The sequence below is a fragment of the Bidens hawaiensis genome, unplaced genomic scaffold (assembly GCF_021521415.1).
Source record: "Bidens hawaiensis isolate Kalapana, Puna unplaced genomic scaffold, B.hawaiensis_p1.1 tig00013251_1, whole genome shotgun sequence".
Taxonomy (NCBI): domain Eukaryota; kingdom Viridiplantae; phylum Streptophyta; class Magnoliopsida; order Asterales; family Asteraceae; genus Bidens; species Bidens hawaiensis.
This window is the reverse complement of record NW_027492121.1, coordinates 467915-612093: the sequence shown is the minus strand read 5'-3', so window position 1 is coordinate 612093 and position 144179 is coordinate 467915. Positions and strand designations below refer to the sequence as shown.

General features: G+C 38.8%; 7 protein-coding genes and 5 pseudogenes across 13 annotated transcripts; 6 read left to right on the top strand and 6 right to left on the bottom strand.

The window, feature by feature from the left end:
* Positions 1-1067, bottom strand: part of LOC143543705 (aldehyde oxidase GLOX1 pseudogene) — a 1645-nt pseudogene extending 578 nt beyond the window's left edge.
* A 27086-nt stretch (positions 1068-28153) lies between these two features.
* LOC143543726 (transcription factor SRM1-like) lies at positions 28154-29803 on the top strand. The gene is made up of 2 exons (XM_077035984.1): positions 28154-28591; positions 29143-29803. The coding sequence occupies exons 1-2, from the start codon at positions 28191-28193 to the stop codon at positions 29591-29593; spliced, it is 852 nt and encodes a 283-aa protein (XP_076892099.1). The 5' UTR covers positions 28154-28190; the 3' UTR covers positions 29594-29803.
* Positions 29804-32398: 2595 nt separating this feature from the next.
* LOC143543725 (pentatricopeptide repeat-containing protein At3g53170-like) lies at positions 32399-35047 on the bottom strand. The gene is made up of 4 exons (XM_077035983.1): positions 34701-35047; positions 33212-34051; positions 32552-32825; positions 32399-32451 (listed from the first exon to the last, which is right to left on the bottom strand). The coding sequence occupies exons 1-4, from the start codon at positions 35010-35012 to the stop codon at positions 32429-32431; spliced, it is 1449 nt and encodes a 482-aa protein (XP_076892098.1). The 5' UTR covers positions 35013-35047; the 3' UTR covers positions 32399-32428.
* A 12902-nt stretch (positions 35048-47949) lies between these two features.
* LOC143543720 (6,7,8-trihydroxycoumarin synthase-like) lies at positions 47950-52110 on the top strand (annotated as a pseudogene). The gene is made up of 2 exons (XR_013137131.1): positions 47950-48961; positions 51486-52110. The product of XR_013137131.1 is annotated as a 6,7,8-trihydroxycoumarin synthase-like (transcript).
* Positions 52111-52846: 736 nt separating this feature from the next.
* On the bottom strand, positions 52847-55356 carry LOC143543722 (6,7,8-trihydroxycoumarin synthase-like; annotated as a pseudogene). The gene is made up of 3 exons (XR_013137132.1): positions 54929-55356; positions 53636-54098; positions 52847-53464 (listed from the first exon to the last, which is right to left on the bottom strand). The product of XR_013137132.1 is annotated as a 6,7,8-trihydroxycoumarin synthase-like (transcript).
* Positions 55357-56480: 1124 nt separating this feature from the next.
* LOC143543723 (17.5 kDa class I heat shock protein-like) lies at positions 56481-57088 on the top strand. Its single transcript, XM_077035980.1, has one exon. The coding sequence runs from the start codon at positions 56490-56492 to the stop codon at positions 56949-56951; it is 462 nt and encodes a 153-aa protein (XP_076892095.1). The 5' UTR covers positions 56481-56489; the 3' UTR covers positions 56952-57088.
* A 188-nt stretch (positions 57089-57276) lies between these two features.
* Positions 57277-58539, bottom strand: LOC143543724 (histone H3.3). The gene is made up of 4 exons (XM_077035981.1): positions 58442-58539; positions 58296-58372; positions 57686-57776; positions 57277-57594 (listed from the first exon to the last, which is right to left on the bottom strand). The coding sequence occupies exons 1-4, from the start codon at positions 58511-58513 to the stop codon at positions 57424-57426; spliced, it is 411 nt and encodes a 136-aa protein (XP_076892096.1). The 5' UTR covers positions 58514-58539; the 3' UTR covers positions 57277-57423.
* A 6995-nt stretch (positions 58540-65534) lies between these two features.
* On the top strand, positions 65535-68617 carry LOC143543704 (protein RICE SALT SENSITIVE 3-like). Its single transcript, XM_077035964.1, has 7 exons — positions 65535-65723; positions 65872-65925; positions 66084-66251; positions 66444-66549; positions 67503-67544; positions 67644-67700; positions 68133-68617. Exons 1-7 carry the CDS (start codon positions 65584-65586, stop codon positions 68580-68582), a joined length of 1017 nt encoding a protein of 338 aa, XP_076892079.1. The 5' UTR covers positions 65535-65583; the 3' UTR covers positions 68583-68617.
* A 3711-nt stretch (positions 68618-72328) lies between these two features.
* Positions 72329-80592, bottom strand: LOC143543719 (threonine--tRNA ligase, mitochondrial 1-like; annotated as a pseudogene). The gene is made up of 20 exons (XR_013137130.1): positions 80321-80592; positions 79012-79249; positions 78332-78391; positions 77931-78019; positions 77691-77765; positions 77470-77598; positions 77301-77390; positions 76860-76948; positions 76538-76634; positions 76361-76447; positions 76022-76106; positions 75829-75923; positions 75343-75375; positions 75172-75258; positions 74809-74901; positions 74612-74704; positions 74300-74522; positions 73535-73606; positions 73243-73314; positions 72329-72491 (listed from the first exon to the last, which is right to left on the bottom strand). The product of XR_013137130.1 is annotated as a threonine--tRNA ligase, mitochondrial 1-like (transcript).
* Positions 80593-88790: 8198 nt separating this feature from the next.
* LOC143543691 (aldehyde oxidase GLOX1 pseudogene) lies at positions 88791-89938 on the bottom strand (annotated as a pseudogene).
* A 12265-nt stretch (positions 89939-102203) lies between these two features.
* Positions 102204-118160, top strand: LOC143543718 (lysine-specific histone demethylase 1 homolog 3-like). Of its 4 annotated transcripts, none has more exons than XM_077035977.1 (8): positions 102204-102342; positions 102465-104061; positions 104145-106124; positions 106206-106299; positions 111542-111978; positions 116921-117610; positions 117673-117747; positions 117822-118160. In XM_077035977.1, exons 2-8 carry the CDS (start codon positions 102526-102528, stop codon positions 117894-117896), a joined length of 4887 nt encoding a protein of 1628 aa, XP_076892092.1. In that variant the 5' UTR covers positions 102204-102342; positions 102465-102525; the 3' UTR covers positions 117897-118160. The 4 variants fall into 4 exon arrangements, with proteins under 4 accessions (XP_076892092.1, XP_076892093.1, XP_076892094.1 ...); XM_077035978.1 differs by having other exon boundaries at positions 102220-102372; XM_077035979.1 differs by having other exon boundaries at positions 102220-103847; positions 103920-104061.
* Positions 118161-119759: 1599 nt separating this feature from the next.
* LOC143543717 (V-type proton ATPase 16 kDa proteolipid subunit-like) lies at positions 119760-122006 on the top strand. Its single transcript, XM_077035975.1, has 3 exons — positions 119760-119927; positions 120484-120769; positions 121642-122006. Exons 1-3 carry the CDS (start codon positions 119846-119848, stop codon positions 121772-121774), a joined length of 501 nt encoding a protein of 166 aa, XP_076892090.1. The 5' UTR covers positions 119760-119845; the 3' UTR covers positions 121775-122006.
* The last annotated feature ends 22173 nt before the right edge of the window (positions 122007-144179 follow it).

The following is a 144179-nucleotide window of genomic DNA, read 5'->3' as shown; positions in this document are numbered from 1 at the left end:
CGAACCAAAATTGCTGTCGAATGGTACATACGAGGTATAGTAGCCAGGGTTTGCACCTTAAATCTTGACTTAATCGGTTTACCCGGTCGGTAAACCACGGGGCTTAACACCGGATCACGCCCGAATTCCCACCCGGCAGCCCCAGCTGCCGCACCATTAATTACCAAAACGTGACCATTCGGGAGCAACAACATATCCCCCATGACTCGTGCTAATGGCATAGTCTCCATAACCCATTTTGGATCCGGGTCGGATATCACGATCCGACCGCATGTTTTCAAAGCTCCCTCAAATGTTCCATTCATAGCATTGAAAAATGCTGTTCTTGGTGCACCTCCAAAAACCAAAACCTCAACCTTAGCTACAATCCCTTGAACAATCCGCATTGGGAGTAGCACACTCGAGCCCGTGCTCGGGTAGTTTCTCGGCTCATCTCCTGGGATGTTCGGAAATGTCTTGACCACTTGATTCTTAGCATAATCGTAAAAAATAGCCCGATTATTCGCGAAAATGAATAAGTTTCCATCGGGATATAAAAACACAAACGGGTATAAATTATTTTCCATGTTGAGATCATAAGTCTCCGCAAGAAACGGAAAATCAACCGTAGTGGCTGTGTCTGGGGTCTTCGGGTAGAATTCATAGTTAAATGTTCCCCGACCGCCGATGATTATTTGTCGGCCGTCGGGCAATATGTGATTTGTAGCATACCATCTTCCTCGAACCAACCCGTTTGGTACCTCAACCCAATCACATATGTCACATGAATTGTAAGTTCTAACGACTAACTCGCCTTCACCACTGCCACCGGTCTGTGTTACGGTCCCGTCGGGCATTAAGCTCCCAAATGAGCACCAAATATTTGAAAGAACCATTAACGGACGAACGGAGTTTGTAGCCACGTCGTACTCGACCGAGTGGGCGGAGCAGTCGGTGGAATTCGGGCGGCATTTACCGTCCGGGAGAGAGATGTTTGAGACTCCGAAGTCGGTTCGGTCGTATATCAAGACACGGTCGTTTGGGAGGAGTTGCATGTGCATGGCGGATATGCCAATGTTTGGGTGGATGAAGAGGTAGGTCCTAGCAGAGCCCAGTTGGACCCGCAGGACTCACCTTGAAGAGAGACGTCTGCGCAGAAACCAACTGGATCCGCAGGACCCACCATGCTCAGAGACGTGACGTCTTTACGCGCAGTACGCCAGCTGTTCCCGCAGGGAAAGCCTCCCAATGGTGAAGTACCCCGCTTGTTCCCGCAGCTGCGGATACAAGCCATCAGGGAAGGCTACCCGCACTAATAGCAAGGCTACACGCACAAGGCACTAACTCTTGATACTTCAGTAATGTCACCTGAAGGAATGAGCAAGGCGGGAATACTCCCGCTCAAATGAGCCAGTCCGTATGCTTCTGGAAGATCTTTTGTACTATACCTGCCAAGGTATGGGCAAAATAGACGATCTGACCAAAACAGCCCATGAACCAATCACAAGGTGACAGCTCACCGACAACAGTACGAGGAGGAGCACCCTCTAGTACTGTTTGTCACTATTAGCCGCTGCCTACTCACCAACCCTTACTGTGGGACGTGCGTAGCCTACAGTTGGTGAAACAGTGCATAGCCGGTAGTAAAGGAACAGTATACAGCCGGCCCTGTCACTATCGGCCGCAGCCTATCCACCAACCAGCATGGCTTGTGTGTAGCCCACTGTTGGTAGAACAGGAATACTATTCAGCCGGCTGTACCTTCTTGGAAACCTACCTTCGGCTATAAATACTCCAACACCTTGGAATGGTAAGGACAATATCGGATATCTCATTATCTTATCTTCTCTAGCAATCTCTTAATATACACTTATATTCAGAGCAATCTAGTCTGATTCTCACGCCGGAGGGTGGTCACAAGGAGGAACCCCCCCTTCTCAGTGACGAGCTTACGGTGTCTGTTTTGCAGGTCACCTGAAGAACAACTTTCTTTGCTGGACCTCATCCTCGTGGGAGACATCTATTTAACCCCCAGATTATCCGTAATCTGCCCGGGGTCAATTAGTGTTTCTTCATTGGCGCCATCCGTGCATAAAAGCTAGAACTAATTCTTAGTTTTTTCAAAATTTCAGAAGAAATGGTTAACGTTACTCCGGTCCCAAAGCCAGTAAGTGACCAAGAAACCCCGGTAACCACAACCCCAGCAACTGGGGGGAACACCGGCGGTTATACAAATTTTACGAACACTACCCCGGTTACCCAAGCCGGGACAAGTGCAGTAAACAATATTTCACTGGGGTTCACTGATGCCCAGTTGGAGAAACGGACGAGGGTCCCTCGCCAAACACTCGATCAAGTTAAGGCGTGGGCCGAAGCACGTCAGAAAGAGTTCCAAGCCGAGTTGGATGAACGCTTGCGTTCACTTCAACAGGCTGACGAATTCGGCAGTACTCGCCAACATCTCAACATGAACAGTGAGTGCGAGTACTCGGACGATGAGCGGGAAGAATCCGATACCGACGCAAACCCTCGCCATAAGGCAAAAGGGAAGCGTAAGGAAACGGACTTCCAACCGACAAGGAATTTTGGAGAAACCTTTAAACCAACGAACGCGGGGAGAAACCCACGTGACTTCTCCAAAACCTTTAGACCAACTGCTGCAAATACAGGAAAGTCCAAGTTTGCAAGGGACATTGCGGAAGCAATCGCCCCGAGAAGTGCCAAACAAATGTCCAACATCGGCACTTATGATGGTCTATCCGACCCAGACGACCACTTGAACAGATTCATTGCGGGGGCAACCGTCAGTAACTGGACGGAACCCACGTGGTGTTATATGTTCCAGATGACACTGGTTGGAGCGGCCAGGGCATGGTTCGATCGTTTACCGGTCCACCACATCTATGATTGGGCGGACTTTCAGAACAAGTTCAGCCAACACTTCAGCCAACAGAGGAAATATACTGAAGAACAGTGGACGATTCTCAACTGCGTTAGAGAGGAGGATGAATCTTTACTAGACTTCATCACTCGCTTCAACTCCAAAAAGCTGAGTCTGGGCAACATAAGTGAAGATCTTGTTCGCGCCGCTTTCATCCAGGGCGTCGAATACCCAGAGCTTATCCGCACGTTGACGGGTAAGGACGGCATGCCATCCACATGGGATGCCATCATGACGGCGGCCAAGCGCTTTGCCGAGACAGAGAAGCAACTGGGTAGGGATCTTCCCAGAGTACACACCTCTACACGCAGAGGACCAGAGAAAACAATGTTCGGATCGCCCGGCAGAACAAAAAGAGGAAGCTAGGTATTTGGCAGTCAAGGGTAAACTTTGACACCTCATCCAGCTCTCGCCCTCTTGTTGGCGGAAGGGATAACACACACCCTTCAAGCCGAAAACACCGGTGGACGCCACTCACCAAAAGCGTCACGGAGATATTTGCCACCGAAAAACTACCATAGCCAAAAGCTCCAATGATCCGGCAGCGACCTAATGCGGATCAAAGCAAATCCTGTGACTTCCACGGGACAAAGGGTCATAGTACGGAGGAGTGTACATCCTTGAAGGATATTGTTGAAACATTCGTCAAGGATGGAAGACTTGCACACCTTGTGGAATCAATCAAGAAGGGAGGAAGGAATGATAACCGGTACAGAGGCAACGGACGAAAGCCCGTTGACATCAGCATCAACATGGTTCATGGCAACATTAGAGGAAGAAAAAGGCGAGCGACAGAACCATGCGCGTGGAAGGAAGCTGAGGTGCGCTTCCCGCGAGTGCCAGGAGGACCCAGCAAAGAAGGCCCTATCGTCATCAAAAGCCAGCTGGGGCACTACATCACTTCTCGCACTCTTGCTGACAACGGCGCCTCGTCAACGGTGATGTACAGGCAGTTCTTCGACAAGCTAGATGACGAAGACAAGGAACGCCTGGAAACGGTCTACGCCTCGATGGAAGGGTTCGACGGCAGCACAAACACCCCCCTGGGTATCCTATCTTTCCCCGACACTCTTACGGACGGGAATCACTCACGCACAGAAGATGTGGATTTTGTCGTGATGAGGAAGCCACACCACACATACGACATTCTCTTCGGAAGAGACGGGATGGCAAGATTCAACGCCATGGTATCTTCAGTCCACGGCATGATGGGATGGCCAACAGCTGAGGGTGTAGCGATGATCACCGGCATTCCCCAGGTATGCATCGCATCTGTCTCATCTAAACCCAGACCAAAGATGGCTAAACCAACCATCACCGAACCGGAAAGATGGGCCTTCAATGGCAAATACCTTGACCAGGCCGTTACCATTGGCCCAACAGTCGTTGATCCCACGCGCACCTTACTCAAACGCTTACTACAGAAAAACGCTGACATCTTCGCGTGGACACCAGCTGACATGACTGGCGTACCCCGAAGTAAGGCAGAGCATAAGCTCAAGTGCGACCCGGCTGTTACGCCAGTCGTACAAAAGCGCAGAGTAATGGGGCCAGAACAAACTAACGCGTGTAGAACCCAAGTCAAGGAACTCCTTGACGCAGGCATCGTACGCGTTAGCAGATATCAAACATGGGTTGCAAATCCCGTTATGGTACCGAAGAATAACAAACAATGGCGCATGTGCATAGATTTCAAGGACTTAAACAAAGCATGCCCCAAAGATTGTTATCCGTTACCCGAAATTGATCTTAAGGTGGATTCGTTAGCACCGTTTCGCCTTAAATGCTTCCTGGATGCATATAAGGGGTACCATCAAATCCACATGGCCGTTGACGATCAGGACAAAACCGCATTTCGGACGCCCGATGGCACATTTTGTTACCAAATGATGCCATTTGGACTTAAAAATGCCGGGTCCACATACCAACGCCTGATGGACAACCAGTTTCAGGCCCAAATTGGGAGGAACTTGGAAGTCTACATGGATGACTTGGTCATCAAAAGCCCTGACGCAGAAGCGATGTTGAAAGACATCGAAAAAACTTTCAACACGCTCAGGAAGATAAACATGAAGCTCAACCCGAGCAAGTGTTCCTTTGGGATGGAAGAAGGGAAGTTCTTGGGGGTCATCGTCACTAAAGATGGCTTCAGAGCGAACCCTGAAAAGGTCGAAGCCATTATCAAAATGGAATCACCTACTACCATCAAACAGGCTCAGACACTGAATGGACGACTAGTCGCACTTAATCACTTTTTGGCAAACCACGCGGATAAGTCGTTTCCTTTCGTGTCAACGTTGAGAAACTGTTTAAAGAAAACGCACTTCCGCTGGACACCAGAAGCGGAAGCAGCTTTTCAGGAGATTCGGTCACGCTTGATCGAACTCCCAACGCTCACAGCACCAGAAGCGGGGGAGGGGTTAATCCTATACCTTTCTGCAACAGATAGAGCAACCGGGGCGGTCCTGCTAGTTGAACGGAAAGGCATCCAGATGCCAATCTATTATGTCAGCCGTATCCTAACAGACGTAGAAACCCGGTACTCTACCCTCGAAAAATTAGTCTTAGCACTTGTACACGCTTCACGCAGGTTAAGACGATATTTCCAGGGTCACCCAATCACCATTCTCACCAACTTCAAACTTGCAAACGTTCTACGCAAACCCGAGTTATCGGGACGCCTAGCCAAATGGGCAATTGAGTTGGGGGAATACGCGATAAAGTATAAGCCAAGACCAGCCATAAAAGACCAGGTTTTGGCCGACTTTATTGCGGAAGTGCCTGCATCGCGAGAAAAAGAGTGCCAGGAAGAGGCTCAACCCTCTCCAGCACAGGACATCAATGATGTCTGGCGACTCTACACTGATGGAGCAGCCAGTAACGAGGGTTCAGGCGCAGGGTTGAAACTAACCAACCCAGCAGGCCAAGAATACACTTACGCTATTCGACTGGATTTTCCAAGTACGAATAACGAAGCCGAGTATGAAGCATTCTTGGCCGGGCTGAGAATTGCGCGTAAGATGGGAGTGAAATACTTGGAAGCCCACGTGGATTCCATGTTAGTAGCCAACCAAATAAACGGGACGTACACGGCCGTGAACAACACAATGGCCCTGTACCTCGCACAAGCAAAAACCCTTATGCGCGATTTTAACGATTGCAAAGTCATACACGTCAAGCGTAGCGAAAACAAATCTGCGGATGCGTTAAGCAAGCTTGCATCATTAGCCTTCACCCACTTGGAAAAGGACATCCGCATTGAACTCCTCGAGGCACCTTCAGTCCCGCACAAGGAAATTTGTGTCATCCAAACCGGCACAGAAACGTGGATGACACCAATAATAAATTACCTTGCGGCAGGTATACTACCAGAGTCAAAAACACAGGCAAGAAAACTACGCTGTAAAGCACTGAATTATCAACTCATCGATGACATCCTTTACAGACGTAACTTTCTTGGCCCACTCTTAAGATGTGTGGACAACCAAGATGCTGACTACCTCCTAAGGGAAGTACACGAAGGCATCTGTGGAGTACACGCAGGTCCACGCGCTGTTGTAGCTAGCTAAACAACGCGGGATACTTTTGGCCGGGGATGCATACGGATGCGCTGGCATACATCAGAAAGTGCAGGTCTTGTCAGCTCTACGCACCCAACACGCATCGCCCGAATAATGAACTTGTTCCAGTCACCTCTTCATGGCCATTTCAGAAGTGGGCCATCGATGTGACTGGCCCATTTCCTACAGCAACAGGAAATGTTCAGTTCCTAGTGGTAGCCATCGACTACTTCACCAAGTGGATAGAAGCAAAACCCTTAGCCCAAACAACCGCGAAACATATCAAAAAATTTATTTGGGAATTTATTATTTGTCGTTTTGGACTTCCACAGAATTTGGTGAGCGATAACGGCACCAACTTTGCTGACAAGAAGCTACAAAAGTGGCTGGAAGAACTTCAAATCACCCACACTTTTACCTCAGTGGCGCACCCGCAGGGAAATGGTGAGGTAGAAAGAGCAAATAAGAGCATCGTCGAAGGCATAAAGAAAAGACTCTTGGAACACAGATCCGGCTGGGTGGACGAGCTTCCGCACGTCCTTCGGGCAAACAGAACGCTGAAAAAGGCCAGTACGGGAGAAACCCCGTTCAGTCTCACTTATGGCACTGAAGCCATGGTCCCGGTCGAAATTGGTTTACCCTCACCAAGGGTCTTGATTCAGCCAGAAGACAATGATGCGGAAAGACGGTTAGACCTTATGCTAACCGAGGAACGCAGAGACTTAGCCGCAGTGCGTGAAGAGAACTACAAGCGACAAATGCAAAAGTACTACAACACGCGGGTAAAACTCTGCAACTTCAATGTAGGAGACTACATACTGCGTAACAACGAGGCTTCGAACCAACAACGCCGAGGAAAACTGGCCCCGGTCTGGGAAGGGCCATACATTATCAAAGAAGTTCTGGGAAAGGGCGCATACCGGCTCGAAAGGCTCGATGGCACTCCCATCCCAAGAACATGGAATGGAGCTCAATTACGCAAATGTTACATGTAGATCAATTCCAAACTTGTAAAGAAAAGGCCTAGAGCCACTTCTAATGGAAATGATTCTCCTTTCACAATGTGTTGATAGCCTTACCTTTATACTTATGAACTTCCCACACTGATGCGCCGGTATTCACCGCATAAATATGGGAAGAAGTAAGTCGTTACGTGTGGAAGGCGGAAAAACCCGCATAAACACATAAAACGGTAAAAATTTCAAAAGAAAAGATAAGGAAAACCTTCACGCAGATCAGTCATAGGTAAACTTTGGTCATCCCACTAAATGAAAGTGCCGGTCCTAACCGCACAAATCATGATAGAGGAAACTGAACTAATCTATTGACAACCGCGCGTCGAACGGTTAACTTATTCAAAATACTTAGAAAATTTCTAACAGAAGGATGAGGAAAACCTCCACGCAGGTCAGATGTAGGCAAAGTTTAGCCATCCTACTAAGTGCAAGTGACGGTCTTACCCGCACAATCACGAACGAGGAAGCAAAACTTCAACCTATTATCTACCACGTTCAAAGGTTAACTTATTCTAAACACTTAGAAAATTTCAAAGGAAAAGATGAGGAAAACTTCCACGCAGGTCAGATATAGGTAAAGTTTAGCCATCCTACTAAGTGCAAGTGACGGTCTTATCTGCATAATCATGAAAAAGGACGCAAAACTTTAACTTATTATCTACCACGTTGAAAAGTTAACTTATCTAAGTACTAAAGAAATTAAGTTAAATCAGAATATGCGTGAAATAAACAAGGCAAGGGATTGGCAAATAATCTTTATTCCATCGAAATCCAAATATTACAAAGATTGGTGGGTACATACCCGCATACAAAAGAAGCTATACAAAAATAAAAATCTACTCTAATGGTGGAAAGGGATCTTCAGAATCAAGCTTCAGGACTACTTCCACTTGGACCCGCACCATCAGTAGAGCGTGGCGGTTCAAGGAAAGCTTTAAGGATAGCTAGCCCATCATCAGCAGCAGCAACTTCGTTCACCTTCTCCACCACCGGATGCGGGAAGGCGGCATACTGGTTCACTGCTTGGTCATAAACAGCTTCAGTATCCACATCATACAAAGGGAAGTTGGAAGGCGGGATGCCTTTCTCAACGAACCCTAGACCAAGCAGGAAGCCGGCCTTTTCCCCATCCTCATGAGAAGCGTTGAGGGCTGCGCTCATGGCATCGTCGTATGATGTGTCTGTGAAGACTCGATGCACAACCTACAAGAAAAAATACAAGTGTCAGAACCTTTTCTATGTACAAAGAAAAGTGTAAAGATATGAAATTACGCATACCTGAGACAACGCTTCTCGAAGAAGCCATTCCTTGGTAACCAGAGCTTCCTGGAGGGCAGCTTGAGCTTGGTTACGGGCGCGTTCAGCTTCACTTTTGTTGAGGTTGGCAAGCAACACTTCTTTAGCCGCAGCCTCTTCAACGCCCTTTAGCTTCCGCTCAGTGTGGTCAAGCACCTCCCTCTGGTCCAAGATCTCTTGGAGCTTCTTGGCGTCTTCCATTGCCAAGGCATCATGAGCCTGTTGGAGCGCCTCTAGTTTGGCTTTAAGTTCCTCATTCTAGAGGCGCAGAGGCTCAGCAACAGCTTCAGCCTTGGTGGCCCTCTCAGTTGCGTTCCGTGCAGTTTCCTTAGCCAGCCGAAGCTGTTCGTTAACAGCTTGGGCAGCCTTGGAACGGGCCTCGAGACGGGCCTGAACTTCAACTTCAAGGGCCTTGAAGGCCTTCTCCTTCTCCGCAGCAACGGCGGAGAGCCTCCTATTCTCCTCCCGGACAGCCCGCGCCTGAGCTACTTCTTGGATGCGAGCTGTTTTTAACTTGTCGTTTTCACGACAAAGCAGCTCGACGCGCGGCTGCATCCGGGCCAGGAGAACCCGAAGCTCATTGGTTAGCCTACCCTCCTGGTAGCTAGCCATGGCTTCCCCCAATGCACCACTGGGAGCTGCGTGACGAGCCCACTCCACGCACTCCACAGGCGTGCGAAGGGTTGTTCCTCGGCGGATGTTCCATCGTGGAACATACACTTCATTGGAATCCGACACTGCAAAAAACAAAAGGCAGTTAGGAAAAGATGATATAAAAAAAAAGGCCAAAAGAACCCTACGCACCTGTAGGGTCGACAACAGGCCGATAGCCGCCAAACCCATCACCTGAACCCAAGGGAAATCCATCCAAGAGGTCAGGCAGATGGGAAGGAGGCAGAGGTTGGCGAGAAGCCCCAAGCATACCTGAAGGATCGGCCGTCGTTGCCGATGACGGAGGAGGCATGGTGAAGGCCGCCGCGGTAGTAGAAACCAACGGAGGTGAACTCACCGTAGGTGAACTCACAACCGTGGTCACCGCTGGCTCAGTGAAAGATTCAGTAAATATGGCACTGATAGCCGGCGGAGATGTCGTCACAGTTGGAACAATTGGCTCATCCGGGTGAGCAACTGAACCAACTGAAGCAGGCGCAGACGCCTGGGTCATCGCCTCAGGTAGGTTGACCAAACCTACCGTCATGGGTCCGGAGGTGCTCCTCCCCGCTCCACCCTGGAATGCGGTAGCATTCACGCCTGCACAAAGAAGATAAGTATAATGATGGAAAGCTATGAAGTTAAAAGTAAAGGAAGTTTGTACTTACGGGTTTTCTTGAGCCTAAAAGTGCGAACAGGCGGGGACGAACCCGATGGAGCCGGCCTCTTCACGCTGCTCACCGTCGTTGTCCTGGGCTGTTCGGAGGTGACGGTCGTCTCAGCCTCCGGAGCAGTGGTCTTATCACCACCAGGGTTCCCCGCCACCTCCTCGCTCTCGGTCTCTGAATCAGACCGAGACACCGGATCGGCAGTGGAGGCAACATTCACCTTCCCCTTCCCGCCGGCAGCCTTCTTCTTCCGCACCAACGGAGGACCATCTGCGGATTCCTCATCAGAAGATGACAAGATTAGAGGAATTCCAGCAGAGGTTTCAGCATTGAGAGGTTGAGGGTTGAATACCGCCTTACCTGGCCGCGTGGCGCTCAGAATAGGGTGGCCTGGCGGGTAGACCTCCACAAACCGATCCCTCGTTTGCTCCAAGATGGGCAACTCGTTCTCATCGAGAGCACGAGTACCCATCCGAGCGGGACCATCACTCTCCCGCGGCTGCAGGAGAGACTGCAAGTCGTTCCCCTCTGAAATAAAAGAAACAAACAGTTAGAAGACAAACCTATATAAACAAAGAAGACAGAGCATACCGTAAGGGACAGAGTTCAAACCGTATTCGAGGACGATGGGAACCTGTGACGCCTCCTTCCACACCCGGCTCATCCCAAGCATCACCATCCAGACTCCGCAAAGCGGTATACCGGAGTCTGGACCCGGGAGATCTTGGCGAACCACTCCGCCTCCTGGTAGTTGAGGGCGTGAAGGGCGGGGAGTGCTCTCCCATTCTTAAAGGTTATCGCAAGGGGGACGACGCGAGCGGAGATATAAAAAAACTCACGCTTCCACGACCGAAGACTGCGCTCAGTAGCGCAGATCTTCAACCCCTTGATCCGATTGACCAAGGTGTACCACCCCTGGATGCACCTCCAAGAATAGAAGGTCATCAACCGGTCAACATGGGGCTCCACGCCCAGAATGAGGCACACCCACTCAAAGTGGCGGATCTTGGCGATCGCCATCGGGTGTACCTCCGTCAGATGCACACCGTGCCTCTCCAAGACACGGTATACAAACTTCGTCAATGGGAACCTGAGATTCCCATAAACGAAGAATGCAGCGTACACCCCTATCTTGCCCTTGGGGGCATCGTACACCGTCTGGTGTGGCTCCGGATACTCAGGCTCGAACGGCTCGAGCATGAACTTCCGGACGATGTACTGAAAAAGCTCGGCAGGAAGAGCGCACTGGCACTCGCCAGCAGTGCTCTTGTCGTCCTTATCAGAAGTGGACGACGGATTCTCGACAAACACGTCAGACTCCTCGGCAAAAGAAGACATGTTTGGATGTACAGAAAAACGATTTCAGAAGAATGCTCGACGGAATAGTGAGTATTCGCCGGAAATCGTTTAGAAGATGAAGAGAAGTGAAAGTGTGGATTGCAAAGGACCCTCTCCCCCTTTATATACTCATCGCAATTAATGCGATGAATTTAATGCGGAAGAGAGAGAAATCGCAGGTGCAATGAAACTATGACACGTGGCAATGAGCAAGCTGGCAACAGCTGTTGAAAGGACGCGTGCCATTAATTTCGCGGCCACGCGCCCAAGAAATCGCGCCCACGCGCCTGAAAAAGCGCCTGGAATGACCATATACTGTCACGTCGCCATAACTTCCTGCACGTCCTGACACTGTCAGAAGAAACCGTCGGACGACTTTTCAACAGTTTGGACTGTTCTTATCCTTTCACCAACTCTTCGAATTTCAAAATTTCAAAAAGATTCAAAAGTAAGCGGGAAAATACCCCTTACCTTGGCAACCAAGTAACTATAAGACAGGTGCGGGTACAGTGTTAAGGCAAAACCCTTCACATACTTAGCACCCGCAGGGAATTGACGCCAGGAATACCTTGGAAGTAAAGTAACCGTAAGACGAGTGCGGGTACAGTGTCAAGACAAAACCCTTCACATACCTAGCACTCCGCAGGGAATTGAAACCAAGAAGGATCTTCTGGGCCATGCTTGCGGAAATGGGAATAACATCCCCGCATAGCGGGAACGTCGAGAACTATATTGTTTGAAACTCCAAGATGGAATTGGTGGTTTTAACATAATTGATCACTATGTTCAAAACTACCAAAACCTCAAGGAGAATCCACACAAGTGGGACTCAACGCTCCTGACTTGCGAGGAGGTTACAGACCTACCCGCATCATACCCAAAGATCAAGCAGGAAAGTCGGGAATTTCTGCAAGTGACATTAGGACTTCCGCGGGAAGAATCCCCATGGAAAACCTTAAAACTAAACCCTTTTCAAAAACCCTTTGCTTAAGTCCAAAACTTCACCTCACTTATTAAACATTCATGAAAAGAACATTGGACTGGGGGGACTTAAAGAGGTAGGTCCCAGCAGAGCCCAGTTGGACCCGCAGGACTCACCTTGAAGAGAGACGTCTGCGCAGAAACCAACTGGATCCGCAGGACCCACCATGCTCAGAGACGTGACGTCCTTACGCGCAGTACGCCAGCTGTTCCCGCAGGGAAAATCTCCCAATGGTGAAGTACCCCGCTTGTTCCCGCAGCTGCGGATACAAGCCATCAGGGAAGGCTACCCGCACTAATAGCAAGGCTACACGCACAAGGCACTAACTCTTGATACTTCAGTAATGTCAACTGAAGGAATGAGCAAGGCGGGAATACTCCCGCCCAAATGAGCCAGTCCGTATGCTTCTGGAAGATCTTTTGTACTATACCTGCCAAGGTATGGGCAAAATAGACGATCTGACCAAAACAACCCATGAACCAATCACAGGGTGACAACTCACCGACAACAGTACGAGGAGGAGCACCCTCTAGTACTGTTTGTCACTATTAGCCGCTGCCTACTCACCAACCCTCACTGTGGGACGTGCGTAGCCTACAGTTGGTGGAACAGTGCATAGCCGGCAGTAAAGGAACAGTATACAGCCGGCCCTGTCACTATCGGCCGCAGCCTATCCACCAACCAGCATGGCTTGTGTGTAGCCCACTGTTGGTAGAACAGGAATACTATTCAGCCGGCTGTACCTTCTTGGAAACCTACCTTCGGCTATAAATACTCCAACACCTTGAAATGGTAAGGACAATATCGGATATCTCATTATCTTATCTTCTCTAGCAATCTCTTAATATACACTTATATTCAGAGCAATCTAGTCTGATTCTCACGCCGGAGGGTGGTCACAAGGAGGAACCCCCCCTTCTCAGTGACGAGCTTACGGTGTCTGTTTTGCAGGTCACCTGAAGAACAACTTTCTTTGATGGACCTCATCCTCGTGGGAGACATCTATTTAACCCCCAGATTATCCGTAATCTGCCCGGGGTCAATTAGTGTTTCTTCAGTGGAGTAAGAGCCATGAGTCGGCTTTGACCGAACGCGGAGGAGCGTGGAGGAGGACGAGGAGTAGAAGTAGGAAGAGACGGTGATAATGTGTCATTTTCAGGTCGTGTTTAGTTTGGTTAAGGGAGCGTCGATTGCAGCTAAAAATGGAAGTGAGAATTGGTGAAGAAGTAAAGATAACACAATCTGATCACATTCGTTTAGTCTTATGAAAAATGTTTCCAGTTTAAGAAATTTTCAGGTTAATTACTTTACTTGTTTTGATAATTACTTGTTTTAGCTACCCCTTAATTTATTATTTATTATAATACCCTTTTAATAAATGGTCGTATAAATTTAATTTGGTTGATGAATGAAATTAACACATTAGATAGCCTTATGTGAAGTAAAGTATCTAACACTTTCGGATCATCTCGAAATAAATTTTGGATCATATTTGAATCATTATTGTTTTTATGATTTTAGCAAAATCTAAGTATTAAATTTGGATTAAATTCGGCCAGTTAGGCTACTACTGTACTACAACTCAATTCACCCCTTGGGCTTAAATCATTCTTTTTCTCAAACTAACTCAAAGATATACTTTATTATAAAACTAATTTTTCTCTCTTTCACGTCCACATGTCCAATACAATCAAACTCAAACCTTTTACACTTTTGCAATCCAAAATTTATTATATTTTATTCAATAAATATAATTTATAATTATTTTTTAAGTGGCTATAAATATAAAAAATAATAGATTTATTTAAAAATAAACAAAATATTTATTTTAAAATATTTAAAAACAACTATATTCATCAGTCATACTTAAATATATTAATTTTCTATTAATTTTTTTGAACTATCTCATTATTATTACTAATCTATAATATATTAAATTCATAAAAACAATAATGATTCAAATATGATCCAAAAGTGTTAAATACTTTACTTCACATAAGGTCGGGCTGTCCAATGTGTTGATTTCATTCATTCATCAATCAAATTGAAATTATACTACCATTTATCAAAAAAGTATTATAATAATAACAAGAACGAGGTAGCTAAAACAAGTAATTATCAAAAGAAGTAAAGTAATTAACCCAAAAATGTTTTAAAGTGGAAACATTGTTCACAAGAGGAAACAAATGTGATCAAATCGTATTCCTCTTTACTTCTTCACCTATTTGAGTATTTCACTTCCATTTAAAGCTGCAATCGACGCTCCCTTTTAACCAAATTAAACACCCGAAACATGACACATTTTCACCGTCTCTTCCTACTCCTACTCCTAATCATGCTCCATGCGCCGCTGTGTGCCGTCAGCGACGACTCATGGCTCTTACTCCACCCAAACATTGGCATATCCGCCATGCACATGCAACTCCTACCAAACGACCGAGTCTTAATATACGACTGAACCGACTTCGGAGTGTCAAACATCTCTCTCCCGGATGGTAAATGCCAACACGATATTCCAAACGAATGCTCTGCCCACTCGGTACGACGTGGCAATAAACTCCATGCGTCCCCTAATGGCCTAATGGTCCTCTCTCAAATTTTTGGTGCTCATCCGGGAGCTTAATGCCCAACGGGACTGTAACTCAGACTAGCGGGAGTGGCGAGAGTGAGTAATTAGTCGTTAGGACTTATAATTCACGTGATTGGGTCAGGGTTGGCCATGGCATTGGGTTGAGATACCAAATGGGTTGGTTAGCGGAAGATAGTATGCCATCGATCGTTTGAATTATTTTTTATTAATGAAAAAATTGTAGATTAGTTTTTTTAATATATATATATATATATATATATATATATATATATATATATGGTAAGGATTAAGAGAGAACTCATTGTTAGGGAGAGAACTAGAGAATTCTTAAGTATAGGGTTATTTTCGTAAAAATACCCCAAATACATCTTGGCTTCCCGTGTACAACAATTGCAACCTTCCTATATGTGAAAGACTCTCTTAACAATTCTACAAATTGTGAATCGGTACACCAAAAGATCGTGAAACGTTACAACTTGAAGATTAAGAACCCTAAGTCATCAAAGAAATTGAATATCGATCCAATATCCGTGCGTAGTTATGCATATACAGTCGTTAATCGTCTCTTCATCGTTGATTTCAACAATTAAACACATCATCTTAAGGTATTTTGGAATTCAAACTTTTATCTTCCTTAATCATGTGTTTTTATTGATTTTCATTGTTTTTCTATTAATCTGGTTATATATTGCTCGGCATGCACGTTCTACAAGTAATAATGACTCTATAATTATATAATTTGGGGATTCTAGGTCAACAACGACCAGAATTAGGTGATTCAAGGTCAAAGTCGACCAGAATTAGGTGATTTTTGTTAAAAATGGCAATTACTCGAGGAAAAACCATAATTTGTTTGATTCATGTATTGATTTTTTGGTTTAATTGACCAGTCATGTGTCAATACATTATTAGAAGATATATGAGTAATACATCTAATACTAATCGTATTACATATATGTAATACTACTAGTATTACATATATGTAAGTAATAATAAGAGAAATATCATAATAATCATAATATACAGTATTACGTTGTTATATATGTGTAATAATGAGCATTAGATATGTCTCATACCAAGTATTAAGTATTGCATATATGTAATATTGAGTATTGCATGTATGTAATACTATTATTATTACATATTATGTTATATACAAAAAATGTTTATGAATAATCCTAACTTTTAACGCTACATACACGTAATATAACATAAATATGCAGTAAAGTACACCATTTATATATGCAAAATCTAACGCATTGGCATTGCGTATACGCAATACATCAACACTGCATATTCGCAATGCATCAACACTACATACAGATGTTATACATCAACAATACATACACATAATACTTGAACATCATGTAAAATACATGAACTGATCTTTATGCTCATCCTTCAGAGCTTTCATTTTAAATTAATTTTCTTCATCAATGTACTGATCATCGATTATACACAAAAAAGACAAAAACAGAGCACATCAAACACGATAGCCTCTGCGTGCTCAATTGGGTGTATAATACGCATAATCAATGAGATACTATGTGAAATTGAATATTATAACAGTTTATCTAATGTTGTTCTTCTGATTCATGGGTTTCACGTGTACCAAGCATGTGTGCATACATATTTTTAGGCCCGCTTCGTTATACAATTTGAAAAATGTTAAAGAAATTGTGGCACAAAGGGCAAATATGGTAGAGGGGTGATCTGCAAATGACGCGGGACTAGAGTCGAGACTTGTTTGACTCGATGAACAAATGTATTTTAATGTATTCTCTGATCTCTTGATTCAGATAGTGCTTTCGAAACAGCCGGATAGCTGGATTTGGGTTGAAACGGCTGGTGTTTTCTCTGGGATAACTTTGATTTTGGGTTGGGTTAAAAATATGTTGAAGCTAGGTGCTTTACTTGAGACTCATATGAGTAACTTTGATTTTGTGTAATGTTGTTTGCTTATTCTTTTGTCTTTCTTTGTTTTCAGTCTAGCATTTTGATATTTCATTTGTGGTTCAAATGCATCTTCGCCTTAGAAAAAAAGACTCTTTTTTCGTATTAGATTCAACATATATCCAACCTTATATGTTTTTATTACGTATGTCAAAACACATCATACATTCACAAAATATATAACATATACGTTTAGGTCCGTATGACTACGGGTTTAAACTGTAACATTCAACTACATGTTAAAAAAAATAATTGATACCATTAATAACAGGTACAAATATATTCATAGTTACTTTCATACCACATAAACACATCGTGATCTAACGACCTATAAGCAAAATAGTCGATATTCTATCTTCACGTTTTTAAACATACACATCCAATTGGAAACACAACTGTTTACTATACACGAATTTTGAAAAAAATAAATTTGCAGTTTTTATTGATTATTTGATGCTTAAAAGATGTATATTTTTATATACATTAGTCTCCTATAAATAACAACATTTGGAGGGGATAACTTAGAAAAGTTTGTTTTTTTAAATAGTTGTAAAACTTGGAGAAGGGGAAAAAGGGTGGGGTGGACGGTTTTTGGGGTGTTTTGGGTTGGATTATATTGTATTTTTAAGATATGGGAATGAACATTTGCTACAATAATTAATTTGATATGGTCCTTAGTGTCACGGAGTTATTTCTTTAACTCTCGTGTGGTCTTAGAACTTCGTCTAAGTAAGCATGTGTGGTTTGTTGTTGGTGAGTTTCGGGCAGCGGAAGTCTTGGATTAACAATGTGGGTTTCTTGTAGTTACTTGAACACAAGTATATAAGAACTAAGTGTTTATATTGCTGGAAAAATTTTAGTACAAAGGGTTTTATGCTTACAAGCTTTTGGGTGATTCCAAATGAAGTCTAGCATCACCTATTTATACTACTTTACTAGCTGATCCATAGGGTTCTAAACCTAGATATTTTTATACAAATATCTTGCCAAGATCTAGAGAATTCCTTGAAAATATCCAGCAAGTGGGCTAATCATTTGCTGGTCTAGAGACTTCTTTGTGGCAGCCAAAATATCCAGCATTTGATCAGGTCTAGAAGCTTCATTAGGCAGCATCTTTAGGGCTGAAATGTGCAGCTCTAGGACCTTCTTTTTGCCAGCTTCTAGCATCTTTCGTATGGCAGATTGTGCAGCCATTCTAGGCTGTTCCGGGGCACATTTGGGCTGTTCCGGAATGTACCGAGCAGCCTTGTATGTCATAGCAGGTTGTGGCTTAATATGACAGCCTTGGACACCTCTTGAACGCATTGGAATGTTCCAGAAACGCGGTAAAATGAGCTGAAAATTTGTCGGTGCGCGGCATCCTCCCCCACCTGATTTCGCAACGCCCTCGTTGCGATTCTTCGGCCTTCTTATGAGTCGTAGTGCGGAGATGGTCTTCCTTTTCCGAGTTTCCGCCTCCATTGATGCGGTGTAGACTTGTTTTCCCTTCGTTAGGTAAAGGGCATTTAAGCTTGTTGCTACGACAATGTTTGATCTGTGGAAGAATTCCATCCCGAGTACAATGTCGTAGTCATCGAGTGGAGCCGCTGAGAAATCAATTCTTCCTTGCCAAGATCCTATTGTGGCTTTTACATTCCAAGCTTTCCTGGCTATCGGTTGTGCGTCTCCGTTAGCACCTTTGATCATTCCTTCCATTCTTGTTATTTTTAAACCAAGTCTTCTTACTATTTCCGGGTTGATAAAGTTGTGGCTTGCACATGTATCCACTAATGCTTTCGAACGTCTTCCATTTATTTCGATTGTCACGAACCGAAGTCCTTTTCCTTTTGTATTCTTGTTGATTTATGGGTTCGAATCTGCCATATGTAGGTGTTTCCCACTTGTTTCACGCATTGCATTCAGAACTTGAAGTTGCATTGCCCCAAGTCGAAACCTCCTCAGTCTCGTTTGGTTCTTTGTTAACTTTTACAACATCGTTCAAACTGTTTTTCTTTGGCCAATAGCGTGGATTATGCGGCCCATCGCATATAAAACATCCCTTGTTATAAGGTTCGTTGGCAATTTGGAGTGGTTTCCGGGTTTCCTCCTTCCGAAATTGGGTGTTGTTGGGTCTGGCTCCCTCAACCTTAGTGTTGTCTTGGTTGACAATGTTGTTCCTTGGTGAACGAGTCTCACTTCGATCGTGCAAGGACTCGGCCGCAGTGATGGCAAATGATAAGTCTTGAACGTTTCGACATTCGACCTCATTTTTAGCCCAATATTGTAAGCCATCCATGAAGTTCGCCAGTGCTTCCCCGTGTGTAATATACAAAATTTCGAGCATAAGGGTAATAAAGTCATCGATGTAATATTTGATCGTACCATTTTGCTTGAGATTACGAAGACGAATTCTTGCTTCGTATTGGGTATTTTCCAGATAAAAATGTCGTTTTATTTCTTTAACGTAATCTGCCCAAGTGATGATGGTGCACGTACCTTGTTCGATTTCTTTGTACTTGCGTCTCCACCATAACGCAACAATGTCCTTTAAGTATAATGGTGTCGTAGAAATCTTATTTTCATCATCATTAATGTCTACGCCCTTGAAGTATTGTTCGATTTCCCAAAGGAAGTTGTCCACAGCCCGCGCCTCTCGTTTTCCAACGAATGGCGTTGGTTGGGGAAATTTAACCTTTGTGGGAGTGGTGTTGCTCGTGCTAGAAACTCTGTTTCCTACGACCATCTTGAGAACATTAACTTCGCCTTGTAAAGTCTTGTAGAAATCGTGGCAAACTGCAAGCTCTTTTTCAATATTCTCCACGTTTGTTTTGAGTTGACCCAGCTTGTGCATAATCATTTATTTCATGTCGTTTCGCATGACTGCGAGGGCAGCTCTGAAGTTGTCTTCTAATTCAATGACGTCAATACTCAGTGGTTCAACTTTCTTTAGCTATTCGTTGGTGTGTTCCTTGAATATGTTTAATTCTGCTTGGAGTGCGTCGACATGGGTTTTGTATTGCACTAGTGATGTCTCCACTTCTTCGACGCAGTTCTCTACGTCTAGTATGAATTATTTTGCAGATTTCTTTCCTTTCTTCGTCTCGTCTCCAGCGGTGTAGAGAGTGCCTTCGGGTTTGGATTCAGATGCCATCCCGACGAATCGACGTGCTCTGATACCAACTGTCACGGAGTTATTCTTTGACTCTCGTGCGGCCTTAAAACTTCGTCTAAGTAAGCCTGTGTGGTTTGTTGTTGGTGAGTTTTTGGGCAGCGGAAGTCTTGGATTAACAATGTGGGTTTCTTGTAGTTACTTGAACACAAGTATACAAGAACTAAGTGTTTATATTGCTGGAAATTTTAGTACAAAGGGTTTTATGCTTACAAGCTTTTGGGTGATTCCAAATGAAGTCTAGCATCACCTATTTATACTACTTTACTAGCTGATCCAGAGGGTTCTAAACCTAGATATTTCTATACAAATATCTTGCCAAGATCTAGAGAATTCCTTGTAAATATCCAGCAAGTGGGCTAATCATTTGTTGGTCTAGAGACTTCTTTGTGGCAGCCAAAATATCCAGCATTTGATCAGGTCTAGAAGCTTCATTAGGCAGCATATTTAGGGTTGAAATGTGCAGCTCTAGGACCTTCTTTTGGCCAGCTTCTAGCATCTTCCGTATGGCAGATTTGTGCGGCCATTCTAGGCTGTTCCGGGGCACATTTGGGTTGTTCTGTAGTGTACCGAGCAGCCTTGTATGTCATAGCAGGTCGTGGCTTAATATGGCAGCCCTGGACACCTCTTGAATGCACTGGAATGTTCCGGAAACGCGGTGAAATGAGCTAAAAATTTGTCGATGCGTAACATTAGGCTACTTATATGTTTAAAGGTCTATGTAACAATTTATTGTGTTATAAAATGATGGAAACACACTTATGAGTTACACCTTATTATGTATAGGCAAAATACATATATATAACTTATTAGGGACTCCAAATATCATGTTAGGTTATACGAGTTTTCAAACGCTTTAAATACGTAACGTAGGATAAGTAACGATATAAGGTACAATTTTGATTCATCAAAACTTGCGAATAAGTTAGCATATTAGATATGATATAACTTTAATATCAATGACAAATAACATGATTAAAACATAGGCATCCAACATTTCATTGATTAAAAAGGTTTCTAATCACATCGAAAAACTACAACGGATCAGGTTTCGGGTTTGAAAATTAACAAATGTTACATGGGCTTTCGTGATTAAACTCACACGACTATGATTAAAGAGAAACAACTTCACTATAATGAGATATGCGAGCTTGATTCTCACAAGGTGAAACATATGAACATAATTCACAATATGTGTGAGTAGAAAACCGAATTAACCAAACTGAAACCCAAAAACCAAAAAACCAAACCGAAAAAAACCGAACCGTAGCATTAACCGACGGTTAATTTTTTAGTTTTTCAAAAAACTGATTTTTGGGTTTAGGTTCGGTTATCCACTTTAAAAAACCGATTAATTGAACCTATGTTTTCTATGTGTTTTTTTTAAGATGTTATGACCGGAAACAAAACACCAAAAGAATCTACTATTGACGGTGATGAAGATTATGAAGATTATAAAGATTGGGTCTAAAATTTGAAGATGAAAAAGATAATGAATGAAGATTCGGGCCAAACATTAGTGTTTTTTTATTAAGAACTTTGTTAAATATTTAAACTCTACTACTCAAACAACTTTGTATTTGCTTGGTTCTACGTAACATGTGCCTATTTATGTATTTTGAATTCAAAATATATGGCATACTCTATTTTTTTTGTTTGTAATGTCTACTCACAATAAAAAAAACCGAAAATAACCGAAACTGAAAAATAACCGGAAATCGATCTGTTGGTATTCTAAAATAACCAATAGCTTCGGTTTCGGTTTGGGTTTCAGCCAATGACCGAATCGAACCGTACTCACCCCTAATTCACAAAACTGTACTTGGATTAATGTGTTGATGGTAGAACAGACAGCGTAATGCTAGCTAGGGTGGTCCACCATATGTTTATAGTAGTCATGGATAGAATATTTGGCTTCTTTTCTTTTAAGTGCAAGTACTTTTAGCAACCTAGCTAAATCTATTAGAATATATATTTGAAGAATACATATATTATATATTAGAATCATATTATAAGTGAAATAGATTTGTTTGTATTTATCTCATGATCTAGTTTCCTTTTCTCTTTGTATCTGCACCCCTATTTAAAGGGTTTATACAATCAATAAGAGATACACTATTGACTTCACATTTGTTAATATGGTATCAGAGCCTTTGTAAAACCCCTAATTGATTTTTTTCTCTCTCTTATTCTCACCTTGATTTTGATCAACCATGGTGGAACCCAAATCTAATGCTGCAAAAAATCCAAAGTCACAATCATCGCTCCATCACGCCTATTCCGTCACCAATATTCAAACCAAGATTCTCACACTTGATGGAACCAGTGTCTCGTACTCTCCGTGGACGAAACTCTTCAAACTTCATGCAAAAGCCTATAATGCTGTTGATCACATCGATGGAAGCCCAACGCCCGAAGAAACATCTAACAAATTCATTGAATGGTATTGATTCTCTTGTATTACAATGGGTTTATAGTACTATCTCCGATAAGATTCTTGCACGAATCATTGAAAACGACACTACCACCCGCGAAGCATGGACTAAACTCGAGGCGATTTTTTTAAACAATAAACGAGCCTTTGCGGCTGCCTTGCAACACGAGTTCACAAATCTTGTTCTCTATTCTTGCACCTCCATGGATGATTATTATCAAAAGCTTACAAATATTGCCGACCAACTCGTAGATCTTGATCATCCGGTGTATGAATCTGATCTAGTAATTCAGTTGATCAGTGGCTTACCCAAAGAATTCGAGAGCAATTCTTAATCAATCTACCCCCACTTGGGATGATGCTCGCACCGCAATCGACCTTGAACAGAAACGACAAGCAGCTCACAAACAACAAACGGTTATGATTTCAACAAGAGAACAAGCAAACCCTAACACTGGTCGTGGTTCAGAGGACCACCATACCAGGGAACGCAATAGCTTCGGTTACCATGTCACGAGGCAGGGGTAATAGCAGCTATGGAATCCGCGACGGTGGTCGTTGCAAGAATCAAAGAGGTCTCGGCGGTGGTCGATTCAATGGTAGCAACGGTTGGGTAGTGAACCATAATCAGGATGGATGCTGCCTCCTTCTCCATACCCCACTTTTCCACAAACTCAAACCACCCACAACGCACTAATCACCCATCCGTGAATTATGCTGCCACTCAAACCAATTTCCCCAGCTCCCGGTCCTACAGGTCCATTCGCTGGATACGCAGGCCCATTGGCTCAGTTCACCGGTTATGCTGACCTTGCTCAAGCTAGGCAACAGGTACAATTGCACGGTTCTGAAGCTATGCAACAGGTACAATTGCACGGTTCTGACACCCCGTGGTACATGGACTCATGAGAAACAGCTCATCTCACCAAGGATCCAGGTAAAATTTCTCAACCGTTATCATCTTTTCCTTGTAACCCTATCTACGTTGGTAATGGTCATCACATACCAGTTATAGGATCCGGTTACACTACCCACTCAACACCTAACCGTATGTTTAATCTAAACCATATATTTTATACACCCGATATCATAAAAAATTTGCTCTCTGTACATAAATTCACAATTGATAATCAAACATCTATTGAGTTTGACCCGTTTGTACGTAAATTCACAATCGATAATCAAACATCTATTGAGTTTGACCCGTTTGGTTTTACTGTGAAAGACCTATGGACTAAAGCTCACCTGTCACGCCATGATAGCACGGGAGATCTCTATCCATTCACTAATCCCAACGCCCCTGTCTGCTTTACTCGCATCTCTCGGCGATCAATGGCAAAATCGTCTCGGACACCCGAGCGAATCTATCTTGCATTTACTTAATTCTCGTTCATTGATTTCTTGTATAAACAAAATAATTTACATTTATGTCATTCATGTCAAATTTCAAACAATAATCGTTTACCGTTTTATGATTCAATGTCTATCACTTATGCCCCAGTTGATATAATTCATTGTGATTTGTGGATATCCCTTGTCATTAGTAAATCTGGATATATATATTACATGGTGTTAATTGATAATTTCTCACACTTTGTATAGATTAATCCTCTCAAATTTAAATCAGAAACCTTTACCAATTTTGCCAAATTTCACCAATTTATACTCACACAAATTTAATCGTAAAATTAAAGCCTTCCAATGCGATCTCGGGGGTGAATTTGACAATCATGAATTCAAATCCTTTGCCGATACTAATGGATTTGTTTTTCGGTTCTCCTGCCCACAAATCTCTCAACAAAACGGTCGGTCGGAACGAATGATCTGACGGTTAAACGACATTGTACGCACACTTCTAACCCATGCCCGACTTCCTCCATCTTTTTGGGTTGAAGCTCTTCATACCGCTACCTACCTACACAATATTCTACCAACCAAACGCCTTAACTTCTGTACTCCACACTTTTCCCTATACCTTCGTCACCCATCATACGAAAATCTTCGCGTTTTTGGTTGTGCATGTTATCCAAACACGTCTGCTTCTATGCCTCATAAATTACATCCTCGATCAATGCGATGCATTTTTCTCGGCTATCCCCCGGATCACCGATGGTATCGTTGTAACGACCCATCTACCGATCGGGTTCTTGTGTCTCGCCATGTCGTATTTGATGAAACCGTTTTTCCATTTTCCGATCCTACTCTACCCAAAGCCTATAACTTTTTAGATGACGACCCACTCCCATTACATTTCACTCTCAGTGTAAACACCACTAATCAACCTACCTATACACATACAACCCATTCCCTGGCCCATCCGCCCTCACCACCTCCTAGTATGTATTCACATTCCTCTTCCACCCCTACCACACCACAACCAGACCCAGTTGCACCAACAAATTCATATCCAGCTCCCATGACTCCTATCCGTAATCCCCACACAATGACCACTCGATCAAAGTCTAGTATTACTAAACCTATAACTCGTTTAAATTTACACACACCACCACACAACATGTCTCTCCAATCCCAACCAATCCGAGATATGCCTTAACCGATCCTAACTGGTGTGATGCCATGATAAATGAATTTACGGCTTTAAAGGAAAATGATACGTGGGAACTTGTGCCTTGTCCAGAAAATCACCTGATTATCAGATGCATGTGGTTATTCAGGCATAAATTTCGATCTGACGGGTCCTTGGAACGCTATAAAGCGAGACTGGTTGCAAATGGAAAGTCTCAAACAGTTGGTGTTGATTGTGCGGACACTTTAAGTCCCGTGGTAAAACCCGTCACGATTCGTACAGTACTCTCTATTGCAGTCTCATGGTCGTGGCCGATTCATTAGTTAGATGTGAAAAATGCATTTCTGCATGGCGACCTCCAAGAAATGGTTTTTATGTATCAACCCCCTAGATTTGTTGACCCACGTGTATGTGTGTCGACTTAATAAATCATTATATGGCTTAAAATAGGCTCCGTGCGCATGGTACACACGATTTTTTGATTACATCACGCAACATGGGTTCTGCCGTAGCACATGTGATAATTCTTTGTTTATCTACAATCATGGCCAACAACAGGCTTAATTATTACTTTATGTAGACGATATTATAGTCACCGCGTCTAGCTCTACACTGTTACAATCCATTTTAAATACTTTGTCATGAGAATTTGCCATGACTGATTTGGGGGCTCTACATCATTTCTTGGGTATTACTGCTACTTGGGATGCTCATGGCCTGTTATTATCCCATTATCCCAGGCAAATTATACACGTGATATTCTGGAACGAGCAGGTATGACTAATTTCAAGCCGTGTCACACTCCGGTTGATACGTCCACTAAGCTTAGTGCCACCGCTGGGGATCTTCTTCCAGATGGTTCTGAATATCATATGTTGGCCGGGGCTCTTCAATATCTCACGTTTACTCGTCCAGATATTACGTATGTAGTTCAGCAGGTTTGTTTGTTTATGCATGCTTCGCGGGATTCTCATTTTGGGTTTATGAAACATATTCTTCGATACCTTAGCAACACCATTGATCATGGTATACGCCTTGTCCCGGGTACTACCGACACTCTGACTTCTTACTCTGATGCGGATTGGGGTGGATGTCCAAGTTCTCGTCGATATACATCCAATTACTGTGTGTTTATGGGAGCTAACTTATTGTCATGGTCTTCCAAACGACAGCCTACTATTTCATGTTCTAGCGCAGAGGCTGAATACAGAGGTGTGGCAAATGTTGTGGCAGAAACTACTTGGATTCGCAATTTACTAACTGAACTTGGTGTTGTGTTACAAAAAGCCACCCTCGTTTATTGCGATAATGTGTCAGCGGTGTATTTATCCCATAATCTGGTTCATCATCAAAGAACCAAACATGTTGAAACTGACATTCATTTTGTTCGCGAGAAGGTTCGTCTGGGTCATGTACGAGTTTTACATGTCCCGTCATCCATGCAATATGCTGACATCTTTACCAAGGGGTTGTCTCGACAATTATTTCAGGAATTCAGAGCTAGTTTGAGCGTTCGACAAAATACCGCTCAAACTAAGGGGGGTTATTAGAATATATATTTGAAGAATATATATATTATATATTAGAATCAAATTATAAGTAAAATAGATTTGTTTGTATTTATCTCATGATCTAGTTTCCTTTTCTCTTTGTATCCGCAACCCTATTTAAAGGGTTTATACAATCAATAAGAGATACACAAAATATTGACTTCACATACGTTGATAAAATCTTAATGTGCATTCGCTTAGATCGATTGGTTAATTGTTTAGTGTATAATTCCATGTAAGGACCGGATGGAACTAAAGAACAAGTATAGATCTTGGATAGATCAATAGAGTAGATGACGATCATGTCTATTGTTATTCGGTTATTTGAGCTACTTTAAACCAGGTCTTATACATTACTTGCAAAATGATGTATTTGTTCTGAAAGTCATGATTAAATATAGACCCATAAACATCTTTGGTTTGTTGACTTAACTTTATCTTCAATATATATTATTGAGTATTGTTTAAGTGGGTCCACTTTCAAAGTATGGTTCGTAAAACACAGGTGAAAATGTTTTATAAAAAAATGGTGTTAAATGTAAAACAAGAGATATTATTACAAGAAATGCCTAAATAATCAATAAGCCAACTCTCCAACCTTTGGTGAGCTAAGACCGTCACATTACAAATGTTTACTGGTGGAAGAAAATAAATTTGCGGAGTGAGATTTAACTGAAAGATCTAATCAATCAACTAAGACCCGATACACCTATGGGTGCAATGTATATGATTTCCTCAAGAAACAACGATATAACGTGCCCAAATATCATAAGGAACACATAGTGGTCAATTAAATGTAAGATTTCAATATACTAGTCAATGTATATGATTAGTATAAGGATTAAAAATGCCCTTTCATCATATTAGTAGTTATGAATTCAGCATCCACACAACAAAAACACACGTATATAAACGAAATAGTAATTAAAAAAACATAAAAACAAAGGTGGTTTTCTTAGACAGCATGATGCTCATGTTTTTCTTTTCCACATTCAGTTCACTTTTAATATTTCTCATAGGAATTATTGGTTTCAATTATTTTCGACAATGACCAACTAATTGTTACGCTCTCTTGGCTTTTGGAAAAGAAAATATATGTTGCATATAAATGGTATGTAGAATAAGAATAACCTTTATCTACCTCCAAAAAGATTATACATGGGAATTTTAAAAAAGTTACATATCAAATATATAATGACTTTAATAAAAGGAAAAAAAAAAAGAATTATTTTCTTATAGTCTTTGCCCTTATAGGTTTTAAGAAGAATAAAGATATTAGGAACAAAAGGCAATGTTCCAAAAATATGAACTAATATAAATATTTGAATTTTGGGTGTGTAAAACAGTGTAGAAACATTATTTGTTAGAAAAATGACAAAAATGCCCATCTCTCCAACCTCAAAGTGGTCCTATTCCATTAATGCAATTTGATACACACTTCTTATCCTTCACCACCCCTCACTTCACTTTTTTTCTACATAGCACACACCCTTTAAAGTTTCAAGCTCTCTAAAACATCCTATACAAGCATTAGGTACTAAAGCAAGAAATACAAGCATGTCATCATCAAAAGTTTGGAGCAAAGAAGAGGATAAAGCCTTTGAGAATGCCATTGCCAACCACTGGAATGATGATTCCAAACAACATTGGAATACAATTGCTTCACTTGTGCCAACCAAAACCATTCCAGAGTTGAAACAACACTACCAATTACTTGTTGAAGATGTTGATGACATTGAAGGTGGACTCATTCCCATTCCTAAGTACCTTGGAGAGGTATCATCTTCCTCTTCTACCAAAGATACCAACCCGAATGGATCGAATTCAAATCGACGTTCAAATTGCAATCACACTAACGGGTTCGTCCATGATTCCACTGGCCAAGGTGGCGGAAAAGGCAATTCCAAAGCCGAGCAAGAACGTCGGAAAGGAATTCCATGGACAGAAGAAGAGCATAGGTATGTATATACTATTAATTTGTATATTGATTACGTATATAATAATGTTATTATAGAATAATATTATGATTGGATACCTTTTAAATATGATAATTAATTTAATATTCTTTGTAAGCTAACGACAGAAAAAGACCCGTAGACTGAAAGGGCAATATCCAACACCATGATTCTGAACATGAAATCATTACATTAATAATGATGCATAGACAGTACAAGTTGGGCTTTTTTTTAACGGCTACACACACTCATATTATGCATAGACTATACTAGAAATAATTAACTCTCATGCCAAGGTTTGAACCTTAGTCTCTTAAAAGCCAGAATGACGATACAAGTTGTGCTTAATTGACTATTGGGAAATGTATGTCAGATAACCAATTATTATTGATATTGTAGTACAACTCATGTTGCTTAATGTACAATGTGAGAAACAATTGAACTCACAGTATGCACTTCTACTAGATCTGGCCTATTTCTAGAGCAACCAATAAGCATATTCTTAATAGAGTTCAATACAACTTCTTATGCATGCTGTACAACTACAAATGCAGGTTGTTTTTACTTGGACTAGACAAGTTTGGTAAGGGAGATTGGAGAAGCATTTCAAGAAACTATGTGATCTCAAGAACACCTACACAAGTTGCAAGCCATGCTCAAAAATACTTCATAAGATTAAACTCCATGAATCGAGACAGAAGGCGAACCAGTATTCATGATATTACAAGCGTTAACAACGATGACGTGGCATCCCACCAAATCCCAATCACGGGTCGTACAAACCCATTAGTAGTTGGTGCACCCATGAAACATAGGCCCCACCAACCAAGCATGCCGCAAGGTATGGGTATGTACGGAGCCCCAATGGGCCAAGTGATTGCAACCACCCCTGGTCATATGCCGTCAGCGGTCGGGACTCCGGTCATGATGCCACATGGCCACCACCCACCATATGCTATGCCGGTCGCGTACCCGATAGCCCCACCGCCAACAATGCACCAATAATTCTCCTATTCATAGTGCTAGAATTTGACAATTCAGTCCAATTTTTATTTTACTTTTAATTATTTTTTTCACTAAAAAGAAAAAAGAAAATGGGATTGTGAAAGGCTTAAGAGGACAAAAACTAGGACCACAGCAACTTTTTCAATGGTCATTTTTTGTTGGTTAAAGAATTTTCACTAACAGTTGTACAATATTTCAGTCTCAAAACACTTTCTCCTTTGCAATAATGTGTACTAGAAAGAATAGTGCTAAGTGACTTGTAAAACTTGCAATAAAAGTAGTACCATACTCTGGAATGGTACTTCATCAATGGTGGTTTCTCTTCAAGCTTTATGAGGTTCAAAATGTGACACAGAGTTAAGCCTGTGGATGTCAAAAATATGAGAAAAATATAGGTCAATAACAATTTTATGCAAAACTGAAAATCCTTTAATTTTGCAAAAGCTAGCTTTAGATGAATGCCTTTATTTGGTAGCTCAAATGATTAGAAAAGGAAAATAAGGTATGGGCAAAAAGATAACAATGAACTCAGTTATTTCTTGAAAAGCATATGAAACCCATTGTGATTGCAGATCTGAAAAGATGGGCCTTAGATTAGGCCAAAAAATGTTCTGGATCTTTAAAGCATCTAGAACAATCTGGATTCCCAATCATAGTAGAGTCAAAAGCGCAAAAATAGCTCGCCTAGGCACTAGTTAATACAGTTTATGAGAAACGAACCCGCTCTCAAAGATAACAAGCAACTTTCCACTAACGAAAGAAGTCGGCATTTTTGTTATTTGTGCATAACCAGCAGGTGTCACCTACAAGATAAAAGATTTTATTAGTTACATTAGCAATGGAGCATTTACACAGTGAAATAGGAATTAAAGCTTAGTTCACACAGTAGGAAGTAAAAAATGGAATCAATTGTTACTGACTACAATTCTTTTCTCTAAATTTAGATAGATATCAATAAACTATCAAAATGAAAGTTAGAATAATGCTAGTTTTATAGACTTTAAAATGATGCTATGCTGAAATTTTCTATACCTTTCTTAGTTACAAATATTCAGATGGATATAAATTCAAGTTGAAAAAACATGAAACTTCATTTTATCTGCTTAGGTTTTTGCTATTTTAATTTAGCCTATTTTTGCCGCATACAATCAGTCAATCACTGATGCATAATGTTCATGTTAGTATGCATGTCACATTGTCACTATATAATACTACAAAATCATGTTTATCTGAAAATAAAAAATAATAATAATAACAAAACGGTTAGATACGTCTCTGCTTATCTTAAAATAAGTATACGCATATAATATAAAAACAAAGGGGTCATCAGGATCATCTCTAAACTTAGATAAATTCTATCAAAATGGAAGCTAAAACAGGAGTAGCATGTTAAAACTTAAAGCAGGACCCTTTACATATAGAATGCCATTAACTAAATGAAAACCACGCTAAATGTACCAACACCCATATAATTTCATCATCAAATGAGCAGAACACCATGAGCTCATGTGGAAACCTAAGATAATGTGAAGAGTAATGCATTTTAGTACAAACTAAAAAGAGCAAACATATCCAAAAGAAGGAATTTTAAGCTGCAACAATCACTTAATTTGCCAGCCATTCTGTCAGTGGATGTTACAGAAACATCCTCGGTTCATACACAATTGTTCAAGATTTCAAGATATATTACAATTCTGAACAGCAAAAATGACATTAAGGGATACTCAGGCACAGAACGTGCCTTTCTATACAAGTGTGGAACTATGACACACAGTGACACATATCTAAGGTAAGCACTTACTGGTAAACCCTAATGTTTGGTGTTTCCCCTTAGCACTAATGTTGTAACAAGCAACTTACTGAAACAGACAAGAGCAGAAACACAAAACAAACAAGACTCCTGGAAAAAGTCCATGTCCCCAATCCCCATTATATGTTAAACCCAAGCGTTCCAAATTACGAGTATGAATCAAACACAACAAAGAACATGTATGCGTACCAAATGGTGCACAATGGTTGTGATCTTAGCTGTGTTGTCAGGAGCCGACCTGGTGGCGGTGACGACATCGGTTGCAGTGGGGGCAGCAACATTGATGGCTGCGTCAGTGGTGGCGGACACTGTTAGGGGTGGTGGCGACGGCTGATAGGTTGTGGATGGTTGCTAGCCCATTTGGACCTATTTAAGTTAGCAAGTGTTCTAAGAGCAATCATACTGACTAGGCGTTCAATTTGAGTCGACCCAAATTAACAGGTGGCAAAATTTGAGATTTTAAGTCTACCCATCAGCACATCTATTGATTATTTTTTGTGGTGGGGGGGGGGGGGGGGAAGGGGGGGGGGGGAGTTTAACTGTCTGTATGACGTATGCATATGGAGGTGTGCGTATTATGTATATGCATACATGCATTTTGTAATACAAACAAATGTGTACTAATAACAATATTTCTTGATGAATACTATCACTTAATTTGGTTTACAGCGTGTCCCTTATAGATCTAAGGTTCTAAGAGGGAACACATGTTTATGTGAAATATGGTCTTCCTATCAATATTGTCAAACATGTGGGTAAAAAGGCATGTCATACAAAACACAAATAAAAAACATTAATTAGGGGTTGATGTTGTTGCTCAAAGAATGTAGTCATCACCTCTTCGCGTATCACTAGTAAGTTAGCAACCGATGTTCAATATAGCTTTTACCATATTCAAGTTCAAGATGCACACGTTGACTCCAATCTGCATGCGCGTGAAGTAGTAACCATATGTTGATTTGCATGTCGACCTTCTTAATGATGCAGTGATAGTGAAGATATCATTCACACTATAATTGACTATACTAGCCCTCAATCACCCGTGTTCCTGACCACAACAAAATGATATAACATATCAATCATGTTTTCACATTTTCTAATTCAGTGAAATAAACCGTAAAAGAGTGCTAGAAAAGATAGTAGCGTACCAGGATTATGTTCGGTCATAATAATCTTATTTTCCAAACTTTGAGCAGCTTCTACCATTCCCATAGCTTTGTAAGCATGAATCATGGTAGCAAAAGTAATCTCATCTGGTTCACAACCTCTATCCTTCATTTCCACCAACATTTCACCCATTTTTTTCACATCGCGTGCATGACCATAAACACCGATAACACTATTAAAAAACATTGTATCAAGAACCACATCAGAATTCTCTATTTGCCTCATAATAGACTGAACATCATCATCATCATCGTACTCAGTATATCCCATCAATAGCAATGCTATGGTAGGGTCTGAGGAGGGTAAGATGCAGACAGCCTTACCTCTATCCCATAGGGATAGAGAGGCTGCTTCCGGTGAGACCCCCGGCTCGATAGTAGTTTTGCATCAAGCCTTGGACATAAGGCACATAGCACTCAATCATCGGGACACCGGCTGATCGGTGCATGTGCCCTTGTCTTTCGGCTATCAACGCCACCACATGATGCCTGATTAACCTTCCGCCACTTTTAACGTTATTTTCACGAGATTAGTAAAATAACGTCAAAATTAGTGCAATTTTACTTTTGCCCACCCGAGGGTTCACACATATATACATTATATGCGCGCACCGCAAGCAGGGCCTTCATAATAGACTGAACCTTTTCCATTAATCCAGCTTTACCATAACCACTCACAAGAGAACAATAAGTAACCGCATTGGGCTTTATTCCTTCATGCTTCATTTTCAAGAAAAACTCATCCATTTTCTTAACATTTCCCGCCCTTTTAAACGTTTCAATAATTATGTTGTAAGTAATTGTACTCGGAGGAATAAATCTTTTACTCATATACTCCATAACCGACCCCATTTTGTCATACATTTCAACTTTCCCATACGACTTGATTAATATATTAAACGTCATCACACTCGGTTTTACCCCCATTAACTGAAACTCATCAAACCATTTCTCCATTTCAACAATCATCCCTCGATTACCATACGCACAAATAACCGAATTAAACGTGAAAACATCTGGAACACACCTCCCGTCTTCAAGCATATCAGTCAACATATCCTCCATTAATTTGAACAATCCCGCCTTTCCATACCCGTCAATTATAGTATTATACGTCACAATGCTGCATTCAATTCCCGAATATTCCATGTCAGCAAGAATATGTTTAATCCTACAAAACTGACGAAGCTTGGTGCAACAGTTTATTAAAACCGAGTAGGTGTATACATCGGGCTTGCAGTCAGGTATCAACTTCATCTGGTTAATGATTTGTAATGATTCGTGAAGAAGGCCAGAGTAACCGTAAGCACTAACGAGTGCAGTGTAGACATCAATGGTGGGTTTAAGACCATCTTGCAACATCAAATCAAAAAGCAAACTAGCTTTCAAGGGCTGCCTACATTTGCCTAACAGAACCAGTAGCTTTGTGTATGTTTGGCATCGTGGCTCATACCAGTGTTGATTACGAAGAAGATCAAATATCTAAACACAATTAAATGCAAAATCATATCAATGTACCATCAATCAGTGTTGCAAATTGGGTTAATTCGTATTAACAGGATCGGAATTTTTCTATGTATTTTTTTAAAATTTTGAAAGTTCACATATAAAAATGTTCACATAAATAATTCAAACATAAACATAACAAATCAACGACAATGAGATAACCAAGGTCCGATTGCCTTTCAAAACTTAATTGAAAATTTGAAAAAAGGTCCCTTTTTTTTTACCAATTTGAGCTGATTTTTGACCGATTTGACCGACTAGCGAGACCAGTTGCCGACCAGGGGCGTCTCTGATAGGGGCAGGGTGGTCGACGGCATCAGGCCCAATCACCCACCCAGATAGGCTAGAAAATTGTAAAAAAAAAAAAGTTATATTTTTGTATATATACAATTTTAATAAAAGAAACACCACCAACCCATTCTTAATAAAAGAAATCACAATTACTATTGTATTATTTACTTTTTCTAATATATAAGTTACCGAATTTACTTAAGGCCAAATTTTTACTCGTTTTCGGCCCAAATTTTTTTAACAGTTCTCGGGGATGGCCTGATTGCCGAGTAATTCCGATTTCTACAGGACTTGCATCAAATTTACAAAATTAAACAATATTTTTTTAATTTACCTTAAGAGCAGATTCCCAGTGTTTATGACGGATGGCATTATCCAAAGCTTCCAAGACAAGTTTTGGTGAAAATCGATTATGCTTGACAGTTGCGAAGTTGGCTTTTCTCTCAATTGCTTCAATGGCGGCTTCTGACCTTAGAATACGAGACAACTGTTTCTCAGTGGATTTTTGGATACCTTGTGAAGAGGCATGGGACTTCTTCTTGCCTGCTGTAATAAGCAAAGAAGATGGACGTTCATTCAGGCATTTCGTCGAACACTTGGTGGGCAGAGTAAGTGACGAACGTGATAATTTGTAGTCGACTTCCATCTCGCAATATAAAATTTTGCTTCTGCAAGTCGCATCCACTATTTTATTATTTACATAAAAATAAATTAGAAATATATCCAAAGACAAAGAGGGTGTTTGGCCTAGCTTTTTTTAACTTTTTTTTTAGCTTTTTTTAACTTTCAGAAAGGGGTGGCTGCGTAGCTTGTTGCCTGCCTACCTGCTATGTTGATGTAATATCTATTTTTTAAAATTGAATTCTAATCGGTATTTAAAAAAAAGTTACAAAATAAGCTTAATTTGGTGTTTGGTTTAGCTTTTTTAGCTTATGCTTATAAGCTTATATAAGCTAATTTAAAGAAGCTTTCTTGAAGATAGTTTTTTAGTTTATTTGAAGAAGTTTATTTGTTTAATGGGGTAATTTCTAATTTGTTCTCAAATGATGGTGGATTAGTAATATTGAAGCAACTTATTACGGTAACAAATCAAAGAATGATGGATTTAACAACTTATTAAGACGTATAATCAACTTGTAGAATATAAGCTAATCCAAACACTTAAAATGATCTTATCAAATAATAAAAAATAAGTTATAAGCTACTTTAAAATATAAGCATAAGCTAGAAAATAAAAGCTAGGCCAAACACCCCCAAAGACTAGTATGGTTTAGATAAAACGGTACATAGTTTCTGGAAATTGGTCAGGATAGCTATTTCTTTTTTCTTTGAAACGTCAATATATTAACAGGTAAAAAGAGACAACTCACAAGTAGCAAAAAGCTTACTGGTACAACGAAAATAAAACAAACATAGAAAACAACAATATACGAGAAACATACCGCAAAATAGGCAAATGGTCCATTGTCAAGCTATGTTCCATTCCAGGTTAAATTACTTAGACCTCCTCAAAACAAGTTATCGCGTAAACACAGCAGTTTTTATTCGGTATATCAGATTCATTGAGTGCTCCCATTCTGCCAGCACTAATGTTTGAAATATCTTATTCTTTGTTGAGCTATTTATTGTTTCACAAATAATCTTCTTGTGTAATAAAAGAAATTTCAATTTAATAACCCATTATATATTGCACCTACTATTCATTTAGTGTTATGGATGGCCCTTTTTTTGGGTTTCTTTGGTCAACTATTGGGATTTTGCCCATAGGAATCCGAAGTATATCTTTTACCTTCTTTATATATTTTTTTACGAACATTTAACTCGTCTTTATGGTCATGGCATGATAGTATTCAGTACCCAAACCTTCTTGGTTGGTTGGTTGGTGTGCTTGATATCAAACATTTAATTGAAGTCCATCCATTTTTTTAGTAAATGATATTTCAGCCTCTATTAAGTCTTGTATGACATTCGTGAGGTTGATCGAGCTTAACACCTATTTATGTTTTTGAATCTGTACAAGATACACTTTGTCTGCTTTGAGGCAAGTTGTTATTCTCCAAATATTAGCTTGAAGCTAGGTTTTGAACGTTTTAGTGGTTTGAAATAGTTGTCACTTTTCATTTCTCTACAAGTTCCGGATCATGATCATAAGCAATAGTCAACTTAGGGTGCAATGCTATGTTGGCATTTCCTAAAATCTCATACTGTATACTAATATATAATACTATATATTAATATATAGCTGTGTAATACATGAGTGGTTAAATAAATGTAAAAAAAAAGTTAAATTTAATAATCTATCTTATGAATTCAAAAGGTATAATTAATGATAAATAAAATTTTATAATTCATAAATATCTGAAGACCTTATTTAATACATCATTTAAAGTTATATTTGTAACTTTGTTGGTAATTATATAAATGGTATTAACTGGCATCCTAATTGACTAGTTTAGTTAATGACACCTGAAAGAATTATTTTGTTTTGTTAGTATACTAGCTTATAAACCCGTGTATTACACGGGTTTGAAAAATTAAATCTCATTCATTATCTTATAATATGATTCGGGTTCTTAAAGTTGCAATAATCATGTACAAAAAATACATCAAACTTTTGAAAAATCACAAGAGCTGAATATTTAAAAAATATGCTTCTAATTATGTTGTTGTGTTAGTTTCAACATATACTGCTACTGAACTAATAGTTGCAAGAGTTTTTATCGGTAAAAAAAATTACCAAATTATTCAAATTGAGGATTTAATGATATTAAATTATTAACCATCCATAACCAACAAAAAATAAACTTGTGTGGCTTACTTCATGTCTTTTTTTCTAATTCATGTCTTAGATTATAAAATAGCAAGAGCAACTGTATATTTGGTAATATCAGCAAAGAAAGTGTAACACTAATAAAGGTATAGGCATTTTATCACAATTTTTTTCGGTTTCAAACATGCCATCTTATTAACATTTTTCGGTTTCAAACATGCCATCTTATTAACACATTTTACTCAATTCCAACAACATACAAGAAACTAAACAGTTATAGTGATTTTATATTTGTGTGTAAATTAAAAAAAAGTGTAAAGAAAACATGTTCGGAACCAAAAGTAACATTTTTTTTAAAATAACCAGTTCTAATCCTAACTTGTACCGACATAACCGGTTCTTATGTGTTGCGCCGACTAATACGACCCGTCCTTTTTGCCAGTTATAAGAGAACACAAGCAGCAAACTTAACCCATTTACTTAAATGGTTGAATACAAATTGAACTTGCCCGAAATGTTCTTAGTCATACTAAAAGTGGGTCTGTTTCAAATGAAACTTGTTGTGACCTCTTACGTAAATCAAAATAAAAAAACTGTTGCAGAGATTTTATTCACAATAAATAAGTATCTCACTGAAAACCAAACCATCATTCCTCCCATAATATCAAACAGTTTTGAGATTCTTATATAGAATATAGAACACAAACAAATCATAATAACAAACAACCAACTTAAAAGAAACAAATAAGTATTTTAAACACTCTACTTATGATCTTACTCCTTATAATGATTTTGCATAAAATCGGTTTGCAACACCCATAATTATAACCATTTTCCTATCATTTATATTAGTTAAGTTTACTTCTTCGCCTTAACTTGTAAGATTTTTTTGTTTTTTTTAAATGAGTGTCGTGCCTATAACAAACAACACAATGTCATCACCACCAGGATACTCTTCCGAAAAGATATGAATTTTGCTTCATGAATATAAATGGATATCATCAACGAAACAAACCTCACCATGACATCAATGTATTTTAGGGATCAAAACAACTCATTTTCTATGTCAGTTTGGCCAGAAACTCTAGTTGATGCAAGTTTGTGACAATGAATAAGTACAGTTAATTTCACTATCAGTTAACATATGACAAAATAATGCAAATAATTATTAGATCTGAAAGAAAGAGTACTGATATGCACCATCATCAATCTACTATTCTCCTTGAGTGCTGAATTATGTCAATTTAGCAAAAGTTATCAATACCTATAAAAAGTTTATATATAGAATTAATTGTAAAAACTAATCAAGGAAAGACGAATCGTGGCACCTTTTGAATCGGTCACTAATAAACTAAAAACATACAAGGCAAATTTACACACACTAAAATAAAGTTTAAAAGTTCTACATATGTTCTTTTATTTCTAATTTTTTTTTTACTTTATTTACTACTATAAAATTATAGATAAATAATTAATATGGAATGTTTAGAATATTTATTAATTGTTTTAATTAGATAGTTATGACTTCTTTACTTTATTTACTATTATAAAATTATAGAAAAATTATTAATATGGAATGTTTAAAATATTTATTAATTATTTTAATTAGATAGTTATAACTTTAAATATTAAATAATAATGTTACTACTTAGCAAAATAATGAGACAATTAGGTGCTATGTAGCATAACAATGTTTTTTTTATTATAATAGTAGATGTTTGCATTTGCTAATTCACATGCTATGTGTGCAATTTCTATTATCATGTACCATGATTGCATTTTATAAATTCACGTCCTAATAATTAAATGTCGTACAAAATTGTCACTACTCACTTCATGATATGACAATAAAATTATTCGGATATTAATCTTTTCAGGACACGATATTATATATACACACAAAAACGTTTTATGCTTATTAATTATCAAGAGCTGAATTGGAAACACGAATTATTGGCAAACACCCAAAACGATTATTGTATTAAGAAACTCACTCAAAACTTAATTACAATAATGAAACCCTACACGGTTTATATAGACCAACCTAGACACGTTTGAGTCTAACTAGGATTCCTAAACAATAGGTAAATTAATTAAAATAAACCTAACAACCTAAACTCACATGTATTAGGAAGTATTAGGATCCATATGTAACTTGTGTCTTGCTCTCCAAGTTACTTGCCTTGCACATCAAGGCTTTGATTAGAAATTGCCAACATTCACCCCCCTCCCCCAATTTCTTAGTCGTATAGGGTAGGTCTTCCAATTTCAGCAGGTCCCGCATCTCCTTGAACTTTGTTCGCGCGAGAGCTTTGGTCAAAATATCGGCCCGTTGTATTTTGCCACTTATGTGTTCGACTTCCACCTCCTCTCCTTCAACACATTCCCGAATGTAGTGGTAACGGGATTTAATGTGTTTAGTCCGACTATGAAACACCGGATTTTTCACGTGAGCAATAGCATATGTGTTATCTATATATAACACCACTTTCTAAGGTGGTTTCCCGGTTAACTCACTTAGCAACTCCCTAAGCCAAACCGCTTGAGACGCAGCCGAACTAGCTGCAATGTACTCTGCTTCACACGAGGATAAAGCTATGGTCCCTTGCTTTTGAGAACACCAAGAGATCGGTGAAGATCCATAGTAAAATATATGGCACGTAGTGCTCCTTCCATCATCTTCATCAATATTGTGACTACTGTCACTGAACCCGATTAACATGGTTCTTTCTCCTCGGTTATACTTGATACCATAACTCGGTGTCGTTTTCACGTATCGAAGTATATGTTTTATAGCATTTTCGTGTTACTTTCGGTTGCTGCATGTATCGACTAACAACCCCGACAGAATAAGTGAGGTCGGTTCGGGTTTGTAGCAAATACCGAAGGCATCCGACTATTTTTCGGTATCCAGTGGCTTCAACATCTATCTCGTCTTCGGCTTTTGACAGCTTCAAATTGGGATCCATGGATACATAAGCTGGGTTACAGTTTTCCATACCGGCTTCTTTTAAAATTTTCCGAGCATACGACTCTTGTTTAATTTTGATCCCATCTTTGCATTGCGAGACTTCGATTCCGAGGTAATAGGAAAGTTTTCCTAAATCAGACATCTCGAAATTTGATGCCATATTCTTCTTGAACCCGTTTATCATATTCAAGCAAGAACCTGTTACAAATAAATTGTCAATATAAACCACAACAATTAAAATAAATTTACCGGATATTTTCCGATAAACAGCTTGTTCTTTCATACACCGATGGAAATTCATCATCCTCAGTATTCCATCGAGTTTAACATTCCAAGCTCTTGGGGCTTGTTTTAGACCGTATAAGGCTTTCGATAACTTGTACACCTTATGCGTTTCTTCCGGTTTCTCGAACCCCTCCGGTTGGTAAACATAAACGGTTTCTTTTAAGTCACCATGTAGAAACGCCGTCTTCACGTCTAAGTGGTGGATTTCCCACCCGTCATTGGCTGCAAGGGTGATTAAGAACCGTATTGTCTCGATTCGTGCTACCGGGGCGAACACTTTATCATAGTCAATCCCATGTTGTTGCACGTATCCTTTCGCCACAAGTCGCGCCTTGTGCTTATTTATCGACCCGTCGGGATTTCGTTTTACTTTGAATACCCATTTTAAACCAATTGGTTTAACGCCTTTTGGTAACTCCGTTAAACTCCACGTTTTATTTTTCTCGATTGACTCGATCTCGGCCCGCATCGCTTTCATCCACTCGGGTTTCGATTTCGCTTCGTTAAAATTGCTCGGTTCATCATTCGTTAATAGTAGCAATTCTTCAATAAATTCGTTGGAATTTAACTCATAGTCACCAAATTTTACGGGTAGGACCGAAGGGCGAGTGGAACGTCTAACCGGGGTTTGTACAGCATCATTCACGACTACATTACTGCTGTTTGCGACGGGGCTACTGCTGCTAGCGACAGTTTCGTTGCTGCTGTTGCTATTAGCGACAGATTCATTGCTGCTGCTGTTGCTGTTAGCGACAGAAGCGTCGTTGTTGCTGCTGTTTGCGACATATTCGTCGATGCTGTTGTTGTTTGGACCAGAATGGTCGCTATTTGCTGCTGATTGGCCGATACTGTTGTTGTTAGAAATTGCAGATCCGGATTCGGCTGGGTTGAGCATGATCGGCCCAGTTCCGGTATCAACGATATTACCCCACATCATAATAAACATACCCGGTTCTCCTTATTATCGGTTTCATCTATTTTATCCCAATTCCACCCTTCTTTTTCGTTAGATTTAACGTCTCGACTCACGACAATTTTCCGATTTCATGGATCGTATAACCTATACGCCTTGCTACCCGGCTCGGTCCCGAGGTGAACGAGACACCTCGATCGATCGTCTAACTTTTTCAAGTGGTTAGCTTCAATTTTAGCATAAGCAACACACCCGAATACGCGAAGATGTTCGAGGTTCGGTTTCATTTTCTTGAACATCTCGTATGTGGTTTTTCCTACCAAGGTTCGCGTAGGAGAGCGGTTGATCAAATACGTCGCATGTCGAACCGCCTCGCCCCATAAATAATTTGGAACTTTCATTGCCTTCAAGATGCTTCGGGTCATCTCCATGAGAGTTCGGTTTCGCCTCTCAACCACACAGTTTTGTTGTGGCGTGTATGGTGTGGTTAAATGTCTCACCACGCCTTCATCTTCAAAGAACCGATTTAGTTCATGTGAAGTGAACTCTCCGCCCCTATCGGTTCGTAGAGTTTTAATCAAGCACCCGGTTTCTTTTTCGACCGACGCCTTGAATCATTTAAGCATCTCGGAGGCTCCGTTTTTTTCTTTCAACAAAATCGACCACATAAAACGAGAAAAATCATCAATTAAAACTAAAACATACTTATTACCCGTTAAAGTCGGTGGAGTGATCGGTCCGCATAGATCTCCATGGACGAGCTCAAGTACTCGGGATGCTCGATAAGATGTTTTGTTCGGGAACGGTTTTCTCGTTTGTTTACCCACCATGCATGATTCACACCATTTATTTTCTTGATGAATTTTAGGGACGCCCATAACCACTCCCGTCATCGTCCTCATCGTTTGGAAATTGAGGTGACCGAGTCTCGCATGTCATAACCACGAGTCTTCGTTTATTTTTTATTGTAGACAAACCGGGCTTCCCACATTTAATTTAATCTTGTAGAGCCGACTTTTGTTTCTAGTGACTTTCATTAACAACACCCCGTGTTTATCATGCATTGTTAAATAGTCGGCCGTCATCCAAACATCACAACCGGACTCGGTTGCTTGCCCGAGACTAATAATATTATTTTGTAAGTCCGGTATATAATAGATGTCGGTCAAGAGTTTTTGTTCTCCGGTTTTGCCTTCGAATAGGATGGATCCTTTGCCTTTTATTACGACACATGATCCGTCCCCAAATTTAACCCGACCAGTAATACGATCGTTGAGCTCGGCGAAATAAGCTCGGTTCCCAGTCATATGGTTACTCGCGCCGTTATCGAGGTACCAAACATCTTTTTCACTCGAATCGGCCTTGAGTTTGTTCGGAAACACTTTTTCTTCGTTGAGGTGGACGGTCTCTTGAATGCAATTCATCATAAAAAACGCACCGTCTACTTTTGGTTCGTCCTCGTTTGTTATTGCCATGTTTGCTTCTTTGTTGAACCGTACCGGACACTTAGAAACAAAGTGTCCGAACTCCTCACAACGGTAGCATTTAACTTTCGAAAGGTCTCGTTTTCCCCTCTCGTTTTGGTCATTCCGGGTTTTGGTTGGTTCCCGGTTTCGGTCTTGCCCGGTATCACGGCCTCAGCCACGCCCCCCGGGACGACGAAGCCCCTCGTCCACGACCTCTATTTGCTTGATCACGAGAGCTATTTCGGTTAGAATAAGAATCAGATTTATGAAACATTAACTTACCGCGACTGTCGGGTTGATCCTCGTCTCTCGTTCTCTCTTCGTAGGCCTTTAAACGTCCCACAACTTCCTCGAAACTTACGGTTTTGAGATCTAAGATTTGTTCGAGCGAAGCAACCATGTGGATAAAACGTCTTGGCAAGCTCGTGAGAAATTTCTTGACGAGTCTCTTTTCTTCATACGGTTCTCCATGCGTGGATGCTTTTGACTTTATTCCCGTTATCTTCGCGGCATAGCTGTCGATTGTATCCGAATCCTTCATCCTCATAACATCGAACTCTTCAATCAACGTTTGAAGTCTCGCTTCTTTTACCTGATCGGCTTCGAGATGTTGAGACTTGATCGCTCCCCACATCTCCTTAGGCGAGTTCAAATCACCAATTTGCAAGATTGGATCTTCGGGAATTGATTGAAACAAAACCGCGGTTGCGATATTGTTTTGCTTCGCGTCAGTAGTGCCGGGTTCGATTGCACCCCAAACGCCAAGAACGTTAAAAATTACCTTCATACGCATAGCCCAAATAGTGAAATTTGTTGCGGTAAAGCATCGGACATTGAAACGAGCCTTGATCCAGCTCGTGCTCGTTTCTTTGGCCGCTTGATCGCTCATCCTTGGTTTTCGTCTATTATAGAAAATCGAAACTGATTTTCGTGAAGAAGAGCCTTGATCCAATCCTTTGAATCACCACTGGTCGTAGTCCCTGAACACGGACTCGATCGGTAATAGATTCTTTCAAAGTTGATATACTAATCCTAGATGACAATTCAGATTTAATAATAATATATATAATGAGCAGCTTCTTCCCTCGTATCTTAAATTAAATCCACAAAAGACAAAACTATCTCTTTTGACTTTTTCTTGATTTAATTATTGAAACACATTCAGATTGGAAGTCTCTTGGTCGTGGACACCAATCTTCAGATCACGGGATCGTAGCTGGTTTCTTCATCGCGCTCTGATACCAATTCAAGAGCTGAATTGGAAACACGAATTATTGGCAAACACCCAAAACGATTATTGTATTAACAAACTCACTCAAAACTTAATTACAATAATGAAACCCTACACGGTTTATATAGACCAAACCTAGACACGTTTGAGTCTAACTAGGATTCCTAAACAATAGGTAAAATAATTAAAATAAACCTAACAATCTAAACCCACATGTATTAGGAAGCATTAGGATCCATATGTAACTTGTGCCTTGCTCGCCAAGTTACTTGCCTTGCACATCAAGACTTTGATTAGAAATTGCCAACAAATTATGGTGCATGATACATGATACACAATTACAAAACATATTCTACGCGATTATATATGAATGCCCCTCGTGGTTATATAACATGTTACATACATGTACAGGAGATAAGAGATATGCTCGAAGTTTTTTCTTGTGATTTTTGGAAAACATATCCGAAAGTGTAGACGGAAGAAACCGATTTAAGATAGTTTGACCAAAAGTAAACGAGCATTAAAAAATAACAATTAATTGTTTAGCCGTCATTCAACTAGCACAATGAATTCAAAACTATTGTAGACAGTTCATTCTTATCTAAACCAGGCTCATCAAGACATCAAGTCAATTTTTATCATATGAGGGGATCCCAACTTTCTCACACAGCATAAATTATTCAGCATATAAAATCCGATATAAAACACTTCATGATAAATTGAGGTAAAATTTTCTAAATAACAAAGAACGTTTTTTTGTAAAAAAAAAGTAAGAACGTTTTTTTTTTATAAATATAGCTTTTTTCCAGCCTCCATTATTTAATTTTGATAGCGTCAGGTAATGATGAGAGACTAGGCGAGTAGATGACGTTTACTAATTGGATCCTTGAACTAAACAAGTTTTATTTCATCGCATTGTCGTGCCTTCAGGCGAGTGTTCACGGACGTTGGTCTTAGGTGATAGTTTTTTTTTATTGAAAGACGAGTGTATTCCGATATATTTGTAACACCCCAACCCCAGGCGGATTATACGCTGGGACGGTACGTTAAAGATTATTTATAAGCTCGTAACACTATTGAAGTAACAATAAATTTATTTCATTTTAATTAATCGCAAGAACACAATTGTTTCAAAAGCAAAAAAACATTATATCGAAAGTATAAACATTATTCGTTATATTAACTAATAAAAATAGTTGGACCATTATTTTCATACATGTTACAGGTTGATTTTCATACATGTTACAGGTTGATGTGATGCAAGAACTATTAGGTTTGTCATATAATGAATAATGTTTATACTTTCGATGTAATGTTATTTGCTTTTGAAAACAATTGTGTACTTACGATTAATTAAAATGAAATAAATATATTGTCACTTTAATAGTGTTACGAGCTTATAAACGGTCTTTAATGTACCCCCCGGCGTATAATCCGCCCCGAGGACGGGGTGTTACAATGGTAAATTTAGCTAGTAGCCTATTTAAATGATTCGATAAACGTTAAAAAGAAAAGGAAAATTGGTTTTTATTAGTCCCAACTATTTCATTTTTATCAGTGTTGGTCCCAACTTTCATTTTGGCTGGCAATGGTCCCAACTTTCACATACGTTTATTCCACTAGTCCGCGACTAACGGAGTACTAACTCCGTTATGTAAATGATGATGTGCCTGCCCTAGTTGTCAAAATCATGTGACATGGCAGCCTACGTGGACCTTATGTTTGTGTATTATACTTAACATTATACTTTAACATTTTGAAACCCCCAATGTCACATAAGGTCCACGTAGAATCAGCCAAGCCGGACGTATCCATAACAGTTAAAGGAGACGTATCCATACCAATGCATTCCAAATCAGTTAAAGGAGATGAATCCATAACGGTTTCCAAAACGTTATCCACGCCACTGCCGACGAAGAGTAAACGTCTGGCGCCGTCTCCGGGCGCCATTTAAAAAGATGCGAAGAAAGCTAAGAATAATAATATTGTTAACGGTGACCGCAAGAAACCGGTAGCTGCAACGGATCCGGATTCATCGGAATCGGAAGAAACAAATTCCGGTGGCTATAACGATTCTGATTCCGATTCACCGGCTAAAACGTCCGGCTTGGTTGATTCTCATGTTAATGTTAAACCTAATTTATCAAAACCAATTGAACAAAATGAAGCACAAACCCTAGCTTCCAAAAGAAGTCAAATTATTAAGATGACATAAGGTCCACGTACGCTGTCATGTCAAATGATTTTGACAACTAAGACAGACACATCAACATTTACATAACGGAGTTAGGACTCTGTTAGTCGCGGACTGGTGGAAGAAACGTATGAAAGTTGGGACCGTTGACAGCCAAAATGAAAGTTGGGACCAACTTCAACAAAAATGAAATAATTTGGACTAATAAAAACCAATTATCCAAAAGAAAATATTTGTATACCATTTTTGAAAGAGGACAAAATTCTCTAATTATGACCATGTGAACGTGCCGCTTTCAGCCGCATCTGGTCCCGCGAGTACTCACCTGGGAGATTGTGAGTAGAGAAACCATAGAAAAATATTTAATCGCATGGCCGGCCATCGTGATTAGGGTGGTCGGAGCACATTCCATCTTTTATTATTTTTAACACCGTCTCCCGTTCAAATCAACACAATATCATTTTATCTCTAAACCATTATAATTCATCTTTCAACCCTTCAATGCATTCCAATCCATCTTTTAACAAAAAAAATTCTCCACTTGGTTAAATTAACTAAATTATTTTCAATTAAAAAACATAAATATAATATAATTAAAAACAAACCTTAAAATATCATTCATTGAAAAAAATACGTACATCTATAAAACATTAAACATAACATTAAAATACTAAATTTAAAAACATCCCCACTCCGGATTCACCGGTTTCGGAGTCTTGTTGAACCGGAGCCGGAGCCGAAGCCACAAGCACGGGATAATTTGTTAGGACATCCCACGCTTCCAGGTGATAAAACCCCTGGGTCGAGACATGGTTTTGGTAGTCACGATTTGCTTGTGATAAGTAACGCTTGTGCTTCGGCAAGTGTGGTTTCGTAGAATCATTGGAAGTATGTAACACTCTTAATGACATCCCTCCACTTTGCGTTAACTTGGTGTGCGGTAGGCTGATCGGTATCTCCAAATTGAACATAGGTGTCTTGAAATGCATACCAAAATTGGCTTCGCGATGCGTCGTTGTCTGTAACGTGCATCCAAGCCCTTGTCAACGCTACGACATCATAAAAGCTCCACATGTCCCTGGTCGTGCTGTCGGAGATTTTTTGTTTGTGATTTGAAAAATAAAGGTTTTTAAAAGAGATTGAAATGAGAGAATGTATGTGTAAAAATTGGTTGAATAAAGGTTAACTTACAGGGTAAAAATGTTTATCTATTTTAAATATTACCGTTCAACAATAATGACCGTCGTGGTCAGGATAGAATGTGACATGCCACGCCGTTGAGACTTGAATTTCTTTGGTACTGGGGGAGGTGAGGCGGTGTTCCCTTTGGTACCGAGGCGACACAACCTCCCTCCCGCAGTCCCGTTCCCACCCTATCCACCCTTATAAGTGCTATGGACCTATGGTGATGTAGTGGGGCGCCAATCCGTGCCACATCACCACCAATCTATGGTTAGACCATTACACCTATCCAACTAAAGAGCGCCAAACTAGGACGCACCCCCTTGAGCGTTAGTGTAGTAACAATTAACGAGCAAGGGGCCCAGAATGATGGAGCCAACTACAAATCCAATCGATCACTATGCTTCACTCACATTCTTATAAAAGAAAAAATATTAAATAATAATTTTGTTTTTATTTAAACCATGACGTGTTTTTAAACAAAAGTGAATATCCTCACAATGTAGACGGCAGTAACATGACAACACTTTTGGTCGAGTAAATATAACACATGTATAACACATGGTATAAGTACAATTAATGCAAACGCCCAGGCTGTTTCATTATCTGATTAGGTCCACCAAATATATATATAATAACAAAAGTACAAGTGCAAGTTCATAACATTGATCTCAAAAATGTTCCTGCCTTGTTTGTTTCTTCTCTCTCTTCTCTTATCTCTCATTTACCTTATTCACAAAAAGAAATCAAAATTCAATATTCCCCCAGGCCCTCCTGGACTACCCTTCATCGGCAACTTGCACCAAATCGATGAATAAAGCCTTCATACTTCCTTATGGAACCTAACCAAACCCTACGGTCCGATAGTATCCGTCCGGTTAGGTTTCAACTCGGCTGTTGTTGTATCTTCCGCAAGTTTAGCCAAAGAAGTATTGAGAACACAAGATAATATCTTTTGTGGACGGCCGTTATTTATCGGCCAACAAAAGTTAACTTATGGTGGCATAGACATGGCCTTTTCTCCCTACAACGACCACTTAAGAGATATGAGAAAGATTTTCAACTTTCATTTGTTCAGCCCGAAAAGGGTGCGTTCGTTTCGATATATTCGTGAAGATGAGGTCTCAAGTGCCATGAAGACGATACACGACATGGCTCGGTCGGGTGAACCGGTAAACTTGAGTCAAATGATGAAGGATTTGGCTAGTGTAGTAATGATGAGAATGGGTTTTGGGAAGAGGTATGAGTACCAAGATGGGCTTGAAAGCAAGAAGGTTTTTGAAATGATTAATGAAGTTCAAGGGCATTTGGTGGATCTTTATGTCTCGGATATTTGGCCTGGTCTGCCTTTTGCTGGTTTGGTTGATCGGTTGATGGGTAAGATGAATCGGCTCAAGAAATGCTTCCGAGATCTTGATTCGTTTTACCAACAACTCATTGATGAACGGCTCGACCCTCAAAAACATAAGTCTAATTATGAAGATGAAGATGAAGATGAGGATGATGTTATTGATATACTACTACAACTTGTGGGAGACGGAATGTTCAACCTAACTCACCAAGACATAAAAGCTATGCTCATGGTAATTATCAATCTAACCTCTTCTCTCTCTATATATTGCATTAATACGAGTTTATTTACTAAGAGGAATGTTTCAACAAAAACCACATTTAACTTGAAAACTTAAGAAAATCACTTTTAAGCAATAATATATATTTTTAACGTTTATTTTGGTAATTTTCTTTTATAACAAATTAATGCTATGCTGATATTATATAGTTTGCATTATTTGTTTTAACAAACAGTATACTACTGTAATAGTGTAATGAAATGGCATCATTCATATACATTTAGACAAATTTATTTAATTTACTCATCCAAACTTAAAACTCAAACCTTTGGTTATTTAATTGACTTTGTTGATGTTGTTTGAGCCGCCAACCCTGTAACATGTCATTGATATAGTTAAGTATAATAATTTCATATATGTTTATCTTTTCCTTTTCTTTCACGTATTATTGTTTAAATGTCGAATTACGTATCTTATGTGCATGACATGAGCGGTGGCTTTTATTTTGTCAAACATATAACTTCTTCAAGAAGAAAAGTAAATAGGCGTGCAAGTTGTTTGAATAATTATGGCATCATAGAAAATACGACCGCGTTATTATTATATTTATTATTTACTATTAGTTATCCCAGAGGGAAGGGATATAGCTGTAAATAAACCAAACCGAATTAAATGAAGTTGTGTTTATGTTCGTTTATTTAAAATTAAACTTGTTTATGAACGGTTCATGAACGTTAATTGAACAGAAAATCTTGTTTGTTTCCGTTTGTTAAGGAATTGCATGTGTTCACGAATTCAAATGAACAGTTACTATTTAAGAAAAAAAAACAACATTCTTAATCCAAAACATTAGGCATAATCACCTTAATAAAATACAAAGTTAAACACTTGAGATAATATAATCATAAACAGAACCATCCCCTAAGCGGTGTTATTATGATAATGTCAACGAAACACAAGTTAGATTTTTTATTATAGTTAAAGCAAGACTTTATAAAACAAACCAGTAACGAACAAACTGAACATAAACAATAAAATTATAAAATTTAAAATGTTAGGTTGGTTATTACAAATAAATATTATATAAATAGCAAACAACCTTTTAACTAACAAACATAAACTAGCGAACGTAAACGAACATAAATGAGCACATTATCGAACGTTTACGAAAAAAAACCTTTGTCCATGTTCATTCATTTAACTAGACTAACAAAATTTCTTGTTCGTATTCGTTCATTTATTAAGCGAACGACCGTAAACGAATTGCCTGTTGAACGATTTATGATATCTTCGCTGAACGTTCGGTTCGTTTACAGCCCTAGACAAGAGAGTTGGTAAGGAGGTTCTCCCTCCCGTCAATGGTGGAGGTTCGAGACTTGGTGGTGCCCCGAAGGTTTGAGACTTTGTGGTGTTTCAAATGGGGTCTAATTTGCTGTTAAAACAAACTTATACTCCTTCCGTCCCTTTATAAGTGTCATGGTTTGAAAAACACAAAATTTATGAAAGATTGAATGATTGTATTTTTTTGTTTAACAAATGACTATAATACCCTTGACACATATAAAATGACAAAATTTAAGGAAGTTTGAATATTGCATTTGTGTAAGGGTAAACTTGTAAATTAGTTAATAAATTTTGAAAGTGGACATATGTAATGGGACAAACTAAAAAGGAAATGTGGACACTTTCAAATGGATGGAGAGAATAATCTCTATGATTGTAAATATATATTTTTTTGAACGATTGAAAATAATTTCAATTATTTTAATTATTATTCTTATTTTATGCAAAATCGTTACAATATTAACTAAATTCCGATAATCTTTTAATTTTTAATTATAAAGTTATATTTTACCTAAGGAACACTCAAGCCAAACACTAAAGTCAATGTGGACTTGGTTAAGACAACATAATATGATCAAAGTGGGGAAACATGACTCTCCAAATATATTGATAAAGATATAAAAATATAATTTAATTGAAAATAAGAGAGAAAATGTAGTAATTTTAGTGTAAATTTGGATTCAAAAATACTGGAAGAATGAGAATACTCTAAGGTATTGGATTTTAAAAAATTTGAGCGGTAGCGCAAAAAAATATCAGGGGTAAATAGATAAAACGGGGGAAAAAAGGTTCCCCATCGCCAGAAAAATTGAGTGGTAGCGGATGCTACCCCTTTCATTGAAGTAGAACCGCCCTTGTTAAACACTATCTTTTGTTTCATTATTTTTACATGTAATTATTTTTTGGCAAAACCAAAAAGAAATAAAAAAAAAATTGTTGATTGCGAAAGTACATATATGTATCTCATACGATGTTAATATATGTAAATTATGAGCTACATTTGTATTGTTGCGTTTTACAAGTATTCAAATATCTTAGTGGTTATTATTTGAACTCTCCTTTATTATTGACTTATTATGTAACAAAGTTGAAATAGTATGAAGATTGATTATGCTTTAAGTTTTCTATTCAAAATTGGTTTATTATTGATTTACATAATCGACTTATGCTTTCATGTTTTATGTACATCCAGGATTTGTTGGTAGCCGGGACAGATACTAGTGCATCAACAGTGGTTTGGACAATGACATTATTAATAAGGAACCCTAAAGTAATGCAGAAAGCACAACAAGAAGTGAGAAATGTGATTGGAAAGAACAGTGAAATAGATGAGGATGATCTTTCCAAACTCTTCTATCTTAAGGCTGTGATCAAAGAGACCTTGAGACTATATCCTCCAGCTCCTCTTCTCGTACCTCGAGAAACGAGGGAAGTCACCATCATACATGGCTACCAAATCAAGCAAAAAACCCTAGTTTACGTTAATGCGTGGTTTATTGGGAGGGACCCTAAATCTTGGGACAACCCGGAAGAGTTCTTGCCGGAACGGTTCTTGGGCGGTTGTGATATTGACTTCAAAGGGAACAATTTTGAGTTGATTCCTTTTGGTGCTGGTAGAAGAATATGTCCCGGAATGTCAATTGGAGTTGTCATGGTGGAGCTTTTACTTGCTAATATTCTTTACTTGTTTGATTGGGGGCTTTCGGATGGGGTGAGGAAAGAAGATATAGACTTTGTGGTTATGCCGGGGATAACTATGCACAAGAAAAATGAACTTCGCCTTTTAGCTCGTGTGCACAATTAAGAGATTATTTCTTACTCAGGTTAATTTATAATAAAATATAATTTATACTCGTTTATAATATATAATTATTGCAAGACAACAAGATGTTATAACGAGTAATCGAAGCATATTGCAGTTGAATTATTATATTTTTTATTATTTCATTGGATTTATCCAAGAGGTGTATGACATGAAGAGTAAGACACAAAACTAGTACCAATAGATGATTAGGTCATTTGTTTTAGTCATGTGTAATATTTTTATGTATTAAGAGTTTCTACCAGGTGATAAGCTTTCCCTTGGCGACCGAACGTTTATGAGTATGCATATGTATGAGTGTTAGTCATGTAAATCATTCGGTTAATGAAGTCATAGTGCTACAATTATCTATTTGTGTTTCAATTAGAATTGCTTATCCTATATTGATTGTTAATCGAATCGAATTCTCCACATTCGTCCATAGATCTTTCAAGAGTGAATACATGATGTTGTAGATCAATCCTATATCCGAGCTCGTTTATCACTGTTTCGCACACTTCCACACCGAGACTTGGACATGTCTTAGCAACGGGTTTGAATGTAAAAGTAAAAAAGCTTTAATATAAAAAGGTTGAACCACTACACATGTGTAATGTGTAATGGTGGTGTATTTATTTTAAATAAATGTATTGCGGTTATGGTATACCATGTATGAATTTAGGTTCAATCTTTATGTTACATAAGCATAGAAAAGAAATAAATCGAATTAATAGTCTCTTAAAATTAATGTATTAATTGTAGTTGTACACATGAGCTAAAAGGCAAAGTTCATTTCTCTTGTGCCTGGTTATCCCAGACATTGCATCAAAGTCTATATCTTCTTTTGTCATGCCATCCGGCAACCCCCAATCAAACAAGTAAAGAAGATTAGCAAGTAAAAGTTCAACTATAACAACTCCGACCGACATTCCAGGACAGATTCTTCTGCCAGCACCAAAAGGAATCAACTCAAAATCATTCCCTTTGAAGTCAATATCACAGCCGCCCAAAAACCGTTCCGGCAAGAACTCTTCCGGGCTGTCCCAAGAATTAGGGTCCCTCCCAATAGCCCATGCGTTGACGTAAACTAGAGTTTTTTGCTTGATTTGGTAGCCATGTATGATGGTGTCTTCCCTCGTTTCTCGTGGCACGAGAAGAGGAGCCGAAGGGTATAGTCTTAAGGTCTATTTGATCACAGCCTTAAGATAGAAGAGTTTGGAAAGATCATCCTCATCTATTTCACCATTATTCCCAATAACATTTCTCACTTCTTGTTGTGCCTTCCGCATTACATTAGGGTTCTTTATTAATGATGTCATTGCCCAGACCACAGTTGCTGCACTAGTATCTGTCCCGGCTACCAGTACATCCTTTTGAAGTGAAACATATAAGCAATTAATAATAAATATCAAAATGGAAATTAAAAACTGAATCAATTTGGATTTTATGCAGTAGACGAGTTTATATATATATTTGGATTAGAATAGATTATATTGTTGATAAAATTGAAAACAAAAACAAAAATCTTCCAAACTAATTACCATGAGAATGGCTTTTATGTGGTCGTGAATGAGGTTAAAGAGTTTGTCTTTCACAAGTTGTAGTAGAATATCAATAACATCATCCTCGTCCTCCTCAGAAGACTTATGTTTTTGAGGGTTGAGCCGTTCACCAATGAGTTGTTGGTAAAAGGAATCAAGATCTCGGAAGCATTTCTCCAGCCGATTCATCTTGCCCATCAACCGATCAACCAAACCGACAAAAGACAGACCAAGCCAAATGTCCGAGACATATAGATCAACCAAATGCGCCTGAAGTTCATTAAGTAGTCTAAGAACCTTGATTCTTTCATGTCCAACTTGGTACTTTTTGCCAAAACTCACTCTCATCATTATATTACTCGTCACATTCTTCATCAATTCACTCAAGTTTACCTTTTTGCACGAAAGAGCCAGGCCACGTATCGTTTTCATGGCACTTGAGACCTCATCTTCTCTAATATATCTTGAAAATGAAATGAAAAACAAAACGATACCGGTGAATATTAACTAAAATCTAGATTTCTTTATATAGAGATTACAATGAAAAAAATAAAGATAAGTTAATCATCTAATCTAGAGATGGGTAATAGTAAAAAGCTAACGATTACTCAGATATCTAAACTAGAGATAAAATAACGACTACAATCCTTAAAATGGTGCTTGAAAGTCACGATTGTTTATAACGTGCTTGAAAGTCACGATCGTTTATAACTTAATACTACTAAAGTGTGACCGAAGTATTTCCGACGGACTAATTGTCTGTTTTTGCCCAACTTGGACAATAATCTTAAAAGCGTTGTAAACTTTCTTATCAAATATCCCGACGTCCTTAATTACCTACAGATCACTGACTACCAATACTCTGTTGGCATTGAGTTCCCACCAAATTTGAGCAGGTTGAAAGTCTTTTTTAAAAAAATTTAAGGGATCTATATATCTGTAATCTCCGACAAAGTTTAGTCATCAATGACCAACCATCAATGATACTCATTTGATTATAAGTAATGGGTTTGGATCAAAAACAATTGAAAATAACGTGCTAATTGTGAGAATCAAGTAGAGTAATTATATATGCAAGTAGACTAATTATGTAATTACATCATAGAGTAATTACATAATTACCCTACTTGTATATATAATTACTATATTTGATTTTCACAATTAACACGTTAATTTCATTTGTACGTTAACTTTTCCCATGTAACTATAGTTTAGCAAGCAAACTAAGAAACAAATTATAAATCAAAATTTCAAATAATTATAACCACCACATGCATATAACTTCCCACATACCTAATAGATTGTATTCTTTTAGGACTAAACAAATGCATGGTAAAAATCTTTCTCATCTCTCTCCAGTACTCATTGTATGGAGAAAACGTTATGTCTAGGCCATTATAAGATAACTTCCGCTGGCTAGTAAATAAAGGCCTACTGCAAAAGTTAACATCATGGGTTTTCAAGACTTGTTTAGCTAAACTCGCGGAAGATATAACAACAGCCGAGTTGAAACCAAACCGAAGGGATACGATCGGGTCGTAAGGCTTGGTTAGATCCCATAAGGAAGTGTGGAGGCTTGACTGGTCGATCTGGTGCAAGTTGCCAATGAAGGGTAGTCCAGGAGGGCCTGGTGGAATATTGAATTTTGATTTGTTTTTGTGAAGAAAGTAAATGAGAGATAAGAGAAGAGAGAGAAGAAGAAGTAAAAAAGGTTGTAACATATTTGAGATCAGGTTATGAATATGCACCAGTAGTTTTTGATATTTAGAATTGAATGGAGCTAAGATAAGAATGAATCTATAGTGATTTTTGCATTATTGTTGCATGATGGCCATACACTTAAAAAAGTGTGTTTTTCGTTTATTTTAAATTAATTTGTTCTCGTATTTTTTTATTTCTGTATACGGCGTTTAGGTTCCTCATGGAGGCCATAGCCATTCTCAAATTCTCAATTTTGTTGTTCGTTTTCGCTAGCTCATTTGATTTTATCGTTCACGTTACACAACTAGATCGCCATAAAGTGGTCCCGGTTAATTAGGGTCAATAAAATGGCTTCTATTGAAACTGCTTTTGGGTGTAAACGAGTTGAAGAAAATCAAAGAGTCGGTTTTGAAAGCGGGTTTCAACTGTTTAGAACATCTTTACGCATTTCGATTTTCCACTACCCAAAAATTACTTTATCTTGACACAATGTTTACTCACATGGCTTTAGCCATCATCAACTCCATGTCCCATTTCATGGTTCCATACCTCATGATTTTACAACACAAGATCCAATATTAGATTTTTTTCACATAATTAAACTCCACCTCACAGCACAAGCTAACGGCAAGCTTGCACCCACCTATGTTCGCGCTCCCGAAGGCTAATCCCTCTTTCAAAAGGATTCGTGGCATGTCAAGTCATAAGCTAGCATAAATTTGAGAAAATTAAATCATCTAAAGTTAAATCAGGAAAGATAGTTATAATAATAATAATAATAATAATAATAATAATAATAATAATTGTTTTTAAGAAAATGTTAATTTGATGAAGAGGTGGGACAACAAAAAATAACGATTAAATTTTTAAATAACAATAAAAAAAATTTAAAAATATTTATAAAAAGGGCTTTTTTTTTTTTCATTTATGAAAGCGAAAACAGAAAAACTTTCCAAAAATAAAAGAAAACAATCTCCAGCATGATCGAGAAGCTTCTGTCGTTGTATGAGCAATGAATATGATTAATCTTTAAGAGCCATCCTGAAAGTTCTTGAACATGCTCCAACCAAATATATACTCAGACCATAAACAGACCAGCATAACAAATCATCGAATCAATCAAGCAAATCAAGTCACTCACGCACATTTGAAAATGTCGATCATTCCAAGCCTCTTTGGTGACAGGAGAAGCAGCGTCTTCGACCCGTTTTCATCACTCGACGTCTGGGATCCCTTCAGAGACTTTCAGGTTCCATCTTTCTCCAACGAAACCTCTGCGTTGGTAAACACCCGTGTGGATTGGAAAGAAACACCAGAAGCACATGTCTTCAAGGCTGATCTTCCTGGTATCAAGAAGGAAGAAGTGAAGGTGGAGGTTGAAGATGGAAACATCTTGCAAATCAGCGGCCAGAGAAACATAGAGAAGGAAGATAAGAGCGATACATGGCACCGTGTGGAACGCAGCAGCGGGAGTTTCACAAGAAGGTTCAGGCTACCGGAGAATGCCAAAATGGAGGATGTGAAGGCTGCAATGGAAAACGGAGTGCTTACGTTTACTGTGCCAAAGGCGGAAGTGAAGAAGCCTGATGTTAAGTCTATTGATATCTCTGGATAGAAAAGTTTCATGGTGTGTATGAGTATGTATGTTTCCCATGAGTGTGTGATATACATTTACATATACTATGTATGCATAAGTAGTGTTGTTTCTGTAAACAAGACTGATGAATAAAGTGTTTTATTACTATAATTTTTGTGTATGAAAATACATTAAATCCTTATGAAGTTAGGATAAAGACTTTTAGTTAAAAAAATCCAAATGATGATCCTCCAACCAACTTTACCATCTGCAAGTATGCAGTTAGGTGTACTAGAGCAGAGGGTTAGAAAGCTCATCATAAATATTATGGAATCAATCATATGTTTCATTACCAATTTCAAACTATATAAAGGCTAAGATGTTATAGCTGACAAACCTATCAAGTTTGATACCATCATCACATAATCAAGAAAGCAAGTTCAGCATGTAAAGAACACATACTACTACTGCAACAAAAGCAAATCAAACTAGAATTTTAGTACAAGGGGATTTAAGCACGCTCCCCACGGATGCGCCTGGCCAACTGGATGTCTTTGGGCATGATGGTGACCCTCTTGGCATGGATGGCACACAAGTTAGTGTCTTCAAACAGACCCACAAGGTAAGCTTCAGCAGCCTCTTGAAGGGCCAACACAGCATGGCTCTGAAACCTCAAATCAGTCTACAAAACCAAGAAACAAATTAGAACAAACAAACCCTTTAAGTTCAGACTACACAAATAAATCTTGAAACATAGGTGAACAAGCACGAACCTTGAAGTCTTGAGCGATTTCACGAACAAGCCTCTGGAAAGGCAGCTTGCGGATGAGAAGCTCTGTGCTCTTTTGGTACTTACGGATCTCACTGCAATGAAATCAAAGTGATTATTAGTAATCACCAAACATGTTCTCTCTCACAAGAATTAACATTAGCAATTTAGCATTGAAAATTTGAAACAATACGAAGAGCTCAAAAATCACGAATCTATTGGCAAAAGGAATTCATGGTTTTCTAGGTTTCCGAAACAGTTAAGAGAATCTCAGTATTGAAATTAAATTAAAGTCGGCATCAATGATCACCAAGCATGCTCTTACAAAAACTATCATTCGTATTGAAACAAATAACCATATGGAAAGCACAAAGTCACAATCAGTTTATGAAGGATTAAAGTTAAGTTGTAAACAATTATTAAAAACTATTGGCAAAAAGAAGTCACTTTACTTTTTACAATAATGCCATTAGTATTGAAACAGATAAGCACATAAAAAGCTCAAAATCAAGATCTATTACAAAAAACTAAAGTCAAATTGTAAACTAATAAAGCTATTGGCATATTGTATTCACTTATTTATTCTAGGGTTTCAAAACAGTCTGAAGGCTTACCGGAGAGCAACGGTTCCAGGACGGTAACGATGCGGCTTCTTCACTCCTCCGGTTGTCGGAGCTGATTTCCTGGCAGCCTGACAAAATTGAACACGAATTTAGGACAGATTATAAATTATGCGTACTATTGAACCAAAATGGCATACCTTGGTGGCAAGTTGTTTACGGGGAGCCTTTCCGCCGGTGGATTTACGAGCAGTCTGCTTTGTACGAGCCATTGATTGAAGAAACTAGGGTTTCGAATAATAATAATTTATGTGTATGCTATTAACTTATGTGTATTTGGACCTTGTTGAAGTAAAAACTCGTCGCTTGAGGTTTTCGGTAGATGATCTATGGATATCAAGTGAAAAAGGCTAAATTTATCTCGTCTGGGTGATGGCGTCTCATATTACCTCTCCTTGGGTCGAAATAGGAACCAAACCCATAGAAAATCCATTAGAAGGTCCATGGACCGCCTCGAGGTCGATTCTACACTCAATTCAAATCGGAGTCTCTATGAAAAAGAAACAAATGTATATGTATATGTATATGTATATGTATATGTATATGTATATGTATATGTATATGTATATGTAAATATTATATAGTGATGTAACCCAATGTTCACATATAAACCAATGTTAGGACATTATCATATGGATGAATATATTTTAACAAAATACCTTTTCCCTATAGATTTTTTTTAGCTTAGATTAATTTTGATTTTTTCCATACTTAATTATTTGTTAAAATGATATTTAAACAAATATAGTTTCATGTGTGTTGAGATGTAAGTTTATAATTTGAGATAATCTATACAGTTTAGGAGGTCAAGGCTATACTATCAAGATGTGATATGAGCCAAAGATACACATAAAACAAAACTATCTCATTTAGTATTATCTTACTGACTACATAAAACAAATATAATTTGGATCCGACAGCTACAACATTGATAAGAGTAGTGCATTTAGAATAGTCTTAGAGAACATCGTGTCATTCCAAAACTTCCAAATAGCCAACCATACAACAAAAATAATTGTGTCCACCATAATTTCTTTCTTAGTCAAACTTAAAGCCGAGTTATCAAGCCAATTTATAAAGTCATAAGGGAATCTCAAAGCTGGGAAGTTCAATTCTAGCAACAAAATCCCAAATCTTTTAAGCCGAACCACACTCACCAAACACATGAGGAGTTGTTTCCTACCCATTCAAACACGAGTAATTAGTAGTCGGGACATCAGCAACCTTAGCAGCCAAATTCATTCGTGTTGGAAGATGATTTCCTAGTACCCTCTACTAGTCCACTCACATATATTTATTTTTCGAGGTAAACAAGAGATCCGAATCATTTTATTCAGACCTTTTGAGAGAGAGAAAAGAATTAATCATTTTTAAATTTGAAGTTCTGTTTTACTATTTGAAGAAAATAATTTCATAGGGAATAAAGGTGAGACGTATGCCATATGTTTGTATCCTTTTCTTTGCTTTCCCTTCTGGTTCTTTTGTATTGAAGCAAACCTTGTAGAAATATTTAACACAAGATTTTGACATCTTATGCATTCACGTGACACACACACACATACATATTGCAAAGTTCCCATCCATGCATCCAATCACGTATTTTATATTATTCTAGACCGCGAGTTTCTTGTATTTTATGTCACCGTTCTCCTTGAACTGGAGAATTCCTTTGCCTCACTCTAGCAGAATATGTTATTTTAACCGGGTCCATACTGGCTTCAAAATTTGAATTGGGCGTTCCCCGGGTAACCATACCGACGGCTACCACTTGACAATCGTTGTGTCACCACAAGAGCATAACTTTCCGGGATAACACTCGGTGAGACGAAAACCCGGGTAAACTTGGTCACTCAGGATTCAAGCTCACAACCTCTCAACAACCTAGGTTAAATCTTTCATTGACATATCTACCAAAGTAACATAAGTAGGATCGAACTTGAGTCTCACTGAATTACGCAATCATTCCTATCACTAGGTCACGTCATCTCATAATATATATATATATATATATATATATATATATATATATATATATATATATATATATATATATATATATTCCCAAATCATTCCTATCACTAGGTCACGTCATCTCATAATATATATATATATATATATATATATATATATATATATATATATTCCCAAATTTTATTGGATAAATATGGAAGGAATTGGTTGCCATAAAACATTGTTCTTTCTTTAGAAAAGACCATTTCCTGCCCATCTCCCATTCTTTCCTCATCTCTGATCAATTTATTTTTTATATATTTTCTTAGAGCGTTTTTTCCGCGTCTATCTATTGATGTATTTCAACCGTCAGATTATTTGACGCTTTAGATCCGACTTGAATAAAACATGTATGCTAAAATCCTCAAAATCCAATTAAATTTTTTGCCACCTTTTGTTTTCAAATTTTTACCTTATTATTGATCAGAGTCATATAGATAATAAGTAAATATAATGTACATTTAGCTTATCATCCACATTATGTGTTATTAGCTATTTGCCTATTTCTACACACGCCTTAATTGTTTACCATAGCAATAAGATCATGCATTGTGGACGCCAAAGTCACCTTAGCCCCTTAACACCCGTTAAATCACAAAACCATCTTCATTTTGGATGCCATGGGCGTCGTCCCATAAACGCTAAACAACCCCACCACCGTTATCTCTCCACCAATCACACACACATAATTTATATTATTTTCTTTTTATATAAATATTAGTAAAATCATAACGTGATAGCTAATTAAGGGCTTAGTTAAAGCCTATGTGCATTGCAATATCTTGACAGAACATTATACACTGTTTAGTTAGCTAAGAACACATGACCTAACAAAAATCATAATGTTAATATTAATAAAACGTAACATGATGCCTATTTTTAAAAATAATTTTAAAAGAATATAAATGTAGCATCCCAAGAAACAGTGTCTTGATCATCTTACGTCATATTCGTTGTCCCTGCAAACTCCATTATAATCCACATACACTATGTAAACCTTTTTTATACGTAAATGTATTGTTGGATACTTCAATTAATCAACCTGTTACTACGTATACTAAACAACAAAATAGTTAATATTAGGGATTACTTCATAAAATATTAACCAATTTTGAAAGTTGTTTCAATTAGGTCACTGATAAAAACTTTTAATATTATTAAAATAAAGCAATAAAATGTATTGTTTTTTCTTAAAAACAAGTGATGGTTGCCACAAATATCTATACAATTAACTCATACATCTTACCAAAAAATAAACATAAATCAAATTTATAAATGTATGCATAGAAAATCAATGGTGGTTTGTGTATAGATGTAATTACATATCAATTTATTCTAATAAGTTTTTTACTGTATTTTCTGGCTCAACTTTAAAGCAAAGGATGGTTTTGCTCAAATAGATAAGTGTTCACTTAATACAAAACCAATTTTAAACAATAAACTAAGAACCATGTAAATATACATATTATGTAGTTATAATTTATAAAACCAAAGAGCTTGGTATTTCATGTGACCCAAGTTCGATCCCCCTCCTCCCCTCTTATCATTTAGTTTCAGCGTCACCATGTGATTATGGGAGACTAGACGAGCATGTGACGTTCAATAGTTGGATCCTTAAACTGAATATTGGGTTTTATCTCACCACTCTGCCGCGCATTCAGGTTCACATGTGTTGGCCTTAGATGAGGGTTTTCTTCGGATCAAAAGACGAATGTATTCCATTATAATAAATTTAGCAGTAACTCATTTGAATAATTCGTTTTTCGTTCAAAAATTAAAGAATAAAATATATAAGAAAATAAGTATAAAAATACAATAATTCAGTATGGGGTTAAATATGTTTGAATGGTCAAAAGGACTGTATAAATGTCAGTTGACTACTACTTTTTGGTTACTAGGGTTGGCCCATATCATCATTCACTCAGATTCTACTGTTTTTCATTCAGTTTCTACTTTCTACGAGTTAAAACTCTGAAAGTGAAAGGGGAAAGTTGCTTAAAAATAACTCAAAATCTCTAATAATACAATGTAATAAAAACAAAAAAAATATGTTTTTTTTTTGTAAATATGCCAGTTATTATCTTTTATATTACTTTGAATTATACAATATTCAATCATTGTCTTGTAAATGATTAAATTATTGATGTTTAATGTATTATACTTCATTTACTAAAATGTATAAGTAAATATCAACTTTTTAAAATTAATATGAATTAGTTTTATTTACATAACCATGTATATTAAAGAACTTGATATTAATAATAACAAAAATGTTATAGCTTGTTAAGGCTATACTTATGCACAATCTCACAATCTTAATCTCACATTATAAAATTAATTTCTCTCTCCTCAATCTACATAATTTAACTCATCCCAATCTTTTACTCTCATTAACAACCCAATCTCATCCTTTTTTTATTAAAAAAGTTCAATTTATATGTAGTTTTGATTAACTATATAAATATAATTAATTAATTATATTTTTTAAAAAATATATGATTTAATTTAAAACTTTAAATATATATGTATATTGATTAAATTTTAATTTTATATAAAAATACGATTTATTAAACGAACTCAATTTTTAACAAAATTTATACCGAAATATTCAAAAAAAAAACTAAGTCCATGTTTTTTATATTTTTTTAAAAAGTTAAATATAATAAGTTATAAAACAAAAACCATAATATAATATACACTTAAATGTGTAGAAAAATATAAAAAAATAAAATAAAATTCCAAATCATTGATATGTTGACATGTGGCAAGAAAATGGGACTGCAATCTGGATTCTGATCACGATCTCATTTCTTGAGATTGTTTGCAATTTGATGTATTTTATATTTTTTTATTGCCTAGGTCCCACCAATCTCAACCTTAGATCGTTGATGGATGTAGTCTAAGAAAGTCTAGCGAGAGAGAGAGAGAGAGAGATGATGATGTATAGATATATACATCGTGTATGTATATGTGATTGATGATGTGTACGTAATTGTGTGGAAAGACTAAGGTTTGGTCTGTAGTCATGTTGATAAGTCATAACTGTATGTGTAGACTGAGGATCCATGACAGATGCATATTATTATATAGTACATGGTGTCGGTTGATTTATACCTTACATTTTACAGCATCTTAATTAGAACTGATTTTAAATCATATGAATAATAATGGAATGTACCAAAAAGTTTACAATAGCCTACATTAGGATAGTTAGAGGGTTTTTCATAAGATTTTTTATTGGAACGTCTCAACTTCGATTCTTATAAGAGGACTCAAGCTTGGGTTAGAAGCGGTTGATTAACAGACTTTATTTGCAATGAACATACAATTTACTTCTCGTAGTTCATGCTTTGAGTATGTATCGATTCTAAAAAGACTGTTAATAACAAGTGATGATATAACAAAAAAATTTAACGCTTGAGACCCCAATATATAAGAGAAAATAACGCGTACGTGTACACCTAGGGGGTTTATTTTTCACTAAAACTCACTCTCAACTTTCATATGAGTGATTATATGCCTTTTACAACTCGTATATAAATATACATAACATCATATATATATTACGTAATGCGTGTTAGAAGTTAGAACCCTGTTATCGTTAGAAATTAAGTATAAAAGTTGTAAAAAAAAAACTTTACAAGACTTACACATACACATATATGTTTATATCAAAGAGAATTTGTTCGCTCTTTATATGTACATATATGTATATTTATGTAACATACATGTGTAATTGTGTATATACACACATATGGGCATTCATGTTATTTTTTCATCAAAATCCTACTTCACCACATGTGACATGGATAGGTGAAGTTTATATATAAACGGGTTCTTCGAAAAAGATGAAGCTTTGTGGGCCTAAAGAAATAATTAATTATGTTAATATTATTATTCCGTTTCAGAGATATAATACTCTTTAAAATTATTGATTCACATTTATTGCCAAAATATTACTGTATTATTTTTGAATAAGACAACACTGTTGGAACAGATTTGACACTGAGTAAAAATATACACTGGAATATTATGTATCATAAATAGTTAGATAGTGTCATGTTTTAAGTGTATTTTTGTTGTAACCATTTAATAAATTTAAAAAAAAACATCTTAGTTACTTCTATAATTCATCTAATGTCCACTTTATATGAGTCTTGAACTTGCAACTTTTGATAGGAACAAACTAGTTGACAAAGTACCACGTAGTAGACCATTTGATCTAGGTATCATGCTTCGGGATTAACTGGGCTCGAGGGTGTAAGAAAAGTGGGCCGAGAGAAGATGGAGAATCGTATAAGCCGGAAGATAGATGAAGATGGTTGGTCGGATTGAGATTTGAGAATGATCATGGAAGAAAAAATAGTTTCAAAAAAAATGTATCAAATGCAAAAGATATAATATATGACCTTTTCATGATCATTAAAAATCATATGTATATATATACACACACGTACATACACCTTAGGCATGTGTGTGAAACATGTAATAAATTGACAAAAGAAGCATGTAGCTAATATATATTAGATATTAGCATATTATCATGTATATATGTTTGCATGTATGTATATCAATATCATATAGTCACAAAAATGAAGACAACCTCCTCTGAATTCACCTTATGATTCTCAGCACGGCAGTATATGTCAATATGTGTGTAGTATGTTGTACATATATAGAGATAAATGATATATATGTCAGTCAAGCCAACACTTATTAAGAGAGTTGACCAATGAGAGAACCTCGAGAGTTGTTTTTTGTGTGAAAACACACACACACATAGGGTACGTGGTTATCTTACACCGTCTCTTAAATCTAAGAAGGGTACAAAGACATAACGGATCGTAAAATATAACACAGTGTCAAGCAAAATTTTAACACAATATCGAGGAAAAAAGACATAGTGACGAAAATAAACAAAAAACACAATGATAAATAAAAAAGACACAATGATCTGACTCAGTAACACAACATAAAGTCTCCTTTAAAATTTCTAAAATCTACAAGCTATAAATCGAAAAGTAAAAATCTAAAATTCAATATCATAGAGTTTGACAAGACGGTTCTAATACTACGACTTTCTAGTTTTAGAAGTCTGTGTATTAATTTAAACTCAACCCTTATATGTATATATATTTATATTATACTGGTTTTGGGAGACATTATATAAAGAGGGAAAAGAGGGTTTAATTTGGTTTAGTTTCACTTCTTAAAGAGAAAAGGATAGATACAACTTTGTGTTTTAGTGAGATAAAGTTGATATAGAGAGAGAATGGAGGAGCAACTAAACCAATCAACATTAACTCATCTCCTTCAACATACATTAAGAAGCTTTTGCATCCATGAAAATCACTCACAATGGGTTTATGCTGTTTTTTGGAGAATCTTGCCTAGAAACTACCCTCCACCCAAGTAAGCTATTTATTTATTTATTTTACATTTTGTGAACCTTAAATATAAATTAACTAAGCCCATAAAAATTTAAGTTATACAAATTATGCAATTTGTATCCCTATGCCTCTCATGTAGTTATGTTTTCTTAATTAATAATTAATTACAGATGGGATACTCAAGGAGGAGTATATGATAGGTCAAGAGGCAATAGAAGAAATTGGTAAGTTAAAATTCTATTATAATATATCCAACTTATTGTCATATATATATTTGTATCATAATTTATAACTTATTAATTCTTAGTAAACTATTTAGATTACTTTTTTTTTATGTTTGAATGAATAATTAGTACTATTATTATTATTTTTAAATAAATAGGATATTGGCATGGGAGGATGGTTTTTGCAATTTTGCAGCCTTAACGGCCGGAGAGACAAGCTCGGCCAACTCCATGGCGTACGCAAACCACGAATACCAACAATACCTTGGCCTTCAACCGGAGCTTTTCTTCAAGATGTCCCATGAAATTTACAATTATGGCGAAGGGTACTTGGGAATTTAATATTATACTTAATAATTATACGGTTTTTGATATGTTTTGACATGTTAATCCGTTTCGATCAAAACTTGTTAGTTTAGACATGTTGTGTCCATAAACGGTTAAGTATGTTTGATCCGGTTTTCAAAACATCGTATAAAACTTCGTCATGATATGTTGTTTAATTTTTTTTTCTTCAGATTAATTGGAAAAGTTGCAGCAGATCATGGTCATAAGTGGATTTTTAAAGAGCCAAGTGATCAAGAAATTAATTTCTTGTCTACTTGGAATAACTCAACAGACTTAGTAAGTAAAAAAACAAAATTTACTATTTATTTTATTATTGCTTAATTAATATCCATTATGTTGTATGTGATTTAACTGTTTTAATTGATATGAACACACTTTGTGGTTACAGCTTTGATGTAAGAGTTGAAGGTATATGGATTTTGTTGAGTGATAATAAAATATAAATCCATAATCTAATTTTGTTATTGTATTTAAGGAATGTCAAGATTTAATATTTCTTATAAACGCTCAATTATTTATTTTTGGTTTTCTATTAAAATCTTAAACAATAATTTTAAAATTTTAATTTAAACTTCTACTAGATTTGAAGCAGATTATCAAGTTTCATATATATAAAATCCCAATCAATTATTTTTATTTTTCAAACATAACGTTTTTTATATTTTTTTTCAGACAATTTCAAGCACGTTTATAAGATTGTAAATAGTTAGAATTTCGTATAATTATTTGTGTGAAAACTGTTTTGGTCAAATTTTAAATATTTCAACAAATGCATATATAACAGTTCATGACTAAATTCCATTCGTATGACTGATAAACAGTTTAAACGTTACTAAAACGAAAAAATGTTTAAAAGCTTTAAATAATTTAAATACTAAAATGCGCGGGTTAAAAATATGATTTTCTTTTTTACTTAAAATAAGAACAATGATTAAATGCTCTCAATTTCATACGTACAAGGTTTGCATATTAATTAGTGAACTATGTCTCTTAATTATAACATATCATTATATGTTTATTAATTATGGCCACTGTGTTCTCGTATGGATATGTTTATATTATAATGTTTTATTTAGATGTGTAACAAACATATTATTTTCAATATAAAAAGTAATTTTAAATTAATTTGCTCACGTAGCATGTATATATACCTAGAATTCATTATTTGAGTTTTTGCAATAGTTAAGATCATTGTTTATAGTTACCTTTTATATTTGCTTGAATAACAGTATCCTAGGACATGGGAGTCTCAATTTCAAGCTGGTATAAAGGTATATATATCATGTATAATGTGCACAATATTGTACAATACTTATATGGAGTTTACTATATGTAATATCTAAATAAAAAACTCAAATGTTTATTTTCAGACTATTGCTTTGGTTGCTGTTAAAGAAGGTGTTATTCAACTAGGGTCCATTAACAAGGTTCTCTCTCTCTCTCTCTCTCTCTCTATATATATATATATATTTGTGTGTATACATATATGATGTAATACAAAGAAAATTTTTGTGCGAAGCAAAGAGGAAATAAGACGGCCTTGTTTCGATAATTATGGTGAATAACGTAATTGCACTATGAGATACGGAGTAAAATATAACTAGTGTAATAAAATTATTATACTACAACATTACAATATAGTGATTGATTATTACGCTATAGTTTTACAAGTAACGAAATAAAATTACACGTTGGTTTATCTAGACTTTTATTTATTTATTTGTGCAAAATAGACTTTTGAATAAGCAGTTTAATTTGAAGTTGGTTATCATGGTTATTACAAATATAAATAAATAATTTTGCTAAGCAATCTAAAACACAATGATATAATAATATCATTCATCTTTTTGTGTCAAAAGGTGATTGAAGATTTAAGCTATGTTATGATGCTAAGAAAGAAACTGGGCTACATAGAGAGCATTCCAAGGGTATTATTACCACATCCATCATCCACAATGTACTCTTATAAATCACAAGGATACAATATCCCGGAAGTATGGCCTTTCCATGGCCGCGGAGACTTACCCGACGATTACAATCAACCAATGAACATAGCTCCATCCATGAGCAGCCTTGAGGCTCTCTTATCAAAACTCCCTTCAGTTGTGCCAGTTTCTTCATCTTCGATGGAAGCTCTGCCTAATTGTGAGGCAGGACTGGCATCAGAGAAAGAATTGGTGGAAGAGGAAGATGTGGAGATTAAAGAGGTGGGAGAGTGTAGTAGTTCTATGTCATCTTATGGTCACCATCATCATTTTCAACATCATGATTCAAATGTAACAAGTTGCATGACCAATAATAGGTATTGAATAGGTAGATTAAGTTAAGTTATTTAATTAATAAATAGAATTCAGTTTATGTATTAGTTTAATCATTTGTTAGTTAATCTTTTTATTATATACTTAGTCGTTTAATACGAGACTAATTTGAAGTAAATAATTGTGAGAACTATATTAAATATATGTTATAATTACTACGACAAATCAAACGGTTACATAACAGTAAAACACTCTATTTTTCTTCTTTGTTGTATCTGATTAGTACTATATACAAGTGCTTATACAATTCTTGCATGTTGATTATACACTCTTTTCATAATCCATACTATCTTCGATTAACTGCACCATGTTAAGGCGTTTAGATGTCTCTTATTGTTCACTATCCGGTGTTGTATCGGACTTATAAACAACTAGGGGAATCAATTAAGTTCGTATTAGTTTTGCTTAACCACATGCAACTCCATGAACGCATATTGCGTAACTATTCACCCAATTAGTGATATGAATAAATGATAATTGTTTGTAGAGGTGCCCTTATGAATGAACAAAACACAATATGTCAAGCCCAATTCATGATAATTTAATTTTTGCAAAGCCCAAGTTATAAATGGCCCACTATGGTAAAATTCACTTACCTCCTATAAATACAAGGCTCCACCACAACTTAATGCATGTTCATCTTCCCCACCAACCCCCACCCAAAAAAACCCTTCCTATTATTACTTTACAACATAACCAATGGTGGAGATCCATGACTGCCTTTACCATATAGGGTGTTAGGTTGAGCTTTTCAAAGTTGCGTATTTGATTTTCAAAAATCAAATAAGTAAATATTATAAAAAATACTTTTAGGTTTTGCTTTTTGTTGTGTGTTAAAAAAATAGTTTCAGAAGCAAGAAATCCAAACTTTTTGTTTTGCTTTTTGCTTTTAGAATACCAAATTATAAATATACTCACCATTCTATTATCTGTAAAACTAGTAAATATACAAGATTGTCTTTTTGGTCGTTTTACCTACTTTTTGGTAAACACAAAAACTAATCCAAACGATACACATTTTCGCCAAAAGCACTTTTGGAGTTAAATAAGCTTAGCCAAACACCATCTTAGAGATCAACATAATTGCTCCACGATAGTAAAGGACATATAGACTACATCTCGTCTTCTCTTAACCAAAACCATAGAATATTTATGATTTATGTTGATCTTCTGATGGCCGGAATTTGTTTATATATTTGCGCCATCTATGGGACCGACAATGAACGATACTTTGTTTTTCTCTAGATCTGCATATATGTGTTCATATATTTGTCTTGGATATACGATTTTTCATATATTTGTTTCCCTGTCTCTACACATGTCTCATGAAGGAATTGATGATCGTTGTAGAGGTACCTTTCCATATGAACAAAAACATAATATGTTATTTTTTGTATGATTAAGTTTTCAAGTACAATTGAGCTACCTGAAAAAATTTTCAATTTTCTTAAAAGGATTTCAATTTTCCCAAGATTTCCGCGTTGTCACGCAGGTGACCGGGTTTGATCCTTTGCACCGACGATGTTTGGTGACCGTTGATTTACATCAAACATTTAAAAAACATGAACTTAACTATAATTTAAAGGTGAATTGAATTTTAATAAACCCAACTTAATGCAGTTGGCCAATAATAATCCCAACTTAAAAAATAGTTGTCACAGATCCCAACTTTCACATTGTTTTCATTGAACCTCTGTTAAAAAAACTTAACGACGTTAAGTTTTTTCCAAATTTCAAATTGATTTTTTAGGGCTTTCGATCGGAATGAGGACACGAATCGATTGATGTAAAACTTACGTCGAAACAGTGCTCCAAACAGCTTGATTTTTGTTAATTAAAAGTTTACACGCCATAATTAAAAGTTTACAAACGGTGCTCCATCAAAACTTAACTGCATTAAGTTGGGATTATTAAAATGCAATTTACCTGATTTAGAATATCAACTTAAAAGAAAGTTACCCCCCCCCCCCCCTTAGATCTTCGGTTCAATGCTTCACCCAAACTAGGGTTGTCAATTCGGGTCTTATCGTATTTAACTGGTTAGAAACGACGCGCTAACACAACTATCAAACAGGAATACGAACTAATGTATACGTCATTTCTTTAAGACACTTCTAAGTTTCATATAGCCATAAGGAAAAATGGAGTCTAACCTATTAAAATTGCAATTATTTAAAAAATAAAAAAATCACATAGCGTGCTTTTTTATTAACATGTTTTAGACATGTATTCCTGTAACTTCAAGATTCTTAATCATGTGATCGACCACTGATTCTCAGTATCGATCATTAGTTTCAGTTGTTACTATCAACTCAAAAATTGTAGTTCGCATCAGAATGACAAAATATTATTTAGGTTAATGTGGATGTTGTAGATAACCTGTTGATTGTGACTTATTGACTTATTTGTGTGAATTAATTAGGTTTATATATCAATGTGCATAAACTATTGCATGCAGTTTGATCTTCAATAATTTTGCTTCAATGTTAATGTGACAGGTAACTTGATACCTGCAAAAGCAAAAGGAGGAGGTTCAGGTTCTTCAACAATTGAAGTTCAACGAAGTGGGAATGGTAAAATTACGTTTACGTTTCGATTTGAAATGAATCGGATTCACTTTTGCATGTTCTTCAATGATTATGATTGATTTGTCTAGAATTCACTCCATTCACATTTGTTACTGACTGATTTTTGTAGAATTTATACTTCATTTGACAGAATATTATTGTATATTTGCTTCTCTGGGATTTATATTTATGATTGATCACTCCGTTCACATCTGTTATTGATTGATTTGTCTAGAATTGATGTTTTAGTTGACAAAATATTTGTCTAGCTTTGTAAAAGTTCTTCTCTAGGGATTAGGTTTATAATTTTGGAATGAAATAATAATATTTGGCTATGGTATTATTTAATCAAATACTTTAATCAGATTGTTAGTTTGTTGATTTGGTTAATGTGGATATTGTAGATAACTAACTTAGTTGATTGTGATTTATCGATCGATTTGTCTAGAATTTATACTTCATTTGACAGAAATATTATTTTTAAGGGTTTAGGTTTGTAACTGATTAGTCTTGAAACTATATTTGGAGTGACAGAATATCATCTTATGTTATTATTTAATCAAATACTTCAATCGGATTACTGTTAGTTAGCTGTTCCACCCTTTTTTAACTTATTTGGTTAACTACGAATGTTGTAGAGTCTGTTGTTGAGGTTGTGGAACCTACTGCAGGGAAGAAAAAGAAGAAATGCAAGAAAAAGAAGAATAAGGGAAACAAAAACGCAACCAATTTAGGTAATATAGTTAAACAGTACTCAAGATATTTCTTATTCCCACCAATTGTTTTTGATGAAATGCATTATGACAAAGAAGGCACAAGCTATGGCCCATGAGGACGCATTTGCGGGTCATGAATCCAACAAAGGAGGCGCGAATGAAAAATCATGTAGTGAATAGTACAACTCATGTTTGAAAACGAATAGATACAGAAATGGAATTGAGAACCTAATACATGTGTAAATAAAGTTACTTGCTCTAAGTCTTTGGTTTACATGTTAATAGGTCTATTCTTAATGTGTGAAAAAATATGGTAACAGTCCATCAAATCATAACTACTATATTATAATAACATTCCACATACTAAATTTGCAAACTCCTGAATAACCTAACAATCATAAAACTTTGTGGCAACTGTTAAAAGATTTCAGATTTTTAAATTAAACAAAATACAAAATACCAAATCATACTTTTAAAAATCTATCATTCAAGCTTTTCCATATATGTATGTGGTGGCATTACTAATGAAAAGCTGCAGCTTCTTCCTTGAAATGTTTGAGGAGATCTGGAATTGTCTTCACCGAATGTTCTTGCTTGTCTCTCACTCGCACGCCTACCTGCAAATTAATATTGTTCAACTCGTAATTATTTGTATAACTATAATATAAGATCCTTTCCCAAATAAAGACAATACTTTAATCCAAAATACCTTTTTTACCCAAAATCATTTTACCATACTCGTACCATACCGATAGATTTGGTATGGTATTAGGTACCTACTGGTCCAAAAAATTTGGTTCGCTTTTTTGTAACAGGTATCGTACTGATAAATTTGGATTAGGATTTTGTAACAGGTATCGTACTGATAAATTTGGCACGGTATTCGCCATGTTAGCCACTTTTCTAGAAACTCGATTTCGGTACGATCTTATAATTAGCTGAAACTACTTTAAAGACCTACTTTTGATCAGAAAGCAATGATACCCCCCCCCCCTAAAAATAACAATAATAATAATAATAATAATAATAAAAAAATAAAAAAATAACAACAACAACAACAACAACAACAATAAAAAAAACAACTAGAACATATTTGTCATTTTTCAGAAAGAGAAAAATACCCTTGCTTTCATTTATAAAAACAAGTTTTTTTAAACATTTAACAGTAACTTGGAATTTTTTGCAATAATACTTACTTGACCTTAAAATTACTTTCTATACGAGAGTTCCCATAAAAGACCAATGAATAGGTAGCCTTCACGTATGACATCACTAATAAAAACTACAAACTGTGCGCTTTTGGAGGGTATTTTGGTCCAACACGTTAATATCCTGCTACATACTGTGACGAGAGAGAGAGATACATACCTTCCCATTGTTGACTTCCTCTTCACCAACAACCAATATGTAGTTGTATTGCGCCAACTGAGCTTCTCGTACCTACACCATTTAATAATTAAATAAAATTAATAATAATAATAGCAGCAATAACAATGATCTTTTCATCGGCTTATATTCAGTTTTGAAACAGCAACTAAGCTGCTTTGAGAGTGTTTGGCAGTTTAAAGTTGTGTATGTTAAAAAACAATAGAGAAAAATATATGTTTCACCTATCCCGAACACTCCCTAAATAGAACAGTGGAAAGAATTTCCAAAATACCTTTTTCTGGATTGTTCGATCAGATGAGTCAATATCAACATAAAAACCAGCTTCTTCAATCTGGTCCTTCACCTGCCAAATTAATACAAAAACATCATCAATTCAAGAGAAATTAATTTTAAAAAAATAAAAAAAACCAAGGTATTTTTTGTTCGATTTAAACATTAGCCATTGAACTTAAAATTTTGAAAACTAAAAACACAACAAAAAGTTGATTAAAAGCACATTGGTTTTGGTAAAAATAAGGTGCGGTGACTTTATTGTTACGCTTTAAAAGTTTAGGAGTTAATAATTCAAACAAAGAATTCTAGGGCTCATATTTTAGAGATTAAAAGTGCATGAGACTTGTTCAGAATTCGCCCTTATAAAAATTTCTGATTATGTTAAAAACGTTGAATGCTAACATATTTAAAATTCTAGTGACCTATTTAAATATTCAACAACCTGCCACTTTTTGTCCTTTGTAAAACGTTTGAATAACTGTGCTAAGAAGTTAGTTATAACAAAAAAAAAACACTTACAATAAGTTTATATTGAATAAAACAATTTACTAGAGAGGTTGCATTAAGTGAAAAAAAAAATATTTTAGTCAATATTCAACATGTTTTGATCCATTGATAAAAAAAACACGACCCAAATGATCCGTTTAAATGCAAAAAGGTTAGGATTGTAACAAAAACAAAGATATTAGACTAAATAAATAAAAATGTTCATTTTCTTAACTAATATTTTAACAATGATCGTTAATATTTTGCAAAAAAGTACCTGTTGTCCGTACACTTGGGACTTGTCAGAAACAGGGCAAACAATTGCTTGGCGAGGGCTAAGCCAAAAAAGGCCACTTTCTCTTATAATGTTCTAAAAGTATAGCAAACATTCGTTCAACCGACCCTAATATAGCTCTGTGTATCATAACGGGCCTCTCCCTTTTAGTCTCATCTTCTGCTGAATAAGTTAAATTGAAACGTTGTGGAAGTTGGAAGTCCAACTATAGAAAAAAATATATAATATTAGTTTAATAAATAAACTCTTATGAACAAATAAATATAACATATAATAATACGTGTAGAAACGAACCTGCAAAGTTGCACATTGAAACTTTCTTTTCATTGCATCAGAAACTGATATATCAATTTTCGGCCCGTAAAAGGCCCCATCTGCTTCATTAATCTATCAAGAAAAATTAAACTAGCAGGTTAGTTCACCATAATATGTATGATGTATGTATGTATTCTAAAACTGAATACTTAATATTTAAAAATTTGGTTTATAACCTGCCATGGCTTCCCAAATTCATTCAATGCATCAGCAAGTGCTTTCTCAGCCTTATCCCATGTTTCCAGATCTCCAAGATATTTCTCTGGCCTCTACACATTACATAACCAAACAAATTTATATAACATATATACAGCTGTATGAAGGTTATAAAAAGGTAGATCAAAGTTAATTTCCCAGCACGATATAGCTAATATATGCATCATAGTAAAAAAATACCGTTTACACTTTATGTTAATTTCTTTTTTGTTACGTCAATCAGTACGAAATAAAGTCTATACGTATGAACAATGGTAGTGTTTTCGAAAATACAGAAATACACAATAAGCTACAAACAGTAAGAAAGGATTAAATGCACATACTGTTGACAGCTTTAATTCAAAGGTGAACCCAAATATATCATAAGCATAGTTGATGAATTCTAGAACACTCTTCACTTCATCTTTTATCTGTTGCATATATCATGACAAAGGTCAAAAAAGTGTAAGAAAATGTTGACAAGTTTTAAGTATTATGAGTAAATTTCATCTCACCTGGGATTCTCTACAGAAGATATGAGCATCATCCTAAGAAAAAAAACATGGTTAGATCATAGAAATAACAATTCGTGTATCATACAATATCAAGTAACAAAAACATCAAAATAGTGTAAATTTGATGTAGACCATCAACATCCAAGATACCAAAATGGTGTAACACTATCGTCTATGTAAAACTCTCAATGAGAGTTCGAGACCTATAAAATGAGTATCGTATAGAATCATATTGAAAATTTAAAAAGAGACTAATTTATACAAATAACATTACTAAAATAGTAATAAGCTCACTGAGACTCATAATATGAGTACTATATTAACTATGGTTTTAAAAAAAATTGTATTCAAATAAAAGTGTTTTTCATAACTACTATTAAATTTTTAAATAATTAAGTAAAAAATAAAGTAATAAACAAAACCAGTTTTTAACTTTCACCAATATTTCACAAATAATTGTCTAGTGTATAAAAACTACTGCATTACCTGCTGAAATCTTCGAACACGAGTCAAAACAGTCAATGCACCACTGGCTTCATTACGATGCAAAACTCCAAAGTCAGCTATACGAAGTGGAAGTTCTGTAGAATGAAGATGATAACAGTTTATAGTTTACATCAGTTGTAACAATAGTGTTAAAACAAAAACATATACTACAAATATAATCCAAAAAACTGACCCCTGTAAGAACGAACTCTGTTATCAAATATCAAGCAATGTCCCGGACAATTCATTGGCTTAAGCCCAAACTCTTGTTTCTCTATCTGCATAAAACATAATGTAACAACATGTAATTGACTAAACGACCATTCACCTTTTTCAAACACACGCTACTCCCTAAAGTTTGTTCATGGTCAGTGTAGTTAAGTACTGCTAGGACGATATGTGTGTATGCATGTGTGTATTTGAATATTATAGTATTACAACCTCTTGTTCATTTCATAGTGTAAATACTTTCTTGTTTTTAAAATAAAACATGCATGAAAAATGACAGTGTTATTAAACTTAGATGACCTACGTCAAACACAAACATATTTTCCTTATAATTAGCAGCATGTCCCGAGGTTTCCCACAGTTGCATGTTGTACATCTTTGGTGTGGTGACCTGCAAAAGCAATGGTACAGTATGTTAAATTTTAGAACATCCATATTAAACAAAGCATACAAAAAACAAAGATTAAGAAATAATAATCACCTCAAGATAACCTCTTTTACGGTACTCTGTGCGTATAAATGTCATTAGTTTCTCAGTTATTCGAGTACCATGGGGTAGAAAGAAACAACTTCCTGGGCTGAAACATATAAAAAGTTAAATTAAAAAATTTAAATATTTTCAGGTTACTAGTGCGTCATATATGTTTGTAAAATATATATTATTTCAATTACACTATATTCTTATATAAAATAACTTTGGAGGTTTATTGCAATGAATACACTTTGAGCGAATTTCAAAGCGTTTCAAACAACTGAACCTATTTCTCACTAACTTTTAAAATAAAACCGGAATTGCAGCTTACCTGAGTGGATGGAAAAAGAACAGTTCTTGCTTCTTGCCCAATTCTCTATGGTCATATTTTTTGGCTTCTTCCAGCAGAGCAATGTATTCCTGAAACAATATTTTAAACGACTTTAAAACTTTGTGCTAACAGTATACTTTGTTTAATAACACACTCATTTCTAAACAATCAATTAGGCAACAAATCGACGACCTATGAAATCTCCCTATCTAGACACATTTTGTTTCATGAAGTCTTCTTAAAAAAATTAATACAAAAAAAAAATTAAAAGGTGCATATTTGTGCAAAAAGAATTTTAAAATTGTAAATGAAAACATTTAAAAAGTTGCCACCTTACACATCACATTTAGCCAGAAATATATCACCCAAAAAGAAAAACATTTCATAAAGACTGATGCATTGACATATAATCCAACATTCAAGTAATTGAAACAAAAGAACCTTTAGACGCTTTCGGTCAGGATAAGATATCCCATAAACTCTTTGTAAGCTTTCACGGTCTTTGTTTCCCCTCCAGTAAGCTGCTGAAGCCTAATATTTATATAAAAAATAGAAATACATAAGCATATATACAGACAAAATTATCTCTATACATCTTAACAAACATCACCTTTAAGCAAGCAATTGCCTTCACAAACGATGTATTTGGTATATGAGGTCCACGACAAAGATCAACTAATGGACCACACCTATAAACGGTGATGGTCTTGTCTTAAGGTAGGTCACTAATGATTTCAACCTGATAATTACAATAATAAATTAAATCCAAAACGATGTGATGCAAAAATCAGTACCAAAAAAATCCCAAATATATTAGATAGAAATTATCACCTTAAACTTATTGTCAGAAAACATCTCAAGAGCCTGCTTTCGTGTTACTTCAATTCGTTCAAAAGGTTGTTTCTCCTGAAAAGAAATATATAACAGCATAATGTCTTATAGTTTATGTTTTAAGCGATTTGATTTGGTCGTGTGATATATGAAACAACAAAGATATGTATCATATATATCAAACTAAAAATAAGCTATCTAATCAACTTCTATGCGAATGAGATATAAATTATAAAGTACCGTAACAGCCTTCTTCGCTTCAGAAACAATTTTATCAAAGTGATCATCATTCAATCCAAGATCACCATAGAAACATCATAGTAGAAACCCTGTTACAACAACTCCATGACATTACTACATGGACAGTTACATGAAATTACCAGATATAATAAACTTCAAGAACTAAAATGGTTTTAGTAATATTTATAGTTAAAGAGCACACCCATAAACAAAGTGAAAGCATGTTGCTAATTATTGCTATTTTCCTTAAAAAAAACTTGTGTTGAAATTTGAATTAAAAACAAGACAACTACACTAATTAAACAATCAACCGACACTATACAGTATCACATCTACAGCCCTAATAACTAAAGAACCATGAAATGAAATCAAGTATCCACATCAAAATGACAGAAACATACCTCTCCTCTTGTAGTACATGGCCCAATACACAATTTTCATCCATATGTTTGTTCTAGAGCCTGAACAAAAACACAAAATAAAACAATTTCACCAACTCTATAAACGAACAAACATAAACAAGAAATTCCGTTTGATTAAATAAATGAACAAACACAAACAGATGCCATGTTCGTTCAATTGTGTTTTTTTACGTTCATTAATGTTTGTTAATTGAAGATTTTTTATAATTTTTCAATAACTTTAATAATCTTATCATATAGATTAAGCAAAATTATTAACTATAAAACAAATATATGTGTGTGTGACTGTGTGAGAGAGAGTATTATGTGATTTATTTATATGTAAATTAACATATGAATAGAAATGTTAACGAAAACACCAACACGAACTTGATAGCCAGACCAAACTGTCGACAACTTGACACTGACCATTCTCGGTTAACCAAATTAAATAATATTGTTTGTGCTCATTTGTGTTTGTTCGTTTGTGTTCATGAACACTTCACAAACAAATTCATTTCCTTAATAAACTGAACACGAACCAAAAATTTTGTTTGCTTAGGTGTTCGTACTACATTCACTTGTCCAACAAAAGCTCAACGAACAAACAAGAACAAAACCATGTTCGATTCAGTTCGTTTACAGTCCTAGAACCACAAGTGATTCACTAAACTCATTACCTGCCCAAGGATATGAGCACTAGAATGCCAAAAAGTATCACGACCCTCATAGCTATCAAAGGTGAATAACTTAAGCTGGCAGTCACTTTCCAAGGGCCTTGACATGTCCCACAACACTCCACCAACCTGAGAAATCAAAGCATTCGATGCCAAACTCTTTGACAACTCCTTGGCTATATCAAAAGGAGTTGTTTCCCACTTCTTCCCCTCCTTCACAGTCCCATCCGGTAATGTAATCCTACAGATAAAAAATATTTTTTTTAAAGACTAATACTAATATTTAAAAAAAACGCAATTAGTTTACACACCAGGTGTAACATAACCCTACAATTAAAAGAATAATAGTAACAAAACTTTAATAATCCAAACTATCACGTATTGGCCTATCACCTATTGGCAAATAACAATCCATACTTACACTTTGACCAATAACAATCTTAACTTTCAATTTTGTTACAAAGTGTGATCCCGGTAGCGTAATCATCATATACTTTACCCTCGATTTACATGTGATTTATTCTCGAGTTCGCTAATACGTTTATCCATTTCTTTCATAATCATTATCGTGAAACAAATCAAGTGAAAATGAAGTATAAATCTATGATAATTATGCTACAAGGATGCAACGAAATTACAGTTAGCATTTTTATTGTTAAAATGGCAACTATGAAACATTATTGGCCAATATGCCATACTTATGATTACTAAAATCCAATTTCCCTAATAATAATAAAAAATAAAAAAAAAACACAGTTACTTTAAGCACGAGTCGAGCCAGGGTGGGTTCGAGCTCGTGCTCAAAATTAAACGATGCAACTCGGCTCAGCTCAAGTTAGAGCTTTAAGTAAAACAAGCCTAAGATCGAGCCAACGAACCGAGCCATGACCCACGCAGAGTTTAGGTCGAGCTCAGCTCGAGCTCGAGTTAGTAAAACGAAGTTATGATCAAGCCAACGAGCCAAGCCATGACTCAAGCTGAGCTTAGGTCAAGCTCAGCTCAGTTAAAAAAATGAGCCAGCTCAGCTAAAGACATTTCAAATCAAGCTCTTTTAGCTTTTATCAAGCGAGCCACGAACCCGAGCTTAACAAAATGTTAAATATAATAATAATAATAATAATAATAATAATAATAATAATAATAATAATAATAATAATCAGCTAAGGTGTAACTTAACCATAATAATAATAATAATAACAAAAATGTTATTAATCAAAACCAATTAGCTTACGCACACCAGGTGGTCGACGAAATGCGTAACAGACCAAGCCAGTCAATATTATTAATCAAAACCTCAACTTTCAAAACTTACTTAATTGGGTCACCAGAAACAGCCTTGAGATTCGCAATTTGTTCCAATTTGATGGACTCAAACAGCTGGATTCTTTTGGGTATTACTGACTGAAGATAAGCTTCATCTTTAGCAATCGAAAGAGTGGATTTGGGTGCGGCGTTTGCAGCTTTACCCATCGGCGCGTGTGGTGACGATGATGGTGAGTATAGACGGCGGATGACGGTGTTAAGCGACGGAGAACGGCGGCGGATGACGGTGGTAAGTGACCAGAGGGTTTGGGAGCATAACATTCGTTTTGGTTTAGTGGGAGGTTTTATTATCTATATCTATTATCTAATAATAGAAGTAAAATACAATGTCGGCGCCACAAGAAGCTTTTAGGATTTTTTTTTTTTTTGTTTTGGGATGGTTTCTAGAAGATATGTATATAATTAGACTTTTGTGAAGTCACATATAACAATAGGCACTTATAGTCTGTTGGTTTTGGTGACTTTGTTAATGTCTAATTTTCTTTTCTTTAACTCAGGTTCGAATCCCAAATTGTTTTCTTTTTACTTGTGTCATTACCAAACATTTTTAAAACATGGTTTATTTTATTTGTGTAAGTATCAAGCAGTTTTAAAACATGTTTCCGACCAACCAAACGACAATTTTATTATTTTGTTTTAGTTTCGGTTTCGTAACTAATGTGACGAAACCGACCGAATTTGCATAGACGCACCGCCTTAAGGCTCGAGTTTGACAAACGTCTGAGTTTTACCGACCGACGCCACCCCATTGGTTTACCTCAACTTATATATGTTTTATTTTTTTGTTTTATTTTTGATACTGTAACGAACGTAACCGAACAAGTTTCTTTCTTTTAGTTCTGTTACCGTAACGAACATTATGGAAATTGACCAAATTCACGTTGACTCACTCGCCTCAACGCCTGGGAATAACCGGTTTAGAAACCGGTTAATAACCGGTTAACCGGTTTTTTTTTTAAAATAACCGGTTAATAACCGGTTTTTTTCATAATAACCGGTTTTAAAAAAAACCGGTTTTTCCATTAACCGGTTCGTTAACCGGTTTTGGATCTAAAACTTGTAACCGAAATACGAACCGGCGGTTTGTAAACCGGTCAAACCGGTTTTTAAAAAACCGGTTTTTGTAAAAACCGGTTTCCGGTTTAAACCGGCAAACCGGTTCCCCAACCGGTTTTTTTGACCATCTCTACCTGGGATCGACGTTGCTCGGGATTTACCAACATCCGATTTTACCGACTGACACCGCCTTATTGGCCCGCCTCAATATTTATATTGTTGGTGTTTTTGTGTTTGTCTTTGTTTCGGCACCTTAACGAATGTAACTAAAAGTGTAATGAACATGACGGAACCGTCCAAATTTACATTGACTCGTCTCCTCAACGCATGGGACCGACAACGTATAGGTTTACCAAAGCTCGAGTTATACCGACTGACATCATCCCATTGGTATCCGAAACTTACCGAATTCCCGTCGAGTTATTGAGTTACCGCCTCAACACCTAGAAGCCGCGCAACGCGCGGGTAAATTACTATAGAGTAAAAGTGAAAGTTCGTGCCACAAGATTTTTATAGTCTTCGTTAGCTTTAAGATAAATCATTTGGGTAGGATACCAATTAATTGTCTTGGTCTGATGGCTGTGGGAATGCCTCAAGTCCTGCTTCTCAACGGATCTGCGCTTGCTCGAGTCTACTTGTCACCATATTCAATTGAAATATTTTTTTTTATAGTTTTGTCATGGACGCTTTTTAAGAAGATGATACATTTTTTATACTGTTTGTATGTTGTTTAAAATATGATTTCTTAATATTGTACATATGAATTTCTTTAGAAATATGTCTTTTTTTACTTACTAAATCATGTTTACGATTTAATATCGGCACCATCTATACCAATAGAATTTGTGCCAGTTACATCTTACCCGACACAATGCTTTTCTTTTAAATATTAAAAATTGACGTCACATCGACCGGGATTAATGGTGTTTGCATTAAACCAGAGGCGAAGAAGCATTTGACTAATATTTTTCGGGTTTACCAACGTTGTTTATACCGTAACGAACATCAGCGATACTGACCGAGTTTGCGCCTAGGCTCAGGTTTTACCGTCCGAATAATTCGTTATGTGTGATGCTACTTTTTTTGATTTCCTATTTTAAGAATTTATTTTTTAGGTTTAGTTACGGTACCATAACAAACATGGTCAACACCGACCAAATTTCCGTTAACTCGTGCTGCAACGTACAGGTGTCATAGACCAATTTTCCTGCGCAACGCACGGGTAAATCACTAGTTAGGGTGTAAAAATGATAATATTATTCGGTGAAAAGGTGTCGTTTTGGATGAATTAGCCCAATAAGAGGCCCAAATTAGATGTAAGTTTATAGGCTTCTCAAAGTGAAATGAGTTTATATAAAATGTAGCCCAATCCCCAATATAGTTCAAGATAGAGGTGTAAAAAAACTGGTTCGGGCCCGGCCAATTGGTTTAGAACCCGGCCCACTACACCAAAAAAAAACGGTTAGGCTCAAACCAGTTAAGATCTGACCCGGTCCAATCCGTCATGTTGTTACCAGTTCTAATCCCGATCCCTAAAACCGGTTTGGACCCGACCCGATTTGAAATACATGCTAAAAAATGGTTCTTTTGTTCCAAACTGGTCTGATCGAGTTGAACATTCTTGCCTCCAAATAGGTGGGTATAAACGACGAATGACGGAGTTAAGCGACGAACGGTGGTTTAGAATAAGTGTAGGCCCACATTGGGTTTATTGGAAGGTTTTACTAAGGTGTTTTAATAACAATAAATAATATTCTTCATTGAAACAATGTCGTTTGTAGGAATATAGGCCCAAATTGGATTTAAGTTTATAGACCCAAAATGGAATAAAGTAAGCCCAAAATAGAATTAGTTTATACGGGAGATAGGCCCAAAATAGTTCAAGGAGGCTCAAAAATTGAATCCCATAGCGTCGTAACCGAACCAATTGCTTTAAAACCCGCGCTTTATGACAGAAACTCGGTTCGCATTGGACATGTTCATTATGATATCAGTTCCTACCATATTATAAAGTTGTGGAGTTGTCAAAGTAGAATAAGTTTATATAAAACATAGGCCCAAAATACTTCAAGCCTTCAAGGAAACTCAAATATCGAATCACGTAACCGAACCAAATGCTTTAAACATGTGCAGTGTGTATTGGTATTGGTTGATTCATCATGGTATCAATTTGTAACATTAGAATCTGTGGGGTTGTTTGTGTAACTCGGGTGGAGAAGAGTATGGCATCCTGCACTTTGTGCACCTAACATTAAGCTTGCACATCTTTCACCAAGGGCGAAGTATTATTGTGGCCGAGATGTCTCCGGACACCCCCCCTTCTTTTTGCGTAGTAGTATAAATTTATCCGTTTTTGTTCTGAAATTTATATACGTAATGTAAATTTACCCATTTTCGTTCGAAGATTTGAGTCAAGTCTTTCATACGATTTTGTCCAAACTTCGACACTGGTTTCACCACTGTCCCATTATTTAGTATTAAGTTTGTAGTATCTAACATGGAATTAAGTATTTTAAAGTGATTCTTTTAACTCTTAAATAATCATAACATATATACAAAGTTCATATTTTTAAACATATAAAGTTAAATATTTCATTTCAACTTTAAACAATAATAATGATGCAAATTATGAGCTGTTCAAGTGAGGTTTTCAAGGAAACAAACTTTTACTAAATTTGCTAATTTGACTTTCACCAAGATTTCAACAAAAGCCCTGTTGGGCCCACTGGCCTACGCTCAACATAAGCCTAACCTTCTTAGACCATGTGTAGTCATAAAGCTCCACTACCAAAGATTATGCGTCATGTGGCGCCTAGTCAGAGTTATGGTTTTATACAAAAACAGGTTGTAGTCATAACTCTTCACATCCAGGCATTATGCACCACGTGACGCCCAGTCATTATTAATTTTATTTGTTTTTTTAAATACTAAATCATTTAAATAAATTAACATAAAATTAAAAATTACATTAAACTTCCAAATAAAAAATACATTAAACTAAATTAAAAAAAATACATCAAATTAAAAATAAAAAAACATAAATAATACTAATAAAACTAAAACTCATTTATATTTTTCTAAAATTTTCACTCGTCGAGCGGCTTTTAGAGATTGGACTATCGGGTCGTCTTCGGATAGCTCGTTTGATAAAACATCGATGTCTTTGTCTATCTCATTCCTTCGAAGTAGGTCGACGGCGTCCAAATTTACTTGAAGTCGTTGGGTTCCAAGTTGGTGTAAATCTTGAAGTCGAGAGTTCATTAATTGGAATTGGCTTTCCAATTCGGGATTCGAACGCGTTGCCGACGACGAAGCGGCCCCTTTCCCCTTTCCTTTGCCTTTGGTTCTTCTACCCCCCGGCCGAGGCATGTCGGTAGTATTCACGGGGTCATTATTGCTTAAGTTGAAGTTTCGAGCGTCGGAACAGGGCGTGTCTGGATCAACCGAAGACGATGTTTTAGACTTTTTTTTACTCGGGCTACCGTCGGCTTCGGCTTCGGCATCCAACACCAAGCCCCATTTTGGGTGAAACCTCAATAGGTCTTTCCAAATGCCAAAGTAGTTGAAGGTCTCGCCGACCTTATGTTGAAACTCAACCAACGCGTTATCCATGACTTCCGCGTCCGAGACACTGCTACTCCTAGTTCGATTCATCCGAGAGAAAACCATATGGAAAGCCATGCATTTGGTGTTTATGTCGCCCCATTTCGACAGTAACGAATCTTTTTCTCGACGCGAGTCCCCGCCAAGGTTGTGGAACCTCTCTATAATTTTGTGCCAAAATACCCCCGATTTTTGATAGTTCGCTAAAAAAATAAAAACATTACAAGTTTAATGTTTGTTATAAGAAATTTAAAAAAATATCTATGCATTTTAAAAACCTACCGCATTTGGCATCTTCCGATATCTGGCACCAAGCACGAGCACATAGTACGCACTCGTCGGGACTCCACTGGATCACCATCTTTCTAACCCGAGGTTCGCCGGCGGGCTTCTTTCCGTGTTTTTTCGAACGTCCGCGTTGGCTCGAACCGCCTACGGTCTCCGGGACGGGTTGTGTCTCCGGCACGAACTCGACATCGGGTTCGGTCTCCGGGGCGGGTTGGGAACCCGAACAGGCAAAAATGTTCGCTATCGGGTTTTGGAAACCGGGCACCGGGTTTGGCATAGAGTTTTGTAGATATGCAAAGTAGGCGGCCATTTGCGGGTCAAACATTTGCGGGAAGGGTACGGTTGGCGTCGGGGCGGTAGATTGGTTTGGTTGTGGATTTTGGTTGGCTTGACGGGCATATTGACCGAAACCAAGAATATTTTGGTGGTTGTTTGGAAACATGATGGTAGAAATATTAGTGTAAAAGATATAAATTGGTATAGAAGTGGAAGGAGTGTGTTAAAAAAAATGAGTTTGGTTTGTTTATATAGTATAAATATAATTAATATAATTTATTTATTTTTTTAAATTCCCAACGGCTCCAAACCCACCCACCCAACGGCTATTTTTTTTATTTCTGTGCCAACCCCCGTGTTTTGTATACAACGCAGCCAAAAACAAGCTTCACATAACGTAAGGGGGCAGTGTACCCCCGCGTTTTCGTCACATAACGCTAGTGGCAACGTTGCCACTACGGGTGGTTGCCACTACAGGTGGTCTTAAGTTCTTGACTTGTTGTTAAGTAATTTATACATAAAGAATACCTTAAAAATAGTAGCAATTTTTAAAGTAAATTACCAATATACCCTTGCCATTATAAAATACCATTTCAGTCCTCCACCCATCAACACATTTATATACAAGGGGAAACAATCGCTTTGCTCTTATTGGTGGTTTTCTGTTTACGTGGACAAATATGATTGGATTTCATAATTTCACGTGGATCAGAATCTTTAGTGTTTTTATTAACTTTTTTTTATAAAAATTCTCAAAGAGGACGACATTCGTGTAACATGCTTCTCAATTCTCATGGTGTCAAAAGCCCCAAAATAACTTCACTGATGAAGTATCCATCGATTGGGTATGATATACGCATCTTTGAAATGCATTTAACTAAAAAAAAATGTTTCCATAATTTGAAATCGTTGTTCCTAAAAGGAATCATTTCAAGCATGATATTGAGTTCGAGTTTAACTTGTAATAACCTTGTTTAAATTATATTTAATTTTGTTTAATAATTTTTTTATATAGTATTGGATAAATATCAGTAAGCACTAAGCTTTGGGCTTAAACTAACAAGCAAACTTACCTTGCCTCAAGCTTAGCTTGTTTATAAATGAATCAATTTCGAGCAAGCTTTTCTTTAATGAGTTCGAAGAAGCCACAATCTTTTTTAAAACAGCCCTAGCAATTCCTACAAAGAGATCAAATGATGCTACCCAACCATTGATGCATACCCGAACAAGAGAAGTCTCCTACGTGGTGAATCGTTGGTGATAGTCATGCTAAAATGTGCTTTAACATCTGGGTGTATTTAATTATACAAATCCCCAACATCATCGTGTACCTCTTCAGCACCCTACATAATAATTATACAAATCCCCAACCATCGTGTACCTCTTCAGCACCTTACATAACTTTCCAATACAAACTTTAGGTGAACATGGTAACAAACTCTTTAATGGATGGAAAGTGGAGTCATCCACAAATAGTCAATCAAAACTTTTTTTTTCTTTATTTCCTACACAATCATAATTAAGTACCATTCGTGTCCGCGGGCCCGCACGAGTTTGAAGAATTTATAGTAAAAAACCCAAATTTGCATGCCCCCATACACGCGAATAGGACTTATGATAAAACAGATCATAAAGCTTCAAATGAGTAGTAAAGTCTATACCTTATAAACCACTCTTCATTTTATTTCCAACCCGATATAGAACAAACTCTCACCACTTTCTTATTTATGACATACTAGTTTTTTATCCTCCATATTACGGGGTTGTTTTATATTGTTTGTTCTAATATTTATTTATTTTTTGAATTTATATTTTTTTTATTGTATGAAAGTTAATAATATACTTATAGTTTGAAATTGTTTCACAAATTAATGAGATGTTATAACCCGGTTTAAAAGCTATATGGTTTTAATGAGACCTAAACCCGTTTATTTTTTTTACTATAAAATTGGTTTTTTTAATTATAAATAATATTTATGAAAGTTAATAATATACTTATGGTTTGATGAGACCTAAGACCCGTTTATTTTTTTACTATAAAATTGGTTTTTTATTTAAATAATATATATATCTTTTTAAAATAAATAAGATATTAATTTTTAGTATTCCTATTTTATAGGATTTTTATATCAATAATTTGGTGAGAATAATTTTTGATTTAATGAGATGTTATAACCCGTTTAAGGAATATCTGGGTTTGGTAAGACCCATACCCATGAATTCGGGTCAAATGCATGAGAAACCTCCATTTAAAAATCAAACAAATCTGGTGACTCCAAAAAAAGGGGGAGCGACCACATCGCGACACGTAGGATTTTTATGTTTTCGTTTATATATATTACTAGTTTTTGTCCCCCGTAATACGGGGCTGTTTTACATTACTCGTTATTAATGTTTATATATTTTTTTGAGTTTAATTTTATTTATTGTAAGGAAATTTATAATATACTTAGAGTTTGATGATAAAATGGTTTCACAAATAACTAAGATGTTATAACCCGGTTTAAAAGTTATTTGGATTTGGTGAGACCCAAGACCCGCTTATTTTTTTTACTATAAATTTGTTTATTAATTATATATAATATCTTTTTTAAAAAATCATATAATAATTTTTAGTATATCCTATTTTATAGGATTTTCACATCCATAATTTGGTGAGAATAATTTTTAATTTAATGAGATGTTATAACCCTTTTAAGGAATATCTGGGTTTGGTAAGACCCATACCCGTGAATTCGGATCAAATGCATGAGAAGCCTCCATTTAAAAATCAAGCAAATCTGGTGACTCCAAAAAAAAAGAGAGCGACCACATCACGACACGTAAGATTTTTATGTTTTCGTTTATATATATTATAGATAGATAGATTCACACACTTGCACTTAAAAGTTAAAACTTCCAACAATGACCACACATTTCAGATTGTGGCACCCTAGCTTGACCGTGAATTTTTTTTTTGGCTTAGGTTGAAATCTCATTATATATTTATATCGCCTTTTCATTTTATTTTATGAATATTAGGTAAAGAGTACTGCGGTCTTCAATTCAATTATATATGTATAACTCGCTAATAACTTCAAATCAGGCCTTTTCCATTAATATATATAAACGAACACATAAAGATCAAACGTCTTTTGCACTCTATTAGTGAGTGGTCCTTTGAAAGCCGGACAAACTATATATGACAGCAAGCAACGTACAAACCAAAACAATAGTGTCCTGGCTCTTGTCACTTATCATTCAATCTTTGCCCAAATCCCGTGACTAGGAATGCCTTTATGTACCACAAACACCATATAGTATCCGGCCGGCGCAATGTTGTGCGAAGGAGGCGCGGTCACACCAACTATATAGCTATCCTTTCCTACACCCTTGATGGGCTCACCATTATCAAGAACCAACAGCCTTTGGTTCATAGAAAACGAGTGTGTAATAAACGGTGGTGCCACCATGGTCACCGAGACCATATTTGGATCCATAGGGCCTGTTATAGTGAATGCAATATCCATATGTTTCCCATATTCCATCACAAGGTTGTTCTGGGACAAGATTATTTCGGGGCGTATATCTGAATATGTTGGATCCAAGTAACTCGGTGAAAATGACTCGATTCTCAACTCTGTCGGGTAAAGTGTTGTTCCGAATTCATACTTTTCGTGTGGGTTACTTCCAGCAACAAGAACACGACCATCTCTTAATAAACCCGCAGTCGAATGGTACATTCGAGGTATCGTGCTCGGAATTTGCACTTTGAACCGTGTCCCGATCTTATGATCAGGCTGGTAAGTTACAGGGTGAAGAGTTGGGTCCCTCCCCAGGTCCCACCCTGCAACTCCTTTCATTGCGCCATTGATTATCAAAACATGGGCGTCAGGTAACAACACCATGTCACCCATGACCCGAGCCATAGGCATAGTCTCCACAACCCATTGTGGGTCCGGATCCGATAACCTAATCCGCCCACATGTGTCCAATGCTTCATCAAACTTCCCATTTAATGCATGATCAAATGCCATTTTGTATGCACCCCCACATATCAAAACCTCATAAGCTTTAACCATCCCATTTTTTATATGTAAAGGGGTAGCACTGCGGAGCCAGTGCTCGGGTAGCTCCTCGGTTGACCATCTGGCATTGTCGGGTACGTCTTGACAACCTTATTCGTAGAATAATCGAATAAAATACCACGATTATTCGCGAATATGAACAAACTACCATCCAAATATTGGAAAACAAACGGGTACAAATTGTTCTCATTCACGTCATTAGTTTGAGCCAAAAACGGCAGATCATAAGCATTCTCAGCCTCCGACATCTTCGGAAAGAACTCATAGTTAAACATCTGACGACCACCAATGACAATTTGCCTACCATCCGGTAACATATGATTAGTAGCATACCATCTTCCTTTAACCAAACCATTCGGTATCTCTTGCCAGTCACACGTATCACACGATTTATAAACTCGAACAGTTCGAAAACCATTGTGAAGAGGTAGGTCCCAGCAGAGCCCAGTTGGACCCGCAAGACTCACCTTAAACAGGGACGTCTGCGCAGAGACCAACTGGATCCGCAGGACCAACCATGCTCAGAGACGTGACGTCCTTACGCGCAGTACGCAAGCTGGTCCCGCAGGAAATGCCTCCCAATGGTGAAGGACTCCGCCTGTCCCCGCAGCCTCGGATACAAGCCATTAGGGAAGGCCACCCGCGCAGCATGGCTACACGCACAAGGCACTTAGCTCTCGATCATTCAGTGTCACCTGAAGGAATGAGCCAAGCCGGGAGCAATCCCGCACAGAGGCGGGAGGGGGAATACTCCCGCCCAAATAAGCCAGTCCGTATACTGAAGGATCTTTTACTGTACCTGACGAGGTATGGGCGAAAGATCTGATCAGAGATACGACAGCTCACTGATACAGTATGGCGAGCAGCATGCTCCTGTACTGTATCACTATTAGCCGCTGCCTACTCACCAACTACTGCCATACCACGTGCGTAGCCGTCAGTTGGTGGAACAGGAATAGTATACAGCAGGCCTGGTCACTATCAGCCGCTACCTACCCACCAACTACCAGCAGGGCACGTGCGTAGGCTACTGTTGGTGGAACAGGAATACTGTTGCAGCCGGCCATACCTCTTTGGAAACCTACCTTCGGCTATAAATACCACAAATGGTATGACCATCTCATCTTATCATATCATATCTTACTACATTATCATATTATACCTGATATCTGCTCTAGCAATCTCTTAATATACTTTTATATTTAAAGAGCAATCTAGTCTGATTCTCACGCCGGAGGGTGGTCACAAGGAGGAACCCCCCCCTTCTCAGTGACGAGCTCACGGTGTCTGTTTTGCAGGTTATCAGAAGAACCATCTTCCAAGGGTCTAACCCCTCGTGGGAAACATCTCTCCAACCCCGAGGTTACCAGTAATCTGTCCGGGGTCCGGTTAGTGTTTCTTCATTGGCGCCATCCGTGCATAAAGCTAGAACTACAATTTTCTCCAGTTTTTTCAAACTTCTACAAAGATGGTTAGAGAAATTCCGGTAACCACAACCCCAGCTACTAGGGGGAATACCGGCAACACAGTTTTTACGAACACTACCCCGGCTACCGAAGCCGGGGCAAGTGAAGTAAATTTTACGAACACTACCCCACTTACCAAAGCTGGGGCAAGTGCAGTAAATGATCGCCTACTGGGATCCACCGATACCCAGTTTGAGAAACGAAGACTCCCCCGCCAGACTCTCGATGAAGTTAAGGCATGGGCGGAGGCACGACAAAAGGAATTCCAGGCTGAGTTGGACGAACGCTTGCGTTCCGTGCAACAGGCCGACGAATTCGAGTACTGGGAGGATGACTCGGAGGAATCCGACTCCGACGCGAACCCTCGCCATAGGGCAAAAGGGAAGCGTAAGGAAACGGAATCCCAACCGAAAAGGCATTTTGGACAAGCCTTCGAACCAAAAAGCACAGGTGGAAGTCCACGAGACTTCTCCAAAACGTTCAGACCAAACGTTGCAAATGCAGGAATGTCCAAGTTTGCAAGGGACATTGCGGAAGCAATCGCCCCAAAGAGTGCCAAACAAATGCCTAACATAGGCACATATGACGGTTTATCTGATCCAGACGATCATTTGAACAGGTTCATAGCGGGGGCAACCGTCAGCAATTGGACGGAACCCACGTGGTGCTACATGTTCCAAATGACGCTTGTTGGGGCTGCTAGAGCTTGGTTTGATCGTCTACCGGTCAACCACATCTACGACTGGGCAGACTTCCAACAGAAGTTTAGCCAACACTTCAGCCAGCAACGGAAGTATACCGAGGAGCAATGGACAATCCTCAAATGCATACGAGAGGAAGATGAATCTCTGCCAAACTTCATCACTCGCTTCAACTCAAAGAAGCTAAGTTTGGGCAATATCAGCGAAGATCTTGTTCGCGCTGCCTTCATCCAGGGCGCACATGACCCAGAGCTCATCCGCACCCTAACGGGTAAAGATGGCATGCCATCCACATGGGATGGCATCATGACAGCAGCAAAACGCTATGCGGAAACGGAGAAGCAACTGGGTAAAGATCTCCCACAGAGCACAAACCTCTACACCCAGAGGACGAGAGAGGACAACGTCCTCACAGCCCGACTAAATAAAAAACGAAAGCTAGGCATTTGGCAGTCAAGGGTAAACTTTGACACCTCATCCGGCTTGCAACATCGGTTGGGCGGAAGGGATAATGTACAGCCGCACAGAAACTCCAGATGGACGCCACTCACCAAAAGCGTCACTGAGATATTCGCCACTGAAGAGCTCCCGTGGCCAAAACCTCCGATAATCCGACATCGTCACGATGCTGATCGGAGCAAATACTGTGACTTTCACAAGACAAAGGGCCACAACACTGAAGAATGCATAGATGTAAAAGACATGGTCGAAGCATTTGTCAGAGATGGGACGCTCGCGCACCTCGTGGCGCAATAAAGGCTGAGCAGACGGATGCGTGTAGAACCCCAGCTGGGGAAAATGAATAAAAATTCCAGCTTCAACATTAAGACTACATGCTGCGTAAAGAACGAGATCCCGAACCAGGTGCGTATCGGCTCGATGGCGCTCCCATCCCAACATGGAAGGGAGCTCATTTACACAGTTTGCATGTAAATCAATTCCAATTTGTAAAGAAAAGGCCAAGAGCCACTTCTAATGGAAATGATTCTCTTTTAAGAACATCGAAGCTGATGATTTTACATTTATACTTTTCTGAACACTAATATGCCGGTTTTCACCGCATAATTACGTGAGGTCATTGCATGGGAAGGCGGTCCTACCCGCACGAACCCAAAAAACGTGACAAACCTTCACGCAACCGCGCGTCGAACGGTTAAACTATGCAACACTGGTGACGGCATTCACACTACGTGAAGTCGTTGCGTGGGAAGGCGGTCCTACCCGCACGAACCCAATAACGTGGCAAACCTTCACGCAGGTCAGTTGAAGGAAAAGTTCAATTCTCCCATTAAATGAAAGTGCCGGTCTATCCGCATGAATCACGAAAGAGGAAACAAAACTTCACACCTATTATCAACCACGTTCAAAGGTTAACTTATCCTCAAAGGATGAGGAAAACCTACACGCAGGTCAGATAAGGGTAAAGTTTTGCCATCCTACTAAGTGCAAGTGACGGTTCTACCCGCACAATCACGAAAGAGGAAACAAAACTTCACACCTATTATCAACCACGTTCAAAGGTTAACTTATCCTCAAAGGATGAGGAAAACCTACACGCAGGTCAGATAAGGGTAAAGTTTTGCCACCCTACTAAGTGCAAGTGACGGTTCTACCCGCACAATCACGAAAGAGGAAACAAAACTTCACACCTATTATCAACCACGTTCAAAGGTTAACTTATCCTCAATGGATGAGGAAAACCTACACGCAGGTCAGATAAGGGTAAAGTTTTGCCACCCTACTAAGTGCAAGTGACGGTTCTACCCGCACAATCACGAAAGAGGAAACAAAACTTCACACCTATTATCAACCACGTTCAAAGGTTAACTTATCCTCAAAGGATGAGGAAAACCTACACGCAGGTCAGATAAGGGTAAAGTTTTGCCATCCTACTAAGTGCAAGTGACGGTTCTACCCGCACAATCACGAAAGAGGAAACAAAACTTCACACCTATTATCAACCACGTTCAAAGGTTAACTTATCTTAATGCCTTAGAAATTTCGAAAAGGAAAACCTACACGCAGGTCAGATGAAGGCTAAAGTTTAGCCATCCTACCAAGTGCAAGTGACGGTTCTACCCGCACAATCACGAAGGAGGAAGCGAAACTTTAACCCATTATCAACCACGTTCAAAGGTTCTTATTCTAAACACTTGGAAAATTGCTAATTTAAACTAAGTATGCAAGTCATAAGTTTATAAAGCAAGGAACCCAAAGAAGGAAATAACAATCTTATACGCAAAAAGATTAATATTTCAAGAATATATTACAAGAATGGCCGGGTAACTACCCGCCTAAAAGAATAAAACTATACAAGTCTATCTTAGCAATGGGAAGGGATCTTCAGGATCAAGCTTCAGGGCCGCTTCCACTTGGACCCGCTCCGTCAGAAGAACGGGGTGGTTCGAGGAACGCTTTGAGGACAGCTAACCCATCATCAGCAGCAGCTACTTCATCCACCTTCTCCACCACTGGATGCGGGAAGGCGGCGTATTGGTTCAATGCTTGGTCATAAATGGCTTCGGTATCCACATCGAACAAAGGGAAGTTGGAAGGCGGGACGCCTTTCTCAACAAACCCTAGACCAAGCAGGAAGCCGGCCTTTTCCCCATCCTCATGAGAAGCGTTGAGGGCTGCGGTCATAGCATCATCGTAAGAGGTCTCTGAAAAGACCCGACGCACAACCTACATAGAAAACACAAGTATTAGAACCTTTTCTTACAAAAGAAAAGCGTGAAGATAAAACTAAACATACCTGAGGCAACGCTTCTCGAAGAAGCCATTGGAGGGCAGCTTGAGCTTCTTTATGGGCGCGTTCGGCTTCGCTCTTGTTAAGGTTGGCAAGTAAAACTTCCTTTGCGGCAGCCTCTTCGACGCCCTTAAGCTTCCGCTCGGTGTGGTCAAGCACCCCCCTCTGGTCCAGGATTTCTTGGAGTTTCTTGGCATCTTCCATTGCCAAGGCATCATGAGCGCGTTGGAGAGCCTCTAATTTGGCCTTGAGCTCCTCATTCTCCACACGCAAAGGCTCAACAACGGCTTCAGCCTTGGCAGCCCTCTCGGTTGCGTTTCGCGCAGTCTCCCTGGCCAGCCGAAGCTGTTCATTCACAGCTTGGGCAGCCTTGGAGCAGGCCTCGAGTCGCGCCTGAACTTCAACCTCGAGGGCCTTGAAGGCCTTCTCCTTGTCGGCGGCAGCTGCCGCCAGCTGTTGGTTCTCCTCCCGAAGAGCACGCGCCTCAGATATGTCCTTGGCGCGAGCTGCTTTCAACTTGTCGTTTTCACGACAAAGCAGCTCGACGCGCGGTTGCATCCGGGCCTGGAGAACCCGAAGCTCATTAGTTAGCCTACCCTCCTGGTAGCTAACCATGGCTTCCCCCAACGCACCCGGAGGAGCAGCGTGGCGAGCCCAGTCCACGCACTCCACAGGTGTGCGAAGGGTTGTTCCTCGGCGTATGTTCCATCGTGGAACTTACACTTCATTGGAATCCGACACTGCAAAAGAAACAAAGGCAGTAAGGAAAAGATGATAAAAAACATAAGAAAAGAAAGGAACCCTACGCACCTGTAGGGTCAATGACAGGCCGATAGCCGCCAAACCCATCACCTGAACCTAAAGGAAATCCATCCAACAGGTCAGGCAGACGGGAAGGTGGCAAAGATCGGCGGGAAGCCCTGCGCGTACCTGATGGTCCAGCCATCGGTGCCGGTGGCGCGGGCATGGTGGCAGCCGCCGAGGTCGCCGTTGTGGTCGCCGCCGCGGTCGCCGCCTCGTAGGCAGCAGCAGTAACCGCCGGCTCTGTGAAGGATGCCGTAAAAATCGCACTCACAGCCGGCGGTGACGTCATCTCAGCTGGAACAGTCTGCTCAGAGGGAGCAACTGAACCAGCGGTAGCAGGCGCAGGCACCTGGGTCGACGCCTCAGGTAGGCTGACCAAGCCTACCGTCATTGGCGGAAGGGTACTCCTCTGCGCTTCACCCCGGAATGCGTCAACATCCACGCCTGCACAAAGAAGAAAGTGTTAGATAAATTTATGAAGTAATAAATCTGCAAAGACATTATGATTGTACTTACGGGTTTTCTTGACCCTGAACGTACGGACGGGCGGGGAGGAACCCGATGGAGCCGGCCTTTTGGTACCGGTCACCGTCGTCTTCGTTGGTTCTCCGGAGGTAACGGTCGTTGCCTCCGGAGCAGTGGTCTCCTCACCACCGGGGTTCCCCGCCACCTCTTCACTATCTGACTCCGAGTCAGATAGAACCACCGGACCAGCCGTGGAGGCCTTCTCCTTCCCTTTCCCGCCGGCAGCAGCTTTCTTCTTCCGCACCAGTGGAGGAGCATCTGAGGATTCCTCAGAAGAAGACAGGTCAAGAATTCCAACAGCGGGTACAGCATTAAGGGGTTGAGGAAAGAATATCGCCTTATCTGGCCGCCGGTGGCTCAGGATCTCGTGGCCCAGCGGATAGACCTCCACAAAACGATCCGCCGTTTGCTCCAGGATGGGCAACTCGCCCTCGTCCAGAGCACGAGTACCCATCCGCGCGGGACCGTCGGTTTCCCGCGGGAACAGAAGCGACTCCAAATTATTTCCCTCTGAAAGAAAAGAAACAGTTAGAAGACAAACTTGTATCAAAAAGAAAGACAAGACATACCATAGGGAATAGAGTTCAAACCGTATTCGAGAAGGATGGGAACCTGAGACGCATCTTTCCACACCCGGCTCATCCCTAACATAACCATCCCGGATTTCGCAAACCGGTAAACCGGAGATTGGATCCGGGATATCTTCGAAAACCATTCCGCCTCCTGGTAGTTGGGGGCGTGAAGGCTCGGTATCGCTTGGCCATTTTTAAACTTCATGGCAAGGGGGATGGCGCGGGCAGAAATGTAGAAGAATTCCTGCTTCCACGCGCGAAGACTGCGCTCGGTGTCGCAAATCTTCAGACCCTTAATACGGGTCGTCAGGGTGTACCACCCTTGGATGCACCTCCAGGTATAGAAGGTCATCAGGCGGTCCACATGGGGCTCGATGCCCAAAATCCGGCACACCCACTCAAAATGGCGAATCTTGGCGATCGCCATGGGGTGCAACTCGGTCAAATGGACACCGTGCCTCTCAAGGACACGGTAAACAAATTTTGTCAATGGGAATCTAAGATTCCCATAGACAAAAAATGCAGCATAAACCCCGATCTTGCCTCTGGGGGCATCGTACACGGTCTGGTGGGATTCAGGAAACTCAGGCTCGAGATGATCGAGCATGAACTTCCTGACAACATACCGGTACTGATCGCCGGGCAGAGCACACTGGTACTCGCCAGCAGTACCCCTGTCATCGGCTATAGCTTCAGCATCACGAGAAGACATCTTGCAGAGAGAAAAGAACGATTTCGAGAGAATGCTCGATTGAATAAAGGAGTATTCGCCGGAAATCGCCTTAAAGATGAAGAGAAGAGTTAAAAGTGTGAATTGCAAATAACCCTCTCCCCCTTTATATAGTAATCGCAATTAATGCGGTGAATTTAATGCGGAGGAGAGAGAAATCGAATGTGCAATGAAACTATGACACGTGGCAAAAAGCAAGCTGACAACAGCTGTTGAAAGGACGTATGCCAGTAATTTCGCGGCCACGAGCCAGAAAAATCGCGCCCACGCGCCTGAAAAAGCGACTGGAATGACCATGTTCTGTCACGTCACCATAACTTCCTGCACGTCCTGACACAGTCAGAAGAAACCGTCGCACGACGTTTCAGAGGTTTGGACTGTTATCTTTTCACCAACTCTTCGAATTTCAAAATTCAAAATTCGAAAATATTAAAAAGTAAGCGGGAAAATACCCCTTACCCCTTGGCAAGCAAGTAACCGTAAGACGGATGCGGGTACAGTGTAAAGGCAAAACCCTTCACATACCTAGCACCCGCAGGGAATTGAAGCCAAATAAACCTTGGCAAACAAGTAACCGTAAGACGGCTGCGGGTACAGTGTTAAGGCAAAACCCTTCACATACCTAGCACCCGCAGGGAATTGAAGCCAAGAAAACCTTGGTGAACAAGTAACCGTAAGACGGATGCGGGTACAGTGTTAAGGCAAAACCCTTCACATACCTAGCACCCGCGGGGAATTGAAGCCAAGTACCTCGGCAACCAAGTAACTATAAGACGGGTGCGGGTACAGTGTAAAGGCAAAACCCTTCACATACCTAGCACCCGCAGGGAATTGACGCCAGGAATACCTTGGAAGTAAAGTAACCGTAAGACGAGCGCAGGTACAGTGTTAAGGCAAAACCCTTCACATACCTAGCGCTCCGCTGGGAATTGAAACCAAGAAGGATCTTCTGGGCAATGCTTGCGGAAACGGAAATAACATCCCCGCATAGCGGGAACGTCGAGAACTACGTTGTTTGAAGCTCCAAGATGGAATTGGTGGTCTTAACATAATTGATCACTATGTTCAAAACTACCAAAACCTCATGGAAAATACATACAACTGGGACTCAATGCTCCTGACTTGCGAGGAGGTTACAGACCTACCCGCATCATACCCAAAGACCAAGCAGGAAACTCGGGCATTTCTGCAAGTGACAAGGACTTCCGCGGAAAGAATCCCCATGGAAAACCTTACAAAACCCTTTTCAAAACCCTTTGCTCAAGTCCAAAAGTTCACCTCACTTTATTAAACACTCATGAGAAGAACATTGGACTGGGGGGACTTGAAGAGGTAGGTCCCAGCAGAGCCCAGTTGGACCCGCAAGACTCACCTTAAACAGGGACGTCTGCGCAGAGACCAACTGGATCCGCAGGACCAACCATGCTCAGAGACGTGACGTCCTTACGCGCAGTACGCAAGCTGGTCCCGCAGGAAATGCCTCCCAATGGTGAAGGACTCCGCCTGTCCCCGCAGCCTCGGATACAAGCCATTAGGGAAGGCCACCCGCGCAGCATGGCTACACGCACAAGGCACTTAGCTCTCGATCATTCAGTGTCACCTGAAGGAATGAGCCAAGCCGGGAGCAATCCCGCACAGAGGCGGGAGGGGGAATACTCCCGCCCAAATAAGCCAGTCCGTATACTGAAGGATCTTTTACTGTACCTGACGAGGTATGGGCGAAAGATCTGATCAGAGATACGACAGCTCACTGATACAGTATGGCGAGCAGCATGCTCCTGTACTGTATCACTATTAGCCGCTGCCTACTCACCAACTACTGCCATACCACGTGCATAGCCGTCAGTTGGTGGAACAGGAATAGTATACAGCAGGCCTGGTCACTATCAGCCGCTACCTACCCACCAACTACCAGCAGGGCACGTGCGTAGGCTACTGTTGGTGGAACAGGAATACTGTTGCAGCCGGCCATACCTCTTTGGAAACCTACCTTCGGCTATAAATACCACAAATGGTATGACCATCTCATCTTATCATATCATATCTTACTACATTATCATATTATACCTGATATCTGCTCTAGCAATCTCTTAATATACTTTTATATTTAAAGAGCAATCTAGTCTGATTCTCACGCCGGAGGGTAGTCACAAGGAGGAACCCCCCCTTCTCAGTGACGAGCTCACGGTGTCTGTTTTGCAGGTTATCAGAAGAACCATCTTCCAAGGGTCTAACCCCTCGTGGGAAACATCTCTCCAACCCCCAGGTTACCAGTAATCTGTCCGGGGTCCGGTTAGTGTTTCTTCACATTGCCAGATCCGCCAGTTTGGACTAGGTTCCCATCGGGTGTTAAGCTTCCTGAGGAGCACCAAGTGTCGGTGTGTACGAATAATGGTCGTATGGTTTTCGTTGCAACATCGTACTCGATGGAATGAGCGGAACAGTCGTGTGGATTCGGGAGGCATTTGCCTTTCGGTAGAGAGATGTTGGAGGTGCCGGAATTAGTTCGATCAAACATTACAACACGGTCGTTTGGAAGTAGTTGCATGTGCATGGCGGAGATGCCCGCGTTTTGGACGAGAAGGGACCATGTTCCGCCCGCGGTGGAGCAAGGTGGGGCTTGGTGGAGGATGAAAAGAAAGAGGATGAGATGTTGATATAGAAAGAGCCATAAGCTTGGGTTTTTTGTACGTGTGTTTTTGGTGGTGGTGGTAGTGGTGAAGGAAGTAGACTTTGGCGTGGGTTTATATACTGCCTCAAAGAAGAGAATTTGCTTATGGTTGGCATTCTTTAAATGTTTTGTTATGCATGCCTTTCATAGTACAAATTATTTAAAATTCTGAATTAGAAAACCTAGTGCACAAGACATAGTGGAGGTGTCAGTACAGTTGAGCCTAATGTTCGTATTCTTACCATGAATTTTTATACGAGGTTGTTTCTACGGCATACAAGCATAATGGGGCATGGATCATAACACGTATAATTGATTAAATTGACCATATATGATGCTTATTTTCTTAACTTCATACTCCCTCCGTCCCATTTTAAGTGTCTTAGTTTGAATTTCAAGTTTTTCTTTTGCAATTTTGACCGTAAATATTTTTGTTCGTATCATATAATACTTAATGAAAATTATATCAATATAAAATACATTTAAAACCCAAACCATTCATATAATTTTCATCAAATATTATATGACACGAATAAAAATATTTACGGCCAAAGTTGCAAAAGAAAGACTTGAAAATTCAAACCAAGACACTTAAAATGGGACGGAGGAAGTAACTATGATGCTCGATCTCTTGTTTACCATATAACCCGGGCGATCTTACTTAGATTATACATGTAAGTCTGAACTCTAGACGTTAACAAAGGTTAAAAATAGGCAAGAGTTGAAGTTTTAATTGAATCGCAATCGACAAAAGGGGCTATATAGCTAAATATGTAACTACTACAAAATAGCATTAGTGAGTACAGTAACTGATCTAAAAGAGAAGTTCAGGGGTAACCCAAAAAAATAATAATTAATTTGGAACTACTGGTAAAACGATGTGTAAAGTAGGTTTCGAACTTGCACATGTAAAGTCTAATGGATTTATAATGATGCTTAATAGTCACTATAAGACTTTCAGATGATGTTATTAAACTACTAAACATAGTATATATACTAGTTTTCTAAGAATGCTTAAGCTTTAAATATCTGCACTTCGCTGACAAATTTGATCAGGGAAAACCCGGGCTACCCCTCAAGCCTCCTAAATCCGCCCGTGAGCGAGTCTTCTTTAAATCAAGGAAATGAACATACAAATATTATTGAGTATATTAATTTTTTAAAAGGAAAAAAAAGGATGATAACAGATTATTTACAAAGTTAGGAGGTCTCAAAACTAATCATATTCACATAAAAATATAAAAGAAAATGCCGTTAAAATAAAAAATAAAAACCGCATAGACAATTATAGGGATAAAAATATTATAATATCTATCTATCTATCTATAATCTATCTATAATATATATAAACGAAGATCCAAAAAGCCTAAGTGTCGCGATGTAGTCGCTCCCTCTTTTTTTGAAGTCACCAGATTTGCTTGATTTTTAAATGGAAGATTCTCATGCATTTGACCCGAATTCATGGGTATGAATTTTTTTTTCTGCGATTTTTGTTGTTATTGGCTTGGGCCTTTATTTGTTGCGTTGTTCTATGGTCTTTCTCCTTTCCTCACATATTGAAGGGAAGGGGTTGGATGCACTTTAATTTGAAATATCTATTGATGTTTTCATTATCCAAAAAAATAAAAATAAAAATATCATCACATCATTATCCTCTTCAATTGTTGATCATATTCTATACATTTTCACACAAATTAACTTGATTATAGAATTGTCCTAGACCAACATTTTTTTAAAGTAATAAAATGGATTCGTAAAGATTTCATGAAGCTATGCTCTACTCACAATGAACTTGCTAATTTGTTATTACCCCCTAATCCCCAATGCAAAAAAGATCCGAGGTACCAAGGAGAGTCACCATAAAATGCCTGCCAAAGCTAGTTTTCAAGAAATTAATTTTTACATTTTTCTAATCAGATTTAGATTTTTAGTTATTGGTAAATTATCTCATTTATTTCTATACCAGTTATGACAACACTATATTTCATTAAACTCGCTATTAATATCCACTCGTCATCGCTAACAAATATTTAAAAACCGCGGGAAAAAAAAAGCTAAAACAATAACAATCCTTTCCATATAAACCCTTAAGAAACCAAATCACATACTTCGTTACATCATCTGTCGTCACTAACAACTTAAAATATTAAAAAACAGAACAAGACTAGTCACCTCAACACCTAGCATATATATTTGAAAAATCTACATAATAAATGAGTTACCAACAATATTAATCCCAAAATCTCCTCTCTCACATAAAACATATCTTAAACATACATTTGAAATTCATAATACAAAAAATAGCCCATAATAAATCATATTATTATTAGCCTAACCCCATCCTCTTTCAAAACAAGAACAATTCTTTTCTTCAAGTCATATTATTTCTTTCTACGAAACAACCCATTTCAGCTTTTTCATGAATAATAATAATTTCTCTCAGTCTGTTCTTGCTTTCGGACGATGAACTTATGTACACCCGTTTATAGCTCTTAATCTGCAGGTCTGATTGCTAGTTCTGTAGTTAATACTCGTAAAATTCTCACCTTTTGTTGTGTTTATATAATTATATGTATGTATAGGCCAATTTTTACGCTGCATAATGCCTAATTGTTGAATTGACAGGTGTTTTGATTGAAAGATAGTTTTAATATTGTGAGTTGTTGAAGAAATTTGAGGTTTTTGTATGGGATGTGAAGGTAAGAATCCTGGATTAAATGATCCAAATCAAGGGTTGTTGGGAATTGGGATGGATAAGGATATTGGGTTAGGGTTTGATAAAACTAGGGTTGAGAAGATGGATGTGGAGGTCAAATTGGACAAGAGAAGGTTTGTTGAAAATGAACTAGCGTGTGATTCGGATGATGATGATGACGATGATGATGAACCGATTGGATCGCTGTTGAAGGTTAAAAGTAGGAGGAACCCTAAAAAGGCTAAGGTGGAAAGTGGTATGGATGATACATTGGCTGCTTTTAGGAAGAAATTGAAGGGCCCGAAGGAGTCTAGGATTTGTGTTGCGGAAGGGGTGGATTTAGATACTAATGTGAAGAACATGGATTTGAATACGGTGGCGAAAGAACCGATTGTTAAGAAAGACAAGGGTTCTAAAAGTAAATCGACAAAAGAGAAGGTTTTGGATGATCGTCTAGAAGGTCCCTTATCGGATTATTTGCTTCAGAAATCTAAGAAGGTGTCAAAAGTTAAGCAAGTTAAAACAATGCAAGCTTGTAATGATGGAGTCGATCAGAAGCCGAATGATCATGTCACAGTTGAGGCTGCAGAAGATGAAAGATTAGCAGAAAACCCTATTAAAGATTCTATTCAAAATGATGTTTTTAAGGACGATTCAAAACATCCATCATTTGAGATAACAAAGTTGACCCATGATGTATCTGAAAGTGAGGTTCATGAAGAAAAGATGGATCAGAAAGTTTCACCAAGCTTGTTAGTACAAAACGAGACCATGGACCAGGGTTCGAACCTGTTTCAAAACGGTTCACAAAAGGAGAATGCATCAACATCAGGTGGTGATAGTCAAAACCATGAAATTGTTTCAGTTGCTTCACAAAAGGAGAGTGCATCAACATCAGACAGTAGGTTATCTCCAGTGTCATTAACCGAATGCAATAAACTTTCAGATGAAAATGAAGCGTCTGCAAGTGAAACTGAAACAAAGTCAAATAAAAAATCAACCAGCAAGCGGGTCGTGAGACAGGCTAAACGACATAGGCATGATGACATGGCATACGAGGGTGACGCTGACTGGGAAACATTAATTCATGAGCAAAATTTTCTTGTAAACCATCAAGATGCAGATAAGGGCCCGTCAGTTAAGTCAAAGAGAAAACTAGATTTCTTGCAAACCGTTTCAATGGAGTCAGAAAGTGGAGCGGTGGCTGCTGTTTCAGTTGGGCTGAAAGCTCGTTCCGCGGGCCCCGTTGAGAAGATGAAGTTTAAGGAGTTACTGAAACGCAAAGGCGGCTTACAAGAATATATAGAGTGCAGGTTCGTCTATAAATTTAAATTCTTTTGCAGTTTATTTTTTGAACTGGTTTTAGTAATTTTGTTTTGTTTCAGGAATCATATTTTACATCTTTGGAATAAGGATGTAACGCGCATATTACCTCTTTCAGAATGTGGAATATCTGATACTAATGTTGCGGATGAGCATCCACAGGCTACTTTGATTAGGGATATCTACTCGTTTCTTGATCAATATGTGAGTTTTGTAAATTACTTTACTTGCTTATAAACTACAATCTAGTTTTAATTTTTACATAAGTTTCTGTTTTTATTTAACAGAGTTACATAAACTTTGGAGTTGCTTCTAAAAAGGAGATATCAGATGGTGGTGCTAAGCCCAGTTTCAGACTTTCGGGAGACAACAATGATGGAATTTCCTTTATTCTAGGTAGAACTAAAAATTATGATACCTTGACAGATGAAATTAATACAGTTACAAAAGTTAAGGACACTGGCATGTCAGATTCACCCTCACCATGTGAATGTTTAGAAAATAACGGTCATAGTGAAAAATTGCCAAATCATCCTTATAAAGTAGAGGATTCGGTTGATCAAAACGAGCCGACTGTGTGTATGCAGTGTGACGATTTAGAAACAAAAAAGAAAATCATAGTAATTGGAGCGGGTCCAGCTGGATTAGCCGCAGCCCGACACTTGACCCGCCAGGGTTTCCACGTGACAGTGTTAGAGGCCCGTGATAGAATCGGGGGTCGGGTTTTTACAGACCGTTTGTCTCTTTCAGTTCCGGTAGATCTTGGGGCTAGTATCATCACGGGTGTTGAGGCTGATGTCACGTCTCAAAGACGGCCCGACCCGTCTTCGTTAATCTGTGCACAATTGGGCCTTGAGTTGACCGTTTTGGACAGTGACTGCCCACTTTACGATACTGTAACGGGTCAAAGAGTTCCTCCCGATTTGGATGAAGCTTTGGAGGCTGAATACAATAGCTTGTTAGATGACATGCAGTTGGTTGTAGCCCAAAAGGGTGACCGTGCAATGCAAATGTCACTCGAAGAGGGCTTAGAATACGGGCTTAAGGTCCGGCGAGCCAGTCCCACTAAAATGGATTCCGAGAAGGAGATATTAAGCCCACTTGAAAGAAGAGTTATGGATTGGCATCTTGCTCACTTGGAATATGGTTGTGCTGCTTCACTTCAACAGGTGTCACTTCCTTATTGGAACCAAGATGATGTTTATGGTGGATTTGGTGGGGCCCACTGTATGATCAAAGGCGGTTATAGTGCTATTGTTGATTCACTTAAAGACGGACTACATACCCACCTCAATCATATGGTTACCGACATTTGTTACCAACAAGAAGACGAATTACAAACAAAAGTCAAAGTTTTGACCAAAAACAGTAAGGTTTTCACGGGTGATGCAGTTTTGGTCACGGTCCCGCTCGGGTGTTTAAAAGCCGAGACCATAAAGTTTACCCCATCATTACCCGAATGGAAAAACTCTTCCATTAAACGCCTCGGTTTTGGTGTTCTCAACAAAGTTGTTTTGGAATTCCCGGAAGTATTTTGGGATGAGTCGGTTGATTACTTTGGAGCTACAGCCGAAGAAACCAATCAACGTGGGTGGTGTTTTATGTTTTGGAACGTTAAGAAAACCGTTAACGCACCCGTTCTAATAGCATTAGTGGTTGGAAAAGCAGCAATCGACAGACAGGATTTAACCCCATCCGATCACGTAACCCACGCGTTAGCGGTCCTGCGAAAGCTTTACGGTGATGGGGCAGTACGTGACCCGGTGGCATCGGTGGTGACGGATTGGGGACGGGACCCGTTCAGCTATGGGGCGTACTCATACGTTGCGGTCGGGGCATCCGGTGAGGACTATGACACGTTGGGCCGGCCTGTTAACAACTGTTTGTTCTTTGCGGGTGAAGCCACGTGTAAAGAGCATCCTGACACTGTTGGTGGGGCAATGATGAGTGGGCTACGTGAAGCGGTTCGTATAGCCGATATATTAACGACCGGAAACGATTTTACAGCCGAAGTAGAAGCAATCGCTGCTGCAAAGAGACATTCTGATAGTGAACGGAGTGAAGTTCGGGATATTATTAAACAACTTGATGCAACCGACCTCACAAATGTTCATAAAAACTCTTTGTTACAGAATATGTTTTTGAATGCAAAGAGTCGAGCCGGTCGGTTGCATCTTGCTAAAGAGCTACTGAATCTTCCTTCTGATTTTCTTAAATCTTTTGCTGGAACGAAAGACGGGCTTGCAATTCTCAATTCATGGATACTCGTAAGCCCCAATTAAAAAAATAAAACCCGGAAATGAAAATATGTTAATGAAGCTATAACTTATTATGCCATCTTATTACAGGATTCAATGGGTAAAAACGGGACCCAACTGTTGCGCCAGTGTGTTCGTCTTCTCGTGCTTGTATCTACTGATCTACTTGCAGTTCGTCTTTCAGGTATATTTGTTTATTAATATATTAGCAAGTTACTCTTTTCGTTCTTTGATCGAAAATTGTGTGTTTTGTTCTTTGTCTTTGTTAATCACAATAATCATCCTTTATGCTTAGGGTTTGTCACGGATGTAATCTTTTCAACTAACTTCCGTTAAAATTTGTTAGTTGTATTTAGTTATAATTAGGGTTTTAGCCCATATAGTTGGCTAAAGCCCATGGGCCTTTTATGGGTTGATAGATAGGGTTTATTTGTGTATAAATAGATGTAGTTGTTTATGTATTTTACACACCTTCAAGTAATAAACATTACTTCACTACAACCATCTTATTCTTTACATGGTATCAGGGCTACGGCTCTCGATCCAAACCCTAGCCGCCATCTGATCTGAACCATAGTCTGACCAGCCCGCCCGCTACCAGATCTGAAACGAGCTTTAACCTCGTTATACCTACTGTTTTGTCACGAAATCTTTTTTCGAGACACCTCCTATCATCACCGCCGCCACCATCGTAACCAGCAACCTCCGAAACATCATCCGTCAAAAAATCGCCGCCAGCCGCCGTCACTGTCTCCCACGCGCCGGCGCGTGTGGGCGCATGACTGGTTTCCGGTCACCGGATTTTTTCCAGATCTGTTGTTTTTTACTTCCGAAGCTTCCTGTGTTGTTAGTTTTCTGATACGACAACCTTTTTCCGTCTGTCTCGGTTATTGTGTTCGAGTTTTGTTCAAACACTCCAGCTACCAGATCCAATGGAAGCCAAAAAGACCACTGAAAGTCAGATTGCTCTAGGTATTATCAACTACTCTGCCGTCCTTCGCATTCCCGTTAAGCTTGATTCAAAAAATTGGGGTTCGTGGAGTCTCTTTGTCCAAAAGTGTCTTGAAAGTATGGACAAAGACGACCATCTCACTAAACCACCCCCGGACCCGATTACCAAAGAATGGAAAATTGATGATAGCGGAATCCTAATGGCCCTATGGAATGCTATGGATACACAAATCCTTACTATTGCTCAAAACTTTTCCACCGTAAAGGAAATGTGGGATCACCTCTCTTCATCCTTTTCGGCTAAGGAGTCTATCTCTCATGCTTATTCTGTGGTTCAAGCCTATGGTCGGGCCGAGCAAGGTGATTCTACATTTACCGACTATTTCACATGATTTTGCAAACTCCGAGATGAGCTTCGCACTATGTTTCCACCCACTACTGATTTGAAGATTCAGGAGGAGCGAAACGCCAAGATGGATGTCATGACCTTCATTGCCGGGATATCACCTAAGTATTCAAGCGCCCGACCCCTACTGTTGAGCAACTCCGCTGCTACATCTTCAGTTGCATCAACCTTTCATCTGTTACGGGAAATGTATGGTCCTGGTGCAACTCTACCTCCTACTGATACATCTACTTGTCGGGGTACTGGTCGAGGTTCTCATATGACCTACAAAAAGGGTATTGGACGGGGCGGTGGTCTTGTTTGTCACTATTGCAAGGAACCGGGTCATACGAAATGGGACTGCCCGAACCGCCCTTCTGGAAGTCAGCCACCTCCTCGTCCCAAAGCTCGTTTGGCTGCCGCTGGTGAGACTTCAGATCCAACCGCCACTCCCACCTACACAGTTAGCGAAGAAGACTACTGTCGTCTCCAGCAGCTTCTAGCCTCTCAGACTCCTGCTCCTACTCCATGTGCCAATACGGCCGATTCAGGTACGCTTCCTAGTCCTTCATCTTGGATTATTGATTCGGGTGCCACTCATCACATGACTGGGAACTCGGGTATTCTGTCCAACCTTAATAAAGTCTCCCACCAACCTGTTCGACTGGCTGATGGGTCTTCCTGTCCTGTACTGGGGGTTGGATCCATTAACACCTCATCCAACTTAAACCTCTCGTCTATTCTATATGTTCCTAAATTTCCCGATAACCTTTGTTTGGTAAGCCAACTTACTAAACAACACAATTGCTCCGCTAAATTTTATCCTACTCACTGTATCTTTTAGGAACTAGGGACGAACCGTCTGATTGGCACAGGTTTTGAATCTGGAGGCCTCTACCGCTTAACCTTCCCGTCAGGTCCTACATGTTCTATTGCAAATGCTTCAGTCAAGGAGGACCACTGTCGGTTAGGTCATCCCTCTTCAACGGTTATGAGGCAAATGCGTCCAGATTTACCACTTTCGTCTTTTAATTTTCATTGTGAGTCGTGTCAACTTGGTAAACATACCAGGCGTCCCTATCCCCCTAGAGTGTCTAATCGAGTCAGTTTTTGTTTTGAATTTTTTGCATTATGATGTATGCGGGCCTTGCCCTACCAAATCTACTTTGGGTTTTGAATATTTTGTTAGCTTTATTGATGACTATTCTCGCACTACTTGGATTTATTTGATGAAATCTCGTAGTGAGGTTTTTTCCATATTTCAAGAATTTAATGCTTATGTTCAAAATCAATTTAACACCACCATTAAAACTTTCCGATCCGATAATGCTAAGGAATATTTTTCCACCGACTTTTCTTCATACTTAAAAAACAACGGCATTATTCATGAATCATCATGTGCATATACATCTCAACAAAATGGTGTGTCCGAACGTAAAAATCGTCACCTATTGGATGTTGCTCGCAAACTCATGATCCAATCACGTGTCCCTCATCGTTTTTGGGGAGATGCCGTTCTCACAGCTGCATATCTGATTAACCGCATGCCCACACCCGTTCTTCATGGTAAAACACCGTTTTCTGTACTATGTCCCACCGGTACTCCTTTTCCTCTCGCACCTAAAGTCTTTGGTTGCGTTGCCTATGTTCATGACCATCGTCCGAAAACAATCAAACTTGATCCTCGAGCCCTTCGTTGTATCTTTGTTGGTTACTCACGGGTTCAAAAAGGGTATCGGTGCTATAGCCCATCTCTTCACTGATACTTTACTAGTGCCGATGTCACTTTTAATGAGTCCTGTCCTTACTTTCATGAGTGTTCCACTCTTGTTTCTGACCCGTTTCCTGACCTCGATATACCCACATCTCCCTTCATCCCCACCATTCCTGTGTCAATTCCTTCTACCGATCCAATCTCTACTGATTCTGACCCACCGACAGAATCTCCACCACTGCTTTTCACATATGCTAGGCGAGGTAGGGGTCAAACATCAACGACACTTGATTCACACCCTGGCCACGACCCCGAAATACCCTCCGATACTCCGTCTACATCTGAGCAATCCACACCTCTCACTAATACATCCTTACCCGATCCAACAACCTCTGATACACCCGTTTATGATCCTCCTGGTGCACCACTTCCCGATATACCTATTTCCTTTCGCAAGGAACCCCGGAAATGTACTAGTTACCCGATCCAGGACTATGTTGCCTACACCCACTTGTCTCCTGAATCTCATGCGTACACCACTACCCTTGATTCCTACCCAGGATGGAGACAGGCTATGGAAGATGAAATTGGGGCTCTAAAGTCCAATCATACATGGGATCTTGAAACACTTCCTAAAGGGAAGCGTATTGTTGGTTGTCGTTGGGTGTTTACGGTTAAACTACACCCAGACGGCTCCTTACACCGGTTAAAGGCTCGGTTGGTTGCAAAAGGGTATTCTTAGGCATATGGCAATGATTACGATGAAACCTTCTCTCCAGTTGCTAAAATGTAATATGTCCGTATTTGTATCGCTCTTGCTGCCATTAATCATTGGCCGCTCCACCAGCTTGATGTCAAGAACGCCTTTCTTAATGGTGTTCTTGAGGAGGAGGTATATATAGAGCAGCCCCCAGTTGTTGAGGATGAGGCCTCGAAAGTTTGCAGACCACGTCGTTCTCTATATGGTCTTAAACAGTCTCCCAGGGCATGGTTTGGTCGATTCTCTAGTGTTATGGGACAGTTTGGGATGACTCGGAGTGCCTACGATCACTCTGTCTTCTTTAGACACCAGAAAGGAAAGAGGATTATCGTAGTTGTTTATGTGGATGACATTATAATCACAGGTGACGACGAGGTCGGGATCACCGAACTCAAGCAGTTTCTTCAGTCTCAGTTTCAGGTCAGCGACTTAGGTCGATTGAGATATTTCCTTGGCATAGAAGTATCTCGCTCTCCACAAGGAATACTTCTCTCCTAACGAAAGTATGTCCTTGATATGTTAACTGAATGTGGCTTACTGGGTTGTAAACCTGTTGTTACCCCAATGCTTCCTACAAAGAAACTCCTCCCAAAGGAAGGAGATCCAAAGAAAGATCCTGAGCGATACAGACGGTTGGTTGGTAAACTTAATTATTTAACCGTCACACGATCGGATATCTCCTTTACTGTCAGTGTTCTGAGCCAATTTATGGTTGCACCATACACCGGTCACTGGGATGCTGCCCTTTGTGTCTTAAGATATCTTAAGACCTCACCTGGCTTGGGTATATTATACTCCGATCAGGGTCATTGTCGTGTGGGTGCCTTCACGGAAGAAGGAGATGGTCGGATATCAGGGTTCTCAGATGCAGATTGGGCAGGTTGTCCGATTTCTCGACGATCTACCACCGGATATTGTGTGTTTGTTGGAGGAAATCTTGTATCATGGAAGAGTAAGAAGCAACACACGGTTTCCCGGTCGAGTGCCGAATCGGAGTATAGAGCCATGGCAGATGTAACATCAGAGATGATATGGGTTCGTCGTCTTCTCAGAGAGCTCGGGGTTGTTTCTAATGACTTGATGAGGTTATACAGTGATAGTCAGTCAGCCATTCACATAGCCAAGAATCAAGTATTTCATGAGAGGACAAAACATATTGAGGTCGACTGCCACCTTATCAGAGATCGAGTAGTAGGCACACAAACTGATCCTCCTTCCATTCAACCAGTTCATGTGAAGACAAATTTTCAGCTAGCAGACATTCTAACTAAACCGCTCTAGAAAGCTCAGATAGATTTTATTTGTAACAAGTTGGGCATGATTAACATCTATGCTCCAACTTGAGGAGGAGTGTTAGTTGTATTTAGTTATAATTAGGGTTTTAGCCCATATAGTTGGCTAAAGCCCATGGGCCTTTTATGGGTTGATAACTAGGGTTTATTTGTGTATAAATAGATGTAGTTGTTTATGTATCTTACACACCTTCAAGTAATAAACATTACTTCACTACAACCATCTTATTCTTTACAAAATTTAAAGTCGACTTTTATAAAATTACTTTTTGCCCTAACAAAATAAGTTGTAATTTAGTCATCAAATTATGATGCCGAATGTAGGTATTGGGAAAACTGTTAAAGAGAAGGTTTGTGTGCATACGAGTCGGGACATACGTGCAATAGCAAGCCAGCTTGTAAGTGTATGGGTTGAGATATTTAGAAAAGAGAAGACGACTAATGGCGGGTTGAAATTATTAAGGCAATCGAGTGGTGCAGATGCTTCCAAAAGTAAATCTAATTTGGCTTCTGGGAAACCGCCACTTCGTGCACATAATGCTTCATTTGATAATAATAGAGGTGTGAAGGGTGTTTCTGCAAATTTGCATAATCGGAAAGGTGTTACAAAGGCTGAACATAAGCCGTCTAGCTCTCAAGGTTCAGCAGGAAAACAGAATTGTAAAGAGGAAGATTATAAAGATGTACCATTGTCGGAAGAGGAACAAGTTGCTTTTGATGCTGCAGAAGCTGCCCGTGCTGCTGCTCTTGCAGCTGCTGAGGTATGTTTTCCATGAAACTGAAATAACCGGGCCCATTACTGAAATAACTGACTAGTAATTGAACTGAACCCAAAACTGATGGTTTGGTTCCATGTTTATTCAAAAACCAAACTTCTAGTTCGGTTTCAGTTTTGCATGTACCGAATACCAGAAAACCAAACCATAGAAACTAAGTGAACCCAACCCAAAGCTAACTGTTTTGTTTTATGTTTTTTCAAAAAAACCGAATTTTGGGTTTGGGTTCGGTTTCTGTTTTGCATGTATTTGAAACCGAACCTAACCCAACCCCAAACTAATTTTTTGGTTTTATGTTTTCCCAAAAACCAAATTTCAGGTTCGGTTTTGATTTTGCATGTACCCAAAAACCGAGTCATAAAAACCAAACCCTTCAATACCAAAAGACCGACTTTTGTTATTGAATTTATCGATTACAACTTTTATGGAAAAAATAATAAATGTTGTAGCCCAAAACATTTAGGCCCAAATGTGTAATGATCAATTAATCATAACTAAATATTTAGGCCCCAGTATTGCTGAATTTGTTGTAGGTTTTTATTGCACTAGGCATCCTAGGGTTTCCTTTGCACCATCTAAGTGCTTAGTTTAATTGGTGTGTGATTGCATCAGTCTTCTGACTGATCTGTGTGTGTACACTTGTGTGCTTCATTACGCTTGAGTTAATATACTAGTTGATAAAACTAGTTAATATACTAGTTAATATATTATTATTAGTTTTTGTTACTACTACTATTATTATTATTATTATTATTATTATTGATTTGGTGTTCTATTGCTTGTGTTTGTGTGATTAGTTGCACTAGGCATCCTAGGGTTTCCTTATTGCTGAATTTGTTGTAGGTTTTTATTGCACTAGGCATCCTAGGGTTTCCTTTGCACCATCTAAGTGCTTAGTTTAATTGGTGTGTGATTGCATCAGTCTTCTGACTGATCTGTGTGTGTGCACTTGTGTGCTTCATTACGCTAGAGTTAATATACTAGTTGATAAAACTAGTTAATATACTAGTTAATATATTATTATTAGTTTTTGTTACTACTACTATTATTATTATTATTATTATTATTATTATTGATTTGGTGTTCTATTGCTTGTGTTTGTGTGATTAGTTGCAACCATAGAGCGTAGGAACCATGACTATTACCTGAGACCATGTCCTGAATCGAGGGGTGTAGGAAAGAGTAAAGATAGGGAGCGTATATTGCGTTTGGCTTCTTGGAATGTAGGAACATTAAATGGTAAGTTGTTAGAATTGGTAGATGTGCTTAAAAGACGTAGGGTCCAGATAGCATGCCTCCAGGAGACTAAGTGGAAAGGACATAGAGGGGCTGAGTGTAATGGGTATAAGTTGTGGTACTCGGGGTCTGATGGAGCTAGGAATGGAGTGGGGTTTCTAGTGGCTAAGGAAATACACACTAGTGTGGTGGAGGTGATAAGACATAATGACAGGATTATGGTGTTGAAACTAGTACTAGGAGAGGAAGTAGTGGCAGTAGTCTCCGCCTACGCGCCTCATGTAGGCCTAGGGGATCAAGAAAAGAGAGAATTTTGGGATTGCCTAGACGCAGTGGTAGGGGGCATACCTAGGGGGGAGAGGATTTGCATAGGAGGTGATTTTAATGGACACATTGGTAAGGCTAACGATGGTTTTCAAGCCGTACATGGGGGTTTCGGTTTTGGTGATAGGAATGAGACCGGAACAGATCTTCTAGAGTTTGCGGTGGCACATGACCTAGGTATTATAAATTCTTTTTTTAGGAAACGAGATTCTCATTTAATCACTTTTAGCAGTGGCGGACGCGACACGCAAATTGACTACCTTTTGATGAGGCGAGGAGACCGACGTTGGTGGAAGGACTGCAAAGTCATACCTGGGGAGGCAGTTGTGACTCAACATCGACTACTAGTGACTGATATAGCCTTCAGAAATAAGCTGACTGTTCGAGAGAAGAAAGGTACACCGAGAATTCGATGGGGAAATTTGAAGGACGAAAATCTCCTACTGTTTAAGGATAAACTCATACTGCATACGCGGGCTCGACTAAATGGGGACTCAACTCATATATGGGAAGCTATGGAGACAAAGATCATCCAAGTAGCAAAGGAGACTCTCGGGGTCACAACAGGAAAGTCAAGTGGGCATAAGGAGTCTTGGTGGTGGAATGACGCAGTGCAAGACAAGATAAGGGACAAACAAGGATGTTTTAGGGAGCTAATGAGGTGTACGAATGAGGAGGAGCGAGTGGAATTGAGGGACAACTACAAAACGGCCAAGATAGAGGCAAAGAAGGCAGTGGCGGAAGCAAAGAAGGCGGCCTTTAAACGGATGTATGAAAGCCTGGAAACAAAAGAGGGGGAACATGCTATGTTTAAGATTGCCAAAGCCAGGGAGCGTAGAAGGCAAGATCTAGGACCGGTGAAGTTCATAAAGGATACAGATGGGCATGTACTGGTCAAGGAGCAGGACATCAAGCTAAGATGGCAAACCTACTTCCACAATCTCTTTAACAATGGGAGAGCTTACCAAGAAGAACATGACAACACAAACTTTCAACGACAACAATCGAATAACTGCTACTGCCGACGGATCACACGAGAAGAGGTAAAGGACGCACTTAGGAGGATGGGAAGGTCTAAGGCGGTTGGCCCAGACAACATACCCATCGAGGTGTGGAAGTGTCTGGGGGAGGAAGGAGTCATGTGGTTAACTACTTTGTTCAATAGTATTCTCAAATCAGGTAAGATGCCAGACCAGTGGAGGAGCAGCGTTGTAGTTCCTATCTATAAGAACAAAGGAGACGCCCAATGTTGTGATAACTACCGAGGAATCAAACTACTAAGTCATACTATGAAGCTATGGGAAAGAGTGATTGAGGTTAGACTTAGACGAGAAACTCAGGTTACGGTCAACCAATTTGGCTTCATGCCGGGGCGTTCCACCACAGAGGCAATACACCTTATAAGAAGATTAATGGAAAAGTATAGGGAGAAGAAGCGTGATCTACATATGGTGTTTATTGACCTAGAAAAGGCCTACGACAGTGTGCCACGACAGGTGCTCTGGGAGTGTTTGGAGGGTAGAAGAGTGCCCAGGAAATACATAGAGATAATTATGGATATGTATACCAGGAGTGAAACAAGTGTCCGTGCGCCAGTGGGGGATACTGATTTCTTTCCTGTAGAGGTAGGTCTTCACCAGGGGTCAGCGTTGAGCCCGTTTCTTTTTGCAGTAGTCTTGGATGAGTTGTCAAAGTCGATTCAGGGGACTCTCCCGTGGTGCATGATGTTCGCAGACGATATTGTGTTAATTGCTGAGAAAAAACAAGATCTAAACATGAGGCTTGAGGAGTGGCGAACAACCTTAGAGACAAAAGGTTTAAAGATTAGCCGATCTAAGACGGAGTACCTACACTGTGATTTTGGTGAGATAAACGACAGTGAAGACGCACACATCACAATTGAAGGGCAGGTGGTCCCGCAGGTAACGAAGTTCAAGTATTTAGGATCATTTGTACAGAGCGATGGGGAATTAGACAGTGATGTGACCCACCGAGTTCAGGTAGGATGGTGTAGATGGAAAGCAGCCACAGGTATATTGTGCGACAAGAGTTTCCCGACTAATCTGAAGGGAAAATTCTATAGGGTGGCAGTTAGACCTGCAATGCTATATGGAACAGATTGTTGGGCCATCAAGAAGGCACAAGTGCGGAAGATGGAGGTAGCAGAAATGAGAATGCTACGTTGGATGTGTGGGCACACAAGGCTAGACAGAATAAGAAACGTTGTGCTTCGCGAGAGAGTAGGGGTGGCGAACATAGCAGACAAGATAAGAGAGTGGAGATTGAGATGGTTTGGACATGTAAAGAGAAGACAGACGACGAATCCTGTTAGATCCGTAGAAAGCATTACTATAGAGGGGAGGAGGGGTAGAGGACGACCGAAATTGACTTGGGATGAGAGGATCAGGCATGATTTGATAGACCTAAATCTCTCCGAGGACATGGTTGAGGATAGGAATTCGTGGAGAAGTAGGATTAAAGCTAAGGATTCCTAGAGAGAATTGAATACCTTAGGGCTTAGACTTAACTTATTTAGGTCACTTACCATAATGGTATTTCCCTTACATATTTTATTATTATTATTATTAGCTTTTATATTGCGGTTAAACTGCGACCTTATTATTAATATTATTATAATTAGTAGTAGTTTTTTTTTTATATAACTGTTAAACTTTTTTTTTTTTTTTTTTTTTTTTTTTTCATACACATGTTCTTAGAGCCGAGGGTCTCTCTGGAAGCCACCTCTTTATTCCTTTGGATAGAGGTACGGTGTGCCTACATCCCACCCTCCCCAGACCCTACCTATAGCTCTGCTGTCGGTGGGATTTTACTGGGTATGATTGATTGATTGAAATATTTAGGCCCCAAAGTTTCAGGGCCAAATTCTTTATTTTGTGCCATTGTGAATTTCGAAGAAACTGAACTGAACCTGAAAAAGATGAAAAAACCGACTTTTGTTATTGAATTTATGGTTTATAACTTTTGGTCTTGAATGTTGAGTAATTTGTAGAAAATTAATAAATGGCAGATCCCAAAAAATTTCGCCCAAAATGTGTAATAATCATTAATCAACAAAAAAAATTTAGGTTTACAGTTTCAGACCCTAATTCATTACTTTGGGCTAGTTTTTTCCCTTTATGCCCAAATAGCAATACTGAAAAAACGAACCCCTTGTGAAAACCGAAAACCGAAGCTGAACATTTTGCAAATACCCAAAAACTGAGTTTTCAGTTTTTGGTTTGGTTTGAGCCTAAAACAACCTGTACCGACCATTAGTTTTCCTTTTGTTTTTTATATTCTTTATACTTTTATTAAATAAAAACAAAGACTAAATGGTGAAACCGTCAATTTGTGTATAAACATACAGGCATATGCATCATCTGGTGCCAAATGCAGCACACCTTTGCAGCTTCCAAAAATACCATCTTTTCACAAATTCGCGAGACGGGAGCAGCACACCCAAATGGACGAAGCCAAGTTCCATAAGAAGCGGGCTGGCGGTGTTACAGGGCGCCAGGATTGCATATCTGAAATAGATTCTAGAAACAGCAGAGTACGGGACTGGTCAGTAAACTTTTCTGCTGCTGGAGTCAACATTGAGACCTCCAGAACATCAGCAGTTAACCGTTTACACTCGAACGAAAACGCAGGCCCGGTTCGTTACAAAGAGCACTCAGGTGAAACCACGGGTGTTGACCACAACATATTCACTAAAGCATGGGTTGATAGTGCGGGCCCTGACTGGATAAAGGACCATAATGCAATTGACAGATGGCAGTCACAAGCGGCAGCTGCTGATTCTGATTATGATTATCATCATAGAAGTATGCATGCAGTCAATGATGAGCATTCAAACAGGCATGATAGATTGGCCAATGACAGCTCAGCTTCTCATGTTACTGAGAACCGGGAGTTGGTTAGTAATCAACCGCGCGGGTTGGACAAAATTAAACAATCGGTTGTTGATTATGTGGCATCGCTTCTTATGCCTCTTTATAAAGCGAGAAAAGTTGATAAAGAAGGTTACAAGTCGATAATGAAGAAAACCGCCACCAAGGTTAGTCATATCATGTAAATACAATATTATTTATTATCAGTTGGGTAATTTGGTAATTTCAGGTCATGGAGCAAATTACTGATTCAGAGAAAAAGATGGCTGTAAATGAGTTTCTTGATTTTAAACGCAAAAACAAGGTGTGCATTTGGATTTTTTTTAATTATCATTTATAGTAATTATTTCTATATCATATATCAATTTGTTTTTGCAGATAAGAGCATTTGTGGACAAATTAATTGAGAGGCATATGGGTATGAAGACAGACGTGAAATCTGGATGTTCTTGAAGATAATTGCTTCTAAAGATTTAAGAAGCTAAAATAGAAATAAAACTAGGTGAAGAGACCAATTATGGAAGTCTTCCATGGAAGTCTTCCTTTGACTTTTGTTATGGGTTTTTTACAATTGGAAATTGTAATTTAGTTAGGAAGTGAAAACCCATTTCTGTCCCTTCTTGAAATCTGTACAGGCTGGTTGACCTTGTGGCAACAAAGATTATACAAGAGTTTTCTTACAAAACAAAGTCTCATTTCATTTTTTTTATTTTCTTATTTTCTCTTTCTTTTGGTGATTTTTTATTACTTCACGGGTTTGCAAAAAGGACGGGACTTGAGACCTTTTTGGGTGCTCATGAAGCTTTTCTTGGCCGTCTTCGGAGCGTTGTTTGTGTTGGTGATGAAATCATTAGAAATGTGGTACTGGTGTTTGGGATGTTGAGGTTATGTTTTGATATGCTTACTTGCTTGTTTAATGAGTTTTGCCAGGAGAAACATGATACATGGAAGCCGTTTGGAACGCTGTGATTCGAATATCCTTTTGATTTCTTGGTTTAAGTAGGGGTGAACATTCGAAACCAGTTTGGGATATGGAACCGGTTTCTAAACTGACCCGATTTGGGCCACAACAGTTTTGACTATCTTTGACTCGATTCGATTTGGTTTGGTCCCTATAGATTTAAGGTTTCCAATAGGGTGTGCACATGCAGGTTTTGGGTTCAAAGCGAATTGAAATGAGTTTGTTTTAGTTTCACTGAGAGAAATTGATGTGAATCAATGACAATGATAATAATCAATTGGGCCATCCCTTAACGGTATTTTAGTTATGTTTTTGCCTAACCCCCGGTATAAGTTTGACAAAAAAAAATAATGTTGGTTGTATAGGGGTACGGCATCAAGTGATACTTGTTCTGATTGTCTCAAGTGTATATCCGCTTACTTGAACCATATATTTGACATGATTTTTGTTTTATCTGGACCATTTTCTAATAATGCTAAAGTAACTTCATTAAATGGTAAGTAAACTGATTTATGTTTTCTATGTTGTGAACTTATCTCTAGGATCTATATCATACTGACAATAATGATACATTTTAATTCATCGCATATAATTCGTTGTAGTTAATAGCTTAAAATTATATAAAAATTAGAACGGTAAAAAATGTATTTGAAAATACCAACTTGAACTTTTCTCGTTAACAAACAACTAACTACGAGAATAATACTTGATGGGTATTGTCATATTGGGAGGAGTGTGATTTATAAGATGTATCTTTTATTGATATCCTAATTATGTTGGCGGATAAAAATGTCTTATATAACTTAATAAAAGTGGTTGTTGGTAAACAATACCAACCACCAATCAAAGTGGCTAATGCTGGTGTTTTTTAACTTGGTTACGCTGGTTCAATTCTCACACACACCTCTTCCCAGTTTTTTTGAATACATTCCTCTATTTTTTATCTTCTTTTTGATTCGTTTTGATTTTATTCTTCTTTTTGTTTAGTTGTTTATCATTTAACTAAATTATTTTTTAAATTAAATGCTATATTACAATCATAATCTCGTAGATGTTAAACAAGATAAAGTCGGTTTATTCTTTTACGCACATCAGTTTCTATAGCAAAAGATGGTACCTTACCGATACCATAACAAACTGAATCAATCCCGGTCAAATTTCCACGGAGTTGTATACCCCACTAGTTAGGTTTATAATCGATAACCAGACATGTTTTATTTCAAACGAAAAAGAAAACCACAAGTTTAGGGACTGAAGTTAAAAGAAAACAAATAGTCTAGGGGGGCAATATTATCAATCCAGTCGAAAGATAATAAACAAGGTGATGAGCGAAATCCACGTACGTCCCGTAAATAGTAGCATTTCTCTTGAAGTTTGGAAAACATAATTAATCCTCAGATCCGATCAAGTTTTGTGTAGATCTGCAATCAATTAATCAATCATGTCTTCTTCAACATTCTCCGGCGATGAGACTGCTCCCTTCTTTGGCTTTCTCGGTGCCGCTGCCGCCTTAGTTTTCTCCTGTACGCTTTATTCCTATTATTCATATTCATCGATCTAACTTCTAGATCTATTTATAAATAGATCTTGCAACGTAAATATTATTAGGCGTTTCAAATCAATTAGTTATTTATTTATTTTTATTTTAGGTTAGAATCTGAATTGAAAACTTAATAGAGCCTTTTGGATCCTATGCCGATATATCGCTTATCGGTCCCTTGATAAAATATCGGTCAGCACCGGTCGGTATTGGATCGATATCAGTGTTTAGTTATTAATCTTTACTGTTTAATGTTAGTGTTTTAAGTCTTAATCAGTTCCTATTTGCCACAATTGTTAGTGTTTTGAAAGTTGCAATAGGTTAATTATATGAATTTTACATGATCTTAAAATTACCAATATCCGATATTTTTCCACTTTAACTGCGTAGTTTGGACCTACGGGTATCAAGGTGTTGGATATACGCTTTGCATTTTTTTAAATGACGATAGTTTTAACTCCTGTGGAGAGATAAAGTGTGTGAGTTGTCGTTTTAAAAAAATAAACAAATTGACGGTAACTACATGTTGTTATATGTAGGCATGGGGGCGGCATACGGGACGGCAAAGAGTGGTGTTGGAGTGGCGTCAATGGGAGTGATGAGGCCGGAACTGGTGATGAAGTCGATTGTGCCGGTGGTTATGGCTGGAGTGTTAGGTATTTACGGGTTGATTATAGCTGTGATCATCAGTACCGGAATTAACCCAAAGGCGAAATCTTATTATCTTTTTGATGGATACGCGCATCTTTCTTCCGGTCTTGCTTGTGGCCTTGCTGGTCTTTCTGCTGGTATGGCTATTGGAATTGTTGGTGATGCTGGTGTTAGGTATATTTGTTTGATCCTTATTTCTCTAGTCTAGATTTGCTTATAAGTATTTCATTGTTATCAATTAAGTAGTTGTTGATTCATTTTTAGTTGTAGTATAATGTGGAACTAGGGGTGTAAACGAGCCGAGCTGCTTTTGAGCTACTCTAGATAGGATCTTTAATAATATGAACGAGCTGATCTTAAACGAGCTTGATCCCGAACTTCACATATCAAGCTCGAGCTGGCTCGCAAGCCTAAATGAACTTTTTATTTGTTATATTTATATAATAACTATTATTATTATTATATAAACATGTTACTAAAATAGTAAAATAAATATTATATTATATATAAATATACGGGAAGGTTAACGTACAAACGAAATTAACGTGCTAAACGTGAGAATCAAGTAGAGTAATTATCAATTACTCAGAGTAATTATATATACAAGTAGAGTAATTATGTAATTATCATAGAGTAATTGCATAATTACTCTATGATGTAATTACATAATTACTCTACTTGTATATATAATTACTCTACTTGATTCTCACGTTTAGCATGTTAATTTCATTTGTATTTGATCCAAACCCTATAAATATAATTATAAATATATATGTAAATTGTTATAAAAATATAGAAATAAAATATTTAAATAATTGATATATAATAAACGAGTCGAGCTCAAGCTTGACAACCTACTCATGAGCCAAACTTGAGCTTTAGAGTTATAGTTTTAAACGAGTCAAGCTCGAGCTTTCTTAAATTAAAACGAGTCGGCTCATTCTACACAATTAATCCAGTAAACTTTGTGGCCTGTAGCAACTGATTTGATGAATGAAGTGTTTTATCTGACATGTATTGATGAAAGTTTCTAATTTGTGTTACAGAGCCAATGCACAACAACCAAAGCTATTTGTTGGGATGATCTTGATTCTCATTTTTGCTGAAGCTCTGGCTCTTTATGGTCTAATTGTTGGCATCATTCTTTCTTCTCGGGCCGGTCAGTCTCGAGCTGACTAGAAGGGTGGCTGTTATGATGGATTATCTCTTGGCGATGGTGGTGTGGTGGTTGAGCTGCAGACATGATCAATTATTTGGTGGTGATACCTTGGCATATGGCTATGCTCTTCTAGTAGGTTTTAGACCAAACTCTAGCTCTTCTCTATAATAAGATTCACCTCCTTTTTGTTATATACTGGATAAATATTGCACATTTGTCGCACATTTGTTGGTAACTATTTATTTTGTGGTCGAGTTCTGTTTTAGTCAGATGGCAAGCAAACCAGAAACCTGAAAGATTCAACAAGGGTAATGGGAATTCGTTTTAAAAAGTTTCATGGGTATGGAACTGGTATGGGATTAGGTCATACTAGGCCCAATCACCTGATACATAAGTACTCGTTTACCCAAATCATGCCCGTAAACATTTTTTTAAAAGTTTTTCTTACTACTTTCTTGTCTTTGGTAATAGAATAATGAATAATCTACCAGGTTACTAATATTTAGCTTTTATATTTCTAATTTTTTGTTATAAAGTTATATAAAAAATAAAATAGTTAGAATTGTATTTTGGAATATGAACGGGTAATTTCTAACAAACTAACAGGTGTATCACCCTTTTGCATGAAATTTATTTACATGTATAAACATGTACTCTTGTTGGAACAAATTTATGCATATAGTCATGAGATATGTAAAGTTCTGGTAATATACCTACATTTATTTGTCCTAACCTCAAATATTTCAATCGGATAATAATATATTCATGAGCCTGCTTGTATAACAACAAATAACATTAGTTGAGATAAAATTATGTAAAAGTAGTTGTTTTGTGATATGATATATACCTGTAGTGATATTAGACTATCAGTAATTATACTACGATATAGTCCAAATTTACTGAAGTTAATATTAACATGAATAATGGTTTGATGAGGTAAGTTGTAGAAACATTTACCATTGACTTCGTGAATACATGCTTGGACAAGTTCAAAGGATTAATATTTATATATGAATGATTTTGTTCGTGAAAAGTATGTTGGTTATGTGATCACATAACCTTTGTTATATAGAAGTCTAATTCTTAACATAAAAGATATAAAGGCCGTAACAATTGAACACACGACCCTCAATGATCTAGTTGACATATTTTGAGTTTTAACCTTTTAGAGATCAATATATTGTAGTCAATTATTTATGTCTAACGACGGAGGTCAGTTCTGGCTCACACATAGCCCAAAAGAGGGTAACAACTTCCGGTCATGCATGTTAGGATGACGGTCACGAAGATCAGGGACACCTACATACGGTTGATCGTTACGAAAGACCTTACACGTAACCAGACAAAACCATCAACCCAATATTATATACTTACATGATAGTACGAGGAACAATGCCGGCCCATGCTCGGCGCGCGCCTACATGGATCATTTATGGCAGCTACTCACTCCAACTCAACCTCTATTAATGCGGTAATACCCCACAATGTACCACACATAAGCATTCAGTTCACTTGGAACACTCCAACCACTGTACATTACACTCAATTTGACGTTTTAATTACAGTATTATTTTAGGAAATTATAAACCAAGGCTAACCATGTCTTTTGTCATAGCTTCAAATTTATTTATTTTTTAAAGTGATTGTATTATATTATCATATTGACTTTTAAGTGTGTATAGATAGTAAAAGATTCGAGAGTCACAATGTGTAAAGTAAACGGGCGAGGTAGTGACAAAAGAACTGGGAGATTGCAGAATCTCCTTATTCATGGTCACGAGCAACGTCTTTTAACTTTTCAATCATCACTCTAATTCTTTAATTTTATGTAACTAAATAATAAAGACAAAATTCATTTCATATATTATACATGTGTAATTGTATATGTGTTGGTGAATTCTGAACTACATAAAAAATGTATCAAACTTGACATAAAAATGATTGATCAATAAAACACTTTATAATTGTAAGAGAAAACTGATTCAAAAATTTATTACATTAATTCCTTGTTAATCATGCTTCTAAACCTTCTACCCAAGCCCCAAATTTATAGATCTAACCCATAATATTCATATTACAATTAGGAAACTAAATTAACCTAACTAACTTGTCAACTTAGGTCCTTTCATATTTACAGACTTGTGAATACGGTCCGGAATTACCAACAATCACCCCCCGTAGTTTCGGAACCGTAATTGTATTTTTTTTTGTTCATTAGCATTGATCATCTTTGGTTCTTGATCAAATAATTCAGATAACAGACCAGGCTTGATTTCCAACTTGAAATCGTAATCTTAATCATTTAACCCAGAAAGTCGTACATTAGTCTTCTTGAAGCAATCGATCGACAATCCCTAGATCTTCCTTGGCGTCTTTGATCGGATGGCCCTAGAACTCACTAGGTAGGTCTCTCTTTGTAGAAAACGATCGACCCTGGATCTCTTCAAGACGACGACAGGCTTCCATGTGCGGCTAGATCTTGATATCAACCCTGGGTACCACGAGCTTGGTCCACGATTACCCCAAGCTCTGATACCACTTCAAAGCACATGATCAATAAAACACTTTATTATTGCAATAGAAAACTAACTCAAAACTGTTTTTTTTTTAAATTAAAAAACCAACTATCATATTTATTCGAAAAGTTAAAAAGGCTGTAATTTGATAGTTAAAATCTTATTTTGAGGAACATAATTTTATATTAATTTTTAAAAATAGTGTATGAATATAATACATTTGCATAACTACATTTCCTTACAATAAAAAACAATAGATAAATGCTAAATAATTAGTTTAGTTTACATTGTCAGTTGCAAGTTAGGCTAAGAGTAATGGAGCTTGATCCATCCCAAAGTGATTCAATATATTTACGACACGTAGACGCTGACGTGACACGAGATCAAGCCCCAGAGGGTAGTGGTCCAAGTGATCCGGGGCTTGATTGAATTTTTTTTTGTTAAACACAAAAATATAAATTAAAATATTTCGTTAAAACATAAATAAAAACATAAATTTAAAATGCAACAACCTCTAAAAAATACATAAAAATAATGTTTTCATTTTTTTTTTGTCGGGAAATCGAGGGTCGCTGAAGTTGATATTACCAAAACCCGAGCCCGACATGGTTATAAAATTGAGAAATTTAGAGAGGTTTTTTAAATTAGTAGTGAGAAAGGGAGTGAGTTTTGTGTGTTATTTTTATAAAATGGGGTTGTTATTTACAGTGGAAGTGATAGGGTTTGTAATTAAAAAAAATCCAACGGCTCTTTGAGCCTCCCCACATCTCCAACGGCTCTTCAGAGCTATGTGGACTGGCTCGCGCCGGCCAACCGCGCCCCCGTTCACGCAAGGGTTGTAGTGGTGTGCGCGGCTGCCACGCCGTCCGCGCCCCACTACTCTCAGCCTTAATATCATAAAATCAAGCAGTATCCATTTTTTTGAACGACAAAATGATTTGCATTTCATCAACTTAGGTTGTGTTTGTTTTTTCTTATAAGGTCTGCAAGGAGCCTATGTCTGCGAACGTGCAGACATAAGCTTTTGAAGACTGTTTGTTTAAAAAAAAAAAATCTGAAAATTGCTTTTGTGGTCTTAAAAAATAAGTTTTTTTCACCATCTTCACACATCTTCACACTTCTTAACATCATACCAAGTACCAACACCCAATGTCCAACACCACCACCATTCACCGTCCACCACCACCACCATCCACCTTTCGTCGCCACCACCACCCACCACCACCACCGTTCATCACCACCACCACCGTCCATCACTACCACCACCCCCGTCGGCCACAACCACCATCCACCACCACCACCCACCGTCCGTCGCCACCACCACCCGCCACCACCATCCACCACCACCCGCCACCGCCACCACCCGCCGTCCACCACCACCACCCGCCACAACCATCCACCACCACCACCGCCATAGTCCACCACCCACCACCAACGTTCATCACCACCACCACCCATTGTCGGCCACCATCACGGTACACCACCCACCACCACAACCGTCCATCACCACCACCTACTGTTCACCGCCTACCACAATCGTCTACCACCACTCACTTCCATAGTTCATACACCACTACCAATTATTTTAGAAGTCTACAAACGTTAAATGACTTTTATCTACTTTAATATATATGATAGGTAACTAATTTTCAGCGTATGCAGACACTATCTAGTTTATAAAACAAACAGTATTATATTTTCAGATTGCAGACTTTCAGACCACATCCTCAGTTGCAGACATTAAATCAGATGAAGTCAAATTGCAGACAATTTTTTTTCTTCAAAAACAAACAGCACCTTAATCAACATACTTCATTTGGTTTTGACGCTTCAACCGGTTTTAAGAGTGTTTATACACCTATAATGGTGTGATAAGCACATAGCCTACAAAATTTATTATGATTATTGGTCAAAAACAAATTGCATGTAGTGAGATTTTTTTTCTTCGAACTATGAACTTTTATAAACAACTGTCACAACAATACCAAGCACTCCACCAACAAGCCACCTCTACAACACAGAGAATAGCCGGTAACAAAAACAAACTACATAATCGAAAAAATTACACCAATTAGATCAATCTATATATCTATACTTATACTTGAATCAGAGAAAGCCAAGCACTTTTATATCCCCAATAATATCTTCCACTTTGACTTCTTTACCCTCAAACGCCTTGTCATTTCCCACTTTCCAAATTCTCCAACAAGCAATAATTATAACCCCATGAAACACTTTTTTTTATATCTCCAAACTTAATGGACTTGTAAAGCTCTAAAAGATCTCTAACCATGAACCCGAAAATATGAAGAACTTTACACAAACGGCTAATGTGCTCCCAAATAATCGCCGCCACACCAAACTCCCAAATAATGTGCTCCAATATAGTGAGATCTTATGTAAAATAATATTTCATTTATTTTATAGCTATTAGGAAAACAACATCAAGAAAAAATACTTGAAATTGGTCCAACTGGAGTTCACATGTGTAACAAGTACGAATTCAATATGGTCTTTTTGACAGTCCTTAAATAGGTAATGGTTATTCACACATCCTTTTTAGATATTCACACACCTTTTTAACACACATATTACCTATATATACACCCTATAAAGGGTGTATGAATAACACATCCCCTTAAATTTTATGACATATCAGCCTTTTGGCTTTATTATACAGAGAAGTTTTTCAATACTTAATAATATATGCATGTTTAAAAAAAATAAACAGTAAAAAATCAAATTAAACCGTTTTAAACAATTAAACCCCCTCTATAGTAAATTTTGGTCGTTTGTGTACCCTAGTATACAATTAACAATGGTAATGAAAAGAATTGGAAGGAAGCATGAAAAAGTTATTGTTTTTTTTTTAAAGACAGAAATATAAACTTTATCTTTTAAACATACCTGATTTATGAATCAGTTCATTTAAAATGTTTACTTTCAGGCGGTGCCATTTACATGTTATGTTTATTTGATTTTCGTTCTTTAAGCTAACAGTCACCCAATTATTCCGTTAAGTTATTATCTTCCCTAGTCTGTAATTAACAACGTATTGTCACATATATCATGTTTACTTTTGTGATTGTCTCCTTAACTTTTAACCATTACATCGTCACATAGCCTACACCTCTCCGTATTCAAAATTTAAAGGGTTAAAGTTAATAAGAAAATCATGAAAGTAATTATTTTATTTTTTATGAACTCTTAAATAATTTAAGAATGTTAAAGAAGTTATTAATGTACAACCAATAATTTTATTATCTTTTTATATAATATCTTTAGTATTGTTTGTGGCTATGTCCACCAATATATTTGTAAGACAGATATCATGTCAGATTAATAAAAGTGACAGGGTAATTAAACTTACACGTCTCTTTGAAGCACCTTGTGGTCGCAACACTTTGTGACCGAGGGGCTTTGGGAGTTTGGGTCTAGAGCACCTTATGATCGAAAAATGTTGTATCCTAGCTTATTCTCATGTGCACATCATGTCTAAAGCACTAAACTTACGAAATACCCTAAGCATTAATTTGCCTATATCAACAGTAAAAAATATGTCCAAGCTCACTGACATGCATCACGGTCAATATATCTTGGCCCATCGACCAATACCTCGAAGCATATGTGTCTATGGTCCCAACAAAAAAAAATACCCTTTAATTTCCTTGAAAAGTAGAAATTAAACCCCCATTTATTACTCAAATGGATTACTCTCTTTCTCTCTCTCCCATTCTCAAACAATATATCGTTCATAACATTGAAGTTTGGTCACATAGAGATGTTAATTCCTCTTCTGTTATGAGTCTAATTAACAATCCTTGTTTGTGTACATAGATCAAAGAAGATGGCCAAGCCAAAAAACGATCCTTCAATCAGTCACTCGAAACTTTGAAGCAACAATACCCAAAAATTAAAGATAATTTGTTTAAAGTAAATGAATACAATAAAATTTAAAAATAAGTGTATTTTATACGGAAACTTTTCTATAAGATAATTATATGATACAAGTTTTTAGAATGGTAAATATAGTGATCCCAATAAACCAAGTCACGTTATATTAAATGCCATCAATATTGTTTAATGCAATATAGTAGCTGAAGAAAATTTAACTATCTTATCATCATACCAATGGCAACGATACAATAAATATTTACATTGAATTGAATTGATTGGGACCCACCAACTGGATTCCCTCTCCTAATATCCGACGTGGATGACCACCACCTATATACCTACAAACAACCCCCCGACAATTTCACGAAAACAAGAGCTTTTTTTTCACCAAAATAATAAAACTTTGTCATCACTTCCTCCTCATGCTCACATTAACGGCTACTTAACATTTTTAAGGTACTCATGAGATTCTATCGTCACCTAACTTATCAATAAATCAATAACTAGTGTATAAAACTTTGAATCAAACTTTTTTCCTCAAAAGACTCTCATTTGATAGTGTATAAAACCATTTTAATAACTTGATTCAGATTCAAGGGTGCTACATAAAATTCTTTCTGATTATTCATTTAGGCTGGGGCTTGCCTGCCCTTACTTGACGACGATGTTAAGGACACGGTCGTACTCGTGCCAAGTTTCGTACAGTTCCAAAACCTATCAATCTCTTCTTATTTTATATAATGAAACAGAATCTTATAGCAGAAATTACAGACAATTCTTTTGATCCGTCAAACCTTCTAGAAACATATCTGAACTATCTACGATTCATATGATATTCACCATGGAATTTTAACATCAGCAATTATATGTCACATAAAGGACAAAAGCTACAACACACTGCCTCAAAATCTCAATGTTTTACATAACATAGTAATTCCAAAAAAATGTTTAAAAGGAATTTTGAACTTAACAAACCTTGTCATCTGCATCACTGGCTCACAACACTTCAAACCTTCACTCGGTTACCTACAACACAAAATGAATTAGTTAATAATAGATACAAACCTTCAAGGAATTTTCAGTGTATATGCAATTACCGTTGGCCACCCAAACCCAAACCCACATTGGTAATTAAATGGAAACCAAAATGGCACCACACATATATTATTATCTTTTTGCTTGATTACAATTACAGTTTCAAAAATTCTAATCATCTTGCAGACGATATAATTGTCTAATATTCCCGGATGCTGAAAATGTTTAATAAAATTAAATAAATTAATAACGAACTTTTATCATCATCTGTAAATATATATTAAAAATTAAAAAGGTGTGATAATTACCATATAACCAGTCTTTAAAGTATGCATGAAGTGCACTCGATAATTCTTTTTTTCTGCTATCTTCCAAAACTGCTTCTTTCAGTATTTGCTTAACCTCAACCAGATTATTTTCCTGTAAATATAGTGATATAAAAATCATTAAAATAATAATTTAAAAATCATATAAAAATGAATTGAATTTAAAAAAAACTTACATTTCTTCTTTGACTTGATAGATACACATCAGGCAGTGGAAATGGATTATCTTTGGCGTGTCAAACTGTGAAAGAACCGATGTTGGCAAACCTAAATGTGTCGTTGCATGTTGCGTCGTGTTTGTGACAAAGCAAAACAACTCGTTAATATCTAAAAATGTTAACGCTAGTGAAAACACAAATGCAAAAAAGAAATATATAACCAAACTTTTGAGTAAAAGAAAATAAAAATGCATCATAGAATTTACTAAACAAAGAGGCTCAGATACACAATTCATCATTGCCATCACTAACAAAGCACGGCTCAGTCCCGCCACGACTGCAACCAAAGTTGCAATGCCTAGTAACGGACCACCATTATAGCCGGGTAAAACCGTTATAAAGAGAGAGAAACAAACTGACACACGCACTACTGCCGGTGACCGCCATAAGGTCACAAAACCTCATTTTCCAATCCATTCTTTTAACGACTTTTGACTTTTGGGTCAATCTGATCTTAATATTTTCAACCCATACAAAATATTACCATTTTGACTCATCGTCAACAAACCACGGCTCAGCACAGCCACAACTGCAACCCAGGCTGCCATGCCAAGTAGTTAACCACCATCATCGCCGACTAAAAGAGAGAGTAAGAAAATGTTGCCACGTTATCATCCACTTACTATACCAAATCAAACACCACAAACAATAACTTCTAAGGCATTAAACTCCAATCTACATTAACAATTTCAAGCCATATCAAATCAGTTTTTTGTAGAGTTCCAAACCGACAGATTAATAATATGCCTTCAAACTAACAGCAATGAGAACATGCCCTATATTTTAGATGAATATATTCAATTAACCTACGTATTGATCAGACAACAATGCCAACAAAAATATAAATTACATGTCAAAGGGCCAAAATTAGGGCAAACCTAGAATCCACAACCACAAAGAAAAGCTTTAGGTCCGCCACCACCGACCTCGCTTAGGCCTCCAAAATAGAACCCGACAGGTGTAAAGTATAATCAACAGGTATAGTAGCACAACATTTTAAGCAAGATGTATACTCATATAAAGCATAATTAAAATAAACAGTGAATAGAGTGGGAGGATAAAAGGTCAAGCATCCCAGAAAATGGATATACTATACGTGTAACCCAGAAAATGGGTAAGGGGTGATACAATCAGCACTACAAAAAGTACAACCAACACTGCGTAAAGAAGTTGTTATTTAATATATGAAGAAACGTGGATCGACTTACTAGTATACGATCAACTTTCCTCGGGTATGAGTGTGCTATATCACCGATGATTTTCCGAATATGAATTCTTCCACCTACAAAACGAGCAGCACCGTGAACTTACCCCTCAGAAAGGGACAGAGGGGTCCTCTTTGGGGTAACCCTCCGGTGTGAGAATAAGATATTGTAGGAGAAGATAATAATAATCTGAAAGTGAGTAAGGACTTAGAATGTATTTTCTTGCTTACCTCCCACTGTAGAGGTGGTGTGGTATTTCTAGTATTAGGGTTTCCAATGATTGGGCTCAGACCCAATTAGGGCCTTTTTGGCCTCCTCCTATTGCTTCGCGCCACGTGTCCTTAGGACACCTGGTGCTTTTTCATTGAATATTCTCTGACCAAGGTATTTCACCTGACCCATGTGTAATCACGTGGTAGCACATGGGCTTTGCTGAGTTGTCCACCCTTCATTGGCAGCTGTCAACATCAGCATATTCTTTATTCCTTAAAGGATACCTTCTGGAAGGTTGTCTGATGAGCACAATCATGGTTGTCCTTATCCTGATTTGGATAAGGACGTGGTTGATTATGTGCATGTGTGATATGCGCCTATCCTGGGGATGCGCGAGGTCTTCTCTTTATTCTCACGCGCAGATGTTTCATGCGCAGATGTGATATGCGCAAGCATATGTAATATGCGTGAGCATATGTGATATGCGCCACGCGCAGATGCGCCACGCGCAGATGTGATATGCGTGAGCATATATGATGCGTGAGCATATGTGATACGCGTGAGCATATGTGATGCGTGAACATATGTGATATGCGTGAGCATATGTGATATGCGCCACGCGCATAGGTTTTGGCTTTGTGTCTTCATGACATCCTGATTTCAAGCCTCTTGTCTATATCTTGTGGGTTGACCCGCCCCGCTCGATGTTAAGGCGGGTGCATACCTCCTCAAGCCCCCCCAGTCTAATGTGTGTCTTGTCTCGCGCGAGCGAGGTAAGATGGATATTAGACTTAATAGTTTGCTCTTTTAATAGGGTTTGTCTTTTCTTTTTCATTTCTCATATGTGCGTTGCGCGAAATTCTATCCTTTTGGTTGAAATGAATCGTCCATGTACGTGGTTGGTTGGTGCTGACATGCGTCAGAGATGGAGACGTTATGTGTCAGACTTTTCGTGTGCTCGAGGTGCTACAGTGGCCTTTCATGTCTCCTCATACAATGTCAGGAACACGTGTCGCGCTCATGTTGGGCTGCACCTGCGAGTGGGGGCGCGTGAGCGTAACTCTGATCATTACCTGTTTCTTTCTCTCTCCTGGGCCTATAAAAGCAAGCCTTTTGAGTGGTTTTTTTCTTCATCTTCATTGTTATTTTCAGAGCTCTTTCTCCTTCAATTTTCATTCCGATTAAGAGCCTTTATCTTTTGCTTCCAGATTTCCGTGCTTAAAGTAACCGCTGTTTGATTCACAATTGTATGTCTGATAACCCAGACACCACAATTTCCCCCAGCAAACGCCGTGTAAAATCGTTAGTTATGTCCACTTTGAAGAAGACCGGCAAGGGTAAACGGGCTGCCGAGGCCTCGTCGGAGGAGGTGGGGAAGAACAAAACGGTGAAGAGATGGGATGAGATTCCCTGCAAATTGAAACATTCTGACTTCGATAATCTCGTCGCCTCTCAGGGTTTTCTCCCTGAGTAGAGCTGTCTGCTCCCGGCGACCGGGCAAACGGCGGCAGATCCGCCCGCCGGCTATATCTCTTTATACTCTCACTTTTTCACTCACTGTAACCTTCGTCTTCCGATGACAAGGTTTATAGGTGCGCTCCTTCAGTTTTATGGGATTCACATATCCCAAGTCCATCCTTGTGGACTAGTGCGCATGACTCATTTTGAGTTCATGTGCAAAGCTCAGCGCGAGGAGCCCACCCCTCGGCGCTTTCAATATTTTTACAAGCCAAAAATCCAAGATTCTTGGTTCTCATTCACACCGCGCAGTCAGAAGGTTAAGTGCTGCACTGTTTCCTTCAAAAGCCTTCATGACTGGACTGAAAATTTTTTTATATTAAGGCTGGTGTGATTCCCATCCGCATGACCATGCGCGCGATCACTTCTGCGCCCGCCGATGAGAATGTTCTTAAGAACCCAACGGGCACATGGGTTAACAAGTTATCTGCTGAACCATCCCCCGCCAAGAATATTTGCGAGGAGGCGCTGGTGGGGGTTGGTATGAGCAAGAGGTGGACCGACAGCGCGACTGAGCCTGTCATCCATGTTGATGGCTTAGGTGAATTATTTGCTCATTGCATTATTTCTGCGCGAATATAATTCGTTTTGCTGATATCATTTGTCTTGTTTTATGCAGTAAGCAAGGAATACGTCCACGCCGCCTATGACGAGCATATGGAAGGTGGCTCTGTCGCACTGAGCGCTGGGGAAGTTGCTTTCCCCGATCGCTTCGATGATATGTTCATCCCTGTCGATTTAGAATTTTGCTTTGACAGCGATGCGCCTGGTAAGCCTTTGTACTTATGCTTAGGCCTTTAGAATACCAAATTTAGTTAACATTTATGTTGCACGTATTATAGATGCGCTCGAGAATTATGAGTTGGAGCTTGCGGAAGAGGAGGTGGAGGAAGAAGCTGAGGCGCCACAACTCAAGCGCAAAGCTAAAGGCAAAACTGGCGCAGGGGCCAGTAAAAAACAGAAGAAAAATGATGCCCCTGTTGCCCAGGATCCTCCTACCCAAGCGAAGGGACTTGAGAAAACCAAGGGATTTACCTCCAAGTTTTCCTCGTCTTCTTTGCCTCGAGGTGTGGGCAATCCTCCCGTCCACACGAGGTATGGTGCTGCCACCTCATCTCTTCCCGCGGCGGACAAGGGAAGCGGCGCTGCGCCTGCTGTTTCATCTTCTCCAACAGGTATACTTTGTTTATATTTTGTGGTTTTATGAGCGTGATTCCGATAGAGTTATTAATGAAGCTTTCTTCACTCAAATGTTTGTAGAGCAGGCGACTTTGGTGGCTCAACCTCAGGCGCGGCAAGGTACCGAGGCTGCGCCGAAGGTTGCTTTGAAGTCCCCTGCTTTACCCTTGAAAATGGGGGAAATGGACTTCATGGCAATGCTCAATTCGCGGACGGCGGTGCGCCAATGTATTTATTGCGCTTTGATTTTCTGATTTTTTCCTTTAGTTCAAGTTATGAATCATTTCTCCTTGTTGGTTTTTCATAGGAATTATAGCTGGCACACAAGCTGCTGGTGGCACTGCTGGCGCCGGCGCTGTTAGTTCTGCTCCTGCTTCAACAAGCACTGAATCTCCTCTCATTGGGATCACTAAGGAGCAGGAGACTATTTTACGCGCTGATCTAACGGCGTCAAGACCTCCCTCACCTCCTCCTGCGCGCAGCCCTCCTCGTGAGATGTTTTTGATTTTTCCAAGTCGCAGGAGAAAAGACCTGTTACAGAGGATGATGAGGAGGTCAATTTTGAAGATTCCGATGGTGGCCGCGCAAGCCCTATAGCGCCACGAGATTTCGTGGCGCAGCCTTCTTCTCGTGGGGCAGGCAGGAGCTCACCAGCTGGCGCTGACCTTTCTGCCGGTTATCCGCAGGTATAAGTTTGTTTTTCTCCGCTGTGCGGACTTCCAAATTAGTGTCTAGATAACTAAAACGTTTCTTTTGCGTTGCTTTGTGTTTGCAGGAAGCCAATCACATATACCGCCCGAGCTGGAATATTACTGAAGATAGCTCATTTCAATCCATGGGCGTGTGTGAAGACTTCTGGGCTCACTCTGTTCCTCCGGCTGAAAGGAGGTTTCAGGAGGACCGCGCTCGAGTGGACTTGCTCAACGACCACCTTTTTGCTGGGTCTGCGTTCTTTGCTGCCTCCCAAGAGCTTCGCAATGATTATATAAAAGTGCGTGATGCCCTTGTGGAGGCCAAACAAGAGGCTAAGATTTCTGCTTGGAATCTTTCTGACGCTCGAGAGAGAGCTGAGAAACTCGACGTTGTCTGCGCTGACATGGCCGAGGTGGGGGAGAAGTACTTGAATACTCCAATTCCCATCCTTGAGCAGGTATTTTAACCTTAATGAGTTTACCTTGACTTATTTTCCTAATCTTTTGTACTCATACTTTTCCTTGTGACTTGCAGATAGCCGCGCTTGCTGACCAGCCCGATCTTGGCGCGCTAAAGAAATTACTTGACGAATGTGAAGGGACTGGTGGCAGCGATGATGGCGCGGGCAATGCTACCTCTGCTAGCGGCTCTGGCGTGGCCAAAGGACCTACTCCTGACACTATCGTGATAGAAGACGACTCCATTCAAGACGAACAGCTTGATTATGGTAAGTTTGGAGATGACGAGGAGCGGGCTGCGCCAGATGCTGAGGGAGGAGATAATGATGAGGACGATGAAGAGGCTGATGTTGATATAGAGACTTGAAAAGCCCTTCATGTTTTTTTTTTTTTTTTTTTTTTTGTTTGTAGTTTTTATCTCATCATTTTGTAAATTTGTAAACTTCTATGTTTTGGAATGAAATTTTGTTTTTCCCTTATTCACATCTTGCGCATTCCCAATTCATCTCTTTATATTGCATGTTTGTACTCGTTGAATATAAGGTATGCTTACACATTGAAACTTGGACAAGGCTGTAAGGAAATTATTTTATTTAATCCTTAACAGTTGTCACATTTCAAGTTATTTTGCAATATTTCTGAATATGCTGACACGTGCCTTGGCACTTCATTATTCCTCCTTTGCGCGACGTTATCGCGCATTTATTATAGGGAATTATGAATGAGTTTTTTAGCCTTTACGTGTCAGTATGTGTTACTCTGATATCCATTATAATCCCATGCGCGACCTCGACCTGAGACCTTAACAACTATGTTTTGGCATGTGCTTTGCCTTAGTTGTGCTTAGGTACTTTTATGGTCTAGCTGCGCAGCATGTAGGATGGATGTTGTGAGTGATTTGAGCTAAGGCTCATATTATTGGGCTAAGGCCCCGACGTTTTAGAGTTAAAACTCGTTAACGCGTTTGAGCTTGAAGCTCGCGCATGTATGTTTTACTTCGTTTTATTTTTAGTTTGATGTCAATACAATGTTGTCATATTGCTCAAAATTAATAAAGGGAAGTGTGAAACATGTATGCAAAAGGTTATAGAACACACATTAAGAGAAAATAGCGCGCATCATTATTCATAATGGCTTAAAGGGCCTTGATTACAAACTTGACAACTTTTACATGAAACATTTTCTAAGCTGTGCTGCGTTCCATGTGCGCGGGATCTTCTTTCCATTCAAATCTTTTAAAGCGTATGCGCCTTTTCCCAATTCTTCCGAGACTTGATAAGGTCCCTCCCAGTTGGGAGACATCTTTCCCGGGGGTATTGCGCGACTAGCTTCATTGTTCCGAAGGACAAAATCATTTTTCTTGAAGTGGCATTCTTTCACGCGCTGATTGTAATATTTTTCTAGTTTTTTCTTGTATTTGGCTTCACTGATGATAACCGCCTCTCTGCGCCCTTCAAGTAAGTTGAGATCCAACCTCCTTTCTTGCTCGTTGTCTTTTTTACTCATCATGAGCACTCTATAGGATGGGCATCCAATCTCTGCTGGAATCATAGCCTCCGTTCCATAGGTTAGGCTGAACGGGGACTCGCCATTGCTGGTTTTGCTTAATGTCCTGTGCGCCCACAGGACATTAGGTAACTCCTCGACCCATGCATGGGATTCTCCCTCCAACCTTTTCTTCAGCCCATTCAGCAAGCTTTGGTTCGCGCGCTCCACTTGGCCATTCCCTTGAGGGTGGTATACTGAAGTGAAGACTTGGTTGATGCGCAATTCCTTGAGCCAACTGGATATCTTCCTGTCAGTGAATTGTTTGCCATTGTCGCTCACAATTTCCATTGGCAGGCCAAAACGGCATATGATGTGGCTCCAAATAAATTGCTTCATTGCCTCGGCTGTGATTTTTGCTAGTGGCTTGGCTTCAACCCATTTTGTGAAATAGTCTACTGCCACTACCAAAAACTTTACTCGCCCCAGCGCTTGTGGTAAGGGACCCACAATATCAATTGCCCACTTGTGGAAAGGCCATGCAGAGGTCACCGGAATCAAGTTGTTCTTTGGCCGCATGGTGTTTGGCGCATAGCTCTGACACGCTTTGCATTTTTGGATCTCTTTTAACGCGTCCAAGTACATGCCTGGCCAATAGTAACCTGCGTTCATTGCCTTGGCAACCACCATTCGCGGGCCAGCATGTATTCCACAGATTCCTTCGTGTATCTCTCTGATCACATAGCTTGTTTCCTCAGCATCCAGGCATTTCATGAGCGGTCCAAGATAAGAGCGTCGATATAACGTACCATCAAGCAGTTCGTAGTTCTGCGACTTGTGTCTTATCTTCCTCGCCCAGTGCGCGATCGTCCGGTACCTTTCCCTCCTTCAAGAATTCCATTATTGGAGTTATCCATGATGAATGTGTTGTATGAATTACAAGGACAGACTTCGCTCCCACCGACGGGTTGCTCATTACTTCCACCCTGACATCTTTGCCAAAGTGATCGAAGCTGGTTGATGCCATCTTGCTCAGCGCGTCGGCAGACTTATTTTCACTGCGCGGAATGTGTATGATTCTGAAAGATTCAAATTGTTCGATGAGTTTTTTCGCCTGCTCTAGATACAGAGGCATGGTGTTCTCCTTGGCATCATAAAGGCCATTGAATTGCGCTGCTACCAGGTATGAATCTACATGAGCCTCTAGCTTTTTGACTCCGAACTTGTGCGCGATGCGCAAACCAGCCAGCAGGGCTTCATACTCAGCTTCATTGTTGGTGCTCTTGAAATCCAACCTGATTGCGTAAGTATACTCATGATTTTCTGGATCCACCAGCTTGAGGCCTGCGCCGGACCCTTCGTTGTTTGAAGCTCCATCAGTGAATAATCTCCAAACATTTTCTTCATTATTGGCTTGCGGAGGGTCTACTTCGCGCTGAGCCTCTTCGACTTTTCCTTCAGGGATTTCTGCAATGAAATCAGCTAAGACTTGTCCCTTGATTGCTGGACGAGGTTTGTAGGTGATCGTGTGCTCCCCTAACTCCAGCGCCCATTTTGTCAGCCTTCTTGAGAGCGCGGGACGTCGCAAGACTTGCTGGATGTTGTAATCAGTCAGGACTTCAATGGGATGACCATTGAAATATCTATGAAGCTTGCGCGACGCATGTGTTAGTGATAAAACTAACTTTTCTATGATGGTGTAGCGCGTCTCAGGATCTGTCAGCACCCGACTTACATAATAAATTGGTGTTTGGATTCCTTTGCGATCCACCAGTAATACTGCGCCGATGGCGCGCTCTCCTGCTGACAGGTACAACGTTAAAGTTTCACCAGGAAGTGGAGCTGTGAGCGCAAGCAGATTTATCAGACATTCTTTTATCTCATTGAAAGCTTACTCGGCCTCAGGCGTCCATTTGAATTGGCTTTTCTTTAAGCAATTTCACAATGTGTTAACGAATGGGGTAGATTTGCTTGCATGGTTTGCTAGGAACCTGTTAATTGATACCAATCTGCCATTCAACTTTTGAACTTCCTTCATGGTGGATGGTGAGGGCATGTCAAGGATAGCCTCCACCTTCTCTGGGTTCACCTTGAAACCATCCTTGGTGACCATTACACCGAGAAATTTCCCTTCTTCTACGCCAAATGTGCATTTGCTCGGGTTGAGCTTCATGTTTACTTCCTTTAGGCGCCAAAGGGTTTCTTCGATGTCTTTGAGCATTTGTTTTTCCTCCCTGCTTTTAATCACCAAATCATCCACGTAGACTTCTAACTTTCTTCCAATTTGCTCGTTGAAAACCGCATCCATGAGTCTTTGGTAAGTGGCTCCTGCATTCTTCAAACCAAAGGGCATTTTTGTGTAACAGAAAACACCTTTGTCAGTTCTGAAGGCAGTCTTGTCCTCATCTTGTGATGCCATTTGAATTTGGTGATAGCCCTTATAGGCATCCAGGAAACATTTGAGCTTAAATGGCGCCACAGAGTCCACCTTCGCGTCAATGTTTGGGAGGGGGTAACAATCTTTTGGACACGCTTTGTTGAGGTCCTTGAAATCAATGCACATTCTCCATGACCCATTGCTCTTCTTTACCATCACAGGATTGGCTACCCATGTTTGGTATCGTATTGGGCGGATGATATTTGCGCGCAGTAGATCTTCTACTTGCTCATTCATGGCCTTTGCCTTCTCATCCCCCATGACTCTTTTCTTTTGAGCAATTGGCTCTAAAGACTTGAATGTGTTGAGAGAATGCTGCGCCAGGTCTCGCGGAACCCCAGTCATCAGAATGTTGCCACGCGAAGACCGATATATACGTTTTGAGCAATCTTTTCATTCTCACCCTTGTGTCATCTGATATCGTAGCTCCAATTGTGATTGTTTGTTCTGGGAATTTTGGGTTGAGAATCCATTCCTCTGGCGCGTTGTTTGCCATTGGAAGCTTCATTCTCCCTTCTCGCGGTATACTTGTTACTGCGCACAAATGATCTCGGTATACAAATGTTACTCCTGTTGGTGTTGGGAACCCCAACGCGCCGTGCGCTGGTGACGGTATGGCGTTGAATTGGGCAATCGTTCCTCTACCCAAGATCATATTATGGCATGAAGTGGTGGGCAAGACCAAGAAGTTGACAATTTCAGCTCGCTTTTGTTTCTCATCCCCCATAGTTAGTTCGAATTGTATCTGACCTAGGGGTGAATAATTTCGTTTGAGACACCCGAGATTGGTGCATTCACAATTTCGAGCCTTGCTTGGTCTGCTGGATCCAACTTTGTAACATCCCGAAATTTCCAAAATGATATTAATTATATTACTTAATAATAGAGGGAAAGTTTACTCGGGTTATCGGGAAATAAATAAATAGAGTAGGAGTTGGTATGGGTCGGGCTAGTGTTGGGTAATGGATATGGGTTATGGACTTGGATTAATGGAGATGGGTTAAATGAGAATGGGCCTTAGGTCCATGGGATTTAAGGGATATAAATATCCCCTAAACCCTAAACTATCACTCATTTCATCCTATCCTCTAACACTCCAAAACACACACCACACACCAACACCGCCGCCGACCGAGGGAAGAACCGAGCCAGATCCGAGAGAGAGTGAGGGTTAGTTGTGATTAAACAAGTAAACGAGATCCAAACAAGCTCAAAAAGGTATGATTCTTGATCTTTGAAGTTTAAAGATCCAAGCTTTATAGTGTATAAACGACCGGAAACGGTTGGGGAACGTAGTGGGTGATGTTAAACCATAACAAGGGTGTTAAAATCGCCAAAATGATTGATGAAAACCAAAACAGCGGCGGAACTGGGCAACTTCGCCTGCAACTGGGCAACTTCGCCTTCAAAGCGATAACTTCGCCTTCAAAGCGATAACTTCGCCTGAGGCCAAGTTCGCCTGATGGCAACTTCGCCTAAAGCCAAGTTCGCCTGATGACAACTTCGCCTAAAGCCAAGTTCGCCTGATGACAACTTCGCCTAAAGCTAAGTTCGCCTAAGGTTTAACTTCGCCTAAAGCTAAGTTCGCCTAAGGTTTAACTTCGCCTAAAGCTAAGTTCGCCTAAGGTTTAACTTCGCCTAAAGCTAAGTTCGCCTAAGGTTTAACTTCGCCTAAAGCCAAGTTCGATTAGAAAATAAATTATAAACGATAAGTAAAAGTAAGCTAATACTAGGCCGCCAGATTAGATCAGGCGAGTATTGATACGTGTAACTTATACAGTCAGCCGAGCTCAGTTAAAGAAGGGATTTACAGCTATCAGAGGAAGAAGCAGAGTTCAGGTGAGTTTCTAGCCCCATTCCTTGTTATGTTTTCGGGGCTGTGTGCATACTCGATGTGTTGTTAATACATTTATCCTAAGTGATAAGTGTATGCCATATGTGATAGGTGTGATAGATATGAATGCTTGCTTGTCGGTACGCGAACGATCTTCGGATATTGCGCGTACTGTCAGGTTAAAAATAAAGGTACGAATATTATATATCGAAGATGTATGAATATTTCAAATGAATACTTGTCGGGGCGTGAACGATCTTCGGATATTGCACGTATCGACAAGGGTTATGGTTGTTAAATGAATGATGTAAAGAACGCCTAGAGTGTTCTTATGTTATAATGTAATTATTGTATATGTGAAGTATGTGTATATAGGTACACGAATGGCATGTGAGTTCTACGTTCGACATAGTAAGTTAGGATGGCAAATCCCTCTAGCTTCTGTCGGACATAGACTCGGCTGGTGATGGCGTAGTTAAGGACTGCGAGCCTTATACGTGATGTAGATGATAGATGTAAACGTAGATAAGGACTACGGACCTTATACGGAACGTAGATAAGGACTGCGGACCTTATACGTAATGTAGATAGACGTCAGCATAGGAAAGGACTGTGAACCTTATACGTGCTGTATTTGTAGCATAGGGGAGGACTGCGGACCTCGTACGTGCTATGAATTAGGTTGCAACATAGGGAAGGACTGTGGACCTTGTACGTGTTGTTGATGTATTTCAGCATAGGAAAGGACTGCGAACCTTATACGTGCTGTAATTGTAGCATAGGGGAGGACTGCGGACCTCGTACGTGCTATGAATTAGGTCGCAACATAGGGAAGGACTGTGGACCTTGTACCTGTTGTGGATGTATGATGGTATAGGGAAGGACCGCGGACCTTGTACGTACCATAAATGGTGAACATAAGTAAGGACTGCGGACCTTTTACGTGTTCACGACCTTGAGTACAGGTATAGACGGCGGACCATGAACGTACTCTCGGTAGACTGAGGTTAGTGATTGTAGATATGTATGTATGTATGGTAGCAAGTATGTATGTAGAACAGAAGGGTAACTAGTGAAGTATGGATATGTATCTACGGATATGTATGTATGTGTATGTATTGTATGGCGTTCGATTAACTAGAACTCACTCAGCGTAGCTGACTTTTAGTATGCACGCAGGTGAGTAGGATGAGGCAGCTCGCTTGAGGAGACACGTGGCACTGAATAAGAGGCTGGCATCGGAAGACTCAAGATGCTTTAATGTAATTGACGTTTATTTTGAAAGACAAGAATGTTTAAATAAGGCAAGTTTTGGATTGTTGTAACGTTTCATGAAAGTTTTTATATTCCGCGAAAGTTTTAATGAACTCTGATTTGTAAGAACTGTGTTTATGAGTAAATCCGACGCTAAAGTAAGGCTACCGGGTTCGGGGCCTTACAAACTTCCTGAAACATTGCTCATACATGATGTCTGATTCACTGCCGGTGTCCACCAGGACTTTTGACACCTCATAATGAGCGATGTGTGCAGTGATGACTAGAGGACTGCTGATAGACGGGCCTCCTCTCATTCTTGGGAAGATTACTTGTTGCTCGCGCCAATCCCCTTGGACTTGCGCGCTTCTCTTCCTCGATCTTTGCCCTTGCCTTCCTCCTTCAGCTACACAGATTCTTTTGAATTTTTTACTGGCTGAGGCTCCGTCTGGTTGTTCATTCTCTGGTCTTGGGTTTTTCACTAGGTGAGCCAACTTGCCTGATTTCACATCTCTTTCAATCGCATCCTTCAAATGGTGGCATGCATCGGTGTTGTGCCCTGTGGACTTGTGAAACTCACAATACTTGCCACTGTTTGGTGGTCCCTTATGGAGTAATGGCTTGGGCCTTTTAAACTGGACATTCTCTGTGCTTAACACTTGCGAAGGCGTTTTGGTGAGGGGAGTCCATATTCTTGGTAGAGGTCTGTTAGGATCTCTGCCGCCTTCCCTCTTGTCACCTTCTCCGCGATTACGAATGTCTTTTTGGGGCTGGGGTGAACTTTGTTGCGCTTGCTTTTCTGCGGGAGAGTAACTGGTTTGTTGCAACCTGGACCATACGGAGTTTTGTTTGCCCCTCCTTTCATTGTTGCGTGGTGCTTCTGTTTGATGCTCTCTATCTCTTGCTCTGTCTTGGGCAATTTGTTTTTCATTTCGCGCGAAGACTCGCGATGCTTCCATAAGCTTAGCCCAAGTGGTTGGCATGCCATCTCTGCTCACGAGAGCTCTGCGGAGTTGATCACTGCGCGCACCTTGTATAAAGGCCACGCGCAAGAGTTGTTCAGTGATACCTCCAATTGCAAGAGATTCCTGATTGAAACGAGTTATGTAGTCTTCAATGGTTTCATCATTCCTGCGCACGCAGTGCATGATGTCATCGGGGTCGCGCGTGTGTCTGCGCTGCTGTACAAAGTATAGCTCTTCGAACCCATCGATTTGTCCTGTCGGCAAGCTTTCGAACCAGACACGCGCTGCGCCCGTGAGGCAGCGAGCAAACATGTGACACCATGTTGGTATCGTCCAGCTTTCTAGGTTTCCAGTGTTGTAAAAACCTTGTAAGAAATCATCTGGATATGTTGTACCATCGTACTTGCCTAGACCACTTGGCATCTTGGTTTTGTGTTGAATGGGAGCCTTCGCAATGCGCTCAGTGAATTTTGAATGCTTCACCAAGATGGCTGGCCTATATGGTGTGGTTACGTCCACTTGCCCTTTCGCTTGTGGGTTGTACGGTGTGTATAGATCCATATCAACTTTGGCTCCAGGCGCTATGTTCATGTGTGCGCGAAGCTGTGAACCTCCTGCATGAGTATCTCGCGTCTTCCTCATGCTGTGCACCTCTTCCTCATCACTAACATCAGCGTGTTCGGTGTGAACAGAGTGACCATCTTCCGGCGCGCGCGCCCTTTTTGTTGTTCCCTGAATGGTTTGTTTATCAAATGCGAGCCTTTGTGTTAAGTCGGCTAACTTTTTGTGTTTGACCAACTCATTGTATTTGTCCATTAAACGCCGTTGTTCGTTTATGAGCCATTTTTTAGGGTCATTGGTTTCAACTTCCGGACCCATTGGTCCTTTTTGTTTTGCACCAGTCAGATTTTGGAACGTGAGATCGTCTGGAGGAGTTTCAGTCTGGCTATGAGGTGTTGTGATGAAGGGATGGTTACTGGTGGTGCGCGCAGTATCACGCGACGCCCTCAGAAACTAATGTCCCTCATTAACATCCTCAAGCTCATTATCCTCCAGAACTTGATCGCTGTTTCGAACACCGGAAACCATGGTGAAGATTTTCAGAGAGAACTGATGAGATAGTGGTTTTGTTGCCGTTGTAACAGGTGATGGCGCCAATGAAGAAACGTGGATCGACTTACTAGTATACGAT

What these genes read in the sequence shown, in the direction of transcription:
- LOC143543726 (XM_077035984.1), top strand. Translation starts at nt 28,191, where the DNA reads ATGTCATCATCAAAAGTTTGGAGCAAAGAAGAGGATAAAGCCTTTGAG. An exon ending in TGGACAGAAGAAGAGCATAG is followed by an intron (nt 28,592 to 29,142) that starts GTATGTATATAC and finishes CTACAAATGCAG; the next exon opens with GTTGTTTTTACTTGGACTAG.
- LOC143543725 (XM_077035983.1), bottom strand. Translation starts at nt 35,012, where the DNA reads ATGGAAGTCGACTACAAATTATCACGTTCGTCACTTACTCTGCCCACC. An exon ending in ACTGGGAATCTGCTCTTAAG is followed by an intron (nt 34,052 to 34,700) that starts GTAAATTAAAAA and finishes AATTGTGTTTAG; the next exon opens with ATATTTGATCTTCTTCGTAA. An exon ending in AAGCTGGATTAATGGAAAAG is followed by an intron (nt 32,826 to 33,211) that starts GTTCAGTCTATT and finishes GGATATACTGAG; the next exon opens with TACGATGATGATGATGATGT.
- LOC143543723 (XM_077035980.1), top strand. Translation starts at nt 56,490, where the DNA reads ATGTCGATCATTCCAAGCCTCTTTGGTGACAGGAGAAGCAGCGTCTTC.
- LOC143543724 (XM_077035981.1), bottom strand. Translation starts at nt 58,513, where the DNA reads ATGGCTCGTACAAAGCAGACTGCTCGTAAATCCACCGGCGGAAAGGCT. An exon ending in CCTGGAACCGTTGCTCTCCG is followed by an intron (nt 57,777 to 58,295) that starts GTAAGCCTTCAG and finishes ATTTCATTGCAG; the next exon opens with TGAGATCCGTAAGTACCAAA. An exon ending in AAATCGCTCAAGACTTCAAG is followed by an intron (nt 57,595 to 57,685) that starts GTTCGTGCTTGT and finishes TTGGTTTTGTAG; the next exon opens with ACTGATTTGAGGTTTCAGAG.
- LOC143543704 (XM_077035964.1), top strand. Translation starts at nt 65,584, where the DNA reads ATGGAGGAGCAACTAAACCAATCAACATTAACTCATCTCCTTCAACAT. An exon ending in ATTTACAATTATGGCGAAGG is followed by an intron (nt 66,252 to 66,443) that starts GTACTTGGGAAT and finishes TTTTTTCTTCAG; the next exon opens with ATTAATTGGAAAAGTTGCAG. An exon ending in AACTAGGGTCCATTAACAAG is followed by an intron (nt 67,701 to 68,132) that starts GTTCTCTCTCTC and finishes TTGTGTCAAAAG; the next exon opens with GTGATTGAAGATTTAAGCTA.
- LOC143543718 (XM_077035977.1), top strand. Translation starts at nt 102,526, where the DNA reads ATGGGATGTGAAGGTAAGAATCCTGGATTAAATGATCCAAATCAAGGG. An exon ending in TTCTCAATTCATGGATACTC is followed by an intron (nt 106,125 to 106,205) that starts GTAAGCCCCAAT and finishes ATCTTATTACAG; the next exon opens with GATTCAATGGGTAAAAACGG. An exon ending in ATTTTAAACGCAAAAACAAG is followed by an intron (nt 117,748 to 117,821) that starts GTGTGCATTTGG and finishes TTGTTTTTGCAG; the next exon opens with ATAAGAGCATTTGTGGACAA.
- LOC143543717 (XM_077035975.1), top strand. Translation starts at nt 119,846, where the DNA reads ATGTCTTCTTCAACATTCTCCGGCGATGAGACTGCTCCCTTCTTTGGC. An exon ending in TGCCGCCTTAGTTTTCTCCT is followed by an intron (nt 119,928 to 120,483) that starts GTACGCTTTATT and finishes TGTTATATGTAG; the next exon opens with GCATGGGGGCGGCATACGGG. An exon ending in GTTGGTGATGCTGGTGTTAG is followed by an intron (nt 120,770 to 121,641) that starts GTATATTTGTTT and finishes TTTGTGTTACAG; the next exon opens with AGCCAATGCACAACAACCAA.